The following is a 110,750-nucleotide window of genomic DNA, read 5'->3' on the forward strand; positions in this document are numbered from 1 at the left end:
TTTCTTCCTCCTCTGGAGACAAATGTCTAGATCAGGTGAGAGCAGAATCCCTAAAAGACCAGGATTTATTTTGTTCAGTGCTGGACTCCTCTGAGACAAGGACTTTGCAGAGCCCAGTAATTTGCAATTTGCCGTGGAGAGAAATTCTGGCTTTATTCCTGCGGGAGCCCAGCGATCCGAGCAGTCCTGGGCATTACTTTGTGTAGCACATGCAGCCTCTGACCCTAAGCGAGGCTGTGATTTATAGGATCATGCAAGCCCTCTGATTTACGGAGCAGCTGTGTGGGAGCTTGTTACAGACTTTGCAGTTCAGGGGTGGCTTTCCTCCTGTTGCCTTTACACAGGATTTACTAGGCTGGGGTGAGCTGTCTCTAATAAAGAGAGAGACGGGGTCTTGAAATCACATTCAAATATAATTTATATCTGGATAGATAGATAGATAGATGGATGGATGGGTAAATAAAGAGCATTAAGCACATGTGGAATAAGGAGGTGTAATTATGCCTTGCTGGATTAAAGTATATAATTCACTCACTCCCTCCCTTGGATTTTGTAGTTATATCTCAAATTCATGCCTTTAAGAGAAATGCTCATAAAATGTCAAATGGTGTCTGCATGTGGATATAATTAAGATCCAAGCATGAACACACAATTATTTGAAACTTGTTTTTTCCAGCTTCCAAGCCCTACGAGGCCAGGCTGCAGAGATCCTAGTGAGATCTGAGTTTAAATGCTGATTCACTGTATCATGAGTTCCTGGCAGGTTATTAGTAATTTTAATGACTTTTGTTTTCCTAGAGGAAGCCTACTTTGGTTTTGGCAGTTATGAACACTGCTTACAGCAGTCTGGGTGTAATTGGTGTACACATCCTGGCAGCAGAGGAGAAGGGAAATGCATGGACAGATGACAAAGACAAGCAGAAAAACTGTCTGAGCCTGCAGGAGGAAAAGGTCACAGTGAATCCCTTCTCTGCAGGTCCAGAGGAGAACAAACCTTTCTTCAGGATCCAGGTATTGCCAGCAGAAGCTGAAGATATGGCTGAAATTTTTGCACAAGCCTACCATCAAACTTCAAAGAGCGCACAAGGATTTGTCAAGCACCCAGGCGGTGAGATAGGAATCAGAGATGCCTGAGGAGTATACAGAGGTAGCCTAGCCAGGAGGATTGTCTTCATTAACCACCATGACAAGGCTAGAAAGACTTGCAGGCTGGGACATGGACCCAGCTCACAGTGGTGTGTTGCACTGATGGTGTTCTTGTTTCTACCTGCAGGTATCTGCAATCAAACTGAAGATCCCAGCTGAGCATTTTGCCATGCAGTGGTGGATTGTTTGCTGCTTGGGTGCTCGTGCTTCTTGACAAAGTCTTGGTTAGTGGAGTTAGCAGAGACAGGAGCAGATCCAAACCTCAGAAGCTCAGGTCTGAACTTGGCTGCTCAATGCAGAGCTGCTCCACGTTATCCCAACCTTTGCAGACAGCCCAGGGATCTCTGCAGCATCATCACTGTAAGCAAGCAGTCGTTAGCTTCAACGTAGGTTCTCTGTGGGTGTTAGATGCAAAGCTGAACAAAACATTCAGGTGAACCAGCATTTTTCAAAAGCAAGCCCATGATATTTCCAACCAGCCCAACCACTTACTGGTTGGATAGCTCAAAGTGATTCCCCTGGGTCATGTTTCTTCTGGCCCAGCCCATGGTGTTCACAGTGGCTCTTGGGCATGATGAGTCATTACTGCTCTGCTTTGCCCCTGCAGCTGAAAATCTACCCATCAAAACTGAAATCTGTGTCCAGTCTTACAGCATGGGCTATGCTGTCCTGGAGCAAAATGCATTCCCACCTTCTCTGCACCCTGCAACCATGTCTATGCCACTGCTTGTGATTCAAGGATGGGGAAAAGCTTCTCTAATGCAGAGGGAATTGTAGGAGATCCATGCCAAAAGTGAGTTTCTGAGTCTTTTTGACATGCTGTCCTCTGTGGCCTGTCAGACACATACTTGACCTTGTTCTATTTGTTTATCCTGTCACACCAGTAGAGATGCTGATGGTGTGTTGCTCTTGTTTCTTTCTCTTCTTTTTTTGTTTTTCTTTTTTTTTTTTTAAACCTTGAATTTTGCAAGCATTAAAGGCTTCACAGTTGTTGAATAACTTGAAATTGGATTTTCAATCCCTGCAAGGCTCCTGCAGAGGTATGGCTCCAGCACAGATGATTCTCGCCTCCAACTAGCATAGCAAAGGAAACTCAGTTCCCACCCAGCTGCAGCCCGTCACTCAGCACTAATCCTTTAAAACATTTGGGTACAAAACTTCTAAGGGAATCCGTGAGAGACTGAAGCTTAAATAAATTTGGTATTTGTTTTAAAAACTATTGAGCCAACTCTGTAATATGGGGATGACGGCATCTCTACCACAGCTGTGTTGGGAAGACAAATCTAGCGCATTGCAAGGACCTCACAATATTAGAAACAGTCATGAATGAGAGTTGCTCTTTACAGCAACTTTAGTTTTCAGTTCTGCCCCTTGCAGTGATTTATTCCAATGGAGTTTTGTGCTTTGGAAATAAAGCTGAATACTAAAAAAAAAAGTAATGTGTCTAGAAGCATAGGTGCATATTAACTTTTATTTTCTAGATGCAATATCCAACATCAATACTAGGGCAGTTCTCTTCAAGCAGCATGTTATGGTAAGTGTCTCCAATTTCCTCCTCCCCAGCTGCACTAAGGATGTCATTCAGCTCACTAAAATGAATAAGTTATAGGTGTATTTATTCAGCACAGCATCTGTTTAGTCTGCAGATGATCGAAGACATTCATCAAGTTAGTGAAACTTGTATTATCCTGTGCCGACAAGCTGAATTACACAGCAGGAGAATTCAGGCAGAATCCTAAAGAGTTTATGCATTTCCTTCCCACTTAACTCTGGCCACGGACTCAGCCATACTGATGGGATCCCCAGAGCTGTGCTCAGCTCTTGGCTTGGAAAGATAATAATTTTCATGGGGAGGAGAAAGGATATAAATTAGGAAAAAAAAAAAGGGTTTGGGTCCTCAGGGCTTTTGCATATGCTGCAAGGAGCTTAGGGGAGCAAGTAAACATTATTTCAATCCTGCTGTTTGCAGCTGGCATCGCTCAAGGTCCACAATGAGTCCAAACAGTAAATACAGTAAATAGAGGAACAACCAATATGTCGCAGCACTGCTGTTTAGTTCATTTTGTGCTTTACCGAGTCAATAGCTGTTAAAGTACCTCCCTAGAGAGAGAGATGGAGAAAGAGCTTGATCCTCTGCTCAGAGCAAACCTCCCAGCACTATGAACTGCAAGTACTCAGAGATCTCAGGTCTATATTTGCTGTACATGTTTCAGAGAGGGGCCCCAGGACCTAACCTAGGGCCTTCTGCAGGAAAAAGAAAATGCCAGGTCGATGTCCTCTGGATAACCAGTGATTTATTTACACCTGCCTCTACTGAGAGTACTGAGAGCAGTGTGAAGGACTGGTCCTAGGGGCCATGATGGAGTAATGGTTTCTTCTCACTAGAAACTGTACTTAAAGTTTCTCCTCCAGGTTTTTGACTCTCCATTTTGGTCAGAAATGCTATTTCTCCGGCAGTTTCCATGCAGCTGGATAACTCTGTCACAAATGTCGTGACCATGCCCAGGAATCCCAGACCAATACCTGGACCCGGAGCATGAGAGTTCGTGTTGCAGGCACGAGGCATTGCTGTACGACTTCTGCTGCATGGTCAGTCCTTCCAGAAGAGGAAGCCTCCTTAGATATGCACCTGAAAATAAATATAGGAACCAAACTCGCTGTAGCCACCTCCTTTCGTAAGTCTTAGATTTCACAAGTGGTTCAGACCAACTTTGAATGTCAAGCTGAACTTACAGTGATGTCTGCCTAAAAATTTAGGGAGGTCAGCCACTTGGCTGTCACATTTGTTTCTTTGCTTTACCACTGACAAGCTGTTTCCTACCCAGAAATATGGCAAGCATCAGATCATGTCCCTCCAGTACCATGTTTCTAAACATCTCGCTGAAATGCATGTGTCTGCATTCCTCTAGATGGTCTGCTCACTCTTTATCAAGTCATCGTGACCATTTCTGGAGAGGATGCTCACCAGGTCATGACGCTTAATTTTGCTTTGCAGGTGGAATGGTTTAGTTATATCTATTCCAGTACCAAATTTTAGGACTTAGTCTAACGGTGTGTCAGAGGAGAGCCTTAGAGAATCTGTCTCAACCTTCTCAGCCCCGACACCTTGGAATTCTGTCCAAAAGGGTACAACAAAATACAGGGACACTGGAGAAGCAATAAAAACATAGGTAAGATGATTTATTGTGAGGTTCAAGGGACATAGTTCCTTTGCTGCATTACTTTCAAATCCAGCCAAGCCACAAAATATCCACAGTGGGTTTCCTTTGACAACAGGGAAGAAGCTGCAAGACTAGAAGCCCAGTGCATATCTTGGTCACCTTCTGCACCAAGGCAAGATGTGAGAGCCCTCCATCAAGTGCAGTGACTTATGGTGGAATCAGAGCACGTGTGGTTAGAGGCATCTCAATGAACAGAACTGGTGCCGCAATATCTCCACCCATCCCTCAAAAACCTGTTCAGATAGTGAATCTTCTTTTCTGTTTAAAATGACTTAAAAGCCCTTTTTATTTCCCATGTAAATACTGCTTCATTAACTTCCAACTACCAGGTGTTAGTTATATCTTTCTCTGGCATATGGAAAAGCTATGTAATATCAAAGATCTGCTGTGCGGGTAATTCATATATCTAATCTAATGCAACATTTCTGCAGTGGCTATGTCTGTTGTACCAAAATTTATATCCCTTCCAAGGAAGTTTTGAAAAAAATAATCTGGTAGTGTGAGTGAGTTCATTCTGATGTAGATGTGCATGCTCTTCTCCATGGCAATCTCTCGAGAATCCTGTTTTGTCATCAGGGGTTAGACTCACCCTTTTGGCTTTTTACTATAAGGGTGATTCTTTGGTATGGGGAGGAGGAAGAAAAAAATGCTTTTTGCATGCAGCAGAGAGTATTAATCACTGAGTGCTCACACTCGGCTGCGAGGCCCTGGTATCGCCGTCCTGCAGAAACGACCGTGTGTTGCTTTGATGATGTAGCCATTATGGGAGGGTGATTTTGCTCCAGGGACCTATTCTGCTGCACTCGTCTTCTGCTGGCCAGGGTGACTCCTTTGCACAGACTCCTTATCCTTTGGCTTAATATGGGAGCTTCTTATCTGTGACTGCCCCCTCTGGTATTTCTGAGGATGGCATCGGTATTTGTCCACTCAGTCCAGAAGAGCTCTTCATCCAGTTTCCCAGCACCTGCTTGCAGAAGCTTTGGAGAAAGGGCACTTGGTGTGTGCCTGTTGCAGAATGGGCACTGGCTAATGGGATCACCCCCCGTCCAGTGCAGCCATTTGTGCCTTCCTAGGAGTAAATCACAGACCACATGTTAACACAAAATTATCAAATTTTAAGGCACTGAGTAACACAACAGCCACTGTATTTTCTACCCCCAGAAGCGAGCTCCGTGTCCATGCAGAAGCCAGGAGGGCGATTTCTTTCCTGCAGAGTTTCCAGCCCTGACACCATGGCATGAGGCGCTTTTCAGGATCTGTCTGCATCTCACGCTGCTGGTGAAAGCAAATGTCAGGTTTTGCCTGGAGGTAAAGGAAAGGGATGGCGTGAACCAGCAAAACTCTGCAAGCCCAGAAGGAAGAAGCTGCTGCAATTAAAAACAGGAACATGGTGGTACGTTTTGCTACTTCCCCAGCTATGCAACAGCAATAGGAGATAAAGCAACTGCCAGGATATATTTTCTCTTTGGCTTTGTACCTTTATTGTGTATTTGCTGCCTCCTGGTGCCTGTGAAGCAAGGAGCCGGAGCAGCATTTCTCTGCGCAGGCAGTTCTGGCACCACAGCAGCAAAGGTGAGAGGCACGAAGCTGCTGGAGATATGGAAACATCAACTCATGACCCGACGTACATCCAGCCTCAAATATTTTATGCTATTTGATAGAAAATTTGGGCCAGCCTCTGCTGTTGATGTTCTCAGAAGCCAGAAGCATACTCACTTATGCACGTATAAATTCAGATAGTGGGAGGCAAAACCTTCCCAGTGCAGAGAATTTCCTGTATAAGCAAAGTTTTCTCAGGTGTGTAAATATTTCTGAGGTGTTATTTAAGTTAGTAACAATGCAATATATTTAAGTTAATAGGAATGTTAATTCCAGAAGACTTTTGTAGCCCATCTAGGGAGAAAATATACCCAGCTCAAGTGAGGGTATTGCACATGCAATGGGTACTCGAGTCTCATCCTGCTGACTTGTCTGCCCTTTCCTATGCTTGGTTGAATCTTCTTCAGATCATAAACATGGTCAAGAAATGACCGGTCACCAACTTCAAAACTCCCAATGCTTTAAAGGCGCGTCCCCCATCTGTGTGGTTTTTTTCTGCTTGACGTTTATGTCCACACTCGAGCAGAGTGGTGCTAGGAGTGAAATCCCATCCCCTCAGCCCTGCTCCTCTGCCCGAGCTCAGCAATAGCAGGGAGATCTTCCAATACGAAACTAGAAAAACTAAGTACAAGGAAGAATATTTTTACCATGAGGGTGGTGAAACACTGGGACAGGTTGCCCGGAGAGGTGGTAGATGCCCTGTCCCTGGAAACATTCAAGGACAGGTTGAACGGGGCTCTGAGCAACCTGATCTAGTTGAAGATGTCCCTGCTTATTGCAGGGGGGCTGGATTAGATGACCTTCAAAGACCTCTTCCAACCCAACCATTTGATGATTCTGTAATTCTATAATTCTATGAAACAATTCATTTTGTATTTCTGGTTCATCTCTTAAACCCATGACAGCAAAGTTATTTTGACCAACTCTAGCAAAAACTTCTTCCTGGATGGCACAGCACAGGCAAAGATCTGGGCTTTAAAAGACTCAGTCAGTGGATGCTTTTACACCAAGTGACCTCACCTGCTCTAACTAGCTCATCCTAAAGCTCTCATGGAGGCATGGACACTGTGCCTTCTTTATGGAGAAGGTCAGTTGCAATGACAAGGTTGAAGTAAAGCCTGCTTACCTCTAATTGTCACAAGGAGACTTGGGTATGACACATAGCTCACTCCTACTGCTCATGGAGATGCTATAGAGGTAAGTGTAAGGTATGTGTTAAAAATGAAATTAACTCCATTAAATGTCCTCTTTCCCAAGCTATTATCTGAAGGTACATTTTGTGGGCTTTTGGTTTCATAGCAAGTTTCAAGCTTTTGGGATTTTGTAGTGAGTTAAAATTTCAACACAGATCTCCAAGATGTCAGAGTTTTAATGAAAGGGAAAAAAAATGCCATGAAAGTAGACATGAAGTCCAGATGGAGACAGGGCAGAGGCAGGTACCTCTGCACCAAATATCAGTGTGACATGAACATTGCCCTTCCTCACCCACAGGGCTATACACAGCAACGATAAAACACCCCTTTTGACAAAAAAAAAAAACCACAAAAACAACGGATATTTAGCCTTTTCAAGATTTCGTATTGTTAACCTTCAGAGCGTCTCAAAGCCGTCAGCTGGCGGCAGCCAAGGGGCTGTGCCTTGAGAGCGTGTTTGCTAATGAGATCAGTGGTTCGTTTTCATTTAATGGGCTGCAAGAGAGCACTTTGCTGAAGGGCTGTGCTTGAAATTAGTGTTGCCAGGAGGCTGTTGTGTAAAAGCCCAACTCCTTTGTTTCCAATGTGGGTGACAGCTATAAATTGCCATTTAACTTGACAGCTTGGTTCCTATTGTTCCCTTTTTAAAGATCAAGCAAGGTAAAGCACTAGGTGAAAAGCTCAGGATAACACAAGGGAGAAGGTAGACAAGGTCGAAGTCAAGGTCAAAGGAGATTCCTCACGCCCTTCTCTTGACAATAGGGCAATCTTATTTCTGTGCTGTCAGTGGAGGACACTGTTTTATATTCTAATTTTAGCTTCCTTTTAGCTAGTAAACAGTGAATATTATCGTGCTAGCTAAATAGGAATTGTACTCACACAAACCCCACTTGCATATTGCAGATACATCCTATTCAATACACAATCCTATTTCCTCATGTTATTTTACAGTTAGGAAAATGAACAGCAATGAAATCTCATTTTGTATCACTGGACCTCAGACTTTGTTTTATTATATTGACAGCGCAGCATGAAGGAGCATCATGCTGTTTGCTCCCAAGCATGGAAAAAGGTACAGAGCATCAATATGAAGGGCTTTGCAGACATTTCCGCAGATGCTATCACAGTGATCATCCCCGGCAGCTTCCCCCCTCCTCCCTTTTTAGCTCTGGTCTTGCTTTTATGTAGTCCCCTCCTCTGCATAAAGTGCTTCTCAATTCAAAATCTCTCCCAGCTGGTCGGGGAATAGTTTCTCATCATTGTCCTCAGATCTGCCATGCAAATGCAGCATCTCTGCTGTGCCAGGCGAGCGGCATCCCCCTCCTTCCCCTTGCCCAAGCGCTCTCTAGAAAACAGACAATATTTTTAAGGTATTTTGAAGACAGTATTTTGGCCATTTTTCTGACTCTGGGGCAAGAATGGATAATTTCTAATTACCTCTGATTGCATCTTAAGTGTCCTGTTTTGTGCAGGAAGACATCAGATTTTCTTAATTTTTTCCATTTAGGAAAAAAGCTTTCCCTTTGTTTCCCATAGAACAAAGAAATGTGAACACGCTATTTAAACAGTGAGGGCTAAGCCCATCCCCAGGGTAAAGGCGCTGCCTTAATGGGGTTACATGCAGAAGAAATTTGGCTCAGAGTATGTAATCACTGCCTGAATTAATGAAAAAAGGGTTTCTTTGGAACAGACTGAATAGCCCAGCTGCAGCGATTATCTCGTCACTCATCAGAATGATGACAAAATTAGTTCCAGATATAAAACCGGACAACGGAGTCAAGACACCTAGTGTGTATTTATTTTCCCAGTTAATGACACTTGAGGCTGCCTTTCTGTCCCCATACGTTTTGTGCAGCCTGTGCAGCGTGCTTGTGGCTCACAGCAAAGTGCTGGTGGTTCATGCAAGGCGAGATGGGAACCTGGACACCAGTTTGTGGAAAAATTCACTCCTTTTTCAGGAATCTGCTGCAGCTCCATCTCAGCTCTTCTGGCCAGTCCCCAGCTCATGACCTCTGCAGGCAGCTCCTGCCTTAAAAATGGACATCCCAGCCTGTGCTGGGATGAGCCGCATCGTTGTGCTCATCACTGGGGACACAGGGAGCAGCATTGTCACACCGACTGCAATGTGCACAGATAGTTATCCATCTCTTGTGGACCCACATCTCTCATGTGGCTTCTAGGTGCCCCCACGGTGCCAGTAACAGCCAATATGGGCAACCGGTTTCTTGGGGAAGCCAAACACGGGACTTTTCCCCTGTTCCTGTTTGTGGACCATGGGGCTGAGCCTGCTGCTTCGGTTAACGTCTCTTCCTAAAATGCCGGTTTGCGTGGCTGTGATTTATGTCTCATGGTGACTGTCGAAGCAAAGAAGTCCAGTTGGAAACAGGGAACAGGGACATAGTTTGTTAATAGCTCTGTGCATTGGCTTATGGCTGCTGCCCAACCTCCCTGTGGGTCTTGGAGGCACCAGACATTCGCAAAGGGATCATACTCTACCCCTTGTGAGCAAAGCAGGAGAAAGACTACTCTACAGTAAGACTAAGAAATTTCATTACATATTTAACAGGATTATGAACTAAACACCCCTTCTGCACTGCCTGCTGAGGGACTATCAGCAGGAAGCTTTATCACATGGGGAACTGGCGGCAGAACTGCCCCTGGAAAGACAAGAGCTGGAAAAAGCTGATTTTGACTCAAGGGAGAAAAGCATGGGGGCCCAACAGGGAAATGTTGCATATGGGGTACTGTTTTCCACCTCAAATTTGTTACCAGCACCTCTGCTTGAGCATCCGGAACCTTTTGCGTAGAAGCATCAGGACGGTCACATCCCTGTGTGTTCTCGTGAGCCCGTGATGATGGATTTTTCTTCCTGACACACCTGATGGCATATTTATGATCTAGCACACAGTCATCCTCCTCCTTGCTATCCTCCTAGCCTAACTTCAACATGTCAATGTAATCTTGGCTGGGTTTTGCCCCGGGGTTGGTGCAGGGTGTCCCCAGTAGGTTCTTTGGCACCGAAAATCTCCCCTACGTGTTCACTACTCGCGTAGGCAGCTCCAAGCCTAAAATAGCTAATAGAGGATGTATTCTGTGTTTTGGGGGACTTTTAGCTGGTGGACACATGCTGGTATGTTGCATCTCAGATGCAGCTGCATTGGATAGTGGGGGGAAAAAAGACTGGTAAATTAATTTTTTGTTTTAATTTAAAATATCCACAGGAATGAAAGCTTTTACACAAGGAAAGATTATAATAGCTGCAGTTGATTCACTGCACTCTCTCATTGAAGGGGGCTCATAAGACACTGAGTAGAAAAGCATGTGATTTTTGTAAAGAGGTTTGTTGGTTTTTTTTTTCTTCTGGTATTCAGAGCCATGCAGAGCTTTTGCTTAAATGAAAGCTGCTATTTCAGTTTTGCTTGTGTGCCCTGCATCCCCGTGTGAGTAGCTACTAGAGACCATTTTGTGTATTGTATTTCCAGCTGACAAGTAGAGCTACATAAATAACCCAGCTGCTGCTACTGGGTGTCACGCATGACTTCCAGGAAAGGGCTGACAATGCCCCTTCCCGAAGGAAAGCTGGCAAGTGTGAACCGAAGCAGTGAGAAATCCCCTTGGGAAGAGGCTGCCCAGCTGGCTTGGCGCTGCGTTTCTTGGGGAACAGGAAAACCAGTCGCCTCCTTTCCACGCTGCCCGTCAAACCGAGTGACCTTAGGTGACAGCGACAAGCGTATGTGCTCCGTGGGATTTAACCGCCCCCCTCAGATCACATGTGGGCGATGAAGTGGATGGTGTCTTTGGGGTGAAATACAAAAAGACATTAACATGTGGTTAAAGAGCTGGTGGCACCACTTCCCAGCAAGCCTATTAGCCAATTTGCCTGCTGACCGAGCTCTGGGAAGGTTTCTATGTCTGTGCACTGGGTATTTTAATCTCTCTGCCACTTTATTATTAGTATTATTGCTACTAATGATAATCAATAAATTAAGGCCTATGGGATTTCCCACTGAGATATTGCTCCATTGCATCTAGTACTTCACAAACACTCACTGAGAAAGCTGTTCCTGCTCAAATTACTGTCGCACTGGCTGGGGAAGTTCTCAGGGTAGATAGAAAGTTATAAATCATGATCTTTTAGAGGCTGGTGCAGGTTTAGTGAAAGGGATAAAGAGACCCTAAAGGCTTTTGTCCTCGGGCTGGATTGACTCAATTCCTACCCATGCCCAGGGATGAGAAATCAAGGCTGCTGTTCCTATGGAATTAGGATTTTTTTCTTGTGAAAGAGGTAGGTTTGATCTTTGAACTTAGCCCATGGTGTGTATAACGAGACGGTGATGTTGGCAAAGGTGAAATAATCTGAAGTAATCCTCCAGCCAAGTGCTTCATGCTTGTCCTGCAGCACCTCCCTGCAGTAATTTGGGAGGAAAACCAATGGGAGCTTCTGAACGAAGATGGGGTGATGCAAGACATAAAGTTTCTTCAGTCATGAAGAAGTTGGCTCCAGCAAAGCCCAACCTCTCCAGTCCTCAGTGTTCCATCCTGCAGTGCAGACCAGACAAAAAGCAGATTTTGGGTTGTTATTTCCTAAGATGTGGGGGCAAAGCATAGCTTATGGGGAGCCTCAGGAGCCAGCTGTGTGTAACATCAATGCTGTGTCTTCCCTGTAAGCTCTTCATGGCTGGGTCTTAATTCTAGATGCTTTCCCTTAAGTCTCTTAAGACTCTTTAGCTTATGAAACACAATAAAGGTTGTTCGCTGGCATTGGAATAGAGTTTCTCTGAAGCGTGCCTGCCAGCTCTGATTTTCAGTGGAGATTTCCCCAGCTTGTTAAGCAACACACTGTAGCATTTCACTTTCCAGCTGCAACTGTCCTAGAGGTAGGGAGAGAAGAGTTTATTAGTAAACCAAGATTTACGGCTGGTTACGCCTGTGTACTTTCCAAAGCTTCGTATTGCACAAGGGAACAGGGAAACTCTCAGCAGCTTTCCTTCCCAAGGCTGGGTTTTAGGCTCTGCTTGATGTTTCGCAAATGAGTTGTTTTGTTTTTCTCCCTTGCAGGTGCAAAAGCGCTGCACATCGAAAGGCAGTGAATTCACCAAATACAACATTTTTCGCCACACGTCTTCTTCCAAATCTCCCTAATCATGTATTTAATTTGCAAAGGATCCTTTTGCTAGTGGCTTTAAAGCTAACCTGGTTAGAACAAGCCATAAAATTAAACCACGTTCCTCTAATTTGTCTTGGTAACAGAGGGACATAGCAGCTCGTGAGCCCTGAATGCTGCCATGAAGAGATTCTTGCTGAGAACATCCAAGCCTGGCTATGGCGTGCGCCCGGTAGATCACCAGGATCCATGCTAAACATCAAATCCGTAAATAAATGTCTTGGGAGGACAATGGATTCATCCCCATCCGTCACTGAACAAAACCTGGGAGCTGAGCCCAGAGAGGTGCTTTGGCTTCTGGCTTTGTCCCACTCACGGGTCCCAGCCAGTTCCTACGGCCCCTCCATCAAATGGGGCTGTGCCTGCAAGCTCAGCCTTCCTCTGGACTGAGGCAGGATGGAAGAGGAGGATGGAGTGCTGCTGGTTTTAATTATCACCTTAATTTTCATGGAATGGCAAAAATGAGTTTAATTTAAGTTACCACAGAGGGTGAAGGCAATCACTGCTCGGTGTTTGCTGATCAGACTCCTGGCTTTCCATTGGGCAAGCCAAATTAGAAAAAAAATAGCTTTCCAAATGATCTCATTGCTGTTTCCTTCCCCTGGATCCAACAAACAGAGCATATGGCAAAGTGCACAAGGCACTGCTTCACCAGAGAGCTGGGAAAGTCTCTGGTGTTAAAAAAGAGCAGTGCCTCTGCAGGAGGTCCTGATCAGGAACTGCATTTTGCCAGAAAAGAGATTCAAAAGAAGGCGGCAGCGGTGGCTTGGTGGAATGGAAATTCGTGGTGGAGTCTGAGGACATAAATGTTCTTCTCTGGAGAAAAAGGAGAGAGAGGGGTTAAGAGAAGTTAGGTCCCAATTCCCACTGCACTGTAGTTCCCTTCTCTTTTGAAGGAGGTGCACAGCACTGGACTGAGAACGGAGGTGGGTGGGAAGCCATTGAAGATGTTGACATCGGCAGTATGAATATCTCACTTATATGAAATGTTGGCAAAAGGAGATGAAAAGCTTATGTGGATTTTCCTTTCCTAACATCCCTGGTTTTGTCAGCTCACAACCTTTCTGAGCCAGAAACCGTTGCAAGATGGAAACAGAGAGTCCAAGAGTGCAAAAGTCCAGATAAGCAGAAATACTGGCTGTTTTCTGGGAAAAGTGCTAGGCTAAAGATGGACGGAAATGGTCCCAGAGAGAGAGAAACAGCCTCTGGGAGTCTGTTTAGGAGAGGAAAACTGACAGAAGAGGTGCACCAGTGTGGCATGGCTCATTCATATCTTCATAGAGCCCCTAAAAATTTTGCAGTGTGATGCAATGGAGATAAAGTGAATACAAGCATGCCAACAACTTTTCTTTCTTAGTTGTCTTCTGTGGGCCCTTTAGGAGGAGCCCAGAGCTTTCCAGGGCCACCAGCTGAGGAGCCATGCCAAACGTGGAGAGGCTCAGAGATACTCTTTGCCTACACATCCATCCTTTGAAGACGTTGCATCGCCTGAAGTTGCAGCCTCTCCCCAGCCTGATGTTCGAGGCTGACAGGTAGAGACTTGAGAGTGAGCTAGAGAGCTGTAGAATCAGATGCTGTTGGCTTAAATCATGTTTTAAGAAGAGTATCCCCAGGGAGTGTTGAGAGGAGAGTTCTGGAAGGGCAAAGCACAGTGAGGGGAGGGATTTGAGCCCTGGAGGAAGTAGGACGGGAGAGATGGGAAGCTGTTTCTGGAGATAACAAGAGGCAGGGGAGGCCACACAGCAAGTGCTGTAGGTCCTGGCTTCCTCTGTGCATCCAAGGCTGAAATTACTACATCAAAGGGAGGGAAAGAAGATGAGTGTAGGGCTGGTTGCCTCCAAGTGCTAGTGGCCACCCAACAGGAGGACAGGTGTAGTGCTGAGGGTGGGTAGGTGGTGGCTGTGGGCAAGCACTTTGAGAGGAGCAGGTCCCAGGGAAGTCTTTGAAGTTTGGGGTACAGGGCTCAGGGAGGTTGCACTGTCTCCATCCTTGGTGGACCCTGAACAACCTGGTGTGACCTCATGGCTGACCCTGCTTTGAGAAAGAGTTGGAGTAGAGACCTCCTGAGTTCCCTTCCAACCTGAATTTCCCTATGATCCTGTGATCCTAAGACATAGCCAGACTGTTTACCCTTTGAAGAGCCTTTCCGGGGCGTTAGAGGAGAGAAGTCAGCACATCACCCCAGACAGTTATTTCCTGTCTTTCATCGGACAAAATCCCACACTGGTAAATCTGACACTACCAAATAGCTTTAGAAAATGCTGCTTTTAACCTCCAGGGTCCCACAGCGAGTGTGTAGATGAGATCTGAGTTTTACTCCATGGGCAGAGTAACACAATGGAAATGATGCTGGGCAGAAATTTAGAAAATAATAAAATTCCTTTTTTCATCAAGAAGTGTCATAGTGTAGTACCTGAAGATGTCATGTCCTGGACTGTGTTGGGATTAAGAAGCCATGGCACTAAATTATCCTCAGGAAGGGTCGTTCCCCAGTCTGGCGGCAAACATTTCCCTGCTCCAACCACCATTGAAGAAGTCAAGGCAACTTCATTGTTGTCCACCAACAGCCCCAAATTCAGATTTCTCTACCTGTGTGGGGTTAGCTATTGCAAACAGAACATCTACTAAACCTCTTCAAGTTCATAGTCACCCTCAGCTTCATCCGCCTCTTAGCCAAATTCTTCATTTACAAAGGGTAGTGGCTATAAGAAAAAAAGTCTGGGTAACTCTGGGTCATCATGGCTATTTTTGCAATACGTTTCCTGTGCTTGCAGGATCTCAGTGCTTTGTGTCTCCATCATCTCCTGCATCTCCACCCTGTGTTTCATGGGTGCGTGGTGCCAGATTAATGGTGTTATAAACATGCAGACCTCAGCTTGCTAGAGAACTAACTCACCTTTTTATTTTCTTTGACTTGGGGGCTGCCTTTTGCAATGAGAAAAAACAGGTAATTTAAGGGTAGAGGAAATCTTAATCTCTCTCCTCCCAAAATAGCACTTGAGAAGAACTAATATCTTTTAGCCTAAAGAACTTGGATAAATCAAGTAGTTTTTTTATTGCCATCAAAATTTATTATTTAATTTTCCCTCACAAGGTAAAAAGTGTGAAACTTTTGTTACAGTCTTGTTTTTTCCCTGTCTGGTGCTATTTATAAATTTTTCATGAAGATCTCTGTAGGTAGCAAGTTTGTTCTCGGTACGAACATCCACTGCTCTTAGGACACTGCCTGGAGGGTGGACTCTGCTGAAACATTTATGGGACCACATAAACACAACAGGATCCCATAAATCTGAACAGAAGGGAGGAAAAACAATCCTTATGAAAAACAGCAGGTAACTACCTTGGTTTTTTACTACACAAGTATGGCACACTTTGTTTTTTCTCTCTAAGTCTGAATTATTTCCTTAGAAGTGCTGTTGTGGTGGGAAAATGGCTCACATGCTTAATGTTACTTAGGGATAAGAAGAAAAAAATTGAAAGCCCCAAAAGATGGATCCTTGGCTCGTAGGAAGCTGGAAGCTGACAGTGAGATTTCTGTAAGCCATAAAGCTATTCTGTTTGGTTTTATTTGTAGCCGTTGTGCTGTTACTGCTACCAGTTACCAGCTGCATCTCAGCTGTGCCTGCCACCACAGTGAGAGCCAGAGCTGGACCTGTGACCCCTGGTTTTATTTCTGGGGTTGCCTCTGCCCAGTCAAACACAAGGGATGGAGACAGGTATTCCTGCTGATAAACTGGGGTTCCACCATCCTGGAAAGTTCTCCAGGATGGCTTCTAGACGGCTCCTCGGCATGCACCAGGACATCAAAGCCTTCCCGCAGCTGATGAACCCAGCAGCCCACGCCTTTTACAGGGAAGGGATGTGCATGTGCCGGTAGTGTGGGATGTATACAGTAATTTTTTAGTAAAATGCAGCCTCAAGCCTCATAAGGATCCAGTAGCCCAGGGTGAGAAGTTTAGGTGTCCCTCATGGGTGGGGAACAGAGGATCTCTGCAGGGTCATGTCATGGAGCAAACCCCATCTATTTTTGGCCTCTGTGTATCCAGCATCAGTGCAGCAGATGCAGCAGGGATTTACTAAAAATAAAAAGGTATTCACAGGAGAGGGTGAAAAGGCAGCTGTTTCCATAGGCAGATGCCAACGTTGAGGTACCCAAGCTGAAAGCACAGCTAGAGAGAGCCCTATCAGGTCAAGTGAACAGAGACTTAACCCAGATTTGGTGGTTTACTGTTGGACAAGATCTGGGTCAGGAGGACCCACCAAGGAACATCAGCAGCAGCTTTCCCCCTTTTCCAAAGCACTCTGCTTTCCTCTTCCTTTCCTTGACTATTGTTATGGATTTCATTCAGCTTTTGCAGGCTTCAAAATGTGGAACAATAGTGGGACAGCGAAGCTCAGGAAGCCAGCGAGCAGGAACAACAGCTGACATTGTGTCCTTTCCCAGCCGTGCTGCCAGACACCCCTTCTCCTTCCCTCCTTCTCCAGGAAGCCTGACCTCTCTGTTGTTTTGTTTTTCTAGGCTGTTGATCTGCTTTTGCATCACTCTGCACCCAAGAGAAATGCAAGGCTGCAGGTAACAGCCCGGTGCAATGCCCCAGTGGTGTAAAATGTCTTCCCTTGTTGACTGTAAGAAGAGCCTTGGGGGCAAAATGGCACTAACTTCTGCCCTGAGAAGATCCCTTTCCCCTCTCCTTTCGTCTCTCACCCTAGCCTTGCTGTGTTTATGGGGCTCTGGAGCTCTGCAGGCACATGAACACCCCTGTCATGATGGATCATGGCCATCAGGCTCTTGGTTGCATGCCAAGGAGAAGATGGAAGGAGCCAACACAGCACCCGAATGTTATGGATGGTGCTTGTTGCAGGGAAAGGACAGCAGGGACATGCTGTTAAGACATGTCCCCTTCCCTGCATGAGCAATGGATGCAGAGGGAGCCTGGGAAAGACTTTTGGAGACTGATGGTTCATGGACTAGGACACGGATGACTGGCAGGAACTCTGAAGGACTCTGCCCCATTCAGCATACAACAAAAAGAGGCAGGAAGGACTTTTGGGAGCTTTCTAGAGGGAAGCCAAGGGTTTTTAGCAATGCTGACAAACACCAAACGTATCTGCTTTTCCTTTTGGTGCTTCAGTTCCCACTGCTGGTGTTGCCTTAGCAAGCTCATTTCAAAGCATGTCCAGAGGGCTCAAAAGATAGGTAGAGCTCGGGATTGAGATGGTGCCAACTCCCCATCAGCACATGGGATGGGGCTGGGTGGTATAACCTGTGGCTTAGGGACATCTGTGTATCAAACCCATCTGAGCTTTATCAGTGAGGCCAGCTAAAACGCTTCCTGGTTGCCCCCGGGCAGCTGGGTCATGGCCCAGCATATTTATCTTGTCTTCTCTGCTCTGCGGCAGTGAGCAAAGTCCAATTTGGGTTTTGGGGAAAAAAAGAAATTACGCTTTGGAACATGTTCTCACCTGCACTGAGCTAAGAGCAGGGGCAGGTGAGGGGGTGAGGGCACAGAGCCCTCCATCGCTCCCCACGTGTCCCCAGTTTGCATTGGGGTCCATTGCAAAGCAAAAAGGAGTTTGCTTTTAGCAGCCCATATCTCCACCACACCCAAAGGCTGCAGATTTAGGCCTTTTTCCTGCTCTTGGCAAATACTAGCGTAATTAAAATAAAATGCAGGCAAGTGGTCTCTACCTCGGTCTCCACCAGGGATGAGGAACCAGGGTGATTAATGGGGACAGCAAGCCATCACAGATTAATGTTGGGCTTTCGGGGGGGGGGGGGCGGGGAAGCACCACATGGGGGGATGAGAGCAGCTACAGCAATTTCAGGTTTTCTTCATGCTTACTCAACCGCTTGTCATGCCGTGGGGCAGTTTTCCTTTCCTTCTGGGCTATGATGACGAGGCAGGAGGATGCAGGAGGAGAAGGATGTGTTCCCCATAGCTGGGGGATGCGTGATTAATAGGTTTTAAGCCACGTGCCCCTGCACAGTTCATTAAACCCTGGCTCCAGATCCTTCCCCACATCGTGCTGACCTCAGTCCTTTAACGATAGATACTTGGAGGTGTTTGTGTGTGGGACCTACAACCCCCGCCCCAGCATCACAGTGCTGGAAGCTGGGTGTGCTGGCTCATTTTATTTTTTGCGATGATGCAACACACAGGCCCAAGGGGCTGGCAGAAAGACGCAGTAGCACCGGAATGGGAAAGACTGGGGAAGGGAGGGTTGAAGTCCAGAGCCTGTGGCGAGGCCGGCACCTCCGAGGTGGGCAGGACAGGACAGGACAGAGGAGGCAAAACTCATCCATGTTTGCAGGAGGGGCCGGTGGCTCTGCGCTCCTCACACCCCGAATTTCTGGTGTAAAGTGAATAAAAGGTGTCCATGAGGGTGGTTGCGCTGGTGCCAGGACACAGCCAGCATGGAACGGGGTGATGTGCAGATGGGTGCTGGCTGGAAATATGGGGGGCAGGGGGCATATTTTGGGAGGGGAGGAACAAAAGTGGGACCATGTGAGATAGCGGAGGTGCTGGTGACTCACCCCAGAGGGGTGCCCAGACGGGGCTGCCATGGTTTTGGGGCACGGAGGTGCGGGGAAGGGTAACTGGGGAGGGATTTACATGGGGGGTGAAATGCTGGGTGGCCATGGGGGTTCGGGGCATGTCCATGGGCGTTTGCGGGTGCAACGCCTCGGGAGAGGCCAGGGGACACGGTCCCGCGGGGCTCCGTGGGCTCCATGTCACACCGTCCCGCCGGGCTCCAGGGGCGGGGTCCGGGTCACCTCGCCCCGCGGGCCTCCCGAGGCTCCGTGGGGGGTCCGTGTCACACCGTCCCACGGCGCTCCGGGGGGTCGGACGAGCCCACGCCATGGCGTGGGGGGGGGGCGCTGTGGTGGGGGTTGGACGCGCCCACGAACGGCAGCAGCGGTTAGTGGAAGGAGCCTCTGTGCGCGGGGGTGTGTGCGCGGGAGGGGGGACGGACATGAGTTGGACAAGCCCATGCCACGGGGAGGGGGGAGCCAGGCGTACCCGCCGCTGTGTTTGCGCCCAGCTGTGGACGGCGGTAGAAGCCTTCCCGGCCCCGCTGCCTGTGACAAGAGGAGAAGTCGGGCGGAACCCTGCGCGGCCGGGAAGACGGAGACCGCGGGCACTGGCGCGGCCTTGCCACGGCCTCTCTCCCCTGCGGCGGGGAGCGCGGTGGTGCGTGCGGCGCGGGGCGGGGCAAGGCGGGGCGGGGCGCAACGCAACGGCTGCAGTGCCACCGGCTCCCTCCTCCAGCCGTCGCATCGCCGTCGCCATGGCGCTGTGCGGCCGCTCTGCGCTCCTCCAGCCGGCCCCGCGACCTTCGTCCCGCCGCCCCCGGGCCGCCGAGGCCTTCGTCAGGTAACGGGCGGCGGGGTGGAGGGGAAAGTCGCCGGGGGGAGGGCTCTGGGGGTAGGAGGGGAGTCGCTGAGGAGCTGACAGGGAGGGGCCGGGCCGGGCTTTGGACTGCTCTCAGAGGGATAGTGGGGTGGGACCGGGTGCTGAGGGGGGGAACTGAGGAGCCAGGGGTGTGAAGGAGGCTGGGGGCATTGAAGGGGCTGTATGGAAGGGGGATGGGGTATTGTGGGAGCTGGGGGCACCGCGGGGGGTAATGCCGAGGTTTTTGGGGAAACTGATGGGGAAGGGTTGAGGGCGTTAAGGGGTTTGGTGGGGGAGAAACTGAGAGCTGTGGGCACTGAAGGTGGTGATTGTGGGGAAAATAGGATGTTGAGGGCGTTGGGGTGGGCTGGTGGGAAGGATGGGGGGCGTTAAGGGCTTTGGAGGTGCTGGGGTAGGCTAGAATAGAGGGGTTGGGAACATTAAGGAGAGGTTTTGTGGTGTGCAGGGGGCATTAAGGAGCTTTGTGGGGTATTGCAGGGGTATTAGGAGTCATTAAGGAAATTGGGGTGGTTATGGGGGGCTGGAGCATTAGAAGCAGCATGTGAGGGCCTGGGGCTGTGGGTGGAAGGGATGGAGCATTGCATCATGGAGGGTGGCCAATTTTGCTGGTGGCTACTGGCAGAAGAGTGTTGATGGCCCTGACAGGATGGCAGGCAGGGGCCTGACTTGACCTCTTGGGTGTAGGGATCAGTGAATCCTGAATCCCAGTGAAGGAGGGTGTGTTGGAGGCTGCGATGGATTGAAGAGCAAAAAGAAAGGTTTGGGGACCTTGGAGAAGGGCTGGTCTGGAGAGAGTGGGCTTGGGGCAGCGTTACTGCGGGGAGCTAAGCCTGGGTCTGGTTTGGGAGGGGATGGGTGTGAGGCTACTTGGAAGTAAGGAAAAAAGGGCCTGGGAAAGGTAGGAAAGCCGAATTAGGGTAGGGATAGCAGAGATTTGGGAGGTGTTGAGGGATTATGGAGAGAAAGGAGATGGTGTATTTGTGTGGGCACCTGCTGGGTAGCTTGTGGAGAACTGCTTGAGGGTATGAAGGCAATAACATTCTCTGAGCTTCAGAAATATGGGGGATAGACCTTAAGAAGAGATACGGCACGGGGACATGTTAGATGATAGCGTTGGCTCTCTGGGAGCTCAGGTGTCAGCTCAGGTATCTTTAGGTTGCTGGAGCTCCATTTCCTTTTAAAGACTTAAGGTGCACTCGTGTGTGTATTAGGCTACAGTGTATTATCTGAAATGTCTGGATATCACGAAGAACAACCCAGGAACTGAAGTGCTTGATGCTTTCAATAGTTATAGCACAATAGATGGAAGTATTCACCAGTGTAAAGTCAGGTAATGGAGTAACTGGGACATTGCATGTAAATTTCAGAACTGCACGTAAATTGCAGACAAACAGTTGACCAAGCTACCTGGGTATTAAAGTGGGTCAATGTTTGCTGTAGAATTTCAATCAAAAAAACCCAAGTTTTTTATATTTTGTACAAGAAAGGAATAAAAGCATTTTCACTTTTCAGATTGTATGCCTGTGAAATGAGAAATTCTGCACTGTGAGAGAGAAATGGAGGTCGTTCTGTTTTCTTGAAATAATGAACATGGCTGTTCTGTGACGGTTATGTTCCTTCTCTGCCTGCAGTTAGAAATTGAATTGATCATAAGAGGGAAGCAAAAGTGACCTCTTCAAATAATTTTTTTCACTTAATTTATTATCTTATTTGTTTAGGAAGAGCTTAATATTTGTTTAAAGCTGGAAAGGACCTAAAAATTCATAATCAGTAACAACATACCAAGATGTAAAAAAAAAAAACGCAAGCTGAAAGAGAAAATGGTTTCCACTCAAGCCTCTCTCTTTATGAGTGATTTTTGTAATCTGAGATCCTGCTTTAGAGTTGTCATGAGAACATTCAGACTCTCTGAACATCTGCAAGCTTTTGAGCTCCACTGGGAGATCCAGACAGCATCTGTAATTTGGCATGTTTGTAGGAGGCATGTCATCCGTTAATTTTTTTCCTCCTCAACATTTGTTCTTGTGCAGTTTTTTTTTTTTTTTTTTTTCAGGCCAGATGGAGGCAGGGAGGCCAGTGTTTGCAATAAATTTCCCAAGCAGTCAGCAGATACCAGGCAGTTAATAAAAATAACTTAAAAAAACTCCACAATCTGTTACCCTCCTCCCCTCACCCCTGAATCCCAAACAGGAATGGAAAAATTCTTAAGACTATATAAAGAATAGAGAAACGGCCAGAGATAATTCTTGGAGTTCTTCCACATACTTTAGAGTTTTGGTCTGCAGTATGGTGTGTTGAGAGCTGGCGTTTACCACAGCGACCCTAGGCATTGTAACAACAAAAGGAAGTAATGAATGCTTTTGTAAATAAAAAGAAAAAAGCCCTTAACTCGAGATTAGTATTGTCCAAAAAGGGTATGCCTTTTAAGATGATGATGATGTCATGTTTCATATGTCTGTGTTTAGTGGCGAATGAGTGTTTCCCTTAAGAATACATGCATTTCTGAACAAAATTTCTATTAAGTGCTTTGGTTAAATATCACCATCTAAAATCAATGTAAATTTGTTCTATTTGGTAGGGCTTTGGACCCACCCAATTTTGCATTACCTTTATGTAAAGTAGAGTAGGCAAATCCTTGTTATTAATTACTCATGTTTGTAACATAACACAGATTGGTTCTCACTGTGTGTCTATGTGGGGAAATGCAAAATGAGTATTTGGCTTCATTTTTGTGTTGTCTCTGTCTATGTCCCTTAATATTATCGTCCTCTAAACCATTCTGGTTTCAATCATATAGTGGTTAAGTATGTGGCTTTTTGCCTGCAGCTTCAGAGGAGCAGTCAGTGGGGTGTTTGGGGACATGGCGGTGCAGGGACGAAAGACTTGTAGTTTCCCAACCAGTTTTAGCAGGGGACATGTCTGTGTTGAAAGATTAACAGTTTGTATCCATGTGTTCCTTATGTTATTATGCTGAGGTTCAGGATTTTGTCATAGCGCAGTTTCACCAAAATTTTTTTAAGTAATGCACTGTATTTTAGCTGTGCAAAGAAAGCACTAATTTAACTTGCTGAAGTACTTGGGGGGGGAGAGGAACGACACCCATTTCTTGAATATGGATGATTTTCTACCATGTTAGGGAAGTAAGATGGCTTAGGGTCTGTTGAGTGCTAGTCTGTGGCCAAAGTTAAGAGGAATGTGGGACTGTATGGTTGATAGGAATAGGGAGGTAGAAGAAGTGCTTAGGAAGAAAAGTTGCCAAGGAGAGGAGCAGAGTGATTGTATTAATTTGGCTGCCTGTGGAGCTTCAGCTGAAGTGATCATTCGTCTTGAACTGATGGCAGAGCATCTGGCTTCATGCTTTGTAGCCACATGGCTGCTGTGGTAGTGGTCCAGTAATGGGCTCTGAAAGTAAATTTAGTCTTAAGGCACTGCAGCTTAACTTCTGATTTCTGCTGAAGTACTAGACACTTGCCTTGTCCTTCTGATCAGAGATTGACTGATGGCAGAATAATTACACTGCAGCTGCTAGTCTTCCATACTACTTCATATATTGCCATTTTCTCAGGTGATAATGGAATTTTTTTGGGGGGAATAGCTGGCATTCTCAATAACATGCTGCAATTAAAGTGGAAGTACAGAGCTGGTGTTTGTAAATCAGTCTATTAAACAGAGAATGCGTGAAGGCTGGAGGTCTAACTGGTACGTACGTGGGTTTAGGTGATGGGCAACCTGTCATTTGATTGCACCCATGGAAGAACTTCATTTCATTTCCAGCCCATTAGCTGCTGTTGGTCCTACCTGCGAGTTGCTCACAATGAACAAGTATTCTGAAGCGCTGCACTATCCAACGTGGTTGTAAAAAATACCAGTATGAATACTGATGTGCAGTCTTAATAAATAGTGCTGCTGTTCAGATGTGCTGAAGTGCCAAAGATCCTTATAATTTGCAACCGGCATTGAGTAGTCCCAAACGTTCAGTAAGGAGAGGTTCATGCCTGTTCGTGGGCGCTTGAAGTCTCTGAATTACAGAATTAAATATTACTACCCAGTTAAAGTCAAGAAGCAAGGAATTTGGTCCTGTGAAGTGCACGCAGAATTGAAATGTCTTCCTTTACATCCAGTTTTAATATTTGCTACTTACTGTTGCTAAACGTGCTAGTTCTTAAAGTTGCTAGATCTCCTTTTTACAGTTAAGCACCCTATGTTCATTGTAGAGAAATTTTGAAAATAGCTGGAAAACTGTCATGTATTTTAAGGTGGGTGAATGCCATTGTCTTTTGTGAGTGCCATGCAGTAAAACAGAGTTATTTTGATGAGCTAAGAAAATAAAAAACAAAACTGAGAAAGCATGTTACTGTTCAAGCTAGATAGTAAATTTCAAATAAAGTGCTTTGGAAATTAATGAAATTCTGAGAGCCTTTAACTCAGTCTGACTTCTGTTTTCTTTTTTCACAAATACGTTAAGATGGAGATAATGTCAGACTGTGGGGAAATCCAGGGAAATCCCATACTCTGATATAAGCAGAAATAATAATGTTTCTGGTAGAAATCCTGAGGTCAACAAAAGGCCCATGAAAAATAAACTTGATTTTTTTGAGGGTAGAGTGGAAACAGATGGTAGTAGCAACAAGTTAATAAGAAGTGAGATTTGGAAAGAAATAGAAAAGGTTTTATCTTTCCATTTTATTTATTTTTAAAAATCAAGTACTTAATGTTAAAGCTAGTGTCTGTCTTAAGCAGACAGCATGAATCTATTGAAGCCATTCCCTGAAGATGAACCTTGTTAATGTGAGGATTTGCACAAGCTTGCCAGGGGTGTCTCAGATTTTTCCCCTTGTTCGCTGCTATCTATCAAAGCTTTACCACGTGTGGGTTTTTAAGACTGCCTAGCCTTTGTGGGGGAGGAGCGTAACATCTGCCAATATGAAGAAAAACATACTCAACAGAGTGAAATCACATCCTTTGTCAGCTGAATTGCATGTTAACCACAGCTGTGGCCATCCCAGACATATGGTAAACCGGCCTGTGTAAATCAATTGGGAATCAATCAGGGATCAATGCTAAAACCGTTGCTGCATTGGTACCACTGGATTACGATAGCAAGCTTGGGCACAGAATAAATTCAGCTAGCAGCAAGGGATGCAGAAAAAAGTAACATGTTGTGGAAACGTAAATAAAATAAGAATTAAAATACTGTGTGGCGTTATTTAAAAAACACATTTGTTCTTTCTGTTTGAGAAAAGCACAGTTGTTAGTATTCTCTTTATTTTTCAACATACATTGCTTGCAGCACTGTGTCTGTTACTAAGTTGTGACAGGCTAGACTGTTGTAAAGCAAGGTACTTTGCATAATTAGTACGAAGACATGTGAACAGATGAGCACTAATTCTTAGAAGTTAATGATTGTCAATTATCTTCGTGGGTTTTTTTTTTTTTTTTGGATCTAGTCCAAGATTAGCATAATGTCAAGTACCTCAACGTATAGTTTCTTAATTGGCCCAAGCACACTTTATTGCCAGATGCCACCCTAAAATGTGGCTTTGCCTTCTGACCTGCTTTCATCAGCAGTCAGATCAGCTTGCTGATGTTTGAAAGCTTTTTTTTTTTTTTTTTTTTTTTTTAATTCGTGGGCTAGAGTTTGTTTGGATCTGTAAGCTGATCTGACTTGACACATGGCTTCGAGATTGTTAGATTGTTAGTGCAGATACAAAGGCAGTGAGAAGGGCCAGACAGCCCCTTGCAGCACCGTGGGCTCTTAGACTGGCTTAAGCCAATGTGGAAATTGCATCTTCTGTTCAAAACTGCATGTTGGAAAAATTCTCACTTCACCTACTTCAAGTCCTTACTACTTCTAAAGCAGCCTGGTTGTAGTTATATCATTGGATGTGGTTGGAATACACCTACACCTTCTCATTGAAGTCCATTGAAGAATTTTGGGATTTCCTTAGAAGGGCTTCATGTAACTGGGTTTTTGAACACACCTAATGCTGATTTGTCAAGATCAAGCTACTGTAACATTTAGTTGTAGTTACATACATGGTAGATCCAGAGCCACGTCTTCCAGGAAGGCATCCTGAAGCCCAGAGGGTTACACCATTGTGTGGAGGTTGTTCTTTGTTGTTTCTGTTTGAAATTGTGTTACTGTGGTAAAATGCAAAGGATTAAAAAGTCAGTACCCTTGCTAGGGCGCTTGTTTTGGAGGCGGGAAAAGTAATGGAATTTTGTTCCCAGGATGGTTTCTTTGTTTTTGTCAGATGACTGTTTAATGTGAAATGCAAGAAAATGCCATTTTTGTCTCTGACTTTATACAGAGTTTAGCCTGTATTGTTTAAAAGCATGTAGTAAGAATTCTAATTATCCTCTTCAGAGTTTCTGAAGAATGTCATTCTTCAGACACAGAAGTCTTCTGTTTTTAATGTCAGCCTTTGAATGTAATGATTTATACTTGCTTGAAATGTAGTTGAAAATATTTCTGTGAAGATTTTCCAATGATTTCTTTCATAGAAACCACTTCTTTAAACAAGGCAAGAAAAAATATTCTGTTGAAGGCTGTTTAATATTGATTGAAATAAACATCTTTATGGTCATACATCTCATTATGAACTAATGAATATATAGTTTGCCCTGCGCTTTTTGCTTTTATGTCAGTCCTGTCTCCTGAAGGAAATGTATCACTGACATTCAACTTTGCTTGGCAGAAATTTCTCAGCAGCTTAATCTGAGAATTTTATATATTTTAAGGAGTGCACCAAAGTTATAATATCTATGAAAGATAAGGAAACTAATTGTAGGAGAGTAAAATCCCGAACCTTAAATCAAAACTTGAGGGGGAAAAAATGCCCAGCCCAGAACAAACATGCAAGTACTTTCCTCCTCCAATTTCTCCTACCTACTCCCCTTCCCCTTCCAATTTACTTGAACAGATCAAAAAATGCTTTCACAGAGTTCAAGAATACAGAAACATTGTGTATTTTCCTTTGCTCTGCTCTGGTCCCAATGCACAGGCTCATTACTCTAATTTTTCTTTTCAGGTGATAAGTGTGTTTGGTCAGGTCTCCCTTTTGTCAAAGTTGTTAGTGTGAAGGTAAAATTTGATGATCTAAGGAATAACTTACCTTGTATCATGTAGTAATATTTTATAATAAATGGGTGTATCTTTCCCCAGGAATTGCTTAGGAGTTTCCGTACTTGTTCTTTGTCAAATGTAGTTCTAACCACTCTTTTCTTCTTTTGAAAGTGATCAGTATAGGGGAAAAAATTAATAGTAAAATCAAGGTATATATTTATGCTGTATTTATAATGCATAAGAGGTTTTAAAAATATATTGCAATCCAGACAAACCCATCTTTGGCTAGAAAATTCTTAAATTTGCCTTGAGAGTAAAAGCTGAATGTAAGTAGTAGAGGGATTTTTGCATCTTGTTTCTGAGAGCAGTTTAATGACAATCTACCTCTTGAACCTTCGGTTTGGAAGCATTCATAATATTTTTTTTCTGATGACAGTTTCTTTTCTCACTCTGAGCAGAAGCAAGAAGATGCATCCTCTGATATGGTAAATGTTTTATTAAAAGTCAGTTTGGAAGCTGGTTATTGTCACTGGAGAAGTCCTTGGGCATTCTTTCTCATGGTCCTCAATCTGTCCTTCAAAAAACCTTGGGAAGCAAGGGTTTCTCTTAAACAGTCCTTTGCAGATAAGTTGTGAAGCATTTTTGTTTTCATGCAGGCTTTGCCTGTATGTAAAGTTGCTTCCATTTTCTTGTGTTTTATGGAGACTCTAGCAATTCTGCTTGCCTGCAGCTGGTCCTTAAATAATTGTAGCCTTGTTTGCATATTAACAAATGAAGTTAGTCAAATTTGTTTGTACCCATAGTGAATAGTCAGCATTTTTTCCTACTCTTGATCTTGTGACATGGGAAGTATAAAAATGCAAGCCCTGTATAGCTTGCCATAGTGGATCTTCACTCATCTAGCTAGTCTGGGGTCCTGTTTAATGGTGGGATGAAAATCTTCAGAACAAGATAAAAATCTTAAGATTGGGTAGCTGTGAGATTAGATTTTAAGTTAGGTTTTAAAGAACTAAAAATTAGAAGTTGCTAAAATGTGCAGCGTGAAGTTCAATGTTTCTTTCATGGACTTCATAGCATCACCTATATGGGCAACAACATCTTATAATACCCAATTAAGTGTCTTTTTGCTTTCATCATTGGCTTTAATTTCTGTATCTCACAATGGATCAAGGTATCTACTCATCCATACAGTGTATAATATGAATCAGAAAGTTTCAGGAAAAAAATAGAGGGAATTCAGATGTCAAATAGGCAGCCTAAAATTGGGAAAAAATAAAACTGGAGTGTTTTGCACTGATTTGTATTTCCTATGAAAGTATCTTCAAATGTTGTCTATCTTCTGTTGTGAATATTTGAATTGCACTTAGATTAGCTATAATGTAAATCTTTTGTGTTTGTTCTGTCTTTCAGACAAAGTATAGCATGATATTTGTAGTATCACTGGAAAGATCTGTTTGCTTTTCACTGGGTTTATGTAACTCTGAATATAAGAATTCTTGTTTATTTGAACAAATCATAAATTTAGCTCTGTTACAGTGTTGCTGTAAGAGACATTTGTTTCCTAGAACTGAACAGCTCATAGTTATATAAACAAGACTGTGAACAAGAAAACGCATTCAGTAATATCAGCAGTGAAATTTCTTGCCTTCTGTCTGCATGAAAACAAGCTCACAAAATGTTGCCTAGAAGCAGAGATTATGTTGCTTTCTGTCTGGATACTGTAGCTGATTTTTTTTGCCTGGCTTAAAGGTACATATTGGACAACTAAATTAAAATTTATATAATAAACAATTAATTTTGATTGTGAAGATCTTGGCAAGACTTGATAGTGTTTCATTTCTTTTTAATGTAGATTGTCAAATATTTAACTTTAGGTTTATATTTTTCCGTCACTGTTCATTTTACAAAAAAATGCATAGTTTTAATACAGAAGTAATGAGAAAAGTAACATGCACCTCATGGAAATGATCTAGATATTTCTTTGGGTATGGAGGGGAAAAAGTTCCTGCTTTTATCATTTACTTTAAATATTATTCATTTAGAGTTGATTTGATCTGTGGTTTACTTTCTGACTGGGAACCCGCTAGTGTAAGTTCAATTTGTTAATTTGTCTTGCAGAAAAAAAAAAAAAGTTCTTAAAAAGAGACACTTCTGGAGTTCAGCTTTTATAATGCTAAGTGAGAGTATTTACTATATATTTTTCCATTATGGACTGGGTAAAACTCTAGAGAGCAATGCCAGATGCAAGGAAGAACTCAAATACCTCAAGCTTTAATTATAAGAGAAGATCTGGTCAGGGACACCTATCTCACAGTGCTCACTAAAATTGCTTTGTCTTTTCTGTCTGAAAGTTCTCTTGGTTCTGCATTTCTGCTTGTGTATGTGCTTGTAATAATGACGGGGTCACCGGTTTGAGTCTTCATGATACTGATAAGAAAAAGCATCACTGGGGTACCACGGATAGCATGACGCTGATGCTTTATTAACTGAAGATGTGGATGAGAACCTGCAGGTTTGCAAATGAAGACAGTTTGCTGTGCCTTTCCCCCTTCTCCCCTACGCTTTGATTTGTAGGAGGTCTGGGCTGTGTTTGTATTATGGAGTTACACAGGATGGAAGTGCTCTGATGGTGCTGGAGGTGCTGAAACTCATCTTTTGCAAACTCCTCTTGTGGAGTAGGAGCTGCTGCAGTCCCTTCTGTTGTCAGCTTTCTACCTGGGCATCACCTGCCTCATGTTGCTTTGCTCTCTGCTTCTCTGGTAGAGAAAGAAGTGTTGCTGGCGTGGCGAGAGGAAACTTGAACAGAAGTTTTTGCTAGAGGTTATTAGAGATTAACAGGGCACTTGGTTAGAATGGATGGTTAGGGGTTCTACTCTTCTCTCAGGGATATGTACTTCATCTTTTAGTGGGCAAAAATAAATAATCTGGGGTTTGATATGAGGTCTAAATGTATTTAAAACAAAAGATATCTAAGTTTAAGTGTGTCCACTTAATTTTATAGTAAAAAAACTTGCTAGGTCAACTCTTTAGCCTATGAAATTTGAGCAATTTAAAACACTGACTTTAAGGATGAATTCTTTTTGTTTTGCAGCTGCAGCCGCCTTCGGAACATTCAGAGTATCCTGACACAGAGCAGCAAATCTCAACCCGATGGAATCCTTTGCATTTTAGGTTAGTTCTTATTTCCTCCACCTCCCTTTGTTCTTGTTGTACTGATAAAGATACCATGAGTTGCAGAAAGATGAAGATTTTCTCCTCCTTGTCCCAAGCCACAGTGTTGTTTCTCAGTGAATGGACAGCTATTTGATTGTTACAAACTTTTCTCTGTAAATAATTCTTAAGCTTGTTTACTAATTTCAGGCAAACTGATTACAATAACAATAATATCAACATTCTTGCAAGCCTTATGAAAATTCAGTGGCTAGAGGGAAAAGAGAATCTTTGTTCATGTCCAAACTGAAGGAAAGATGAGGAGAATTTATATCTATTTGGAGTAAACATTCAGCTGTCTTGGCAGTGTTTGTTTTCTAGCTGGCATTTGGCATAAAAGCTGAAGGCACATGCGTTGCAGCTGGTTTCCCAGTGAAGGTGGGGAAGTGGAAGGGATTAGAAGGTGCTGAGGTTAAGGTAGTGGACAAGAGCAGAGGAGCACCAAGCTTAGGGATCATGAAATGCAGAGCTATGCAGGGGGGTGGTTGAGAACAGGCTTGGCTTGTAAGAGTTGCAGGGGGGGAATAATCAGGAAACTGACAGAATTAATAAAACCTGTGTTTAGGGGAAGGGAGGTCTTGCCTCAGGAGAAGTAATTCAGAATGCATTTAAAGAGTCACATGAGAAATCCATGAAGCAGTTACAAGATAAATGGTGGCATATAAATAGCATGTGGTTTCAGTGCTTTGTTTTTTCTGAGGTTGGGAGAAAAGGATGATAAGATATAAAGCTGCGTATGCAAGTGTGCTGTAGGAAAGTAACAGTTGTTTTGTACTGCTTTAATGTTTCTGTGTGTAACATTGACTCTTGTTTCTGATGATATAAGCAGCATCAAGATATTAAAGGAGAAAGTCAGGAATGATGATTGAAATTCCTTAGACAGTGGGACTAAGGAATGATTGTTTAAATAATGTATTACAGTTAAAGATGGAGACATCTAATGTAGCCCGAAAGAAGCTATGTTTAGTAACAGGCTTGCATGAAGAAATGGTAAAACAGCCTGCTTTTTTTGGTTGTTTTTTTTTTTTTTTTTAATGATGTAGCAAGCCCATTTACTGAATCACAAAAAAGTTTAAAATGTGTACAGCCCAGTTCTCTTTTGGTCAATGCTAACTGTATAATGTGAATCTTCCTGTCCCACATGCTTTAAGGTAAGAGTTTAAGAAGTCTTTGGCTAAGTAGTAACTTCACAGCTAGGAGGTGTATAATGTGACTGTGTCAACCTTCCAATGAAGCTTAATCATACAGGATGAAGTATTTGGTTTTTGCCTTTGATGCTAGTCTAATTTCATAAAATATGTTAAGTTGTGCCATCTCACCATTGACACTATAGTATTTCTTGACTATTGGTAACCCTGAAGCTACAGTAAGTCCCAAGCAAAGAATAGCCACTCAAAACATTGTATGGGTTTAGGGAAAGCATTACAGGCAAAAGGAATTGCTTTATGTAATCCTCAGTGTAATGTGGAGTATTTAAGTCCATGCATAAGACCATACCTTTTAATAAATAAGCACTTCTGTTATGGAAATATAGGAAGTGTGCTTTGTTATTAGACCTGTGCTTTGCACTAATCTCTTTCAGCACCCACAATGGAACTGTTGTTGTCTCTAATCCAACCTGTCTAATGTAGCCTGCTGAATTTCTTGCATAACTTCTGATTAAGCAGGCATGTTACTCTGTTATAAATGCATTAAATCTGTCTTCAGATACAAGGTTCAGATGACAAAAAATGTGCGGTCTTATATTTTGAGTCCCATTGACTTGTTTGGAAAGGATATACTCTTATAACTACTGACTGGTTTTTTTTTTTTTTTTTTTTTACAGTCAGTGCATGTTATTTTTCACTTGGCTGTCTTTAATGCCCTAGAATTAATGCATTTCCTTCACCCCAACTTTAATTTTACGTACTGGGCTGTGAGATAAAAACAATATGAACTTTCATAGCTTCATTTCAAGTAGGTTAGTATTTATACTGAAATTAAAAACAGCATTGTAAGACTCCAAAGAGATATGAGAACTGACCAATTATTGATATAGTTATTTAAATGTAGTTACAGCTGATTTTTTTTTTTTTTTTTTAAAAGAATCCTGTTATCTTATTTTGAAGTGGTTAAATGGTAGCATTCCTGCATTCTTTGCTGGGGAGAAAAGACATCACAACTGGTAGGAAAAAGAGATTTGGAGGTTGGCATGTCAGACATCTTTAAAAAGCTGTGATGTCTCAGCTGGAGTGTGTTGCTAAGAAAACAGTATATCAAACTACTTAAATTATACTCTGTTTTTAACAATGGTGTTTCTTGCATCTTACCTTTCAACAGAGATTTTCAGCTGACCATTAATTTCATCTGATTTCTGGGATTTTTATTTAGTTTCAGTATGTTATACCTATAAATCTGATTGTGGTTATAGCTGTTCTGATTGTAGATCAAACTGTTTTGCTGTTCAGCATAGCTAAGCTAGATTTTTACAGACTTTGATATTTACTTCTCCCTGAAGAGGACAGGAATACTTCAGAGGCTGTGCCAGTAAATCTTTAAGTTTATTTTACCTTGGTTTTTATGTCCATCTTAAGCAGAGCTTTTACTCTTAGGGTGTGGGAGAAACCTCACCAGTGTTTAGTACATTGGGCTGATTGTTCATGCTGTTCTGTTTCCCAATGGCAACTATTTTAATCACTATTGTGCTATTTCTCTTAGATGGCAGTTCCACAGCTTCATGATGGTTTAGGGCAGTTGTCTAAAGGTGATCTTGCCCATTCTCTCCAGCCTCACCTTCCTGCTACCTCCCTGGTGTCCCTAAAGCTCATGTGGCTGTTCAATGTGTTATGGAACAACTATTCTTTGTTTGGATACTCAAGGGTGTGTCAGAAATGCATGGCTGGGACAAAGAAAGCAGGACTTCTTTTTACCTGTGGGTTATGTTTATTTCATCTTAGCAACTGTGAAATCGCAGATATGAGAGATGGCTGAGCTGAATGCTTTTTGCAGCACAATTGGGATGTCTCAGCCTGCCCTGGACTGCTCCTTTTACCTTTCCTCTGTTTCCTCCCCACGTGCGTTTTGCATCAGTGCTGGTGGTTCGTTGATGTCTTGTGCCCTGTTCATCTTACTGAGCAGACACATTTTTTCTTTTTTTCCACCACTGTATTTTGCCAGACGAGTTTTCTGCTGGTTTCGCAAACTGAATCAGCTTACTCAGAGGTCAGATGAGCACTAACTGCAGGAGAAGAAGCATGAATGGCTCCTTGGGCAGCAGCAGGCTGTTAGACTGAGTCATTGTCTAACTACACCCTTGTGATGAGTTTGGAACAGGGCAGGAGTTACTAAACTCCCAGCAGAGCTGGAGACAGGCGTGGGGGTTTCCTAATTAGCAGCCTTCCCCATTGTTCTGTTGAGGACTCCTAATATGCTTTCTGGAGGTATCTTATCTTTGTCATTGTTTCATTTCCTGTTTATTTTCCACTAACTATAGCTGTTCATTTAACTCCATATGTTTCTGTAGCATAGTATTAAAGCCTCGGTATGAAAGCTCCTTTCTGTACTGGATACTTAAAAATCCCACAAACCAACTACAAAAAACCAAACCACAAAACCCAAATGTTCTGCAGAGTTAATGGTTTTATGGTAGGCTAATGCCTTCCTTGCTTGCCTGTCAGCATTCTGCAAGCAATAAATTCACCCATGTCCTCTATTGTAAGAGATAAGCTTATCAGCTGCCCCCCTCGGTAACAATCTTATTTTTGTCTTCTATTCCCCTTCTTCTGTCATTAACTGAAAAAGCAGGCTTTTGGTGTTTAGCTTTGAAGACCTCTGCTTCAAGCCTGAAGAGCTGATGCACCCAGATAAAACCTCCAACTCTCAGAGTGATGGTAGCTTCTTAAACTTTTTTTTTTGCAGACAGTTTCTCATTTTTGTTCTGATCTTCCAGACCTATAATCATCTGTTCCTTTTTCTGCTTTGCTATGTGTTACTCTGTTAGCCTGAGCACAACGCTTTGGCTGTTTAGACTTTGGAGACCCAAGCAATGAGCCAGATAGGAAAATGTGCAAATGCCATGGCTGCTTTCATCCACGGTGTTTGGCCTGTAGTTGAGTCCCTTGTTTGATTAACATTTGATATGATAGGTGATGTTTGCTTGTGAAACACAATTAATACTCCTTGCAGAACAACTGATCTAACAGCTTGCTGCTACTCGAAGGGACTATCCTAAGTTCAGCTTTATGCCACGTTATCGCTCATCTGATTGCCTTCAAAAGTTGCTTCAGTTAGGCAAGTAATCAGTAAAACATTATCTTCAGGACAGTGTCTGTGCTAGCTTTCTAAGGCTATAGCTGATTTCAAGGAGACTGATTACATCTAAGCGGAGTTCCCTAGAACAATGGGATGGTTGCTTACTGGAAGAAGGGAGTCTCCACGCTTGGCTGTAACTAGAATCCCACCTAGAGACAGGAGCTTTGGCACCAATATTAGAGTGCTGAGTCCCATTGAATTCTAGATTACATTGATATAGCTGCTTTCATGGGGCAGGAAACGTAAATAAAAAAAGACAGTGTGTTCTGCCTCTCCTCCCACTTTCGTGCCCTCTCTATTTCTTGAGTTCGCAGATCCAGGGCAGTCTGGTTATGCAGAAAATTACTGGCATAGCAAAGACAGAGCATTGCAGCAGATGGGGAAAATGAGTGGCTGGGTCTGAGCATTCTTTAGCTGGGTCTTACTCAATGCCGTGACCTGAGTTACAGATTGACTGGTAAGGCTTCTTTGTCAAGGGATGCCTCCTAACACACAGAATTGACTTCTTTTAAAAATAGAATGCTAAATGGATGTACATATATGATTGGGAGGTCAGTGCTGGAAGCTAGATAGCGGAGGAATGAGGATTCAAAGATAGTGCCTGGAAAGATTTTTGAGGACTGAGAATGCTGAGGCAGGTGTGATGCAGCTTCTCCCTTTCCCAACACAGTTCAAAGAGTGTGGTGCTACAGCGTGTTACTATTGCTGATAACCATGAAGCTGGAAGTGGGAAGCAGTGTTACAGAGGTTCATAGCTTCAGCACAATTTGAAATGATGTTTCTCTTCTGTAGGCTTAACCCAAATATCTGATAACTTGAACTGGGAATATACGTGAACTCTTTAAAGGTCAATTGCTTTACAAACCAAGGGAGTTTATTAAAATTTGGGATTCAGTAGCTGGATGCAGACATTGCATCTGGTTAGCACTTTAAAGCTGAATCATAGCATAAAAAAAAAAGGACATAATTAAGAGAATCTAGGGGTTTTTTCAATTTCTTGTACCTTCAGGTGACTCTTGAGGAGTTTAATTTCCGATGCAAGTCCTGAAACCCAGACATCCAGGCTGTGTTATTACATTATCAATGTACTGATCTCTCCTTTGGGCAGTAGTAAGAAATCTTTATTTGTTGGCGACTATCCAAGTGTATCTTAATATAACTTGGTAGGAAAACTTGACGTTAGTGTTTATGAGAAATTTTGTAGCGGTTGAGACCAGTGACCTCTGTCAAGTGTGGATGTCGAGGATATTGTTTTGCGCATAGTTTTACTTGCGAGAAAACTTGATTTATAACAGCAGAATTAGGAATTATGACTGTGAGTTGTAAACACTTCCTAAATCTGTGGCCTGTTTCCTTTTTTTCCTTGTATCTCTTCATGCTTCAGACCTTCAGTTGGTTTTATTTTCCCAAGGACCAGAAAAGGCTTTCCTTGGAAACTGTTCATATACCATATGTTTTGTCAGAATATCTTTGCATGATTTGTTAGAAGTCCACACTGGCTTTCTGGTGACTCAGGGATTGCACTATAATACCCATAAGATAATGTTTAATCATGTATTCTAAAGCAGGAGATTTAGGTCACAGGATTAGTTTGTTAGGAAGCTTCAATCAAGAACATATTAATTAGAATGCATACTGCATACAGACAGATGTTTAAATTTGAATTACTAGATAAAATGGAACTTCTGTTGATGCAGAGCACTGCAGAAACCTAGACTTATTTAATTTTTTTCAAGCAATGCCTGTGGATTTAGGTCAAGAGTTGAATGTCAGTATGTGGTAATGAACTTGCAAAAACTCCTTTTTCCCTACCCCATTTTCCTAATATGTTCAACAGGCGTAAGTGCCCACTGACTATGTGAGGGAGTTGAGTTAATACTCCTGGTTTATATTTTTCTTATTGGGGAAGAGAACAAACTTTTCAGGTGTACAATGTTAGGACACATAACATTTCACATATGGTTTTGCTTTTGCAGGAATAGATAGTCGATACAATGAAGGTTGCAGGGAACTGGCAAACTATCTGCTTTTTGGCTTGTATAACCAGAATAACAATGACTTTGAAAGAACTGAGTTTCCTGAAGAAGTTCTTGATGGTGAGTAAGATACTCAGCATTTTTATCTATTCTTCAGTATTTCTGGAGGGAGGGTGAGCAGAAGAAGGAGCATATCTCAAAAAACCCCACATCAGTAAATCTCTAGTTGTGTATATACATGTGAAAAACTGTTCCTGAAAATGCTGCTGAAGAACTCGTTTTCTAAACACGCCCTGCCTCCATACATCCCCCCAGGTGTTTTAAACCTAGACAAATACAGCCCATTATGAGAAGTCCTAGTTAATTCATGGTATGTATCTATATGTGTTATCAATTATTGTGTGATCACACCTCTGGAGTTCTAAAATAACTTGAACTCTTTTTACTTTAACATATTAACTCACTTTCATAATATTTGAAAGGTGGCCAGTCACCATGATCATAGATTCCCTTATTTGCATGAAACTTTGAATATCTACCCCATAGGCTGTAGTGCTAGTTTTCAGTTGGAGCAACCTTTTGATGTAACATCAGGCAAGAGCAACTATAGTTTACATTTTTGCAAGGGCTTGGTAAGGACTCATCACTGACACTCTTGGCTTTTCAAAGGACTGGCTGATGCAAGTTCTGTGCAAGACTTCAGTATAAACCCACAAATGTTTGGAACAGTAAGAAGTACTGTTGTACTTGGAACTGTATATGACTGCCAACTGTTTCTTTCTCTTTTTTTAAAAAAGAAGTGAGGAGTGATTGTGTATTAAAATAGTTAAACAATTTTCTTTTAATGAGGTACGTTACAGGAAAAGCGTTCTCTGTTCAGTTTCTGTGAGGGCTTTTTTTGTGCCCATATAATTCATCTGTGTATGGAGTCTTGATGCTGGAATAATATTTGTTCTGCTTCTTGCAGATATAATCATATTAGTAAAAGCTGATAGTGTCCATCTGTACTGTAACCCTGTGAATTATAATCATCTTTTGCCGTATGTGGCACACTGGAGGAACTTGCATTTTCACTGTCTAACTGAAAATGAGGTAAGTGGAAAATGAATGCAGATAAGAACTACTAATGAACTTACTAATGAAGTGATATTCAAAGTGGAACTTTTTTTTAACATTCCTTCCAGAGGTCTTTTTTTCTTTTTCATACTCAGCAGGGGAGTGATCTGCATATATATATATGGATATTAATCATTTTTCTGACGTGTGCAAGAAGAATATGTTTTTAATACTTTGTATTTGTTGGAGCATGAAGACAAATTGCTCCCTTCTACCACTAATTACTATTGTTTTGACATGAGTCAATGATCTTTTAATGAGGAAAAACTTGTGGGTTGTGAGAAATGCAGAATCTGAATCAAGTACCACAGTCAACACTGAGATTTCCAATGATAGCTTTATTTGCTACCAAGGCAGTGTTTTAACGTGTTGTTTGCCAATAGTTTTACAATATTAGAAAAGATCTGCTTAGTGAGCCACTTAAAATACATAACAGTTTCTTGATTTTCATTTTATTTTTCAACTCTTCCCTTCAAGAGCTATTAGTCTCACTTTCATTGGACCACGTGAGTGATGTGAGTTTAATCTTGTATTTAAAAGTCAAGGTATTCTTAAAAAAACCTATGGTTATCATAGTAAAGTATTGTCAGAGGAGTAAAAAACGAAAATACTGTTTGTCTAAATGTAAAATAAGAACCTTTTTATTCCAGTGGAGGCTGGAAATCCTTCTTCCTAAATGCCATCATGGGAAGCTTCCTCCCCTGTTCAGTTCCATGTAGTTCCTTTTCTAAATTAGAATTATACTGAAATCTGAAGGGAGTGGGTTAGAAGCCTGCAACGTCGGTGGGTGAAACTGGTGGAAGAATGAATGGGGAGGTCAGGGAGAGAAACCTTTTGTTCCCTTGAGTTTCCGGCTTGAAATTGATGGGGCTTATGATTGATTGTGTTTCTATGTGGCTGGTTGATAGTTCAAATCACAGAATTATGAAAATTCAGGTTAAAGGAACCTCTGGAGATTGTCTTGTCCAACCTGAGATCAGATCAGGTTACTCGAGTTTTTTTGCAGTTGGATGTTGAAAGCGTCCAAAGATGACAACTGCAGAACTTCTCTTGGCTATCTGCTCCATTACCTGACTCTGCTAATTGGATAAAAGGAAACACTTTTTCTCTATCTGGACCGCTTTTGTTTTAAATCATGCCCTTTGTCATGCATCCTGCAACTGTAGGCCACTATGAAAAGCCTGGCTTCACCATCTCAATAACGTTTTTGTGGGTGTTGGAAGGCAGTTATGGGGTCCAGCTTGAACAAGCCTGGGTCTGTCCTTATAGAGTAAGTGCTCCAACCTACAGATCATCATGGTGGCCCTCCACTGAACTTGGTCCGGTTTGTCAATATCTGTCTTGCATGTGGGTCCCAAAACTGGATGTACTGTTCTAGATACAGTCCTGTGAGTGCTGCATAAAGGGGGATAATTACTTCTTGTTAATATGTAAACAGTTGAGCTACAGGTTAAAGCTTGCTGTAGCAAAATCTAAAGCCTGGCTTCATAAAGTTTTCCTGTTGCCAAAATCCCTACTGAAAGGGCAAATCTTGAGGCATACCTGACGATTCCAAAATGTATGCGTTTTCACCATCAAGAAGGGAATAGTTCTTAACGCAATATTGCTAGCACAATTGCAATCTCAACTATTGAATTTTAAGCTCCATCTGCTTATGGCCTTTTATATGATTTATTATGAGCAGTAACCTTAATCACACAGTACTGGCTTGAAATAATGGTGTAACTAGAAAGGTAAGCCATATGCCTTGCTATTTGTGGAAACAAATGGAAAAGTTTGATTTCTGAAGCTGAAAATACAAAGTTTACTTCATTGCTGTTTCATATGAATGAGCTGAGCAATGCACTTTCTCATATATAAGAATTGCCAGTTTCCTAGATTACTTCTGAAAGAGAAATCAAAAAACAGTGCTGTGTCAGGCTTTAAGTGCATCCTGTTTACAGGAGGATTGCCTGTAATGGCTTTTAAGCTTTTTTTTTTCTCCCCAGCAATAGAAATAACTTTTGCTTGCTTTTATAGAAATGAAACCAAAAGAGCTCAAGAGTTTTAGAAATAAGGCAAGCAATGCTGTAGCTGACTCTGTGTAGCTCTTGATGAACCTGGCAAAACCTACAGCCTGTCCTTTGTTTCTTCCTTTCTTATTGCCTTTAATTAGACCATAGGAATTTAAGTAGACCTTTGCCTTTAACTAGACCATTAAGGAATTTAAATATCCTAGTTATTGGAAGAAAAAGCATATTATTAAAGAATGCCCATTTTCAAAATGGCTAAATAAGATAAAGTACTGATATTTGATGCATCCTGTGTAACGTTTCTGGGTGTCGTGACTGTACAATTTAAGGAACGGGCTGCATTTATACCTGCAATAGCAGATAGTGAGCAAGCCTTTAGCACCCTGCCAAAACCCAAGTTCTTATTCTAATGGCTTTTTATGTCTTGAGAAACTGGCAGTTGTTTAGAGCTTGGCTTTGAACTGAAACTTTGATCTGGCTTCCTGGGATTGAAGAAAGAACCCATCATGGAGGAACTTGGGCTGCATCTTGAATTCGGGCTTGTCTTAAAAGAACTTGTTCTTAAAATAAATTTTTTGAGTGTACCCTGAAGCTCACAAAAGCTATATACAAAAAGTTCACAATCATGTAATTTACCTTAATATTAAGTTCAGAGCAGTGTACCTTTAAAAAAAAAAAAAAAGAGACAAAACACGACCGCCTTCTGATCTTGCTCTAAAAAGCAAGTGACTCTTGAAGTACCCAGTGAGTACCCTGTTGGTGTCAGACTTGCTGCTAAACTGTACCTTTTCAGATAAAAATCAGAGAGCATTCTTAGGTTTATTTTCTGTTATAAAAATGATTTCTGTTTGATTTGTTTCTTCAGTCTAGTTTTTATGCTTCCCTGAGCCATAAGTATGATACTTGTTCTTCGGTCTGCTGAAGGCTTCAGACGACTGCCGTCTGCTACTAGTGTGGAACAGCAAGATAGTGTTTTATGGTGGTGTCTGCTCTTCTTTCTTCTTTCTTTTCTTACACATATGTCTCCCTCAGACAGCAGTCGGTTCTCGTTGCTTGTTCTGTGACCTGAGGCATATCTTGTCTGTCTGCTTTCCCGGTTCAGTGTTGTTAAGCTGGTAATTTTTTTTCTCAGTGGCAAGTTTTTGTGGCACATGAGTTAGTATTCTCAAAATATCTTTTATTGCTTAAAAATTGTCCAGAATCTAGCAGATGATAGTGAAAGAGTTCACTGAAAGCTGAAAATAAAGTATATACTTATGCCTTCGTATATAACCTTATTAAAAACCTTGCTCTGAAGTTTGATTTTTTTTAAAGAATAATCTCCATTGGCTTGAATACATCCCTGCCTTGGAGTTTCTAAAATACAGAGGCTAAAGAGGTTCTTTAACGTCTGGAACCTGTAGGTAATACTTTAGTGGATTATGTGAAGTTACAATTGCCATGGAATTAAAGTGGTACAATACATGTTCTCTTTAGTGCAAAACTAACAATCAAATTAGGCATGCCTAATAAAATTTTATTTTAAATTACTTCTTTCAGTATGAAGATGAAGAAGCTGCAGAGGAATTCAAAATTTCCAGCTTTGTAGACATGGTTCGAGATTGCAGTCGCATTGGCATTCCATACAGCTGCCAAGGTAGGTTAGCTTGTTTTCTGCTGATAGTGTAAGTGTTTTGCAGCATGCAAGTCATGCAGTTAAAGGAATGAAGATTGCCTTTGGTAAGAAATACGGATTAATATGTCAATAGTTTCCTTTTAGCCTTCCTCTTCACTTAAGTTGGGCTTCTTTCTGAAAAATGTAAGCCCTTAGCCTTCATCTGAAGGGTGAATGCTCACAGTGTGAGGCAAAGAAATAATTTGCATTCAGAGAAGTGTGTTCTGCTGCTACAGAAGTTCTCTGTTCAGATGGGAGCTCCAGATAAATGCTTCTTTATGTAAGGAAAGAATAAACATTTCATTATGCAAGTTTCCTTTTTTAGCACTGAAAAAACTGGACTGCATGACTTCCTGTTATGATCTGTAGCCAGCCTTGCAGCCTGAACAGTGTAATCTTACATTGTTCAGTGAAGTGTACTTTGCAATATCCCCAACAGCGAATAATGTAAAAGCAACGCAGTGCATGTACTGCACTGTGCAGCACGAGCATAGGGGGGTTTTGATCTGTACAGTAGGTGAGAGGCAAACAAACAAACAAAAAAAAAAAGGCAAATAGCTTTCTATTTTTGAACCATGTTAGTTCAAACCAAGCTAATTCAGTTTTTTGTTTGTTTTTTAATTCATAATTCTTCACTGCTTCTCTTGATGAAAGGATGATATGCTCTGACTGCCTGAAAAATTATTAATGGGTCAGGGTATGGGGGGAAGGATGGCGGTTCTTTGTTAGGAATTATCTAAAGAAGATGTGTAGCTTAAGGATGATAATAACACTTCACTTCAGATGGCTTACAGCTTCACCAGTTAGTACCAGGCTGAATAGTTTTCCTCTCCCCCCAACTTAAAATTCTGATTTATCATGGGGATGATGTTGACAGTATTTTACTTAAGGCCAAATATTTGAAGAAATGGGAGTAAACAAAGTTCCCTGTTCATTATCTTGAATTTTAATGGGCACAGTTTTGCTGATGGTCTTGGAATGAAATTTGCAAGGAGACGCGATACTCTTAGCTAGATTGATAGCTGGAAAAAATGGACAAAATTTGGGGTGCAGAGGAAGGCGTTTCTAAAAGCTACCACCTTCACAAAAAACATTTTTCAATTGTAGATTTTAAGTTGTGCAAAGACAGGATAATTGAGATCCTTTATGAGAATCTGAGAACAACTCTGAGATCTCACAGAAAGCTAAACTGCCGGTATTTGTGAGAAAATGTTTCTGTGAAACTTCTTTTGCAGGTCATCTACAGATATTTGATATGTTCATTGTTGAAAAGTGGCCAATAGTGCAGGCTTTTGCACTGGAGGGAATTGGGGGTGATGGCTTCTTTACAATGAAATACGAAGTAAGTAGTTAACGTTTTTAATTTTCTTCCATTTCCATTCTGAAGCAGAAATTGAATCATGGAATTATTTCAGTTTGAAAGTACCTTTTGAGATTATCTAATCCTGACTCACTGCTCGAGTGAGTTTCTAAATTGGATGAAGTTTTTCAGGATTGTATGAAGCTGAGTTTGGAATGTGCAAGGAATGAGACACCACAGTCTTGCTGAGAGACTGTTATGAGCTATACAGCACTCTATCTTGGGTAAACCATGACTGTTTAGTGTGTGTGTGTCCCAGCCTCCCTGTCAGGATTTAGAACTTTTTTCCGTATCTTCTAGAGCCTCCTTTAGCAGTAACAGAAAACACTTTTTTTTAACTGCTAGATGAGTATAGATTTTCAAGAGCAGTGCAAGAGAAGCTGGTTAGTGACAAATGCCTTGAAATGAACTGAGGAAAATAGAAGTGACTGTATTGCTTGTGTCATTGGTTTTGACATAGAGATGCATCTACTTTTCCCATCAACCTTATATATTGTGTCGTTGTAGCCTGCTGAATAAGGCAAAAAGATTTTGGATTATGTTCCTAGTTGTAATAATGATTTGCTGTTCCACTCTGAGCAACTTATGTAATTTGATTTGCCTATTTATTAAATATACTCTAACAGCATCTTCAGAGTACAGCTTTGTATTTTATGTACTTGTTTCAAGCTTCTTTTATTTAATTTTCTTGGACCTCTGCCACAGAAATGCAAATGTCCTATTTTTCTTGTCACTCCTCCATTTTTACAGTCAGAATGTTCTTTGTCTGACTTCTGACAACTGGAAAAAACCCAAGGAATTAATAGTACCATTGTTAAAATATCATCACATATAGTACTGTACATGCTTGCTCAAAAAATCTATTATTTGAGTTCAAGTGTGCCTTTCTCTGAGAACTGTGCTTTTTCTACTGATACCTTTATTCATTTTTTTCTTTCTTCATCAGTAGTACTGTAATCATCTTGTTGTGTGAACCTGTCAAAATCATTAAATACAAAGTGCAAATAGTTGAGCATCCTTGTGGAGGTCTGCCTATGAATCAGTAGCCCTTCCTGATATCAATGACAGTTTTGACTGTGAATTGAGGAGTTGTTTGGGTCTTTACCCTTGCTAGTTCATTTCATGAATCTGTAGAGGCCTTGAGAAAGTTTGCAGACACAGTGTGGCAATGATGTTGTAAAGACAGAGCCTCTCCCGTTTCACTGTGGGTGTTGATACTGTCTTTGCTGCACCCTTGCAGACTTAAAAAGCAGCAGTGCAAATTCTCAGCGCCTGATTTTAAGAGTACACATTAGCTCTGGCAGTTCAGCCAGTTCCAGCTTGAGTTCTTGCTTTCTTCCTCCTTAAAGTCATAAGGGGATTTCAAGTGGGAAATGGCATTCTTAACTTTTCACGTAACTGTTTATGCATATTTATCTGTTAGGCAGCTGCTGTATGTCACAGATGGGGAGGGAAAACCAGTCTATGGGAGGAAGTACATTTGGGATCACTGTAAATGGTCTATAAATGAATACTTCTGATGTTATTAAAAGAGGATGTTCTTGGTGCGTTTTTAGCTTCTCAAACTGACTATTCCTCTACTGTGCATTCTATGCTGTTAGATTTGAAGATAGTCTAGTGATGATAACTTTCTAATATTTTTTTTTTCAGTGTTTTAAGGGCAGTTGCTTTAATATTGCTCTTACTACAGAAATCACAGTTGCTCAAGATGCTGTAATCCTGAGAATTTACTGTACCGATAGGTGAATGGAAGTGATGTCTAGGAAATCATTATTGCCATCTCTAATAATATGAGTGACTGTAATAACTGTAAAGCAGTGGTTTAAGCAAATCCCAGTCAGGGTTTCATTTTTATTAAGTGGGTGGTAGGGAACCCTGTAATTGCAGAAATTATTCAGATACATGTTTCCCTTAAGAATATGGTTTTGAGTAGCATTCTCATATCATCTTACTACTTGGGAGAAGGTATTGCTAATTGCTAAGTTAAACTAGCTTTGCCTAAATTTACATTATGCTTACAGGAAGAATTTGGAGAATTGGTTTGTGTGTAGGACGAGTAACCTTGGAATCTGCTTCTTGTCTGTCTTGTCTCAGAAAACTGATCTTTCCTTTCTGGTTGCACCAGATGATACTGTTCTTCGCTATTAACTCAATTTTGAAAAACTTTGTGTAAGGATTTGTTTAAAAGATGAAAGCAAAACTTTGCATGTACTTTCATCTCCTCAAGTGAGGGTTTAGTCTCTGAGGCATCCAGAACACTTGCATCTGGTTGATTCTTTTGTAACCAGTAGTGTAAAAATATTTCTGAATTCAGAGTTAAGGAGGACTGTTAGACTGGGCAGCGTGTTGCAAGTCTGTTTCAGTGCAGCTTAAACCCGAATCTGTGACATTCTTCATGGTGTTTTTCACAAAAGTGTATTTAAAATCTTTTTCAGTTAATGGATGTCAGTGTTGATTTGTGGAAGACGTACAGCAAAATGGATCCTGTTTCCTTGGAGGACTTACTCTTTGAGGTAATGCATGTGAAATATTCTGAATCAACTACCAGTCTGTTAGTGTAGCCTCAGAGCAAAATTGCTCTGATTTTGTTTGTTTTTAATAGTGCTTAGGGACTTTACTTATGGGCTCTGCATGCTGTTGTTCATAGGGTCTCTTTCCTCAAATCTACAAAACACTAACTTACGTTGGATTCCTTGAATTTCTTAATTTGCCTGAAATTCTCCTAAAAGTTTTTCTAAACGGTGTAACTGTTCTTCAGGTCATAGGACTACATACAAAATACAGAAAGTTGGTATGTTTGTGTGTGTTAATTCTCCATTTGCACACGAGTGCTTTGTAATTACTTAGAGTGGGTAACAGTGACACACAGTGGCTGCCCTGATGCTTTGTGAAATACAAATATACAGGGTAAAGTGTTTCCTTCCTTTAAAGCAGTGCTCTGATCTCGGTCCTAGAGAAGGAAGCTATGTATGAGTATTAGTATATATTATTTTGTTTTTAATTTCTTATCAGTTTCTAGCTTGGCAGCAAAGTAGGCTTTTAATATGTATCCCTTACTAATAAAATTTTGGTAGTTCACACCAATTTGATTGTTTAATCAACTGCTGTAATGAAAATTAAAATGTCATACAGTTTACAAGTCTCTCTAAATAGTCACTCTCTGATACTTCACTTCCCCTTTCCTGTGGAAGTGAGGTAAATGTCTGGGACTTTTCTTGTACCTGCTAAGATGGCCCTGAAACAGACTTATTTATCTTATTTTGAAGAGACTAGAATTTTCTCCAATGATAGTTTCTCCCTCTAAATGTAAACCTTTGTTTTAAATCTCTAATATAGGCTTTGTTAGTATTTTGGAAGGCTTGTGAACTTCCATCAACATTCACTCTTTAAATTTCATTCATTGCTACATTAATGAAGTGGCTGAAGTAAAATACTGTATAATAATTACTCCGCTGCTAAAATCATAGCTCTGTTTTTGCCTGTTTTATTTATATATATATATATATATATATATATGAAAAACTACAGTTTGTAAAATCAGGATGTCTCTCATCTTCCAAGTTAGTATATGACAAGTAACTGAAGGTAATCTTGAGAACATTTTAAAATTGCCTAGTTCTGTAAGGTTGCTACTTTATCAGCATGACACGCTTTTTTCTTTTTGCTAATTTTCTGATTTTTTTAAAATTATTTTCAATGCAACACTTAACTGTCATTATCTTCCTTTCTTATTCTGCTTTAGTGAAGCGTTACTGATATTTCTTTTTCCACTTAGCAATTTTTTTAGCAAATATGGGTAAAGAAATGACTCTCTGCTACTTGGGAAATTCATGATACGCAAATTCCCCACCCTGTTCCTTGTTTTTTATCCATAAGTGTACTTAAAGTCAGATACAAATTATTGCATGACCATATATAGATTTAAAAATTGAAAATTAAATCTAAGTGTTCATTTTGGAAGTCTTGTGGGAAATGTGGGTTATGAGTTATGAGTGCTCCCAAAACAGTGTGCTTCCTTGGGTTAAAAGCAGATAGTGCAGGACTCTGGTCCTTTTCCCTCTGCTCCTTCTTCTCTCTCCAACAAAAACTGAAACCCCAAACAAACAAAAAGTCACACACTCAAAAAAGACCCCCTATAAAGTCCAGCAGAGAGTCTGTATCTTTTAAAAAATGTTTATTTCCTTGTACTTACTGTTTTATTGGGCAGGCTGTATTCTATACTGTATAGTGAAATGTAATCTATGTTGTTCTAAAGTAATTTGGGTTCATTCAGTACAATCTGTGACTTCCTTTCTTGGATATAATGCTAGCCTTTATGAAGTAATGCTGAATATTTTTCTTCTAGGATTTAATGATTTTTGAACAGCAGTGGACCAACTTTTTTGCTATTTTTGATACTGAAATTCCCTTCATTCTGGAACTATCAGAATCTCAGGCGGGGGAGGTATGCCTGCTTCAGCATTCCTTTGAAATGCTAGTGTAATAAGTATTCAGCGTTGGGTTTTGGGTTTGTTTTTTTTTTTTTCTTTCTCTCTACCCCATCTCATCTTTCATGTTTGAGAAGAAGAAAACTATTGGCATTTTTTTTAAGTTCACCACTACTCTTACCTATCCATGGCATGATAGTTTAGGACTGCCTGGTGTAATTCAGTTGAGTGTTTCTCATTGATAATTGAGCTTAGTTGATTTACTTCTGCACAACAGATCCCTCTTTGTAGATAGATTGACCTTCATTTTGGTGGAAGCTCTAGTATGTGCACTTCCTGACAAGTTGAGGTTGCACGTCAAATCTCAAATATAACTGATGGTAACATACAGCATGGGTAAAAATAGCACAGTGCTTTTGGGTAGTGGCTCTTGCTTTTTAAACATATACAAGACTTAATGGTGTTTGGATTTGTTTATGGAGATTGGAAATAGTTTTTGATGATTCAGGAGTTTTCTCTGAGAAGGATAATTCAGGTTTGTTCTTAGTGAGGATATATCACACTTTCTGTTCATTTACTTGTTAATCAGATTTATTTTTTTATTTATTCACAGCCTTTCAGGAGTTATTTCAGTCATGGAATGATCTCAAGCCATATAACAGATAACAGGTATTACTCATTATTCCTTGTGAAATTGTGGTGTCACTAGTACCTTGAGATGTTATTTCCGTATCTCTGATGCCATAATGCTTATAACTCCTTTTGAGACCATCTCAGTATATCACATCTCACCTTTGCATGAATAATGAAAAAAACACATGGAAAGGCACTTCTAGGTGGGCTAAACCGAATTTTCATGGGATTTATTGCTGTAGTTATTACATATACAATGTAATTATGTTTGAAACCATCCACCTTGTGCATTCTAATATGATTAGTTTCTTCATGGTCAGATATCAAAACCTCATGAACTTATTACATAGGACAGCTATATTTGAAAATTTTGGTCCTCTTTATATGATACTGAGAAACAAATATAAAAGTTGAAGAAGTCAGTATACTTTTGTGAGTCACAACATGCACAAGACAAGTGCTTAAAGCAGAGCAGTTAAAACCCCAAATCTTAGCCAATATAAGCTGGGCAATACAGGTCAGCTTTATTTTATTTCAGCATAGAATTTTAACTGAGAGGGAAGGTTGTTTGTCATATATTGGAAAACCAAGCGTTTTTCTGTTTTGTGCTAAATAAAGGTTGCTTAGCTATTTGCATGTCTCTGCAGATTCTTCTTTATTTGGAATTAAATAGTGGAGTTCAGTGTTCTTTATTGTTTCCAGTATCCTATGTTGTTTGCATTTAAATAAAGAAAAGGAAAACCTTGACCTATTCAGTTGAGTCTTGGGCCCAAAGCCAGAATTAAAACCAAAATAGTTTCGCTTAATTCCAATATAGTCATTTCAGGGTTTTGTAAATTTTAAACTAGTCAGCTTTTAAGCCAATTAACTTAAAAATAGGAAAAAAAAAAAAAAAAGCACCACCCTTTCTAATAGCATTTGGGAAATGGCCTTGAGATATGTTCTTGTATATGAAAGAAATTAGTCTTGTTAATTCAAGTAGGTATTTTTTTCCTTTGGAACTTGGTCTTTTCAGTGGAAAGCTTTCTGCAGCTGTAGTAACTTTTTTTTTTTTTTGTCCTGCTTCTTTAGTGAGAAATTCAATAGTTGGTCCATCAGACTTGAAAGCTTTGATTTAATTTGTTGTTTGTAAGTTGTCTTCAAGTATCTTGGTGGCAGTATCCTCTTTTCTCCTCTTTTCCTCAGTCCAAGCCGGCAGCCCTTTGTTCTGTTTGGTAGCCACTCTACTAAGGAAAACTTGAACTCTGGTAACTTTAATTTTCCATCAGAAGGACATCTTGTTCGAAACACCGGCCTTGGAGGAAGCACTGCTAAGCATATGGTAAGGCTTTTAAGTAGTAATCTGATATTTTGAAACAATGTATATTTTTTTTTCATTGTATATTTTTTGTACCCTTAAAATGCTTAGCCTCTGTGAATTAAATACTAAATTCTTAACATGTAAAAACATGTTACTTTAATATCAGTCAGATAAAGGAACAGATATCCTTTATCTCTCTCTTTCCAAGTGAAACTATACTAGATGTTTAATCAGGGATTGCTGAATGAGTTAAAATATTTTTCCCCTTTAAAAAGACAACTTTTTTAACACTTGTGGGGTGGGGGAGAGGGAAATGTTATTTGTGAGGATGTTTGTCCTAGCCATAAAGTCAAAATCTTCTGGATGGTAGCATATGATTTGATTTTAATCGGAATTGTTTATCCATTTCTTACAAAGAAGTGGAAAGACACTTTTTTTGATAATGACTGAATAGACAAAGAATACTTATGTGTATCCAAATTTCAGTGTATGCTTCAGCAACTGAGCAGTTCATGCAACTGGAAGTCTTTCTGGTGTTCAAAGAATGTTAAGATCAAGTTGTAAGATTAACTTGTTTCCATTTTCAAGTAAAAGCTTAGTTTTAATACATATGATGAGGTCGATGGCTTGTTGCACCACCACGCAGGGGACGTAACTGGGGAAGGGACCCCAGGGAACTCAGATCCTCTGGCTGGCTGGGCTGGGTGCATCAAGAAGGTAACTCGCAGCAAAGGAGGAGAGGTAGCGTGCAGATTGCATTGTGTAGTTCTTCCTGACAGCCAACTTCCGTGGGCTCTGGGAGTGTCTGTCAGTTGTGCGAGTCCAAAGTCTGTGCTGTTGAGGAGATGGATGTGGTTGAGTTCAGGTCATCATGGAGTGAACGTGTGATTGAGGGAATGATTTTTTTTATGATCTTGTCATGATGACTTTTTGTGCATAGCCTTAGGGGTGGATGTATGTGGGTGTTCTGGACACATGCATTGATCAGAAGCCTGAGAAAGGATTGTATTAGCATTCTGGTGAAATCTCATCCTCCATTTTCTGCTCTATCTAATCCTATTTCTGTAAGAACACTTCCAATTTTGTTTTTTCCTCCCCTTCTTACATTACCGTTAAGACCATTTGATATCTTTCATAATGCGGGTACATTTTTTTTTTTTTTCTGATGCAGTACTTGCTCCATCTGTTGTCATCAGATTCTGACATTGTTCTTAAAAAGGCGGTTTATTTACAGGTACAGGTGGTACGGTTTTAATAGGGTATCATGAAAGTAGTAAATAAGACCAAGTGCAAGCATAGTTATGGGAACCTGACACACTTTCCTCTTCACGAAAAGAGCAGTTGACATAGGAGATTGAAAACACATGCTTAATGCTTATGGAAGTCAGAGCTCATCTTCCCAAAGCCTTTCAACTATTCAGGTCAAGTCAAAAGTGAAATATACCTTTGAAAACGTAAGTTGCTTTTTTAAAATCCAGTTAAGTCTGTATTGTGCACTTCTTGTAGTATGTCAGTGGTTAGAAGACTTAAGGGGAACTTGGCTTATTGTTAATTTTTTCACATTTTTTTTTTTTTACTAACATGTCTTTGTATCTCATTAATACTGACAACTAGGTAGTGCAGTGTGTATCTCCAAAGGGACCACTGGCTTGTTCAAGGACCTATTTTTTTGGAACCACTCACATTCCTTTCCTGGGTAAGTATGTTGAAAACACCAAGCAGTAATTAAAGGCTGTTATTCTCTGATTATTTAAAATCATAGTGGTTAAAAGATGGGTTTGATTCCTTTTATGAGCATTAGGTCATGCAGTGGTAGATACTGTATAATTCTGTAGCTGGTGCATCAAGTCATAACAGAACATTGTTCCATTGCACATCCTCCATTCACACGTGAAAATCTGTCAGATAATCTCAAAGAATGATTCAAAGGTCAAGAAGTGTATTTGTGTTTGCATTAGGATGCAGTGTGAAGGTTGAGAGCACCTCAGTGTTCAGGCCTCTTAGAAGTACTAGATAAACGTTTAAGTTGGTGTTCTATACATATTGATAGAAGAACAATACCCAAAAATCTAGAAATTCAAAGTGGTAGTTTTCAAATAAGCCTGCTTTTTTTTTTTTAAACAAAATAATTAAGGATTTTAAAAGGATAAGAGAAAATTGTTTTACTTTTAGCCTTTATCATCATGTTTGGGTCAAATAGAGTGTTAGAATAGTTGTCTTTCCAACTTAAAAACAAGCCATGTGAAATTTTTAGAAACAATTTTCTTACCCATTTTAAATGGTAGCATGAGTCCATGGATAAAGTTAATCTCCTTAAGGTTACTGTATCTCTTGAAACCATATCCATCTTAGAAAGTATCTGAAGAGAAGATGGTTGGAGGCTTCCAGAATGGAAGGAATTATAGCTTATGTTTGCTCTAGTTGTGTTTTTTTCCTGGGCATCCAGGAATGGCCGCTTTGGGAGACAGGGCAGAGCATGAGAGAGATCTCTGTTCTGACCCAACACAGCTGTTTTCATGGGATGCAGGTCTTATTTTTGGCCGTAGTATGTACTGGCTGTACTGATATAAGTTAATCTGTGCTTTGCTTTTTTTTAAAATCTGCAAACAAACCGCAGTTATATAAAATACTGGATAAATGTTGTGTAATAGATGCAGCAGAGATGTTATACTCAAGTTGTTCTGTGTAAACCCTTCTGAAAGGGCTTAAAACAAACATTTTTGTTTTTAATACAGGAAATGACAATGAGATGCACAAGCAAGGTGAACAAATGTAAGCTGCCAACTTTTTATTATTCCTTAACTCTTCGCTCTTTCTACCTTGTGGTAGTAGGTCAAAACCACTTTTAGTCAGCAGTGGCTGGTCACATCTGCAGAGCTACATTTTTCAGAATAGCGTGAATGTGAGAGAACGAGTAAACTAGGAATTGTTAGTGGGACATCCCTTCTGTTGTATGGGAAAGTATGAAAGGAAATAATAGTAAATTTTGCTTAAATTTTAATAAAACTTTTTTTATCTTAACACTTATTTGAATCACTTCAAAACGTACTTTGTATGCACTGAGGAGGAAAGTATCTATAACTGAATGGGAGTGTGTTCCATAGACAGAAGTGAAGTGTTTTAAACTAGTTTCATTAATCTAAACAATGTGTGAGATTTATAATGGTTACTGAAAATGCCAATAGGGAGCACTCAAAGCAATTCCACTGTGTGAAAGGGTAGATAAAAGTTAACTTTGATGTTGTTTTTTTAGTAAGCTACAAAGCTTCTGCATATTTTGACTTTCACAAAATAACACTTTGTTTATCCATGTTAATGTCCACTTCTCTGCATGTTGTAGATACCTGTTGAGCTTTAAGAACATGGTAGATAGTCTGCTTTGGTAGTGCTCTCAGTCCTGATAAACCAGACCTTTCCTTAGAGATTTTTGCCTCCTTGCTAGTTAAGATAATTTTAGGAGCTTGTTCTTGCTTCTGCAGCGGAGCAATTTGCAAGCCCGCATGGCAGCTTAGTGAGATAAGGAGCTGGTAGTGGTGACCTTTCATGCTAAGTACTGTTGACTTCTGATAATTGTGGTATGGTTCTCAGGCGTAAAAGTGAAGTTACTAGACTGAGCAGCAGAATTTTCTTTTTTTTTTTTATAGTAAGGGTGACTTTGACAGGTAATCTTGCTTACATATATGTTCTGCTCAAACCTGTAGAATATCTCTTGTCCTGCTTCTAAAAGACACTGCACTAAATACAGTTCTAACAGTTGGCTAGAGGGATTCTAAGCAAAACTCTGGCAAACATGACCTCACGATTTCGGGATTAGTTTGCAGTTGAGTCCTGTAACTGGTTCTTATATTTGTCAATGTTTTGCAATGAAATAAAAAGTGGAAAACTAAACACTATTGAGTCCAAATTTAGCTGTATTTAGGAAACTGAACTGCTACTTAAAGTACACATTGGCTGGAGTGCTTATACCAACTGTGGAACTTTAAGGATACCTGGAGTAACCTATGTATTTTTATTTTTTTTTAAGAAAATACCATTTTCTGGTATGCATTGTTAGTATTAAAATTTTAAAATGGGAAGAAGGATAAGGTAACTATAGGATATTAATGTAAAGCTCAGCCCACTGTGATATTTTCTTGCAAATAGATATGCAAATTTGAGTGAAAATAGGAATGGTTAGAGTTAGGAAGAATTACACGCATTTCCTGTAAGGAGTGTGTACTGAAAACGTAAATTAAATGCATGTGTATGAAGTACAGGAAATTCCATAGCAGAAACCTCAAAAAGTAGTAAGGTGGTTTGATTTAAAAAATCTCTTACTGCTATTGGGGATGAAGTTTAAATACAAGCATTGGTGCATTTAGAGGTTCTTCCATGTTGGGCCATGTTTGGGAGCTTCAGATGCTTTTTTCCATCCTTCAGAAATGCTTTGCATATGGCTTAAATGCTGTATCCTTCTCTTTCCTCCCCACTCTTTTTGCCCTCAACGTTTGCAGTTGCAGAGGAGTAATGAGAGGAGTTAAAGTTTGGGGAAGTAGGACTGTTCTGTCAATCTGCTTATCTTTTTGTTCCAATTTTCTGGAAGACAGAGGCTGATGTTTTTTAGTTGGGCACAGGTGTGTTTTTCAATAGTTCTGGAGCTATAAACATGTCAGTAGCTGTAAGTTGCTTCTGGCTTCGCCTAACCTTTGTTTATTTGTACACAGTTTTTTCAGTTCCCTTTTAAGAAGGGAATTGGACTAAGCTGTGATGTAGATGTGCTCAAAAGGTTGTGGTGACTGGTTTGTTTCAGTATCTTTTTTGCTTGACGTACTCCAGAACAAGTCAGTCTCTGAAATCGGTTCACTCTGTCTTCCAGTTTTGCTTTTGTGGAACATGGGGCTACCATTCCTTTCTTGTTGGAGTATTTAGGGTGTGATCCCCAACACAACTGCAGCAAAAGTCAAAAATAAAACATTATTTTTTTTTTCCTTGACTGCTGAGAGCAGGGATAGGATACATTTGTGCCAAGAGGTTTTTATCCCAAGATATTCTGTAATTTGAGCAATTTACTTGCTCTAATTTATTTTTTTTTAAACTGAAAGGTTAAGTATAAAACTATGCTTGTTTGAACAAGGACTCCTTCCATATAAGGGAGTTCTGTTATGAGAGGAAAAACTGCTCCTGTAAACAGAGAAGGAAGAAAACTCTATCTGTCTAGTAAATGTTGTGTTTGTATTTCTCTTCAGTACGCTGTTGTCGCAAATATATACTGCTGTTGTAGAGGCTGTGCTTGCTGGCATTGAGTGCTATGCTAAAACTTCCACTGAATCCAAGGTAAATGAAGCACCAATTCTGTACACTGTAATTGTTGATTTGGATTGCTTGCAATATAAGATTACATGCAAACCAAAAATAAAAAATAAATGTTTCGGTCAATTGCATAATGTTAATGAAGTTAATACTGTGGCCTCCAACTAGTCTCTCTGAATGCTGTTTAAAAAAAAAAGAGACGTTTCAGAGTGTATCTAATCTTATCCATCTACAGTTGTTTTTTCATCTTTCATGAATTTTCCTAACCTTATAGTAAGGAAAATCCGATATGTGAAAACAAATTTTAGCCTGGTGCATCAGTGTGTTATTGTTTAGTGTATGGTCTCTTGTTTACCTTATGGGTGCTCCTGTAGTTGCTGGGATTTGGAAGTCTGGGAAGAGATATTTTATTCCCAAATTCTTTTTTTCAGGCAAAGGATGTAGCAGAGCAGATGCTCATGTCTGTGTTGGATACCCTTCATTTAACACAACTTAAAACTGCATTGCGGTATGTATTTTCAAATACTTACTGATTGGTGTGTTGCATCAATGTATTAGCTTCTTCTGGAAAAACGTATGTCAAATGTTAATTTTACACTGAGCTTGCATGACTGCCAAATTCTAAAACTTCATAATGCATTCAGACTTCTAAAATCATTATAATTATTCCATTTTTCTTTTTCTGTTTTTTTTAAATCGCTTCAGCTGTTACTTTGCTTTAGGTCTATTATTGTTTATTTTTTACATGCAGAGGAAGTATAAAACATACTTTTCACCATTACTATTTCTGTTCTACAGCTCCAAAATCACTTTTCAAATTCAGGCTGTGAATAATCATGGAAGGTTTGTATCACTGTCTTACACTTCTTGTTATTAATTAGTGTTTTTAATACACTGATAAGTTTATTTTTCTTGTCTTGGAACTTCTGGGAAAACATTGCATTTGATTATTTCATATGACATGTACTAAATGCTTTTGTGTATGAGAAGTTTAATGGTTTCGTATCTGCAATTCTGTGGAAACTTAAAAATGTTTGAAAAAAATCTAAAACCACTGGGCAGACCAATCTTATTAACTGTTAATGAGTAGAAGCAGCATGAGCCCATTAAGAGTTCCTTTTTAAAACCGTGCTTTTAACTTAGTTGATATCATGAGCTTGTGCTTTTTTAATCCCCGTGTTGTCTAACTGACTGAAATGGCCTACACAAATAAGAGTTTATTTTAAAATTAAATAGCTTTTATTGGGTGGCTATGAAGTCACTCAAAATGATCTAACCTTTAAATATTTAATTATCATTTTTGTTCTAGAATTACTCCATTAGATAACGAGGATAGCCTGAGTTTGATTAAAACGGTAAGTAAGCTGTATTCTGATTATACATATTAGAAAATAGAGCTTGAGTGGTTTTTTTTTTTTTGATGGGGCATGCTGAGATTTTTATCTATGTGAATACAAATGTAGGGGAGAGATGAGATTGACTTCATATTAAAACTCAATCTTACTTTGGTTTCAGCATCTGAAATCTAACAGTGGAATTTGGAATAAAACATTAGAGTTACGATCTCAGTCTTTCCACCAAAACATAGAAGCAGTGTTTTGGGAGGTTTAAAACACTGATTTTGGGGCTTCAGTTTAAATGTTTCAAGCTCTGCTTTCTCTTCCTTTCTGTCCAACTATTTGATTGCTGCAGGCGTCTATGATGGTATTTGACATTCCAGACTTGCTCACAGGAAGAGGATGCTTGGGATCTGTTGTCTTTTCAGAGTCCTTTCTAACCTCACAGATACAAGTAAAAGAAAGAGGTAACTATTTTAAATTTTAACAGTAGTGTTGTCATTCTTTTAGCTGTGGTGTGATGGAAGAGCAAAAAGGTTTCCGATGAATGTTATTACTGTTACCGTTACAGTTTTAAGCCTTTGGGTTAATTAAAAGACCTAAATGTTTTAGCTTGCTGGTAACGAATATCTTAAGTATCGGATTTCTCTAATCTCTCTGAGTGGACTTTGGGTTTTATGGCTGGCTTGTGATATAGCAGGGCTGAGGTGTAAAAGTTGTAATAGTACCCTTTGTAAATTTTCTTCAATCTTAGTGCATGTTTTCTGTTGTATGAGGACATTCGAACAGCTCTCCTCCATCACTTCTGTAACACTCATTTTATATAATCTTTAAATTTCAGTTGTTCTTTGTTTGGAAGAGATGAAACAAAACTGAAAAAAGATATGATTTTTAGTCAGCTCGTTTTTGGAACAGTCTTACATATAAAATACAGGATACTGAGTGATTTCCATAACTTTAAAGTGCATATTTTCCAGATTGTTTACATGTGGCAAAGTTAGTTATTGAGGTTGTCTGAACAATATTTATCAACTTTTGTATCCAGGCAGACTGTGGGTTTCTAACCATGGGATTTGGAACACTTTTGGTGGGGAGGAGAGCAAAGGAAGAAGCCATATACGAAGACCAGAATAAAAGCAGGGTTTCTTTGGTATTGTGTAGCAGCTCTGTGTATGTTACAGCACAAGAAAAGTGGGAGCTGTGAAAGCTTCACTTAAACACTAATAAGTCCTTAAAATACTGAGGAGATTTCCATGTTTCATAAAGAAATATCAAGTTGTTAAAGTAACTTATTGAACAGTCTGAAGTATATGGATGCTATTATACTACTTTGCTTTCCATTTACTTCCCTGCAGATGGCAGCATTAATTCAGAAAACAGCCACATAATACTGACTGCAGCTATCCCAAGATACGCTTCTTGGCTGGTTAGTACACAAACTTACTTGAATTTTTTTCTATACATACAGATTCATAAATGAAAACTTGTTACTAAAGTAATGCTGCATGAGGAAAAAGTAGGGAACTTGGACCCTGGAACCGAATTTAATATATTAATACTATTCTGATTATTGAATTTGGACACTGAAGTGGAAACAGGCTGGTGGCTCCATTCATAGCACAAGTTTTAAATTATTTAATTTTCACCACTTCAATTTTTTTAGCTGTGTAAAGGCCTGGGTGTTTTTCAAGTACACAGTGTGACTTTTGAAAATTCTGTTTATTGTGGGGTGCTCTAGATCACTTAAATGTCTGCCCCAACAGAAAGAAAGATCTGCTTCCAGACCTCTAATGTACTACACTGTGTTAGAGGTATAATTCCAATGAAATGAAGTTGGACAACATGCCCTTTGGCAATCCATACTTAAACACTTGAATGGTAATGAAAAATGAGACTGAATGGGATACACTACTTCATGTCTGTACAATATTGTTTTAGTCTGTAACACAATTTAACGGGGAGTATCCCCTTGAATGTGTTTCAATGAACTGTTTCAGTCCCATGGTAGCACAGTACTGAAGAGAATAAAGCTGTCTTTGAAGCACTTTGGTCTCAGAACTTTATCTGTGGTTCCTAAGGTTCTTGTTTGCCTTGAATCTTCTTTAATGCTTTTTCTTTAACGTTAGACTTGCTTTATCTACTAACAATATAAATGGAAATTGTTTCTGGCTACAGGTTGAAGACAGCGATGTGAAACTGTCTGAAAAGGCACAGCATATATTGAAGGTAAAATTAAACATTTTTGTTAAACGATAGAAGTTACACTTCCAAGAACCAGTATTCAAAAAATCTTAGCTGGTAGCAAAACTGGTTTTTATTATGTTTGTTACTCTTCTTCTATGAAAGACTTGCCTGTTCTACACTGTCTCTTTCAAAATTTGACCTACAAAAAAAATACATTGTGTGTAAAAGTTTGAGGTTTTCTTTATTTCAAAGAACGACAAGACCCAAGAGCAAAAGGGGTTCTAATGAAGCCATGATTTCATGGAAGTCTCACTAAGTATTACCCATGGAGCTCATGTGTTTCAAAAAACCCCCAAAACTCAATGCCACTCTACATGCAACTTTCTTTTAACTTAATTAGCATGCTAAATGTCTAAAGGAAAACACTTCAAGCACTATGAAAAAGACAAGAATTTGGGATCTGGGAACATCTTAAACCACATGAGTTTTGCATTTGTGGTTTAATTTGTGGTTACCAGAAACCTTCCTTATAAATAGATTTATTTTCCTGTAATATACTTTTAGTTCAGTAGATTGACAATCTAAAACCAAAAAGCTATGCCTTGTGGTTGTGACAATAACTTGGAACTTAATAGCTGCTGGCAAAACCAAAATGGGGGGGGGGGAAGTGCTTTTAAAAATTACACTCTTGACATGTTGTCTTTCACTAGTTCTTCTGTATCAATGCAGTTTAAAACTCTTAAAAAAAATTAAATCTGACAGATGCTGTTTAAAAAAATCTTTTCTCTTGAAGCAAAAGCATGAGAAAATATTCTTGCCTGGATTACAATCCTTGGTCCAGTCTGTGATACTACTGTTTGTTTTTCCTGTTTAGGAAGACAAATCTTTTCTGGGCACTTTACTCACAGGAGGCGAGGGAGCGTATATTTATTCTAGCAATCCGCAGGTCATGCCTGTAGAAGGTGAGATGTATTCTTTTTTTAATGACTTAGAGTTGGTCCACTTTTTCTGGTCTTTTTTTTGTCTTTATAACCATAAGAAACATGCACAGTTTCTGGGAGTCACACATCTGGTGAGCCTGTCTATACCATCTTAAGCTTTCTTTCCATTTGTCTTTACAAGTCTCTCTTGTTAAACTCCATGTCTTATTTTTTGTCCCCAACCTCTGTTTAAAAGTCCTAGTGCTAGAAGAAGGATTTCTGGTAGAGCTATAGGCTTGCTTTTGAGTCACATGGGACTCTTACATGATTGACAATGAGGCTTTGCAGACCTGGGAGATGGCTTTTTTCCCACAATTAATGTTCAAAAGCAGACACAAACTGTCAGCTTCTGTCCTTAATAGGTGATGTGCCATATGTTCTCTGCCTCTTCTTTATCTATATGAACATTTGGTTGGAAAGATTGGGCATTGAAGTAGTGACAGGATGCCATGGGCTCCCAGCTCAAGAAGTGAAGGCAAATATGAACCTTTTGGGCAATGTGATACACTGCCTGTGAGTAGGAGGGAACTGGAATATTTTTGCTTCTAAATTTATTCACAGCCTTGTGTTCTTTTCTCCTACCAAAGTCTCCTCCTAGAGCTGACGTGCTGTTCCAGTTTTTTTTCCGTTGTCATTTTCACTCAAGGACTTCAGTGCTTGTTAGTGCAGATGCTCCCTATATTACAGAAGGATGCTTGATCTTGGTCCTTTTCATATCCAGTCAAGTTTCCTGACAAGTTTCCTGCTTCCTAACACAAGTTTACTAGCAACGGTTTTAGATAATTCCTCTCCTTTTGGTGCATTTTCCTTCAAGAATTTAACTAACATGAATATCCCATTATTACAACTCTAGACAATTTGGGAGGACTGTTGGGAGGGGTTGCCCTCAATTCACAGCCTTGCATTAACGTGCCTTGCTTTGCCTTGAACCAATAGATAATTCTTAAGGCATAATATTTTTATATTCCATTGTACAGGGAAGCTACTGTTGTCACAGTACTGATGTAGAGCAGAAGATAACTAATATCTGACGTCTAAGTGCTTAGTATTAGCTGACAATTTTTAGAGGAAAATCTTTAGCTTTATTGTTTTTGTAGTTATGCAATGTAGTGTTGAGGATAAATAGTGATGTACAAAGCAATTAAACAGCAACCTTCACACACCAGAATTTACAGAATTGAACAGATTGTAAAGAAAGAAGGTTAATGCAGAAAAACATATTTAGCTATTTTGCCGTACAGTGCTGTGGGCACATGTTCACTCAGTAAATAACTACAGAATGGTGAGGTGGTTTTTTTTCTCGCTTTGTGAAAACTGTCTCTGTGCGCCCCAGTGGAGCAACTTACTTTTTCCCTTTTTTGGGGAGTTTTGTGTAGTTAAATGTTTTGATAATGCTTGGGATGGAGAGTTATAAGTAGGTGGTATAAGGACTATTATGTAACACTTCAACGAGCGAGATATTTTCTTAGGTGTCAGATGAAAACGAACTTGATCTTGTTCCCTTTCATGTACGCTATGAGACAGTTTGCTCTAATTTGGGCTCTACTGAGGTTGCAGCTATGTAGTCTGGTAAGATTAGGTGCAAAAGGTGCTGTCAGACAGGCACTCATCTTCTCTCTGTGTCACTTGTTTCTTACTGTAATAAGGTACACATTCATGACTAAAATGCATCAAAAAAAGTTCAGGCTGTTGAAACTTTTCCTTTGTATGCTAATATATCTGCTGTGTTATGGATTTTTGTAGGATGAACTTAACTGAGTCAGTCTTGCCAATTAAACTCTTTTGTGCTTAATCGCTTGTGGAAAATATACAACTATCATATCGAGTTGTTCTTGATAGAATTCACAGATTTCCATCTTAAAGGAAGCCGGTATAGTTTGAATGAATTAATACTCTTCTCGGCTTGCTTTTCTGTTACAAAAGATTTAACATTTCTGATTTCCTTTCTTTCTCCATTGACATGTTCTCTTTGAAGTTGATATTCTGTGAGATTTGACAGAAATGTACTTCAGTTGTTGTATTTTGCATTTTTCTTTCTCAACCACTCAGTAGAAGGCACATACCTGTGCTGTGGCTTGGATTTTGTGAGCACTGGAAGCATCAATAATGAACATACTGTATATGTAAACTATTAAACCTCCACATCTATGTAATTACATACGGCTTTCTCTCCATTCTACTCGATCTGAATTTGGACCATGATTTTGTGGTTGTAGTGTTCCTCAATTTAATAGTAGCTCTCTCTCCAGTGCAATTTTTATGTTAACTAGAAGTTTCAGTCTAAAACAGTTAGGTTCATGGTTAGCAGAGCCTATATGTTTTTTAGATAACTGTTGAAATCACTTGTCTAGGTATGGTGATTTGATTTTGTATCAAGCTCTTTTTTATTAAAATGAAGCCTTAATACTGAACAATTTTGAAGATCATATTCTAAGTTGTCATTTCAAGAGGAAAACGTCTTTGTTTCTTTATTATTTTTTTGGAGTGTTGTTTGAGCTAGATGTGCAGTCATGTTTAGCTATATGTTTTAGTTACTTTTGCTGCTTGGCTTTTTTTTTTTTTTTAAAATGTAGCTGAGTAATGCCACTTTTCTCTTTTTTTTTTCTTTACAGAAAATACTTAACCTCTCCCTTTTGCTGACTCACATGCTTTTCTGTATGGAATGTGATCCAACTTTCAATGCATGGTCTAGCACTGGTAGCAGAGGTCCAGATGGCAGCCCCTGCTTAGTCATTTGTTCATTGCTTTCTTAGTGTTGGAAATTAGCATTTTGCTGATTTTTCTAGTGCTTTGTTGGGATTGTGTTTTTACCATTATACCATCTCGCCTTGCTGTTTCTCATTTTCCAGCTGCTCTTCCTGGTCATGTAGGTTTGTTAAGAACCGAAGTATCTGTAAGTTGACAAGAAAAATGGAGATAAAATGAATGCCATGTCACTCTCAATTGTCACTAGATTGTTAGCTTCCAGGGAAGTTGCTAGTCCAGTAACAGTTGTCTCTATGTGCAAAATAAAATGCAAGTCTGTAAGTAAAGGGCTTTTCTGTTTTTAACTTTGTCTTGGTCAGGAAGTTAAAGGAAAACTCTCGGGCTTTTATCTTCCTTTTTTTTTTTTTGACTGTCTGCATTTTATGTGTTAGTATATCAACATTTTGATGAAAATCTGACCAACTTGTCACAATGTTTAAATTTTCAGTGGTTTTGTGTATAAGTTTTTGTTAAGTTCTTATTTTGTCAGTTTTAAATTTCTGGAAGTTTGCAATTCAACATGATGGAATTTTTTTTTTAACTAAAAAAAAAAGCCCACAGAACGTTTATGGTAAATGGGCTCCCGGGAATAAGATTAAGTCAAATGCAATCATAGTCATGACTCCTGTCCTTGATAGTGAGATCCAGTAAAAATTGAATGGTTGTGCTCTGAATGCTGTCTAGATACTAACCCAAATTTTTACTCAAATGTACTGCATGTTAAATATAACAAAATTCTATAAGAAGATAGATTTCTTCCTCAGAAAGAAGTGGTATTCATCACAGGGTGATGAAATATTGATATATACCTAATACATTTTTTTTCCTCTTTCAAATTCTAGGCAAATTGTACTTCTTTTCAGATGGCATCCTCTTTTCTGATCCCCATCACGGCAGCATCTCCATTTCTAAGAACCACATGAGTTCTGTTTCTCTCTATGATGGGGTGAGTATTGTGTTTCTTCCTACTGTCACTAACTTTTTATCAATTTTTAGCAATACTTCTGTAGGGTACTAGTACAAAGTTTCAAATTCAGTTGCAGTTTTACAAGCGTGTGTGTAAAACTGTAGTAACTAACTGATGCAAATCTCTACACTTTTGGTATTGGTTAGCTTAACCAATTTCTGATTAGCTAAACTGTAAGGAGGAGAGAATTTTGTATTAGACTGAGTTATCAATGTGGTCTTAATAGTGTGGAAATTTGCTTTTTATTAAAAGAAAAACTGCAGACCATAGCATTCATAAAACATCTAGCAGTCTGAAGTGATGGATAGAGAAAAGCCCAAGGCATTGGGAAGTTCTATGGTGTATTGGAGGATGAAATGCTACCTTATATTCAAAATATATTTAACCTTTAGTCAAATGTTCGTGGCAGTGTACTAGTTATCTCTGGAGAGGTCACGAGCAATGTCTGTCTACTGTCTTAGAGCGTTGTGTAACTGACAGGGTGAAGGGAATGACTGGTTCATGTTTTCCAAGCTGAGAAGTGAGAAGGAAATGCACGTTGCATGTAATTACACGTATTCTGAGTAATTACAGTGGAAGATACAATGTTAGGTGTAGACTTCTGCCATTCCTGTGATCAGTTTATATCACTTCACTTGGCCAGCTTGCCCCGCTAATAGTTTGGTCTTCTGGCTTAGTGGGAATTGAGACTTAGGTTAATGATGACAACTTAGCTGTTGTTTTTTTTTTTTCCTTTTTCAAGGCAGATACGCTGGGTTAACTGTCACTTTTTCAGATTATATTGGTTGGTTATTGTTTCCTAAGCACTGAAAAAATATTAAATATCTCCTTTAGTTTCTATTTTCTTTAGGTACAGTATTACATACCCATGTAGTGACCTCCAGAAAGCATTGTGTTGCTATGATTTCATCATATAATGGAGGAAGCCAGTAAAATACAATAAAAGTGTGTGATTCAATTGAGATGAAAACACAACAGTGAAGGAATCTTACCTTAGCTGCCTTTTCTTGTATATCATATTGAGTGCCCCTTGGTAGTTTAAGAAGCTATTTTAACACTGGCCTTCCTTCTATTGTTTGATTCAAGACACTCACTTTCCTAAAACTAGCTATTTATGGGACCTGGCTATCATTCTTGAACTGATGCCAGATTTTTGTGTAAAGCTAAACCTTGACAGAGAGCGTTTTATTGTTTGACTGACTAGGCATAATACAAGGGTGGAGAGCTTAAAATGTTAAGAAGTGACAGGAGAAGAAGGGTAATTGTTAGTATGCTTTTTCCAAAAGTTATTGCAACAACAATATTGATGGAAAAGAAAGGATAATTTAATGCTAGGATTAAAATAAAAGATATGAAGACTTCAAGTGATGCAAAGTACAGTTTCTTAGAAGCCCTATCATCTTACCTGCTAGATGCTTCTCTTTTTAACTTGAAAATGTTTGCACTTCTGTCTCTAATGCCTGTTGCAGACTTCTCTATTATGAGAAGTTGGGGACCTAGCTGCCACCTAAGCTCCTGAAGTCCTTGAGTCTCGTAGGCATTGAGCACATGGAGGACAAGGTAGATTCCTGAAAAAACTGTTCCTTGAAGGTCTAAAGCAGAAATCATCCCAGTCTTAGCAGAGTCAAACATAAATGTCCCATCTTGTAATGCAGCACTACTGTAGCTTAGTACCAGCCATCCTGGGAGTAAAAGAAAACCCAACAGGCTACACTGCCACCCAGTGTATCCTGTTTCCTTCTGTAGTTGTTCAATGTCTCAATAAAATGTATCAAGGTATCTTTAATTTATAGAGCTTAACATGCTGCTATGTGCTTGATTTTAAGATCTTATTTAAGACCAAGTATTTCAGCTTGTAAGTACCTGAAACCAGCATTCATTTTGGCCATTAATCAAGTGAGCAAATATTAGTAAGTAATAATTAGATTTCACAACGTTATTAAGATCTTGTAAAACTTTGAATGGGATTTTTTTAACCTAATGTCCATGGGAGTTATGGCTGCTTCTTTTCAGCTTTTTTCAATGTGTGGAACCCTAAATACTTTCCAGGAGGAGGAGCACATTCTGTTGGACACTTGACATGCAGATTGCAGCATGTATGAGTTGGCTTTTTAGTCTGCTTCTTATGAAATCTGTAAGCTATCCTTTAGAACCTAGAAACTGTGCGCCATGTTCCAAAAGCCATTTTCTCTTAAGAGAAATTGTTCTGTCTTGGGAGAACATTTTGGTATGTTCTTCAGTAACCTCAATGACTTTGGGAGGATTACTTTTATAATTAATCCCTCAGTCAGCACAGAATAGAGATTCTGTTTGCAAATTTCTCTGAATTGATACTGATTCTTATGTAAGTGTTCCTCAACTTGAGGTGTTTTTTTTTTTTTTGGAAAATTAGTAAGTAGAGTTTTTTTGTCTGCTTCTCCCATTGAAAGGGAGATGAATGGTACTCAGTTTCTGATTTGAACTCTAAGTAATGGAATCTCCATTTTCCAGGGGTGTTTCATGCTGCTGTATTTTACTCTTTTTCTAATACTTTGTGTGAAAAGAGTTACAAGTCAAAGTTTCAGCATAAACCACTTCAGCATCCTGCAGAGTTCTATATAAATGCCCGTGTTCAAATAAGGAAAACCAAGGGTCAGTCTTGGTCTATTAGAAGAAAAATTGACAACCTGAGCTCAGTACTTCTGAGAGAGACCGATCTTAGGGGCTTCAGCTTTTGTTGGTGAAGACATAATTCAGGTGAAGAAGCAAAGGATTTTGTAGAACTTGTGCTCATCAAAGAATCCAAGAGAAACGGGACACGTCTGACATCCAAGTGACCTACACTTTAAATTGCAGGCCTGATAGTTGTATCTCTTTGCAGTGTGATTCCTTTCAGGTCAGAAACTCAAAAGCCATGGTATAAAAAATGTTTGCAATAGCACCATGCTATCCTTCTGATCTTTTCAGCTGACATTTAATTCATTCTTGCAGCATCTTTGTGTCAGAGGGGATGTGTGGGTATAGATGAAGGTGGCTTTGTTCTGAAGCGTTAGCAGAGAAAAGGGCTAAAGGTCTAATTTTTGGTGGAGGGAAAAGAATGGATATTAAAATGCAAGCATTTCTTTTCAAGACAAGACAAAGCTTAGGTGCTTAGAACAATCTCAGATGCTTTCTTTAAAGCTTATGATATCTCTAATACCTGAAAAGTAGGAATTGAGGAGTAATGTAAGTGGCTGCAGTTGATTCTTCTGCTCCATACCTGGGCTATGGAAGCTAATGAATGTTTAGATCTTTATGTGTGCCTAGCTATGACTGTAGTAGTTCTCTTCTAATTGCTGCTACTTAATGTATTAAGCCTTTTTTTCACTTTCAATAACTGTTAATTTTAATTTGTCCTGTTTCTTTGTTTTCTAGGATTCCAACAGCGTTGTTGCTGCTGTCTTTATAGATATCAAAAGTTCCTTGCTTGCTCATCTACCAATTGAATTCTGTACCCGAGACAACTTTTTGATGATTGCAATTTTCCCCAAAACAAAGATTTATAAAGCTTTTTATTCACAGGTAAAGTAAAAAAAAAAAGATTGGTTTGGATGAGGGAGGGAAACCACATAATTTTCTTTTTCAGATGAGAGGCAAGGGTTAATTTGTTGATGTCCGTATTAACTAATTACATTTGGAAAGAAGACAGCGTTTATTTCTCTTGTTAGTTAAGCCACTAAAGCTTATCACCTGATAAGTAAATACAGGAAAAGTTAAAATTCAAGGTGTTTCTTGCATCAGTCTTCACAAGAAAAACTTTTTCCTGTGTTTCACTGAAGAAGCACAGTTTAGGAAAGCAGAAGGGGCAGTTAATACTGAGGGACATCAAGTTAGGATGTACACTGGAAACGTCTTCTATGAAGCTGGTGGATGGGATTCATAGAGGATATTGAGAGAGATGGCTGATGTGGTTTTGAGGCTGCTTATCTTTTATGTAAAATCAGGGTGTTGCAGTAGGAAGGGCTGTTACAGATAACTTTGTAATATGGGGCAGTAACCATAGATTGCAGCTTTGAAGATTCAGACTGAATGTTAGCAGGAGGTTGGTGCAGTGACTGAAACAGGTCACCCAGACAGCAAATTTCCACCTTTGAAGATTTTGAAACCTTGGCTGGACAAAGTCATGGCTGAGCTGATCTGTACTGCCAGCAATAGTCCCGCTTGGACCAGGAGGTGGGTCTGGAGATCTCCATAGTCTCTCTTCCAAACAGAAACTCTGACTCTCTGTGTGACCTCTGGCATCTGGCTTGCAGACTCAAGATTGTCATGGAGTGAACTGCCCTGCCATGTAGACCTTCCCAGTCCTTCCTAGGAGCATTATAGCTCCTGATCTTAGGAACTTGCATGTGTGAGAAACTTTGACTTATGTATGCCTTTCTAGTGATTGTGTTGCTCGTTAAGTTTAATGCTTACCATGTGCTTTCATTTTGTCTTCTGAAGCCAGTGAGTGCTCTAAAAGCTTGTTTTCTAGTAGTTGCATTTTAAATGTAGCACTGGTGTATAATTGGCTACAGCAATTGTATGTAGTGGCAGAGGTTCTATTGTGTTTTTTTGTGGTTAGACACATTTGGATCATGATCCTTTGGGAAGTTTTGTTAAAGTCTTTAAGTATCCCATATGGCATTGTATTATTCTCTAAGTAGATTGGCTTCTTGCATTGTAATGCAGAGGCTTTTAATAAACAAAACTTTATAACAATAGCACTTTTGAGGAAATGAGCCTGGAGATTTTAGGACTTCACAAGGGTTTTAGTATGTGATCATAACACTGGACTGGAAAAGACCACCTAGCTCAGTGAGTACAGTCCCCACTGATAGCATTAACGTTACCATAAAATTTCTCCTCCTTTTATCTGAAGTGTTTCGGTTCTTCCCGCTGTTCCAGTGTGTGAGTGGTTGGGAATGTTATGTTTGTTTGTTTTTGATTTTTCAACCTATTTTATTAGGTCTACTTCTGTATGTTTGTTTTTTTTTTTCTTTTCTCTACCAGCAAACATCCTTGAGGTATTCTGAAATTTCAGACCTATTTTTTCTGGCTTATTTGGCCTAGTAAAATAAAACCAGATATTTTTTAATCTATGCTTATAAAAAGTTCTCTTTCCCTCTGACTGTTCTAATACTTTTCTTTGGATCTGTTTTTTGGCTGTAGATATCCAAACTCTGCGTAATATATGAAATGAGGGTATTTGTTTCTTGTACAGAGGCAATAAGAGGTACCCTTCGTTTGCCTTTACTTTTCACTGCTGCCTTGAATTCATAGATCGTGCTCATTTTTTTTTTTTGAAAACTCCTTCAGGCCCTTTCTCTTTTGCTACGCACTGTTAACTCCAGCTGATTCCAGAAATGTTTGTTTGCTCATTCTTGCTTTCATACTTACCTTCCTTCTAATTTTTCTTTCTGTTTCTTCCATTCTTACCGTTAGATCTATGTTTCTATGAAGCATCTCAATGCTGTGTAGACTGTCTCCCAACTTAGTTCTCCAAAATGCTGTCAATTTGCCTCAGTCTATGCCAAATTCATTGCAAGGGGTATCATGGGGCATTCCCTAAGCAAATCTGCTGGTGAATGTCCCTAGTGTTCTGCTGCTTTGTTTTCCTGTGCTATTTATTCCAGTCCTCCTTTGAGTTAGCATTTTGCTGAGCAGTTCTTTACTGAGTTTCAGTTTCTGCAATTTAACAGTTTCTCATCTGGCACCATACCAGTTGCTTTGCTCAAGTTCCAGTAGATGAAACGTGTCTTTTGTCTTGAAGATGTGATCTTTGAATAGTCTACATTCATGAGATAAAGTGTACCTGATTGTGTAAGCCATGGAAACATAATATTGTATTTTGTTAGTATTTACCTTCAGGTATTTATTGATTTCCTCCAAGATCTTTTCTAAAAGTCTGCATGCCATTGAAGTTGTACAGACATAGTAGTCATTCTACAGACCTGTAGTTACAAAGATTCACTAAAATGTAGGTACTAGTTTTACTCTTCTACAGTAGTATGGCATGATACCTTACTTATTGGACCTATGTTTTAATCATTCCAAGCCCCCTCAAAATACGGAATGGCAATTACCCATTCCTCCAGATCTGACTGTATTAAATTCCTTGTAACTGAGATGGTTGCAAGGTTCTGAGCATACAGAATTGGAATCTGGTTTGGAGATCCCATGAAGACAGTAGCTTTCATGTCCTCACTCTAATTGGTAGGGGAGGAAAATTTGCTTAGACTTTGGTGTGTATTGATTTCTCTGGTTTTCTTCACCTTCTCTAATGCCATAACAGCTCTTTTTTAAAATGTTCATTAAGTTATACAAAAAGGACTGATTTATTTCCGTGGAGTTCTGTCTCAGTCTCTGACCTGTCTTTTCACTTTATCCCTAGCCTTTTGACTTCTGAAGAATAGTTTTCTGTTGACCAGTCCTTCTTTCCATCCCTTATAGGCATTTTCCTTAATCTCTTATACGTGTTTTGAAGTGGTTATTTGCTTGCGTGGATCCTTCTACACAAGCAACATTGTCTTTGTTAATATCAAAAGTTTATTTTATTTTGATGTTTATCTCGGTACCCTTGTGTTTAGGATACCTATTTGTTAATGGAAAGCAGTCTTTCCCCCCCAGTTGTTTTGTCTTGCAGCAAATTATTGTGAAAAATGACAATGGCCATTGCCTTTACTTACTAAAAGAAGGGAAATACCGAACATTTAAATGACTGTGTGATTCATCTGAATCTGATTTCTAGGTTCAGAATGCCATTCATATTAATGTGACTTGGCTAGAGCAATAGGATGTAAGCCAAAACACTGTTCCCTAGAGAAACGAAGGGCTTCCTTTTCTTTTGCAAAAGAACAGAGTTTTTCTTAATTTTCTAGAAATGATAGCTGCAATCTTACCTCATGAAAATTACAATATTACTTAAAGGAGACACATTAATTCAGTTCCTGCTTTACAGCAATTGGACTATAAATACCTAGAATTTTTATAAATGAAGGACGCTATGACTAAAAGATACACACAAATGGTACTCTTAATTTGGTGGGTAAATCTTTTTTCCTAGGATTTCTTCCCTAGCTATGAAGATGGGGGGTGGGAAACTAGACCATTTCAGTAAAGTTACTTCTTTAAAAGTTCCAGTCTAGCCAAAGAGGAGACTTCTTCCATATTTTGACAAAACCAGTATTCTGGAAGATTTAATGGATAGTTAAACTGCATCTATTTTTTTAGATGAACAAAACCAATTTCTAAACAAATTCAAAACAAATTTTGCAAAATAATGATGATTATGCATAGTTCTGGTTTGTTCCAGGTTTTCTCTTCGTGGCAAAACCAGACAAACTCAGGATTATCTTTAAGGGTTGTCCAGGAAGAATTCCTGTCTGTGGAACAAAAGAGACTGTAAGTTCATGCCATATACTCCAGTGCAATTATACATTAACTGTGTGCTACAATCAGAAAAATGCTGTCACTCGTTGAAGATTTTGATGATGATTCAGAAAGGAATTGTTGCACTTAGTGCAACACTTGCTCTATTTTTTTTCTTGCTACTTAACATGTAGCCCTCTGGTTTAAATAAGATATATTTCTAGATTTCTCCTTTAACTAACCAATTAATTATTTTGCTTGGTTTAGGCATTCCAGTGCTCAGAAGCTATTTGATGCCTTGTCTTTTTCTTCTGGGGAAAGATGCAGGGAGCTGAAAATATCTGCTGCCCTGCCAGAGTTAGAGAGGTGAGAAATGATTTTTGATTTCAAGGGATCAGTATTGTATATAATATACCAAAATATTTTTGTATTATTATGTAATACTCATCTAAAAATTGCTCATTTAATAACTCTGTCTTCACACTAGATATTTTTATTCTGAGATGAATTATTTCCTCTGTAGGAAGCCTCTATGTGACCTTTTAACCGTCTTGGTAATTTTCCGCCTGTTTATATGAATGAAGTCTTTTAGTCTTGACTGTAAGAAAATATAAATTTTCTTTTTTAAAGGTTTGTGCAACATTTTACTGTCAGCAGCGTCAGTCATGAGCCAATAATGCGAGCACATCTTCCTATTTTATTGCAACAGTCAGAAATCATTCCTGATAGCAAAGCAGAAAGTGATAAGGTAAGGAAGCAACCCAACAATACTTCCTATCCCTAGTAGAGAGTATTTAGCAACTTCATTCTGTTGCAGGCAATGCAGTAAAGTACTAATGTATGTTTAACCATGCTCTCTGCCACCTCCTCCAACACCACCAGTTCACACTGAACTTGCTTCAAGTCTGTTTATTAGAATAAATTGCTCTGCCCTATTTTCCTGGTTATGTTACTTAATTTTTTTTTTTTTTTTCATTTAAACAATCTTTTGGAAGTGCTAATGGCCCTTCAGCCTGATAAAATAGAGGCAGAAAATGAGACATAGATCTTCAAGTGAACAGTTTTCTCTAGTGTCCAGAGAGAGTTACCTCTACAGCAGTAGCTTGTTTTTTATGAATTGCTGAATAATTTAACTGAATTGTTCTCTGGAACATAAAAGTCCTTTAAATAGCATAGAGGTAGCACACGATATTTAACATTTGCTGGTATTATCTGTAGAACACTCAGTTCTCTATAGGGGCAATAACAATTGTCAAACTTGAATGCTTTAAATAGCATTTTCAGAGAAAATATTTCCGTATAACTTTCCAGCATTTGAAATCTGCTGTAAGCAAGAAAGTCAAAGCAGCAGGAATATAGCCTTTCTCTTTGAATATTGCAATATGGTGTCAGCCTTATTTCATGGAATCTAGTTCAGACCACGCTGACACTTAAATTAGGTATTAATAAACCTTTATTAATGTTTTAAAATCTGGTTTTAAGGTTAGTTTAACTGTCTTCGTGTATGTTTAAAAAAATAAAAATTTTCTATAATGTTCATACCAAATTCTGTAAAACATACAAACTTAACTGATTTTTCTGAGGTAGCTCTCTATATCTGTTATCATGAATACTGATTTTCTGTGAGCATCCAAAAGTGATTTTGAGGATAGGATACAAATAGTCTGCAGACAGCTATTTTCAAATACCATGTAGAAACTGGAAGAGGTAATTTTTCTGTTAGTAGCAGGATGGTATGCAGTGTGATGGCTGATTACCAGTGACATCATTTCTTAAGTTCATCGCAGCACAGAGAGTTGTGGTTTTAGTCATGTGTCCTCTAGGGCTCATTTTCTTACTTTTGTAGCACGCTTGAGTTAGTTGTGTAGAGCTATGTCTATATACTTTGGGGATATTCTCCGACTTCTTCCTATCAGTGTTTATTTGCTATGGTCCCTCTCTAAATACCACAAGAAATACACATAATGGAAACAGATGCTTTATGCAGAGAAGCTGCTGGTACGTTAGAGCTGTTGTTGTGCAGCCTCTTACCAGTCCTACTCAAAATGCAGCTTTGCTGGAGTAAATTTTGTGCATGGCATGCTTGGTACAGTATAAGAAACCTGGAGTTACTCTTTGTGTTTGAAAGACCATTTGACATACACCTTCATTTTTTGAACCATTTTGCTCAAATACTGTTCTATGTATTTGAATGTACTCTTCTTATCATAGGAAACAAGCTATTCGGTGTGTCTTGGCAGTGTTTTTTTCTGACATTTGCATTAATACTTACACTTCAGGCTAGATTTTAATGTAAAAGTTTTGAAAATACCATTTGCTGTATTTGCACAGAATTTAATATATGAAAACCAAGAGAAAATGTGTCTTTCTAAAATCATGCATATCTGAGTAATTGCATAAACACAATTACAGTTCTACACTATATTGCTGTTTCTGTGACTAGTGTCACTTAATTTTGTCACTTAAGATTTTATCAAGATAGAAGCCTAACGTGTGCAATCCTAGCTCATTTCCAGTCTTCAAGTTGCCCCCCTTTTTAATCTGTTCCGTGTGTTTTAGGTGGTTATCACCATTATAACTGGTCTTCCAGGATGTCATTGCAGCGATCTGTGCGGTTTTCTTGTAACTTTTAACAAGGAGTACGGAAGGTTCGTATTGTTCTGGTTTTACAGTTCAAAGCAATGGTCATACTAATCACCAAAGAACTACTCAACATGAAAGAAATGAAACTATCAGTGTTTCACTTAATATTATTTTATTTTTTCATATCCCAGTTTATAATTTGTAAACAGATGTGCTATCAGAATAAATTCAGTAAGTATTATGAGGCACCTTTAAATAGTTCTACATAGCACACTGTTGGGTAGAGTAGATATTGCTTTCTTTCTGTTACTTCAGGTGTCTCACTTAACTGTGTTGTGCCAGGTAGATTTGCGCTTAGATTTTAGGCATTTTAGACAAGAAAAATAGCACGGGAAGTTTCTTTGTTGGTATTCCATATTAAGAATACCACAGGTAACACTGTAGGTCCCTGATGTGTGTCTGGAACTATCACTGATGCTACAAACAGTTAAGAATAATCTTAGAAGGGCCAAATGAATCCTGCCTTAAGCAGATATGGAAGTTGTCACAACTTGAAGAAAACGGGTGAAGAGCTTCCATTTATTGACTTATGTAGCGAGTCTAAAATGCATTCTTCTCGGAGAAAAGACTGTGGTAACACTCCTTGCTACAGCGTTGTTTTTAGTCTGACCTGGTTTCTGTTCTACAGTAGCAAGAGATTATCCAGGACATCTATTAGTCAATAGATGCAATAAGATAAATCTACTTTAGGAATTTGCCATGCTGTGTGTTGAGATAGCTTCTAGAAAATCAAAAAAATAAATTCTTAGCCTTTTAAATTTTACAGACAGACACCTTAGCACTTAGTCTTAGTAATGTTCTGGACTGTTCCTTTGTATTACTGTTAACTCAGTATCTTGATATTAGCAAGTTGATTCAGAACAGTTTTGTGGTCCTGTTTTTAGGACAAACATGTAAGGTGCTTTTTGAATGTTCTGTAATCCCCTTACATTTCATCATGTTTTCCTCCAAACGTCATCGTTATTTTTTATTTTTACAGTGAAATATTTTCATGCCTAGAGTCTTTTGAATTGGATTCATACAACTTTTATTTATTGTATCACTAATAAAGATCAGAATTACTTGTATGATGTGCTGCTTTGAAGAAGCTGTTGAACATTGTTTTATTAAAAAACAACAACAAAAACCCACAAAACCTTCTGGCAATAATATAAAGAATGCGCTTATGCTGGAAATGATAGCCAAGTAAATTCCTCTTTCCCATGTGGTATGAGAGATGTGGAATCTTAGGGCTCATCAAATTTGTTTTTTTTTCTGTTGGCTCAAAATAAAGAGAAAACAGAGATATTATGTCATAGAATATTAACTTCTTTCTCTGTTTTCTGTTGTTTAGGTGGATAGTTTATCGGCAAACTATGGATAGTCCTGAATGTTTCAGTGCAACCCACTTCCAGCGTTACCTCTCCAGTGTCCTGGAGGCTCAGCAAAACCACAGCATCCATCAGTCCACTTATGCTAAAAAGAATAAGCGTCTCTTAGTGGTCTTGCAAGGGTAAATGTTTGAAACAGAACTTTTGCATATTGTTCCTATTTCCAAGGCATTTTTAAACTTTCTCATCATGCTGAAGCAGTCAGATTTCTGTGCTAAAGTGTGGTATTCTGTGAATTATGTTTTATGTATATACTAGACTCAGCTTTTCTGCAACCTGTTAATTTTATTGCTTGTTACTGCATTGGAAAAAAGGTATCCGTAGTCTTCCTTCAATTGTATGGAAGAATGGACTGCATTTGGTGGTTCTTCCGTATCTGGGGATGGATTGTGATTTTTGGCTTCTCAAAAGAAGTTTTCTTGCCCTTTCCAGCTGCATCTTTGACTGTTGTTAAATGGCACTTCATTGGTGCAGCTGTGTGTGGTTTGGTTTTGGTTTTTGTGTTGGTTTTGTTTTTCTGCTCCCCCTCTCCCCTGAAGGTCCTAGATAAAGAGGTATTTGCCCTTCAAAGGCTGGTGAGACTTCATCATGCTGGTTATCTGTCCTTAAAGACTGCTGGAGAACTGGTTGTCTGTCTTTAAAACCATAGATTTCAATGAGAGCAATAGAGCAGAGAGAGCTTGAGATTGTGTTGTAAATTGCACTCCAGAGCTGCAGGTAGATATTACTGAATATTATCTGCTCTAGCATTATGTTAATATTAAGATGGAGTGTTGTGTGTTGTAGTCCCTCTTAGTACACAAATGAATTACTGTACATTTTCCCAACAGACTTGTATTTTGCTGATAACAAACCAAAAAGGAAGCATGGCCAGCAGGTCAAGGGAGATGATTCCTCCCCTCTACTCTGTGCTGGTGAGGCCCCACCTGGAGTACTGTGTCCAGCTCTGGGGCCCTCAGCACAGGAAAGACATGGACCTGTTTGTGGCCCTTCTCTGGACCTGCTCCAAAATGATAAGAGGAATGGAACATCTCTCTTACGAGGACAGGCTGAGAGAGTTGGGGTTGTTCAGCCTGAAGAAAAGAAGGCTCCAGGGAGACCTTTTGCAGCCTTCCAGTGCTTGAAGGGGGCTTATAAGAAAGATGAGGACAAACGCTTTTATCAGGGCCTGTTGTGATAGGACAAGGGGTAATGGTTTTAAACTAAAAGAGGGTAGATTCAGACTAGATAGAAGGAAGAAAAATTTTACCATGAGGGTGGCGAGGCATGGGACCAGGTAGCCCAGAGAGGTGGTAGATGCCCCATCCCTGGAAACATTCAAGGTCGGGTTGGACAGGGCTCTGAGCAATCTATCTAGTTGAAGATGTCCCTGCTCATGGCAGTGGGGTTGGACTAGATGACCTTTAAATGTCCCTCCCAACCCAAACTATTCTATGATTCTGTGATTCTGACCTCTAAAACTACTAGCAGAAAGCAGTCTGTCAAAAATATACTACTCACTTGAAAAAAATATGCTATTCACTTGATATAGCAGGTAATATTGAAGTAAGACTGAACAGCATGTTTTTGATAAATGCCAGTTTTCTTGCAGAATATAGGTGAAGTCATCTGTTTGATGTTTCTGTCTGAAGTCTAGCATTTGAGAACTAGTATCAGCTGCAGTGTGTTTGCCCACTCTGTTTCGGAGTCATTAGCAGGTAACATAAGCTAGCTTGAGGGAATTGCTATCCTAACCTGGCTGGAACGGTTTAGGTTCCGAGGCAAGCAAGTGTTCATATTTTTGACTAAGGGCACATATATGGAGTTTAGCATTTTCTTCTTTCTGATCCATTCCGATAGTGATAAAAAGCATGATTTTTTCCATGTCAGATTTTTTTTCTTTAAGTTAGTAGGAGTAGTATAATGTCCAGTGATGTGCAAAATAAATTATATTCTGGTAGCAGTATTGGCTTCAGGAATGTCTGCGTCAGGTATTCTGTTTGTTCTGGGTAGTTGAGTGTTGGTATAGATACCTTTAAAGTAGCTGGAATTCTCTAAATAATCCTTCAACTTGATAAATGACAGTACAGTTTTGAGAGTAGATTGTAACTGGCTGAGAAATAAACACCTGGAATAAAAACTCAGGTTCACCTAAACTTTGCTATCATACAGAAGTATAATGAAGCAGTGGCTAGAGTGCAGATTAGAAATGGATGCGTTAATTATAGAAGCACACTTAAACTGGAATGCTGATAAGTGAGAGGCATTGCTTTTTAATTTCTTTTTTTTTTTACTTGAATTGTAGTTAGTGCTTAATATGGTTGTCAGTAGGCATAACATGCTTGTATGACATGATGCTTTTTGTGCTTCCTGAAAGCTAGACTTTTCAGTTGTTCAGTGCAAAGTTTATACTGCTTTTCTCTGTAGTTATCAATAATTTATTTCTAATGTTTACTTGCAGTCACCTTAATGTGTGTAGATTTGCCAAGTTTTGAACTGCTTTATAACTATATTGGCAGGCTTTTTTTAGAAATACAACCTTCATGCAAGCCATTGATTTCTAACTAGATGTTAAAATGTGTCATTCTGTTTCTCTGAAACCATATTGCATTTTGTTTTCTTGCAGATATACAGATGTTATTGATGTTGTACAGGCTCTGCAAACTCATCCTGACCCAGATGTGAAGTCTTCTTTTGTCATTGGAGCAGTTAATACTTGTGTAGAGCCACTGAGTTGCTATATGGAACATAGGTATACTTTAAAATATTGTTACTAGTTTGAAAATAGATATTTACATTTATGAGATCACTTTTGTAATAATTAGAGATATATGATGGTTAGTTGCCAATGAACTGTCTTAAATCTCGTAATTTAAAACTGCTAGTTAATCCGTCTTGAATGAACTTTGAAGTGCTGTTTAGTTTATAAGGAAGACACTTGGTTTCCACACGATATGTAATTACATATGTTAATAAAAGTTTAACTTGTGGAAAAATAAACAAGGATTGTTATTAGCATACTGCTTAAATACGTATACTCTGGCTAAAGACTCTGTAAAATCTGAACAGTCAACTGTCCTTTCTTATGCTTTTTTAAATCATTCTTTTTTATAATTTTTGTGTGAGTATGAAAATTGAGACGTGTCTCAGTTTGGGTTATTGATTGTGTCACAACTCTTGGATATTAAATGAAGACTTTACAGATTTAAGATATGGAACTTACGGGAAGCAGTTTGAAATTTAGTGGAAGAGAATGACAAAGCATGGAAGCAAAAGCATTGCAAGTATTAAAATCTGATATCCTGGGATACTGCAGAGGCAGGGTGGGGAGGAAACGGTAGCAAAGCCAAGTCACTGACATTTTAAAATAGTGTGGTTTGGTTGGTGTTTCATAGTATATGTGTGTGTTCCACACTTCAGCAAACATGGAACTAATTTCATAGACTTATCTGTCAAACAGTAATACTTAAATTTTGCAATTATGCCTTGCAGCTGATTTGATAAACGTAAGTTAAAGCAGTTACAATTTTCAGAGTTCCTAGCTTTGCTTCTATTTGTTATAAAGCTCTGCATCACAGCTTAGAGGTGAACTTCCCAGTCATTTTTTGAAAGTGCATTCCTTAAACTTCCTAGCTGTTCTTAAAACACTAACCCATACGCTTCTTGTGTTTTGCCCTAGTCGATAAATAGATGTTACCTTGCTGCTTCTTTTTGTCTCCGTGACAAACATTGTAAATAAATAACAAAGACTACATAAAATATTGGTGAATTGGTGCTGGAGTGCTGTTTAAACTTGTCTTTCCTATAATTATGGAAAGAACAAATTCCATTTCTAGGTTTTTTTTTTTTTTTTAAAACTTACTGATGCGTTACTGATCATAGAACCAAGTAGTATTTATAGCAGCAGTAGCCTGCAATCCTTTGGCTAACATTGTTTGTCTCTTGAAGTGCAGTAGCAATTGAAGGAAGAGGCTTAGCCTGTGCTGTAGACTATTTGTGTCTCACTTCTGAAGTTTTTTCTGATAAGAACTTACCGAATAGCCACATACTGCCAATGACAGATATTTCAGTTGGAAAGCTTAGGTGATTTCACTGTGAGAATTGAGAAGAGTGATTTTAATGTCTGACTTGAAACTTTTGCAGTCAAGAAAATCAAAACCCTTTACTGTCTGAGAGTTAATTACTGTAGAGGTCTAGCTCTTTCATGACCCTCGGATGAAGCTCTTCCCATTTTGAATATCAAGCCAGGACAGGGGAGAGGTAGTTGAAGGGGAGTGGATAAAGTACAGTTTCTGGTGCTTTTGTGTGCATGCTAAAGCTCATAAGAGTAATTATTGCTTGTCTGACAGAGTACCAGAAATTGGTACGATATGTACAGAAAGCATTATGTACATAAAATCTTTCCATTAAGAGTTCCCACCATGTTGGAAGGCACAGTTCTTTAGGGCAAGCTTAAAATTCCTATTGTTTGAATGGGAATTAAAGTGATGTTGAAGCCTTTCTGACTTCCTAGAATAGTGAATAGATTGCGTGTGGGGAATTAACTCTAAATTCTATTAAAGAATTAAAACCATCTACAAAACTAACTTTTGGGGAAGAACTCCTGAAAGACATAACCAGTGGGGTTGTTCCAGTTGTATGGACTGAGGAAATAAAACATAAAAATGGTTTGAGTAGTAAGACTCTAGCTGTCAGTGTCCGAAAGAATGTAAATGCTTTACTTAATAATAATATCCATTCTTGATACACAAACTTTTCGGTTTTTTAGGCTTCTTTTTCCCAAGTTCTTGGACCAGTGTTCGCAAGGTACGTGTCACTTTTTCTTGAGTTTGAGCTATGCAGAACAAGTAGTTGAGCCATAAGACCAAATAAATCCACTGTAAATGCATGTAGTCAAAGGATCATGATAAACTTTTGGAGGTAAGAACCACCTCTGGTGCATAACAATCTCTGCCTACACTATTAAACATCATAGGCACCTGGAGAAGATGTAAGAATCTGGAGTATGATGCGTTCTGGTTGTCCTCATCTGGAGGATGGGTTTCCTAAGACCATGAGTTAAACTGCTTACATGAACTATTATAACTCATGCCATGTTGTTAATTTAGGAGCAAAATGGATTGGATTTGAGTTCCATTCCCTTTTGATAAGGCATGAGAAAATGGAGGCTCTCCTTTAATTTCTGCTATTTTAGAAAGGGAAAAATGAGCTGGTTACCTTATTCCCCATATTCTCTTCTTAATGCGGTGTGGAGGATCCTTGCAGGATTCATTTAACATTGCAGCAGACAAAAAAAGCTCACTTGAACTGTTTCTTACCTGTATACTTAATTTTATATCCTGACCCTGAAAGGACTCATTGACTACATTGTCCTCCTTGTCAGGCTTGGAACTTTGAGCAGGGGTTGGCGTTAGGTCAGGAACAATGATATGCCACTTATCATCAAATAAGTTCTCTAAATTTCAAGAGCAGAAGCAAATTTGACTATAGTACCTTTACAGTTGTTTTTAAAAGTTGTAGAGCAGATTCATAATAGTAAGACCAGTAAGTAGCATCAATGGGCCAAAACAGTGTTATGGGTGTTGTACAAACCTGAGACCAGAACTTTTCAATGCAGATAGACAAGTATGGGTACAGACAAATAGAAGTTAACTAGGCTTCTGAGTGCTTACATTGTCCTCATAACTATCTTGCAAATTTTGGGGGTGAGTAGGGTTAGCCTTTTGCTGCTTTCCAGGTCCCTTCTATTGTGTGACTTTCTGAAAGGTTGCCTATGCGTATTATCAACATGACATCATTTGACAACATGACATATGACACTTCCTGTTTAGAAAGCCACAAGACTAACAGAAACAGAGGAGGATCAGGGAGAACTGATAAGTCTTGAGCAGAGTGACCAACATTAGCAGTTTTGTTTTGTCTCTCCTTTGCACGCTTATTTAAACTTTTTAAAAATAATATTGCCACTATCTGTGCGCTGCAACTTCTTTTTTGTCTCACTCCTTCCAAATATGTCTCTTTATTTCTTGCACAGAAGCTGTAGGATGACACCTTACTAGTCTAAGGGCACATTGGCATCTCTTGTGTTGTATATGAAGTTGTTTTACAGATTAACACATCACCATTGTTAAATATGCCTATTGTACATTTGGGAACAAAGAGGATTCATTATTTTTGTAAAGTATACATATTTTTAATCTGTCCCTCCTGTGTCTTTGCTGCTTGTATTGAACATGCAATTTCCCAGGCTGCAAAGATTTTTTTCCTTCAGATGAATGTCTAAAGCATTAAGCAAAACTGGGTGGTCTTCAAAATGCAGTAGAAACAGAGATGGCAGTGACAATTTAAATAGAAAAGCTCAAAATTATTTGTTACTAAAGCTATGTAAGGGTTTTCCAGTTCTCAGCTATTTTTCTTCTGGATTACACTACCTGTCGGTCAGTTCAGTATCATGGTCTGTTGCCTGCTAACTCAGGGCCAGTTTTTGTGGGATACTGGCACCTACAAGATTTGTGCCAAGAAGAGCCAACGCTTGCAGGTTCCCTGGGCTCTGAGCAGTCTTCTGTTACTGCCAAGGTTGCGTGGGAGTTTACAAGCAAAGATGACAGCTACTGCCCCAAAACTGTTCCCCTTAGACAAGTGCAAATGAAGTGGGGAGTGATGGAGGAAGAGTATGGGTGAGGAGCGTGAGACAAGATGCATAGGTTTCTGATTTGCTAGATATTTTATTCCTTGAATCTTTTTTCCTAACTTTAAGCTTTGCTACCTTAGTCCTTGACACTTACCTATTCTGTCCGAGGCATAGTGCTTCTAACTGCAATATACGCTTCGTAGCATTTGTTATACAGCCTTTTTGTTCTGTGCCAGCTTCACAGAAAGTATAACTATGTTTTTAATTAAACTTGACTTTTAAATCAATATCAAGTTTGGGGACATCAAGAAAAAAAAAAACCAAACCACTGCGTGTAGCACACCCACAATGTGGTGGTTGTTGATTAGCTTATTCATACTTTTAATCTTAATTGCATGATCTACATAATAATTACAAGCATGCGTGTGACTTAAATTTCTAAGCATGCTTGCCATACTCCCCCCGCTCCCTGTATCTCTCAAGAGCGACTGCGTATTGGAGAAAACTTAAATGTTTCTGAAATTGGAGTGGGAACTTCTTGTGGGGGATTAAAAAAGAGAAATACTAATGATGGAAATTTGCTTGGGCTATTATTAAAATTCTAGCTTGAAAGGGTCAGTGATGCAAATAACAGTGATTGGGAGCATATGGTATAATATAAGTAGCCCAGAAACATTTGGTATAGAAATGACTGTGTAAAGAAGCCTTGCAAGGATTAATGTACTTTAAAGACTTCCATAAAAATCAGGAATAACTGTAGGCAGCAGATCATGGTGTAAGCTTCATTACATATTCTGGTTTAATTAGTGATGAGTTTGGGTCAGGAGAAATTCGTTCTGGTTCAATTGTTCATGGGTATTTGAGAGTTTACTGTTCTGTCTTACAGTGTACCTGTAGTTACAGGGAAGTGTCTGAAATGAGCTGCACATCTTGAGCAAAGAAATAGCATTCCCTGCACATTCTGGACAATACTGACAGCCTAGGAAGTCAATCTCTTTGAGGAGCTGGGCTGAAATTCTCTGTGATGTAATGCCTTCTTGACAGAATTCAAAAGCAGAAATCCTGTGACACTGAAATCAGTCAGATAAGTGCAGTATGTCATCTCACATTTTTTCCTTAATGAGATCCCTTCCAGTGCCCAAGGCTTGAGGGCTGTGATTGTTGGTGTGTTGTTTCTGATTGTCTTCAGAGGCATCTGCAGTAGCAGCAGTTGGTTCTCATTTAACAATTATACCTGGCAACACAGCAGATAAAACATGAAGACTGTGTTGTCATCTTCAAATCTTGGACAGTTTTTGCTTAAGAAGAGTAACTGCCTCTTCAGTGAAGTTAGTTGCTCTAGGTGTAACGTGAAGGCATACTGCTAAGTCTGAAAAGGAATTGCTTTTCTGGTGACACAGATGAGTCTTTTTGGAATTGGCACTTGGGACAAATAGTTATCCCATTGTTTTTTCTGTTTTCTTTCTTGATGCCTTGTGGGTTCAGACTTGCTACCTGAATTCCATTTTTAGGCTTTAAATGTTAGTATTTCCTATTAAAAACGAATCCTTCTCAGATTGATTCTTGTATGAATTTATTCTTTAAATTAATTGTTGTTTTCATTAATTGAGTCTAAATTACTTCTGTTACATGGCTTGTCTAATTGAAAGAAAAATGCCTTAACCTGGTATAGCTGTGTTTTGGCAAAGCTGGCCTTCCTCATTAGTAGAGTCATCTTCAGTGACTGGTAGACTCATGTTTTTAATTTATTTCTTTTTTTCTGTGTAAGACTCTCTTTTCACTGAATCATAAGAACCCATAGATTACAACATCTTGCCTCTTTTCCTCTCAAGTTATTCCCGTGACTAAAAAGGCTTGTCTCCTTGAGGAGGTATCATTCCTGCGTGTCTACACGTTGTGACAGAATGGGCTTCTGAGCTGCCTGCCCTCTAGATGCAGTTGCAAAATAAATAGTTAATGATAATTCTGTGTTTGGTTATTCTGCAGTGTTCATGCGTGGTTAGATGGGCTTCTGGGTGTTTGCTGGGCAGGCAAGAGATGAAAGGTTTTTTGCTTGTTTGTTTTTGTTATTTTTTTCCTTAGCAATGTTGATATAGTGAGATGGAAGGAAAGTAAGAGAAGAATGGCTGTTATATTAATTGTTTTTTTTAGTTACTGTTGCATACCTGACTTCTGTAAACTATGCTGATTTCTTTACACAGGACTAGTGAGTAATGTGGTTTTCACAAGTCATGCTACAGAGCAGAAGCATCCACTCCTTATGCAACTGCAGAACCTTATCCGAGCAGCAAATCCTGCTGTTTCATTCATCTTGGCAGAAAATGGAGTTGTAGCCAGGTAATGTTAATCACTGTCCAGTATTTCTCACTTTTGGCAGGTGGGACACATACACTTAGAAACTTGTATTCTCTTGTTTTACTCTAACTTATACAAAGGAGATGCAGATTTTCCTTAATTGCTTCTCCTGCAAAAGGTATCTTCCCTTTACATTTATGATCATATAGAGATTAGGCAATGTATGTTTTGTTTGCAGAGTATGATTTATATTACTGTTATTGCCATACTAAGGGAAAAATACTCTGAATTTACTGTGAGTAACACATTCTGGTTTATGTAAGTAGCATACAGATAGTGGCCATTTTATTGAACTTATGAAGTTAAAAATCTTCATCTTTATCTCTTTATAGGAATGAGGATATTGAATTAATTCTGTCAGAAAGCAGTTTCTCAAATCCTCAGATGACGAGAGCTCGATATTTAATGTATCCTGGCTGGCAAGTATCTAGACTGAGAAGTGTTAAAACTATTTTTCTAATTAACTTGAAGATTAAAAAGTCTCACTAACTTTAATTTATATTTTTTTTCAAGACTACTCATTTGGAACATGCAATAGCTTTGTAAATCATTTTATAAGAGAGCTGATTGGTGTCCTTTTATGGGGAAAAGGATCCTTTCTGGACACCGTTTAAATCAATGGGAAAGATTACTGTTGCTTTTCAGAAGAATGGAAAAAAGCCCCTCTGGGAATAAGCTGGGAAGGATTGGGATGGGTGAGGTCAATAATGACTAGAGTAATTTCATTCTGACAGCTATTCAGCCTTACTGGAATGAACTTGCTATGTCAGTCTAGCTATTAGCAGAACAATTATTCATAAAACCCAGCAACTTATTGACAGTCTTGGCAGAGGCTAAGGGCACAGTAATACATGGTACCAAGCTTTCCATTTCATACTAAGGGACATTTTTCATGGTTCAGGGTGCTTTACACATCTTGTTGCAGTTATCTGTGCTGTACCTATTTGGCAGAAAATGTAAACCTGTCAGCCATTGTAACTCCTGGCTGACTGTTTTCTAGTTACGTTATGGTGTTGGAAGTATGATTTATTTACCATACCTTGCCAGTCCTGTATATGTGTATATCTTTCTATTCATAATTCTTGCTCTAAATCGGACGCAAGTAGAGCTCCTAAAGTAAAGTGGCACAAAGCTTGGGGTGTCAGAGCTGCTTGTGGATTGCATGGGGCCAAAGGAAGAGAGAGAAAGCAGGAAAAAGTATTTAAAACTTTTGGACAACTGTTAAACTATGTAATGATAGTATGGAAGGATAGTATGTAAGGAAAAAAAAAATGCAGCAGGAAAAGCATGAAAAGAAGCCCTGAGCATTTTTAACAGTCTAATGCTGTTACTATTACGTTTTCATGGATGTCTTGGAGAAGGAAGCTTTGTATTTTTCTTCCTATGAGCAAGGCTTACTTGTGGTGAAATTATAGATGTTCCTTTTAAGAAGCCTGTTAGATGAAAAGTGCAAGTGTGGGTGTTTCCTGTAAGTTGAAGCTGTGTGTTTGTTTTTGTCTTAAGGTATGAAGGTAAATATGGAGCTGGGTCTGTCTTCCCTCCAATGGTTCAGATCTGTGTATGGTTTAATCGTCCTCTAGAAAAGACACGTTTTGTGACCAAATGTAAAGGTACAAATGAACTTTGGCTGACTTGATTTAAATCCAAGTTGGAAATACTGAGAAATAGAGGGGAAGGAAGGCACTAATGTAACACAGTTATTTAATTGCTGATGAAGTAAACTTTTAATTGAAAATTCAGCTTTCCTTCCTTAAAGGACAGTAAATTGTTGCCTTTAATGTATGTTCTGGAAAATTGATCCATGATTTTGTTCAGATGAAAATGTAATTTAACTTTTGCTTTCTAGAGACTGAGACACTTATCTACATATCTTTGCTTTTTATTTTGTGTTTAATTCAGTAGTGTCAAAATACAGTTTATAAGTGGCCATCAGCTTCTACTTTTTATGCCAAATAATTCTTTGTAGTTAGAAGAAAATAGGCTCAGCTCTGTGTTAGGCTACTAGAGTAGATATATAATCATGCCTTTCCTTCTTCCCTTATCAAAACAGTGTTAAGGAGCACCATTTTACTTTCCATATACGCTATAAGCGTTCATTATGCCAAACATGTTATTTCCCACCTACCCCATAGCAAAGAAATGAGAACGGTTAGAAATGTTATGTAGTGGGGCTCTGGGGGACACTGCAGCTTCTTCCCCTGAAGCACTAGGATGTGGATTAGAGACCTGTAGCATAGGTCTGACCAGAAGCGACACCAAGGATAAGAACAAGAAATGAAGTAATACATTTGTCTTCTATTTCAAACAGCAATTAAATCATTGCTCAAGCCAAGTCCTTTTTCTGGAAACATTTATCACATCATGGGCAAAGTTAAGTTTTCAGGTAAGGGCAAATTACTTCTTATGCGTTGTCTTGTGACTGTACTGCATGTATACGTATTTGAAGTTTTTTTAATGTACTCTGTTCTGCCTACACCAGTGTGTCAATGTTAAATTAGATTAAGAATGTTTTCTTCTTCCATCTTCTTGTTAGATTCTGATAAAGTGATTGAAGTCTGTCACAACACATCATCTAATTCACTAAGCCTCGTGCCTGTTCAGGAGGGACCAACTCCTCCTGATTCAAGAAGTGATAATAGAGATTGCAGCAGTCAACAGGAGTGCTTCCTTGTGTTCATTGGCTGCTCTCTTAAGGAAGAAGATATAAAAGACTGGCTCAGAGAAACTGCAAAACAGGTTCGTGGGCATGTTTACTTCTGCTCAGTGTGATCTGTTCAGCATTTCTTAATGGTGAGAGGAGGAATCTGAGTGTCTCAATGAAATATTTTTCTTTTACAATCTCTTTTCTCTTCTAGCCAGGTATTAGCATTCCAGGGGGTAACTGTATTTCAGACAGAGGACTAACAGTTTGCCAAATGTGTATTGTAATTTGTGTATTATTTTAATATCTGCTATAGTGTATTTGTGGATTGATCTGCTTTTGAACACTTGAGCAAATGGAGTACCTCCAGAATAAACACAATATGATTTAGCTGAGACATGATTGCCAAAAGCTAAAGTGTAATACGAAATAAATCTTCTTGAAGTACCTGAACACTGCAAAGCTGAAAACTGTTTTGATTCACTAAATTAAACCTCCTTGGAAGTAGTCCACTGAAATGGAGGGTGTAGTTTTTTTCATTTTGTCTCACTTAATTTGTCAAGTGTGCAGCTATGTAAGACTTCATGTATTTCTGTATGATGAATGTACCAATGCGATAGAAGTTGGAGTAGGGAACAGGAAATATGCACATCACAAGAAGCCTATAAGGAACATTTTGCAGTTATGGTTTCTTGCTAACTTCATGCAGTGACTGGCATGACCTGACCAGGATAAGAGGGTTTGCTGCTACACAATGAAGTAATACCAGCAGGTATTACTTTTGCCAGGCTGCACATTAAGGTCTTAGGAAATGAATCTTGAGATTTGATTCAGAAATGTACTTGTACAAAAACCGTTCAACCGTACAAATTGCATATTTTAGCACTCTAGCTGGAACCTGAGCCTATAGTTCCAACTGTGCCCTTTCGTGATGCCCATTTTTGGAACATCTGTTAGTTAAAAATACTCATGGTTACTTCTTTATGGCTCAGGATTTGTACGGTATCTCTAAAAAGTTGTGTAGGAAGGGGAAAAAAGTTTCCTGGTGACCGTTGTTGGAGCTGTTCCTAAGAATCTTCGGGTTCTCACCTCTGTTCTCCTAGCAGGTTGTGTTACTTCAGGGAAGTATGCACTTTCTGTGATGATAGCACATGGTAATATATTAAGACAAATGCTTTTGATGTGTAAGAAAGTACTCTATGGAATACTGTTTTAATTTTATGAAAGCTTGGAACTTAAATGCTATCTCAAGTGTGAAGTGCTTCCTCTATGAGCAGTTCAAGACTACAAACAGTCTTTGTACAGTCTCACTAGTCATGGCTAATTTAGAGTTTCAGATAGTTCTGAGAGTTGCTGCATGAAAAAACCACTAGATTGGTGTTCTGTTCCTGGGCCAGTTTTCTTTGGGTTTTTTTTGCAGTAGAGCTGTATTTAAATTGTATTATTTAAAATGCTTTTAGAATCTGTCATTTCTAACAGTGCCTTATGTAAGATCACTTAATTTTTACTTTTGTTTTCAGAACATAGTTGTGAATGGCTTGATATAATTGAATAATTCTGTCAAGACATTAATTTTTATAATACATCTAAAAGGAGTATTTCTGGGCTGGGCTTGAGCATGATCGCATGCAATCATAGATTTCACTACTGTTATCCACATTTTCAAGAAAGAACTTACTTTTCTGTTTAGTGGTTTGGGTTGTTTGTTTTTCTTAACGTGACTAAACTGTAGTACCACATTATCACTCAGTAGGTATCTAAGTGGGGTCTAATTCTTAATACAGAAACCTCAGAGGAAAGCCCTGAAAACCAGAGGAATGCTGACTCTTCAGGAAATAAAAAACATTCATGTAAGTAGAAGCAATTAATAGCAAGTCCTTCTTTTGGCTGATTTTCTTAAATATCCATGTGTCTGATAGAGCACCTCCCAGACTTGCCATAACAAATGTGGTAAGCACTAAATTATTGCAGCACTTAATGTCATTTTATATATACAAAACATAACTAAGGATCCCAATTAGGATCCCAAATGCCTAATCCTGCCCTCATCAACTACCTTTAGGTTGTAAGTGCTATCTCTAAAGTTGGGCTCCTAAGAGTTTGGCAGGACTGATTAGTGTCACTGTACGTAACTCCCCTAGTCCATATGGATGTCATTTGTCATACTGTTTTTTCAGAGTGCTCCTTTATAGCCAGGAGCCATACCTTCCTCCCTGGCTCTTAAGTTCAGCAGAAAGAATTTTTCTTTTATCTATTTAAGTCTGTTAGGACTGTCTCTAAGCAGTTTTGAGTTTTATATGTTTAATGTATGGTATATTCTTTCTTAATGTAGGTGAAACGCCACTTGGATCCACTTCCAGCTGGTTATTTTTACAATGGGACTCAATTTGTGAATTTTTTTGGTGACAAAATGGATTACCATCCATGTATCCTTTAAAATGTAGGGTTTTTTTGTGAAGGTTTTAGGTGGGCAACCGGCTATGTAAATCTGAAATGCAGACTGTCAAAGCAGATGATATGATGAAGAGCCAGTTTGATTTGCCAGTGGTAATATGAAGTGAAAAGTTTTGTTCCTTAAATCTGTGTGTGGCTACTTGCCATTTAAAGCTTACTGTTAAAACGCTTTTTCAGAGATACGATCTAAAAAGCAGAATAGAAGCAACAAAACAATCCCCAAACCGTACATGAGCTCATGCAGAGAATAATTTATGGACCGCAGCTTGTCAAAGAAATATTTTTCAAATCAAATAGTGCTATAATATTGCTTAATGCTTGGTCGTGATTGATAAAACTTCCAAATAAATGTAATTTTGTGCGCACGCACATGCATGCGCACACTCAAGTAGAAACAATCAGAGTAGGTTTTACTACAGTGTCCTTTTTTCTGCCACATATTTTGCAGTGAAGCTGATGTTAAATGATTGCTCTCGTTTTATAACTCGGTATGAGAAAAACCTTATTGCAATTGAATAAAAAAAATGAAAAAAACCTATTGCAATGCAGTAATATGAACAGAGTGTTCACAATTAGGTGTGGAGATGCATTTTTTGTAATCACTTTTTAAACTCACTTAAGCAAGTAAAACCTTATTTTAGAACTACTTCAGCTTAGCAAGCAGTATGATTTCCTTATCAAATTGTACCATATGCGCATTTGTAAATGAAGTGTCCTTGTGGTCTTGTTTGGTGTGAGTTTACAGTACATGAACTACAGCTGAAGTAGGGTCCTCTAGCTTTCTTTCCAGAAATTTTTTATTCTTTAATTTACATCTGAACATATTTTTGTCTTTGGCACAAAATGCCAGAGTAATACTGATGTTCCAGTGTATTCATCTTCTCCTTTCTTGTTTTCATAACTTCCTATTGCTTTTGGTTTTATTACTGAAATTTCAACTTTGGTCTTATATTCCCAGTTTACTTGTCACTTGAACATTGACAAACTTTACAGAAATCCAAGTGGGTTCTGTGATTCTGTTTTGAAGTAAGAACAAACAGTTATTTTCTATGCCCTATGGGACAACTTTAAAATTCTAAATCAGCAGACTTCTGTCTGCAGGGTAAGTGCCTGGTTAGGGTATACTGGCAGAAAATAGCCCACCAGCAAACTTGGACTTCGATATTCACAGGACCTTTACTTCACCACCATCTTGGTGTTTGGCAGTAAAAGACACAGGCACTGGTTAACCACTTCTGGATGATTTGAATTTTGGGCGGAGATTTTTAGATTTCCACTGAACCAAAATAGCTGTAAACATTTGCAAACCTGCTGTAGTTTTGCTGTTCCTATATTCTTCCTCTTGGTTGGGAAATGTCTATTGTGCAACTCCTTTATTCCCCAGTAATATGGAGTAGTTGTGGTTAGGTCTGGCTGTGGGACTCCCGGAAGGCAATATACTGAATTTCTCTTTTTAGTAAGTGTCCCTGAACCAGCACATCTTTCAAAAAAGCCATACATTCTTTTCTAATGAATCCTATTTGCGCAAATGTTTTTCCTTAGTTTTTCAAAATCAGTAATGGACCAATTCATGAACGATTACTTAGAAGAAGCCAACAGGGAAATAGAGAAGTACAACAGAGAACTAGAAGAACAGGAGTATCATGATCTCTTTGAGCAGAAGACATAAGCATGTGCGTTTTGTGTATTTCTGAATCGCCTACTGTCAGTAACCAAAAATGCTGTTGTCCTTGCTGGTTAACTAGAAAATTAAGTGAAATGTCAGTTTTCAGCACTCCTTTTAAAACTAAGAGATCATTCCTGTGAGGTTGGCATTTTAATATGGTAACTGCTTAGCTTGTTTGTACTGTCGAGTTCGCTTCCACTTCACCTTAATTCCAGACTGTAAAAAGCATCACCTGGAATCTCTGGCTAGTAGTGGGAATTTATTTAAAAGAAGAAGAAAAGAAGCAAAACTGTATTTCCTCATAGGTCAGAATGTGAATGGAATTGGTCTGTTGTGCAGATAACCAAACCACTTTAATCTCTGGGTATCCCTTGAACGTTATTGCACAGGAGCATTGATGAGCAGTGGTATATGTCAGTATGTGGGATTGGGGGATGTTCCTAAAGCGAGAAATGGGGGGACATTTAAAAAACTCAGAAGAGTACCTAATCCCACAGCTGCTACAGTGTTCCCAAAGTGAGAAATGGGGAAATACCTGAAAAACTCAGAAGAGGACCTAATCCCACAGCTGTTGGGGTGTTCCCAAAGCGAGAAATGGGGGAACAATTAAGGAACTCGGAAGAGTACCCAGTTCCACAGCTGTTGGGGTGTTCCCAAAGTGAGAAATGGGGGAACTATTAAGGAACTTGGAAGAGTACCTAATTCCACAGCTGTTGGGGTGTTCCCAAAGCGAGAAATGGGGGAACAATTCAGGAACTCGGAAGAGTACCCAGTTCCACAGCTGTTGGGGTGTTCTCAAAGTGAGAAATGAGGGAACAATTAAGGAACTCAGAAGAGTACCTAATCTCACAGCTGCTACAGTGTTCCCAAAGCAAGAAATGAGGAAACAATTAAGGAACTCAGAGTACCTAATCCCACAGCTGTTGCGGTGTTCCCAAAGCAAGAAATGGGGGAACACTTGGAAAACTCGGAAGAGGACCTAATCCCACAGCTGTTGGGGTGTTCCCAAAGCGAGAAATGGGGGAACACTTAGGCATCTGCATTTTTCTGAGGGGTCAGTATGTCTCATAACCTCTGCACAGTTTGAATCTGCAGTGAAAATTCTGACTTTTTCACCCTTTTCTTTAGAAAAGTGGAGATATCTTCTTTTCTTCCCAGTGTTGTTATTGGTGTTCTAGAAAATGACATGGATGGAGTTAATCTGCAACTTCCTAGTGAGAAGATTATCTCTGAAGGATTCTTATTTCAATATTAAAAACTAAGCAAAGCAAGGGAAGAGAGATATTCTTTAGCTAAAGAATTCCTTTTCATGAAAATTACTTATTTCCAAAGGTAAAAAAGTATCAAAAAATATACTTGAAATATGAAAGAACTTGTTTGTGAAGCTTTCAGAAGAATTTGCACGCTGTAACATTTCACTATACTAATACACCAGGTTTTATGTACTTGCAATAAAACCTTTATAGTTACTAAATGATATCATAATAGGAGTTCTGGCAACTTGTACTCTAGCTTAATTTAGTACAATTTTAAGTGAGACTTCATAGACCACTGACTGAAGGATTATAAGGTACCCTAGCATCTACTTAAAGGTTATTATTGAAGCTTATTTGAATAAGCAGATTATTGTAGCATGCTGTGTGTTCAGAATTTAGTCAAGTGAAAACAGTCCAGGATGATTTTTTTATTTTCATGTTACTTTGCCTTAGGAGCAGCTTGATCTTCTAATACAACTGCAACTTTTCTTTTTGGTCAGATGTATGTAATGCAGTAAGAAATGGAATGAATAATTTCTTACAGTACACTTAAAGTACTTAACAACACGTCCACACAGTCCCTGCAGGAAAATGAAATCTAACTCCTGCCATCAAACCGAAGGCTAGATACAGTTTTATGCCTTACTTAAGAAACATATTTTTTACCTTTGGAATCTGAAATGGCTGAAATTACGAAAAGCCTGTGAAAAACTGAAACACCTATTAGGTAGGCTTTCAGTACTCGTTGATACTAGCTGGCTTGGTGCCTGTGCTGTGGTGATTATACAGGGCAGAGGTGGAATTCCAGGTGCTGCAGATTAGGATATAGATGTTGATAAGGTTTCGTTACTAGCTTTCCTACTAGATTTTAAAAAGCTGTCTGAATTTAAGACATATAATTTTTTTTTTTGCACACCACGAGACTTTATAAACTGCTTGTATCCTGTTAAAGTACAATAAAAGCCAGCGATTAGTTTGTGTTTCTAGGCTTTCTGGGGTAACCCGTATTACAGGTATAGAGCATCATGATAAGGCTCGTGAGTTTATCTATGCATGGCTATACTTTAGTCTTAATATACTGTAGTGCCTGGTAGAGTAAACGTAGCTAGCAGTGGATTTGGGGGGCTAGCGGGTGTTTACAAACTAAGTACAGTTGGTTGCATGAAACTGTTTATCAGACCAGGATTATTAGAGTACAAAATTCTGGTCGTAACACTGCAATACGAAGGGGCATTAGAAAATTCTTAAAAAATTATAGTTCTTTGCCAATAAACTTAGCGTAAACCCAGTGTGCTCCTTTTCAGTACAAGTTATCTAATCTGCAAAGCCATATTTCTAGAATAGTGGTATGACTATGTCATGTCAGAAGAAATACCGGTGGCTGGGACGGCAGGCACCTCGTTGATGCTTCGTCTCAACCTGTGAGTCAATAACAGAGTAGGTTTAAGTGCAATTGAATGATAGATGAAGATACTGTAGCTTATTTTGCTCTGCTGAACTCTTTTTAAGAACTCCAATTTGTGCAGCTCTCAAAAATAACTGTTGATGGGGCCAATTCATCTGGGCTTGGCGTAGCGAGTTGTAATTACAAGTGAGATGCGCTGTGAACAAAAAGGAAATAAGTATTCAAAATTGGCGTGCTACTGTGCAAATTGAGCTGTTCCTTAAAAACTGAAGCAGAAGAGCTCAGAACAAAGGCCTAGTATACTTATATACTGTACTGCATGCTATATGGTAATAGCTGTGTATTATAAAGACCTTTCACCATACTGGTACTATTTCAATTAATATATTTTGGTATTGAAATAATTTGATTACCTCATTTTTTTTTTTTTTTTTTACTGTGACTTTGAAGCAGAAAAAAAAATACCGAAATAGTGAAACTGTGACAATGGTATCCTTTAAACGTAGTAGTGCCTTGCAGATGACACCATTCATTCATGAGGCGTAGAATAAATGGATGTCATGGGTTGTATTGCTTGCACCCTCTTTTCTTTTAAAGGAAAAACAGTTTTGGTGAAAGGACTTAAAATTAACCTAGTGAAGAATATTAGCACAAATGGTTAAACTGTTTAAAATAAAACTCTTTGAGGACTAAAATGTGTAAATGCCTGATGCTGCTGACAGTTTAATAGCAGTTGCTGATTATTTTGGAGTTACTTCTAACAATCAGCAGCACTTTTTTTAGGAGAAGAGCATAACTTTTGTACTCTGGTCAGAGATGTTTATACTGTATCAGACCCCATCTGTAGGGTAATCTGGTTTCCTCACTCTTTTGGAGTCAAGGTGAGGATTGAGATACTTCTAAGGATCTAGTTTTGAATTTTTTTTTAGCTACTGTAAAACTAAAAAAAAAAAAGCACCATTTCTAAACCATAAATGTTTGGATACAGAAAAAGTGCCATTACACTGTTCCTTTATCTTTTACTGTATTTTGAAAATTGGTAACAGTAACTTTGTGTCCAGGCATTTCTGATATTGTGAAGAAGTGCTGAGAGTCCTCAAGGGGTTTACATGCTTTGCTGACCTTCATGTTAGCAGCTTGTGGTGGTGTTTTTTTTTTTTTTTTTCCCTCACTAAGAATGAGTGTGATCAGAAGTTACTGAAGTTATAGGGAGAAAAATGTGATAAACTTAGGAGAGGAACATTTGCAACTTGAACTGCGCTGCAATCTCTGAGTATTTTATATTAAGCTGTGCAATTTGGTATTAGTCCAGTTTTACACTTTGCAATTAACAAAAGTGATTGCAGGGAGGATTTAAGTTGCACATAAAAGTTCCCTAATAAGTTTTTTTTTTATTGTTATTATTTTTTAATTGAAACTTTTCTGAATTTGCACAGATTTAAGCTCTGGAATACTTTGGTATTCTTAAAAGGGAAAAATTGTAACTAGTATAGTGAATTGTAAACTGTGAGTTGTTAGAACCACGTTGTTGATCTAATTTTAGATTGTTTAAAAATGTACCTCAGAAAGCTAGTGAGAAATTGCTTCATTTTTACACAACAGTCAGATCCTAATGTAACACTTCTCACTTTACAATGTGCCAAAATTCACTTTTATACTAGTTCTCGATGCTTTAATATTTGCAACTTTAAGTTAAAAACTTTTATTTACAAACACTACTGTAACTTCAGTTAAACTGAAATGTGTGATTGAAGCTTTTTGCCTATTGTATTTATTACACAACTTGATTCAGTAAATATAAAATTACCTTTCCATTTATTTTTGTATTGTTTTACATGTTTATACCTGCAGTTTGTGTGACTTTTACACCTGTAACTCAGATGTGATGGAAAGAACCAATAAACAGTATCCATCTCCTGTCTGTCTTCAACTTCTTTAATAAGCTCACTATTTCCTAAACTTAAATGTTGAAGTTTTGGGCAGTTTTCTTTTAAAATCTGCTAGTTTTCTAAACTGGCAGAAAGGTGACTAATTTATATTCAAACTAAAATGTAAAGATTTAAGTTGGGTTTTTTTAAGCTGCTGTTTTACATTTAGACCTTCTTGCTTGGGCTTCTAATTGGGTAAAACTTAGAACTAGTTGTAGGATGAAGGATATTAATCAGGTTCCTGCCTGCTCTCTCTGTCCTTCAGCAGCTGTACATAAGCATAAGATGATAGCTGCATATACACAAATGCAGGAGCTAAATCCCGCTCCTTGTATTCCTGTAAATGAGGATGCAGGTTCAAGATCAGCTTCCACTGACCTAAAAGCAGGCTGCCATTGAGAGGGCAACCCCACTTTACCCTCCTTTCTCTGCCTTGGTCGCTGGGTGGGAGGCTGTGCGTGAGTCAGATCAGTTTGCTGATTAAACTGAATCTGCAAATGATTTCTCTCAGTTTGACAATGCTTGTGCATTTTTATTTTTTTTTTATAGGAAGGTTTTGTGCTCGATTGATTTTTACGAACTGTTTATGTAAAGCCAGCATGTTAAATTCAGCCTGGTTGGCGTGCTCTGGGTATCCACACAAGAAATAGCAGCTTCTGGTGCATGGACTTCTGACAAATCCAGGAGTTTCCCTTGCTTTGCAGCTGGTTCTGGAAAGTGACCTCCACCTGTAAATGCTCTTGGGTTGCATCCTCTGCTTGTGAACTGCCGAGTACATGCCCTTTCCTTTGATGTTGTGTTATTCACCGTCAGTGCAGCACTAAACAACCTCTGTAGCGTTAGATGGGGATCGTCTGAGAGAAGCAGCAAGTCATTGTTTCGGTGTTAGACTACAGACCCCACAAAATAGTTCCCGTGTCAGCTTTGCCAAGAGCATCCAGATCCTGTTCCTGCTGTCGTGTGGGCACTTGGTCTCAACACAAGCCTCTGGGCTAGATCTTACTTCTGGGCATGTGACCAGGAGGGTTCCACCATCCCTCAGGTGCTTTAGCAGGGAAATCTAGAGTTTGGGTCTGTGGCTTTACTCATGTCTTTCCATGCAGTTTTTCTTAAGATGCTCTTCAAATGCTGCTAAATTGGTTAAGGTCAGTGCAAGAAAAGCAACTTCTTTATTACTTTTTTTTAAGTCTGCCTGAATTATCTTTTAAGTGAGATTTTTGCTCTTTTCTCTGGTGTGTAGCTCCACTCGCGGCCTTTGCCCTGGTTTCTGCATCTTCTGATATCTTTGGATTTTCACAATTTAACCTGAGATCAGTTTGTGGTTGATTATTAAAATGTAAAAGTCGTTATATTACTGGGATTTTAAGAGATGTTCTTTGCAAAGAAATGCTTTTACAAGAAGGCTACAGAAATTAGACTGTCAGGTCAGTACATGTGGTTCTTTGGAGCTGTGGCCGGGAGGAGAACATCTCTAGAGCGCTGTTCATATCAGCCCTTTTAGCTTCAGCATAATGAGAAAAACACTATTGTAAGTGATGAGTTGTTTGTGATTTGGGAATTTCTATAAATTATTATGGGATTTTTTTTTCAAGAAAAGAGACAAGTTCCTTATGAGACTTGCTGGAACATCTGGTGGTGGAAACCACTGGCTTAATTATAGTCTCTTCCATGAACATGACATGGTATTAAGCAATCATTTTGGGCTGAATTCAGGATGCTCTACTCCAGAAAAACATGAATTCCAGTTTTCTTGTGTGTCCATGTGATACGAGGCACGCATTCGGTTGCATCCTCGAGGTGCAATCAGCCGTGCTGGGCGCTTAACAAAGTTGAGAGCTCAAATCTGTCACTTTGGTGCTTTTATCCAAGTGCATGTTGCAGACATCAGCCAGGGATGAACAAAGGCGTATTGCAACAGAGGTGTCTGGAGAAGGTTTAAAAGGAGAAAACATCACCTAGAAATGCAGGCAGAGTTGATTATTTTAATTTTTTGCTTTGCAGATAGCGGTTTCTGTCTCCACAGTATTATTAGTTGTGTACGCTTGTCATGGACCATAAAATTTGTTGTGGGAAGCTTTTCGAGCAAGCACTGCTTTAAAGGAGGGAGCCTTTTTACATCTTCTACCAGCTACGATCCCCCTGCTTCTCTGCTTCCTATGACTCCTGATGTGCCTTTCTACCCACAGCTTTTGACCCCCATGTGGTAATCCTGGGATGCTCCATTCTATTGGATTATTTTTCCATGGCAAAAATAAGGGAAAATAATTTTTCTCCATCCTAAGAATACTTAGCTTAAAACTTTCCAAAGTGGGTGGTCATAATTGATAAGCTTTGAATCACCTGATGCACCAGCAGTGCTTACTCCACAGAGATAAGTTTGATTCTTCTGCTGGTGGCCTCAGTTTTGTGAACATTTACTGACATAGCTTCTGCAACCCAGAGGGGTTTCAGGTGTCTCTGAAAGTGCTCCATGAAGAAATTGTGCAAGAAAAGAGTGTTTGGGGGAAATTCCTGATAATTCAGCTTGGGAATCATCTGTTGTTGTGTTACAGGATTAGAGGAAATACCCTTACATTTGTGCATGAGCAAAAATAAAGAACAGTAAGAGCTTTGAGCAGGAGAGTACAGGAGCTGTGATGGTTTTACCTGCTCCAGGATTTAACCCCCTTGGCCACCCTCTGGGTAAACTGGTGTGGTGCTGGCTCAGTGCTGTGTCTCTCCCGCTGCAGCCTCCACTCTCTGCCCGGCCCCATTGCTCTCATGTTGGGCCCTAATCTGCAGCTCTCTTCTTTAGGCTGGGGCTGTTGAAATGTCGATTTATTTTTAGCAGCCAAAACTTCAGAGGGAGAGTGTGCAACATGTTTAAAATATTGTGAACACTCTTAGAAACTTGTCATTTTTACAGCTTCCTTTTTTGGAACAAAATGGAAAGGTCAAAGAAGGTCTCTTCTCTGATACAGCTCCTGTAAGGGGCTGTGCAGGTGCGTCCTTTTCCACTTGTTTTAAGTGGCTTATTCTTCTCCCCTCCCTCATACTGTACTTACTGTGCAGCAGAATCAAACTTTCCAGCTAATGTGTATTTACTCTTCTCATGCTGCCATTTAGCTTCAAAGGTATGGCTCCCATTTCTCCCCAAATCCTTCTTCCAGTCTCCTTAAACTTGAGGCTTTCTTTCCTCCCCTTCCCATCAAAGGAGGGTCTCCGGGCATATCTCTTCATCTCCCTACTTCAACCTCTGTCCTTTCCTTTGTCCCCTGCAGATGGGTCATCGCATCTGGTGGCATCTGCAGGCAGAGCGAAGGCGCAGCTTGCGTTGCCTTAACCCATAGTGTGGATGCCAGAAGCTGGGCCCCAGGCTCCTGGGCTTCAGCTGCTTCCAAATTTTGACAGCTGAGGGATGTTTATCTACGTAATGTGTCTCATACCCACATTTCAGTGCTGACATGGGGAACATAACAGGTAAAATCTCTGTTTCGGCAGGTCAGGCAAGATCAAGCTGACACTCTCAAGATCTTCTCTGCCTTACAGATCTTAAAATTTAGTTTAGTTTTGGGTTTTTTTTTTTCCTGGACCATAGTAACTTCTTACCGCCCACAGACATGGATGGAAGTGATGCACAGGTGGGTGTCCTAGGAGCTGCAAAATCTCATTTAGGAAGAACCTCATGAGGTTAGCTGGTTTGTCCCTCTTATCATTCAGACTGTTCCCTATGAACTTGAGTTTCTCCTTCAATAACTCCTTTTCCAGGCAAAGGAAATATGGAAGATCTCATATGCCTAGACTTGGGCAATATATCTGTTTACAAGATGGAAAGCTGTTAATTTGGGGACAAAGGGTGTTGGTGGAAGAGTCATGAGGTCAGTCAGGAATTAACTGAAGGTCTGATGAGGGTGGTCAGTGTTGCAAGGAGAATTGGGCTAAGGGAAGGTTATGTGGTAGAGCTCATGAGGAACACATGCAGTGAATAATTTTATGAAAGTTGTCTTAATCACAAGAAGTTTTGTACAGTAAATTTACTGAGAAAGTAAAGTGGAGAGGACTTTTATAGACAGAAGAGGGTCAAGAAATGGTGGAGAATGAAGTGGAGGACCGAGGGGTACCACTGAAAAATCAAATAATGAAGATGTTGATAAGAGGGATTTGAGCTTATATCAGTCACTCGAAGAACCAAGGAAGAAAATCTGAATGTGAGGCTAGTGCAAAACCGTCTGTGAAAAATACAAATATGTTCTGGAAGGTGAATGGTGCCAGAACTTCCAATGTGGTTAGGGATGACCTAGATACTCGTAAATCACTGGGATAGCCTATGCTTTTCAGGTCACTTGTGATCAGAAAATAAATACTCCAAAAATGTGTAAGCAAGAGTGACCAGGGTGGATGGAGATCCTTCTCATCTGGAGACACTGAAAGTGCACCTTGTTTTGCCTGACAACAGAGGGGCCATGCAGTGGTCAAGGGAGAATGCAGATTAGATGCTGGGAGGAAGGTCTCGAATGGTGGGAACATTGTGCTCCCTTACTAATAGGAGCAGGTGAAAAGCAAAACCCTCACCTAATGTAAAGCTTGAAATGTTTTGAAAGGGAACAGATAATGGGGATGCCTACTTGGTGAGTTTCATTTCCTAGGAGAGATGAGTTAGGTTTTCTCAGATAAATCTGAACATATCCCTTGAGTGAGGGTGTTTTTAGCCCTGTTCTTTGCTCTCAATTCTCTCTTTCATTTTGACAAGTCTGGTAGTATCTACAGAGGTTTCCAGTTCTGCTTAGCTCTTCATGAGCTCCTCTGCCTTCCAATGTGAATTGATCTGGAATTTCTTTGCCTACGTGTTTGCAGACAAATGGTGCCTTGTTAGGTTCATAAATTGCTAGCCTAATTAAAGAAATGAATTCACAACAGGAATAGCATGAAAATGGAGCACTTGTTAATTGAATAGCCCTGGGTTCGGCTCCCATTGTACACTTCCAACAAGGTGCTTGTGTGATCCCTCCTATTGAATTTGCTTAAAATAAACCTTCAGGGTAGTTTGATGTCTTGGTAGGAAAGAAAACACCCAATGGGCAAGGCCTGGAGGATTTCAATAGCTTTATTGCTCCAGGACAGACAAAAAAAAAAAAAAAAAGGCATGGAAAGTAAAATCTGAGTGACCCATTCACGGCTAGGAAATCATTAGGCACACAATGTATTGTATAGATCACTGTAAAACCGCCCGACACGAGTAAAACAGGAAATTTATAATAGTTAAAATTGAGCCTTCAGTTAACCCCACCAAAAATCTTCTATTTTTCTGTGTTATCAAAGTTAGTTCAATATTTGCTTTGTATACATCCTGTTCCGGACTTTGATTCCTCTATATAGCACACCTTCCTGCCTTCTAATATCTGATTTATTACATAACGGTTTTTCTTCCAAAGTTTTTGCTTTGCCTGCTTTAACTCTTTATCTTGTCAGCCTAAGAGCTGGCTTTGTCCATGGTCTTTCCTTGTGCCTCTGCTTGCTTTGGGAAGCCCCGGAGAAAGAATAATTGAGGAACTGGCAAAGAGAGGAGGCCAGAGGAGACATAAGGTAAGGATGGGCTGCAGGACCTTCTGGAGAGAGATGCAGAATATCTAAGGTGGCTTGTGTGCATCAAATCAGAAGTTGGGTGGCTTTGTCCAGGTCGTCTCTGAAGTCAGAGGGTTGTAAACATTCAGGATGTGCTCAGTGTCCTGCTGCTGGACCTTGGGCTGTAGCAGCACAGGAAGGAAAGAGTTCCTAGCCCCATGTACCCACCCTCTACATCATTCTCCTCTTTCCTAAAACCCAGCGTAGGATGTGGAGGCTTCACGCACCATCCCAGCTTGGTGCTGGGTTGGGGACCACTGCCCTCCTGATGCTCTGAAGCCATTTGCAGACTTCGCCATGTTGTGGGGAAATGGGGAGGAAGCGCTTTGCTCAAGGTCAGAAGGCATGTCACCAGCAGACAGAGAAGGTCCCAGAGGCAGGTTTGATGCCGAAGACTGTTGAAAGATGTGTTTCCTGTGCAACAATAGAGAATTTTGTTGTATTTCCCTATGGAACCTCTTGAGATAAGCGCTGAAGTTCATCCTGTACCAGCAGACACATCCCTTCTCCCTTTGTTGGCACAAAGAAGAACACACAAAGACAGAATTACAAATTACAGTGCCTCTTACGTGCTTTGTGCTGTCAGAGCTGACCTATCTCTGTTCAGTGTATTCCATGCTGAACCAGCCACCATGATGACATACACCTACCTAACACGCATCTTCATGTGCACTGGTGACTACAGGTGCTATCAGAAGTTGCCTTGGAGAGAACTGGAGGCTTCCACTTTAAATAGTAGGAGAAAAATGCAGAAATTGCTAGCTGTTCCTGGACTTCTGAGTACAGTAGAAAGAGGACGCAGCAGCCATCCTGCTTGCAGGGAGGCATCTTCGCATCCTCCAACACTTCTCAGCTGCTGGTCCTGGGGCAGGGATGCAAGGGCAGCTGGCTCCAGCTTTCCGCTGTTTAGCGACACATCCCCAGTGGCGGGCACAGCTATAAGATATCTTTTCTCTGCAGAAACTGCTTAGTTATATGAGCCCTGAGCCCTTCCTTCAGGCCCAGTTCAGGTTGGCCAGGAGCTTGGAAGGTGTTAATGGAGAGTGGCAAAATTACAAACCACTCCTTTTCTTTAAGGAAGACATTTTTTTACAATGAGGATGGTGAAACACTGGCACAGGTTGCCCAGAGAGGTGGTAGATGCCCCATCTCTGAAAACATTCAAGGTCAGGTTGGATGGGGTTCTGAGCAACCTGATCTAGTTGAAGATGCCCCTGCCCACGGCAAGCGGGTTGGACTAGATGACCTTCAAAGGTCCCTTCCAACCTTGGTTCTATGATTCCCTGGAATCCCTGCAGCTTTGTTTCTTCAGAAGACAGGGTTAAAAAAGCTCCTCGAATTATGCCTTTTTTCACCCTAAAATAAATCTCCTAAAAGGACATATTGTTCCCCTGGCCAAGGACCCGCTCCCTGGTAGTGGGACGTGGTCATGACAGAGTGAGGCTGATAAGAGATTTCCCTTCTCAGAGCAAAGGCCTATTGCTTTCTTCTCTCTCTGGCCGCAAGACCGGAAAAATAAGGAAAACCCCTAAATTCCCTTCCCTAAACACACTTGCTTGGTCTGTGCTGCAGATTAAAATCACTGCTGCAAAGCAAATGAAACACAAACATTTGGGGTTTGACTTGGTTTGGGAAGGGTGTCTCTTCCACTAGTGGCTGTTCCTTTGGCTAGGTTAGGTGTGTGCAAGCTCTAACAAAAAACTTTCCTGGGAATATGATGGCTCACAGAGAGGTCAAAGCAAAGGAACAAGCCAGCATCTGTGGATGGGATGGGGTGGGCACAGAAAGAAGCGTAGTGTGCTCCTTCCCATTGTCCCTGTGCATTTTCTGTCATCTTACCTATCCTGCAGGCAGTGGTGGGCATTGCTTTGGCTCTTGAGTCCTTTCAGCCTCTTCTCCCAAGCTAAGTAATCATTGAAGGACTTAAAGAAGTGTAGGGTGAGATGACAAGGTATAAAGAGAAGGATGGGAAAACCCATGAAAAGTGATCTTATTTATCCCTGTCGTGCCAAGAGGAGGTCACTGCTGCTCCTTGGGGCATCCAACTGTGAAGTTTTCTCCACCTGAACTGAGTATTGCCTTATTCCTCCCTAAAAAGGTTTTCCTGGTGCCTGACTCGCCTCCCTCTTGATTGGTAGAGCTGAATGGAGATCCCAGGAGGAGGAGGGGGGCTTTTTGGTACAGCCAAGCAGTTTGACTCTGAGTCCCCACCACACGCAGCAGCACAACTCCTGCAAACTAATAATAAACCCTTGGTGACACTCCTTGACAAGCACCTGTAGATCAGCGCTGGGGGTTGCCTCTGAGCCCCTGGTGATGGGGCTGTATGTCAGGTTTTGCTGTCCTTGCTGGGGACTCTGAGGAGCTCCATGCTCCTGCTTCCTGCTGATTTCAGCACGAACAAGCAAACTATTGTTTGATTCAGTAACGAAGTGGAAATATGCTCCAGATGTGAGAACATGGCTGGTGCAGATCTGCTGAAAGTGGACAAAAGACAGGAGCAGCACCCCTGGAGTGAAGAGGGGCAGACTGGCTGCAGTGGGTCAGGTATGGCTAATTGCTAAGATTCATTAGAGTAATATGAGATATGGGGACTAGTGTTTTCATGGTCTTGTCTGGTTTGGGCTGGAAGAGGGACCTTTAAAGACCAACCCATGGGCATGACTGTCTACATAACTTCATCTACCCAGCACCTTGCAATGGTGTTAGCATGAGACCAAGCCCAGATCAGTGCACCCAAGCAAGGAAAGTCTCTGCCTTGATTCCCCTTGCAGGAAAATCCAATGGGGCTACTTTGTTTGGTGTAGGGCAGAAAGGTGTTGGGATTCACTGCTAGAAGCATTGAGGTGTGCAGCAGGTGGCAGCCTGCCTTGGTGATGCCTTGTTGGGATGGACATGACATCCCAAAGCAGTGATGAAGGGCAAAGCTCATCTCTAGTAGGAAGAAGGGAAACCTGAAGTGTTGCAAGCCCAGGGTGTTGATGTCTAGGAAGTGATTAAGGCATAGGGAAGCGGAGTGAACATCTTTTCATGTGGCTGGAGGCACGGGATTTCTTTCTTCCTGCTTCAACCAGACTCAAACCCCAAGTTTTCTTCCTTACGGTCCTAGATGGCAGCCCACTACCTAATGCCGTGGGACACAGTAACAGAGGAGGGACACATCAACGTCATTCAGGATACATTAAACTCTGTCCTGAACTCGCCGGTCCCTCTGGGACACACGGAGGAGTTCACTTCTCGTAGAGCTTCTGATTCAGCTGGCTCGCAGACAGCGCTGAGTTCACCCATCTGCTGCTTTCTTGGCAGCCGGTGAGGGTAGGAAAATAACGATCGTTTTCAATCAAAGTTTAATGTGTGCAAAAAGCAGCCTGCAGGATTCCTTTGGCAAAGTCTGCCGTGGGGAAAGACAGCTGCCAGAGTGGGCCAGGAAGGCATTTTCCCCCTGCCTTGGGTCAATCTTTTGTTGTAAGTGAACATTTCTGATTGTCTGCAGCAAGTCTGCTGTGACCGAGTGTCTCTTGCTTACCACAGAGGTGTTCTCATCCCTTTTCTGCCTTCAGTAGTCCTGCCCATCTGACATTTCAAGCACAATTTGTGCACTGTTGTAGACAGCCTTCAAAGGCTGAGCCATGAAGACACTTGTTTTGGGGCTCATGGTCTTCTGTCTGGGTCTTCTCTCAGCAGCTTTCCCATTGCTTTCCAGCCCAGTAATCTACACTTGTATAATACTTACAGGATGGTGAGGAGCAAATCAACATTTTCTTTGTGATCTGGATATTTGAGAGGCTTTATAATTGTTTAATTCCCTGTTTTTCTGCTCTGGCTGTGCAGTTGTCCATGCAATGCTGTCCCTACCTATGTTCTCCTTCCTAACCATTGTCCCCAAAGTTCCCTGCCAAGAAGCATGGGGGTTGCTGGAAGTTGCTGTGCCTGAAGGCAAAAGGGAAGCTCAGTAAACGTGAAGAATGCTTTCAGCTTTACCTGAGGAAGACACTCCTTAATGTGCTGCAGCAAGCCTTGAGGCTGTCAGTCAGCCCTTGAAGAGTTAACTGATACCTGTACAAGACTCTTCTCCCAAATCACAGGTGACAGGACAAGAGGAAATGGCCTCACGTTGCACCAGGGGAGGTTCAGATTGGATATTAGGAAAAATTTTTTCACTGAAAGGGTTATTAAGCATTGGAATGGGCTGCCCAGGCAGGTGGTTGAGGCACCATCCCTGGAGGTATTTAAACGATGGGTTGACATAGTGCTTAGTGACATGGTTTAGTGATGGTTTTTGTCAGTGTTAGGTTGATGGTTGGACTAGATGATCTTAAAGGTCCCTTCCAATCTAAACAATTCTATGATTCTAAGACTTAAGCTTACAGAAAGCTGGTCTCAACCTGCCAACCAGGACATCACACCACAGATTAATTTTTGTGACTTAATTGAGTTGGCTTTTTTTCTCTTTTTTTTTTTTTTCTTTTGTCTCTGTATGTCAGAGTCTTTCAATTAATTTCATATCATATGCAGCCGGATTTCCTCTTTCATTTCCAATGGAAGAAAAGGGAGCAGATGAGCCCTGTTCAGAAAGAAAAGGTGCTGGGGTTTAGGGGAAATTATGGTTGCTGATTTGAAGTACAACCCTGGTGCTGAGTTGTTTGCACTTTTGCTTCATCACCAGCCTTTTGCCACTGTATCATGTCAGGTTTTCCTGGTAGCACCAGGGTTGCTGAAGGCTACCCTTAGCTTGCATGGCTTTGCCACCACCTGGATTCATCCTTCCTGCTCCGCTTCCCCCATCTGCGGTGCTTGTGAGGACTCATCCTTCTTTTCATGGGTGTGTTCAGACACCCATACCACACAGAGGTGACTTTGATCACTTCTGCTGTGTTAGGAATAATATGGTCTTAGTCTGAATGCTGTTGTAGAGCTGCCTCCCATAGGAGAAAAGCAGGAAAGAAAGCAAAATAATGGGGAAAAGTTGTTGAGCGATGTGGCGGTGTGCTGTGAATCTCCCCTCTGGCTTGGAAAGAAAAGGTTGGCTAAAGACTCTGAGCACCAAAATTCTGCTTTTCTGCTTTCTAGTTGACCCTACAGATGATGTAAGGCAGAGGATAGCCTTGATTCAGTCAGATCCAGGTCAGAAGCACTTGAGAGACCCTGGCATGTGTTTGAACTCATGTAGGGCTGCAGATCCCTGCATGGAGCCCTTCCCTCAAATTAGCAGAGTATTGCAAGGCCAGGAGCAGAGGTTACTCTTTTCTCCTCCCAAGTGAAGTTAAAAAGAACATAGGAGAAAGAAAACAAAGTGCACAGCTGTTTCCTGATTTCTGTGTGGCCTCTTTGATGGCAGCTATTTTTGGGATCTGAGCTATATTTTGTTCCCATTTTGAGATACCTGATATGTTCAATTCAGACTGTCTTTGGGGAAGGCCTATGGCAGAAAAAAAAAAGAACAGATTAAGCACATTTCTAGCAAAGAGAGACTGAAATAAAAACAGAACTTACACAGGAGCTGGGACTGTAACAATAACATGACCTGAAAACGGATCCCAAGCCTGGCTGCCCCATCTTGTGACACCACCTTGATGACAGGGGACCAAGTTGTCCAAGGAAAGGAGTATTTCTGGAGAAGAAAAATCTAACCACAATGATTAAAAAAATTTTTTTTCTGCTGTGTATATAAAATATAGATCAACAAAAGGTCTGTGTGCAGAAGCTGGATGTTCCCTTATATCCTTTCTCATGTCTTGGAAATGGGAAACCAGGGATATACTGGGCTGTCGTTGGAATTTATAGTTAGGAAGGGTCCCTCAGGGCTAAAGAGCCTTACTGGTTAGATTGTACGTGGCTGCTCAGAGCCGAGTTATGTTACTCACTGAGCCCATTGTTGTGCCGAGGAATGAGAACTCAACATTCAGATAGTCAGAATTGCCTTTAATCCATCAGTACGTGCAAGGACTAAGTCAGTTCTTACAGTTCCTTACAGCCAGAACAGCCTCAAGACCCGAAGACCTCCCTGCAGTTGACCCGCAGAAGCAATGCAGTATTTCCCAGCGGGGCTGGGTTTAGCTACCAGGATCCTCCTTGGGATCTCCTTTGTGCAATCTGCAGTTCCGCTCAGGAACTCCTTGCTACATTTTCCTGGGGGCAAAGCCAGAAGTGTGACTAGGTCCGGAAAACCTGATTTGTAGAAGAAATGTTCCATTGAGAGTCAGTAAGCAGTAAAACAGAGAGGTAAGCTTGGTGTCTGCAGGGGGAGGACTGCAGATTACTGGAAACGAGAAAGATAAGGCAAGGTGACTATTGTTGTACGGCTGCAGTATTTCTCCTAGCACTGGTTCTGGCTCCTGCCTGGCCTTGGTGAACCATTGTTCTGATCCAAGACAGCTATTGCATCAAAAACCCCTCAAGACTCAAAGCTAGCTAGCAATATGACTGTAACAGCTCAGGTGTCCTTCTGCAAATGCAGCTTCTGGGGAGAATTGAGAGGACTTTCCCAGGGCCATGACATCATTTCTGGACATTTGCAGCAAGGTCTGGGAGACAGCTGGGACAGTTTAGCTTGTCCTGGAGGTAACTGCCCAGGAGGCACTGGCCTCCACAGCCACCACGTGAAGGCTGCCAACCCTGGAGTATCTGACCCCAGGGTACCTGCTTATTTCTTAGCTGCAAGGTCTGTTGCAGGGGCCCCGTCTTCCTGTGTCCAGGGTTTAGTACAATGGAGCCCTGTTTCATCTGAGGATGTGCAGTCAGTGCACCACCAAAAGAGGGAGGGGGAATATTGCTTTCTCTGGGAACAAAAATCACAGGCGCAAACCCCAAGTAACCTTGGTTACCACGCTTTTATTCGTGGTAAACAGAACAGTTGATAGCAGAAGTTCTTTTCTTATGTATGTACTGAGTACGCAGTGTACCCACGGATGGAAAACAGCAGAGCCAGGGCAGTGAACACTTTGGTAAAGCAAGAAAAAATGTTGTAAATGTGATGTCATGGTTTTCTCATCACTTCAGTGCTCTTGGCAAGTCTCTCTTAAGGAGGTCGGCTCTTTGATACAATGGGAGGTTCCTTCTCTCTTTTGTTCTTGCCCAACTTATGTCCCATGGCGATTTGTTTTTGCAGCTCCTAGAGATAAAACATCTCTGGCTGCAGTCACGAAAATGCTAACGAGGTGTCCATGGTTGGATAGCTTTGTAAAATGGGTTTGTAGCTTAAATCCTTAATAATGTGGGATTTGGGAGATATGTTTGCCCAGTGCTTAGCCTACCCAGGAGCTAATCTCTTGGTTCTGTTGTTATAGAAATGCCCTTTGCGGCTTTCCCACAGGTCTTCGCCTCTGGAAGATCTCTCTCCTGCTGTGTGCAGAAATGCTTGCTCATCATTTCCTTCCTTTTTGCTTGAAAAGGGAAACCTCCACAACTGGAGTCACTTGTGCTGTATCCTAGTATTCCTCCTCAGGAATTTTCTGGATTCATCTTTTCTGGGTTATCAATATTATGTTGCCAGTCTGGAGCGGAGGAACAGTACCTCCAGCAGAAGTCTGTTTATCTCCAATCCCTCTTCTACGCCAGCCTGTGGAGACACAAGCTGCAGCCAAGCTTTCTTTGAAAAAATATTTTTAACCCTTCCTCCCTCCCACTCATCTTCCCAGCCAGATCCCCAGGGACCTGCTGAACAAGACTGTTCTCACACATCTCCTGTGACTGTATTAAAGAGCTTAGCGCTGCTTTGAGAAATACACTTCTTACATACATTCTTGTCTATACACATTTTTTTCTTGCATCTTTGCCATGAAATCCCAGTTGTCAGGCCAAAGAGGAAAAGTTTGAAATTTACTTGATTTTTTTTTTACTTGAAGTAGATTTTTTTTCCCCAGTCTTTCTGTATTTTGAGGGCATTTGGGCAATGTAAGGACTGTTTTTCCTGGCATATTCTCTGACCTGATTGACCAAAGTACAGCAGTTTTTGTGCTGTTCTCATATTCAGTGTGGGGCTTATTTGATCATGTGCAGGCATTTAATCTGGTCTGGTCTGGTCTGGTCTTTCAGCAAATCCTACACCAGTGTAGATATCCCCATAGTTGGATTCTACCCTTGATCCCTAAGCTGTAGCAGCAGCACAGGACGCAAGGAGCTCCAGCACAGGGGCTGAGCCAGGCTGGTTCATGACGTGCATGAACATGCAGTGCACGTGTAGGCGTATGGACAGCCATGACCTGCTCCAATGGTAGAAGAAGCGTTGCTGTATTGCTATGCTAACTTGTAGTACTGCAGCTTTGGCATGACCTCCTGGTGTATAAAACCCATGGACGCATATGGACAGGGCTGTACTCTGAGTGTACAATTCATCCCAACTGGAGCGTGCGAACAGGAAGGCTTTAACTCATGTCCTACTGTCCTGCTGTTCATTTGCTTCAGTCTGACAGCTAACGACACATCTCAGATTGTTTCTGCAGACTCCAACACCCTCACTGCCCACCCAACACACTCCATGAAGTCCAAATACAGCTTTGGAAGGATGGACATCTCAGGTTTTAATAGCACTGAAGGGAAGAAGCACAAGAAGAAGCTGAAGAAAACACAATTTGCATGGGCACCTCAACGGTACAGAATCATTGGATACATTTAGTCCAAACAAATATTAACATAGTTTACACTAATGACAAGATAAACATAGGCACAGAGTTTGGTGGACATCGCATATGTGTCCGTAGAGGAAGATAAAAGCACAGTCCAGTTGGTGACTGCTGTTTTACCATGCTTAGGAAGGCCCGTATTTTTAGTATGCAGGTTTCTGGTTTCTTCCTGGTCTTACCTGCTTTGGCTTTGGTTGTAAGGGAGTCTCTCAACCACGATGGCTCCTAGAGTTGGGTGCAGCCTCCTTGTACTGGGTTTGTGTGGCAAGGTTTTGGTAGTAGGGGGGCTATAGGAGTGGTTTCTGTGAGAAGCTGCTAGAAGCTTCCCCCATGTCTGACACAGCCAATGCCAGTCGGCTCCAAGACGGACCGGATGCTGGCCAAGGCAGAGCCCACCAGCAGTGGTGGTAGCATCTCTGTAAGAACATGTTTAAGAAGGGGAAAAAGCTTCTGCAGAACAGCAGTCCAAAGAGAGAAGTGAGAATATGTGAGAGGAATAACTCTGCAGACACCAAGGTTGGTGAAGGAGGAGGAGGAGGAGGTGCTCCAGGCACCAGAGCAGAGATTCCCCTGCAGCCTGTGGTGAAGACCATAGCGAGCCAGGCTGTGCCCCTGCAGCCCATGGAGGTCCATGGTGGAGCAGATATCCACCTGCAGCCCATGGAGAAGCCCACACTAGAGCAAGTGAATGCCTGAAGGAGGCTGTGGCCCCGTGGAAAGCCTGCACTGGAGCAGTTCATGAAGAACTGCAGCCCATGGGAAGGACTCACATTGCAGAAGTTTGTGGAGGACTATCTCCCATGGGAGGGACCCCACTCTGGAGCAGGGGAAGAGTGTGAGTAGTCTTCCCACAGAGGAGGAAGGAACAGCAGAGACAACATGTGGTGAACTGATCACAACTCCCATTTGCTGTCCCCCTGCACTGCTTGGGGGAAGGAGGTAGAGAAATCGGGAGTGAAGGTGAGCCTGTGAAGTCAGGAGAGGTAGGGGGAAGGTGTTTAAAGATTTGGTTTGATTTCTTGTTATCCTACTCTGATTTTGATTGGTAATAAACTAATTTCCCCAAGTTGAGTCTGGTTTCCCCATGATGTAATTGGTGAGTGATCTCTCCCTGTCCTTATCTTGACCCACCAGCCTTTCCTTGTATTTTCTCTCCCTTGTTGAGCTGAGGAGAGGGAGTGACAGAGCAGCTTTGGTGGCCACTTGGTGTCCAGTCAGGGTGAATCCACCACACTCCTGTTCTGTTTTTGGCCATCCACAGCTTGATGCATGCCTGGAGGCTGCCTAATGACTTTTTGAACTAAGTTTGCTCAGAACTAGGTGTGTTTTATAGCTGCAGGTATGTGTTGTAATCTATCTTTACCTAATTTAATCCTGCTGGGCAGAGGGGGTGAGAGGAGGAGAGGCATAAGGGTTTGTTCTTTTGCTTATCGTTGTTTTTTCATAAGTGACGTTTGCCCCAGGGCTGTTATTTTTGGAGAGTTGGTGCTCGTGTTTATTGCAAAGGCTCCTAGAGCTCTGGGCGCAAGCTTTGAGGTATGTAAATCTAAATAAGAATGACATTTAAAATAGGTTACATGCTATACCCGAGCATGCACAGAGAGGAAATATGAGTAGATTGACTTCAGATCCTTGAAGTAAAAAATCCCCCGTGGGAGTACCATTAAAGTTCTCAGCATCTCCAGGTAATTATATTCTGACATAAATTGTTTGCACCCCAATTCAAGGTAATTCTAATCTGGACCACATTATGATGGATAAAGAGGAATTAATCACTGAGCTGGAAGCTGGGTTTTCCCTGGAGGCATGTGATCATGACCTGCCTGCTTAAATTTGGGCAAAGACGGGACAATTTCAGCTAACAACGTGCATGTACACACAGATACATAAGGTGGCTCAAGAGTGTCAGAGGGGCACAGCTGAGAAAAGTTAACAGCAAAACTGACTGGACAAGAAAAGGACATGGAGAAGAAGACGGCAGTGGGAACTGAGAGTCATTTCACTTGTCACTCATTTTCATTCACCCAGCCAAACTGCTTCCACAAAACACAAGCAAAAATACAGTCTTTGGGAGCCTGCTGGGTCTGCAGATATAATTTCACTACCAGTGCTGTCTGTGGACAATGCGCAGGTTGGGAAGCACTGAGGAGGTGTGGAGAGTTGCACAGCAGCATCCCCATTGCTCAGGGAGTGCAGCATGGTCAGAAGACTGTTGGTCATGGAAGGTGTGTTCAAAGGTACTTAACTGGTGGGGGTTGTTCAGAAGACAACACTGACTGCCAGCAGCTTTCCAGGCTCTGACTTTTGGGGCTGGGCTCCGGATCGTCTGCTCAGGCTCACAGGGAACAGATATTTTGTGTGTCTATCATTATTTTGAAAGACACACAGGGGAGCTGAGTCACATTATGCTTCTCTTTCCCATATCCATCCAAGGTGATGGCCCAATATAGAGAAGCCAGAACATGGATTAGAAGAGAAGATCCAGGGAGCTGTACTTAAATTGTTCTTTAACACCACAGTCATGAGTTTAGCCTACGTCTACCACTGCAAG

General features: G+C 40.2%; 1 protein-coding gene across 1 annotated transcript; it reads left to right on the forward strand.

The window, feature by feature from the left end:
* The first annotated feature begins 19,184 nt into the window (after positions 1 to 19,184).
* DNAAF9 (dynein axonemal assembly factor 9) lies at positions 19,185 to 93,964 on the forward strand. The gene is made up of 37 exons (XM_074147609.1): positions 19,185 to 19,699; positions 29,896 to 29,975; positions 36,281 to 36,400; positions 37,248 to 37,372; positions 40,948 to 41,044; positions 42,298 to 42,404; positions 44,858 to 44,935; positions 46,768 to 46,866; positions 47,463 to 47,518; positions 48,668 to 48,803; positions 50,397 to 50,478; positions 51,518 to 51,554; positions 54,008 to 54,095; positions 54,503 to 54,579; positions 54,870 to 54,914; positions 55,381 to 55,426; positions 55,764 to 55,875; positions 56,764 to 56,834; positions 57,584 to 57,634; positions 58,467 to 58,554; positions 62,160 to 62,263; positions 65,678 to 65,824; positions 69,594 to 69,682; positions 69,917 to 70,015; positions 70,280 to 70,397; positions 72,209 to 72,297; positions 73,626 to 73,784; positions 76,268 to 76,393; positions 78,410 to 78,447; positions 82,474 to 82,609; positions 82,960 to 83,046; positions 84,131 to 84,237; positions 84,936 to 85,010; positions 85,161 to 85,363; positions 87,053 to 87,118; positions 87,601 to 87,694; positions 89,279 to 93,964. The coding sequence occupies exons 1-37, from the start codon at positions 19,185 to 19,187 to the stop codon at positions 89,389 to 89,391; spliced, it is 3,960 nt and encodes a 1,319-aa protein (XP_074003710.1). The 3' UTR covers positions 89,392 to 93,964.
* Positions 93,965 to 110,750: the final 16,786 nt, after the last annotated feature.

Source organism: Numenius arquata, chromosome 5, assembly GCF_964106895.1.
Source record: "Numenius arquata chromosome 5, bNumArq3.hap1.1, whole genome shotgun sequence".
Lineage (NCBI taxonomy): Eukaryota > Metazoa > Chordata > Aves > Charadriiformes > Scolopacidae > Numenius > Numenius arquata.

Excerpts from the sequence above, each read along its gene's own strand:
- DNAAF9 (XM_074147609.1), top strand. The coding sequence starts at position 19,185 with ATGGCGTGGGGGGGGGGCGCTGTGGTGGGGGTTGGACGCGCCCACGAA. Across the intron at positions 84,238-84,935 it reads TTTTGTGACCAAATGTAAAG|CAATTAAATCATTGCTCAAG; the intron begins GTACAAATGAAC and ends TATTTCAAACAG. Across the intron at positions 85,364-87,052 it reads TCAGAGAAACTGCAAAACAG|AAACCTCAGAGGAAAGCCCT; the intron begins GTTCGTGGGCAT and ends TTCTTAATACAG.